Consider the following 144179-nt stretch of genomic DNA (forward strand, 5'->3'; position numbering starts at 1 on the left):
ATGAAGATGACCCAGAAAACCCTCTACAATATATAACTACAATGGGGACTACTCACCAGGAAAACGCATGTGCAAGATAAGAGACACAACGAAACTGAAACTCCATGTTATTTTGTGTTAAATATGGCACCAAAATAGAGTCTCAAGTTCGTTTCTCTAGAAAGTATACCAAGACCAGTGGATCTGGTTAGAGCAAAAATAAATAAATGAATAAATAATTGTAGATTCTGTTACTGAGAACAGACAATAGACATGCAATTTGCCATCTGGTCAGCTGTAGCTTGCCTAAGTGCAGCTTCCAGTCAGGTGTAACAGAGCAAGAGCTTCGAAGCATGGACACTTTACAGCAGTTGTCTTCAACAAAGCTCACACAGTGCTGGGCAGCTACCTCAATGAAATAAGATTGGGGATCCAAAAGAAATTACAATTAGTAAGTTATTGTTTTTTGTATTTCACACGCCATTTACAACAATGCATTGTTTAAAATATAGTGTTTATCAGTTATACTGCACTTACCCTATCTCAAAGTCATACTCATTGATGGAAATCACGTTTTATGTCTTCCAGCGTTATGCTTTGTAGAAAGCACTTACATTATGAGTGGCACTCCCCTCCCCCATCCCCTTCCCCCTAGATAAAGATCTTTGCAATCCTAATTTGCATCCTGCCCCATTACACAGATATACATATGAATTAAGTGTCAGTATCAAGAAATCTAGGGCATCTAATGGGTATAGATTAGTATAAGGGTGTGCCAAGGACTGTTTGTCTTGAAATGGCATTCACAGTGAAATTAACATTAGTTCCACCACTCTCGCCTTGTTCTCAGTACATGTTCCAGGTACATTCTGGCTGCATAATGACTCCAACACATTGTGTTTCAACAAATCTGCCCTGAAAACCTTTTAACATTCCCACTAAATTCAGTGATCCAATTTTTATCTACTCCACTTGCTCAAAATTATAGAACCTGATTGAAATGATTCTCAACTGACTGATGTATTTCTTCTGTTAACTGGAATTTCATGTGCTTGCAGTCTGTCCCTGGTTTCTATTGTCAAAATCCCTTCCATAGTTCCTATCTGTACCATTCCCATTATAATCTCTATTAATTCCACCATTATGATATTCATTCCTAAGACTTTCATATTCTCTACTCCCTTGGCTTCCCCCCATTAAAGTCTGAATTCCATCCGGCATACTGATGATATCTGTGATTGGTATTTGATCTAATACCCTTCTCCAAAACACTATCGAGGTTGTCCAGATACTTTAAAAATTATTCCATTGGGTCATAAGGTCCATAAATTAAATCCATTGTATCGTCTGTGGTATAGTTTCCTTTTGAATCTACCATTGTGTGTCATTTCGTCAAATGGCCTGTCTAAATGTACTAACCTTTTTAACCAGTTTTTGCTAAATTCCTTCATTCTCATTTCTTCCTCTGTAGTTAGGTCCATTTATTAAAAATTTACTCTAGGTTCTGGGTTGTTCAAACTCTGACAAAGACGTATTTAAAAACCCCATGTTAGATTCAGCAAAAGTTACCCTCTGATCAAAATTTTGGTTTGCCAACATAAATCTTCCACTTCAAAAAACTTCTAAACAGATTTAATTTTTGAACTGTCTTTCAGACCAGTCACAAAGTTATGTTTACAATGTCGAAGATAAGACTATAGCGTGTAATACATTACTATGAAAACTTTTCTCCGGAATATTGGCCCATATAACACTAATGTTAGCACACAGATTTTTAGGCAGTGTACCCTCTGGAAATTGTACTAGATGTTTGCTAACATTACGCAACTCATTTCCTGTCACAATCACACAGTTAGCTACATTGTTTTTGACATCACCTAAATGTGCATCTAATTCACTAAGATTTTTCTCTGTTTCAATAATTAAGCTACTTATTTTGTTTTCTAAGGTACCTTTTACCTTGCACTGTTCTCCTTTTACCTTATCATTCCTGTTTAATAGTAGAACTGATTTTATAAAACTTTTATCCCATTTAATACTTTCTTTAACAAACTCTGTTTCTAAAATGATTAACTTATTTTCTATGGTAGGTACTCTGGAACTGATCCCCTATAAACTAGTATAAGAAAGATTTTTGTCTTTGGTAGAGTATTGCCAGAATTTTACCTTCAATTTCATCGAATTTGTCACCTGCTAAGTTCATTTAAAAGCCTAAAAGTGTCCCCTGTTGCTTTGTGTTAATCGTGCTTCTAGTTTCTCGCTTTTTTCTTGAAGTTTTGCATCTAAGTGTTCACTTAGCATTGTTCTCTACTTTGAAAGAACAAACCTGTTCGCTGCTTATGCTTTGAAATTTGTAAAAATCTCGAATTCAACTGGGTGTAGGCTTTGTTATTGCTTGCATCCAACTTACTCTGCCGAACTGCAAATCCACTCAACAATTTTGTTGAATCAGGGGTATTGACTTCTTATGAACCTGGCTGATCGAATATATTTCCTGGCACCCTACCAAGCAAGGTGGCACAGTTGTTGGTACACTGGACTCACATTTGGATGATAGTTCAAATCCTTGTCCAGTTATCCTGATTCAAGTTTTTCATGATTCCCCTAAATTGCCTGAGGGAAATGCCAGCATGGTTTCTTTGAGAAGGGCACAGCCAATTTCCCTCTCCATCCCTTCATAGCACAAGCTTGTGCTTCATCGCTAATGACCTCGTTGTCAATGGGATGTTAAATCCTGATTTTCTTTTCTTCTTCATGCACCAAACTATAATTAAATTTCTCTCACGATCCATTTTTGTTACGGTTATTGATAGTCCAAAATAAAGTGTAAAGAAGTGTAAAAAAGTTAAAAAAGTGTAAAATCTCTTATCTTTCCTGCTGAAGGACAGTTTACTAACTGTTTTCGACAATGTGAGTCTATTCTAGCTCAGTTTGTCTGAATTTTTCATATTCTAAGCACATTATTCTTCTGTAGTCATCTTGTACTGTTTTGTACGCATTTTGGAAACTGTTTTATATATGCTGCTGACAAACACAATAATAATTAGAATTTAAGTCTATGATTTTCAGACCCTGGCAGCAGCACCAAATTCCAACAGAGCTACCATGTGACTGTTAGACACAGAAATCAATAAATGAAAGGTATTAAGGTACCATGCAATCATAGTGTAAACCACTAATGTTGCATTTATGTAGACAATTTTCTGAATAGTCTTCTTATAGGGAGAAGGTGAATTACTTACCATTCACTGACAGCAGTCATAAAAGGGCTGCAACAATCCATTTGGGATTTCCATTATTGAGGCCTAGATTTTAGCGAATGGTGGAAGTATTCCTTCTGCTGTTAACTTTTCAATCTATTATGATGTTTTCATTCAAAACTATGTTGACATGTCTGTTCTGAATCACACCAAAAGGTTAACAAATATTGCATTCCATTCCAAATTCATACTCCCAACAAATACAGTGACCAGCATTCAACTAATTGTGTACAACATGTCTGCCTATTTTGGTGCAGTGACGTGACCTAGGATATTGACGTATGGTAGATGAATTATGAACATAGAAATATAGACTGTGTTACTCACTGTGTACAATAAAAATAGTACTCGTGTATCAATTTGGGGTGCAAAATTATTCCATCTCTTAAAATTTATGATTTTGCTTACTTTCATTTACACTACTCATAAAAGTATCAGAATGGCTAATTTTGTAGAGTTTTCATATTCTCTCACTCGAAACACAGTTGCAAGACATTTTTACTAGCTTCAAAAAGATAAATAAATTGGAACAGCAAAGAAGTATATTAATATACCAAGCACCCTGTAAAATCTAAGACTCGTGCAAAGTCGACCAAAAGAGGCTTTGGAACATTCATGAGAGAAGGTGGTGGTGATAGATTCAGTTCACACTAAAAAGCTCAAAACTGGGTTCATTACATTGTGAATTATCCTTAATGGACAGTAACATAGCCATTATGAGGATTCAAAGAGCTTAACCAAAGAGTCACGTAAGCCTAGAACATCATACTAATCAGACAAGAAGTTTACTTTTTCTATGCTGTCATAACATGGTAGTTATAGAATAACGACATTCAGCTGCACACAATCTTTGCCAGGTTTGTCAGTCTACTTCATGCTTATAGATTCCCACAATAAAAAGCAGAAATAATGAAATTGGCCATAGGAGAAGCAGTCTCTCCAGTGGCCGCATCTAGCATCCACCAAACACCATTTGGCAAGCCATCAATTGAATACATCCACAAATAAAAGAGAGGAGAGGGCCTTTCATCAGTGCTATACAAAACTAAATAAACTTATTGAGCATTGTCAATGATTTTTACTGAAGTAGAGAAATAATCAAGCATTATGACTAAGTACTTTTTCAGAATATTAAATACAAAACACTATCTGTGAGTAATCAAGGAATCTATTAACAACTATAAATGTCTGTTATGAAATTAGCAGGGAAGACTGGCAGGTTGTGTGAGTATCATATAACGATCACTTTGGTTTTGTAAGCATTGTCAGCCTAACTCGCTAACATAAATGAGCAAGTCTCTTTTGAGAAATGGAATGTGAGCAGCTCATCCATCTCCTCATAATTAGCAATATTAACCATAAATATGAAAATTTGTAGAAAAAAAGCTGATAATTTTACCATGAGTACGGACAGGAAAAGTTCATTTGAACGGTAACACGACGAATAACGTGAATTCAGCAGTTTTTAAGGAAGTAATGCGAATTCGGCAGTTTTTAAGGAAGTAACGCGAATTCGGCATTTGTTAAAGAAGTAACGCAAAATCAGCGTTTTTCAACAATATTTTTCTGTGTCCTCGTAAGAAGTTTCGTAAATCTAATGATGTCAGAAACATATTTAACGTTGAAATGATCCATGTTCCATCGTCGTACTACTTTTTGCAGTTGTGACGTCACAGGTGGCCTTTCGAGTATCGACTTTTGCGAGCGCGTACGAATGACCACTCTGCGAATTTCGATTACTCTTTTGCAGTGTATTAGCCACAGTATGCCGTTTCAAAGCAATGGCGTAATGAAAATCTATCACAAACACATCAAATTGACGAAGCCTACAGTAACCGCTGACAAAAGAATAAGAGAATTTGAAATCGGTGATTTATATGTTCCTGATAAGCTAACTGTATTTTGTAAATTCTGCAATGTCAGAGTTTCATGAGAGTGTGGCGACCATGGAGGTAAGAATAAGGGAAGATGGCGCTACGTATCCCAGCCGTACTACGTTTTGAAGCCATGGGGCCGTGGCTCGCTGCCATGACACTCTGACCAAAACATTGCCAGTGTGCTATAGCGCTGCGTGTATTAAAGTCGCTAATTGCACCATATACGCATGTAACGTCATCAGATTGGTTGTTTCAAAGTTTTTGTTTAAAATAAAATCTCGTAAAGGCGAAATTCCGCGTTTCTTCTGATTAAAAATAGTTTTTAATGTAATATTACGAATGGCTAGTCTTCAATGTAAACGATACAATTTTGTTAATACAGTAATCAACGTGTATCACAAACTAGGGTTCTTTCTTTACTTATTCTTACGATCATCAGATTGGACGAAGCAATGCCAGATTTACGAAAAGTGACCTCGTCTTTTCCGAGTTTCGTGACATACAAACCAAAACTTTTCAGTTGTTTGAGTTCAGAATGATGTATTGTAGCAGCTATTTACTAATGTGTAACAGACTGATTGCGGTTCTGACCACCACCTATATCTGAAGAGGTAACCAAGTGATCTGTCTTTGTTGTTAATTATGTAAACAATGAAGCAGCAGATAAATAAATCTGATAAAATAACTCAATGTGAGTTAATGTTTAGCCAACAACCTGTCACATTGTGCACAACTTCATTCTGTTGTCAAGTGGAATATAACTGCGGAGAATCCCAAGAAATATAGATTAGGTGTTTGTTATACACAAAACAGGTACTTTCAGTTTGGATAACATTGACCCTGAGGAAGAAAACAAAACGCTTTGCCATACAGTTCATACACACTTCAATACATACCACATTTCTTCTCTTAAGGGATATGCAGCAGCTCTAATATGAGACTACGGCACTTTTTTTAGTAACTAACAAATCAACTGCAGCAGCAGCACATAAATGACATGTCTGTTAGCAAAGGCAGTATAACAGTGTTCCAATTTTCATCTGCTATGGGACTCGTTTTAATATTAGTAAGGAGTTCTACTTATTGCTTACTTACCGTAGGTTCCAATTTCTTATTTTGGTATGGAAGAGATTTCTTAACAGGGCAACAATGTCCCAGTGTTTTTAGGTAGCTTAGGCATAAACCATTCTACATTGAGCTTTATTTATGTCATTCCCTATTTTATAATTTTCATTCTTTTAAATGCAAGCCTTTCTTGTCAAGCTGACAGGTATTTACAGTGGTACAAAATGAAATGATGAAGGGATTGAGACAGATCATGGAGCAAAACTTTACATCATAGTTTGAGAAGTGTGGAATGTCTCAATCAATAAGCAGAAGCTTCATTGCTTGCCAATGACAAAGTTTTACTAACATTGAAACTAGGATTTGCTTTTGAAATCATTGTCCTAAAAAAATATAGGCTATATATTCCTTATTCATTCATAAAAAGTATGGGAACTGGGAATGAAATAAAGCATAAATATTAGGTACCATATTCAGAATTTTATTCCAGCAAAAAAGCTTTCCTTGATCTGTTATTATCCACTTTGTTGAACTGCTTGTTACAGGTATACAGAAAAATTATTACAATGTGACTTTTCTGTTAACTGCCTTTTTCACAAGATTGTGGAATTTAAAAATAACAAAGTTCTATGTAAAAAAAAATATTATATGAAATTGTAACAAAGTCCACATCATTGCTTGTTGAGAATGAAACAAATGTCTCAGTCTCCTGACTGATACAAATGTAGTACTATTTACCATTCCACATACATATGATTTATCACAGTGGTCTTGCATAAACCAGGAAAGTAGTCAAGCAAACAAACATAAGAAAATATGCAATCATTTATAAAATATATCTTACTACAGATATAAATGTTGTGGGCTGTAGTTTCTGTACAACACATGGGTTTTCATTTCAATGGATTAGGGGAGAGACTGCTAGAAAATTTAGTGCCCAATGAAGTAGTGAAAAACCAGTAACGCTCACCTGCGAACACTACTATCTCTCATTTTTTGAGGGTGAACCACTGTTGGACTAGATCACAAAAAATTGAATTTGTAATGACACACAAGCAAAAACCATAACATACCACACAATGATGGGAATGTATTTCAATGTGCCAAGAATGAGGCAATTCTGTTTCTCAATAACATGTTGTCACTCGTGGAAACTTAATTAACAACACTGGCTAGAACATACTACAGCATACTCTGCCAAACAATGGTTAAATTTTTCAAAAAGAAATGTATGTCCCATTTGGAAGCACACAGATCACAAGCTATTGCAGAACTAGTACTGCATACTGGAATGGTGGAGTATCAATCACTTGGAAACACTCTACATATAATGTAGTTCCAAATTTTGGTTTGAGGAAGACATATTTGGAAGGTATTACACACACACATAAAATTATAATTGTCTGACTCTACCACACACCAGGAACAAATTTTCATAGATACCCTGAATATGCTAGTACTAATAGTTTTAAGATACACACATCACAAACATTTTGTAGCTGGTTATAAAAACATAGACATAACGGAAAAGGAAGAATGTGCATCATTTATTAATTACAATAAGGTTACATTCCCAGTTTGCCTCAATGTAATGAATGCTTTATACAAGATGCCTCACACACTAGACCTCTGTGTACAAATATCAGTTACTGATCTTTAAAGAGTACCAGTTTTGTATAGGTTGCCCTGATTTTATTTTCATGCAATGCATCACTTATTCTCTTGGCTGCATGTTTTTGCCGCGTCAGGAGGTATCGTTTGGCAATTGCTTTAATCAGCAGTATCATATGATTGTCCTAGGGATGCTGATTTTTCATGTGGTCTGCTAACTTCTTAAACACTGGCTTGAACATGAATTCACTAAGCATCTCAGACACACATTTGGAAAACTGATTTTTCAAAGGAACTTTAGAATTACCTTTAGTATAGCACCTGAACACTTTTTCTGCACACACACAGATGTCAACAACATCATTCGATGGTAAAACCAACCATCCCCTACTCTTTCTATGAATGAGAGAATAAGCAACATGGCTACCATCCCCTCTCAACACGAATAAACATGGTTCAGATTTTTAGGTTTTTTCTAAGTGAGGCACCACAAATCCAGCTATATATACTACAATATGGACTGCCACTTCAGAGAGATAAATTCCAGTAGCAAAGTAATCGTGGTCGTTGTCAGTTGTCGCTGCACTATTTTCCGTGCTTAGTAACTGCCACCGTTCCGAAGTGTTAGCCACTTTCTTCTTAAGTCGTCGCTTAGACTGTTGAAGAGTTTTAATTTGTTTTTTGTACTGATCAGTTTTTCTTATGAGATGTTCACACTTCGTCTTCAGTTCCTCACTTTCAGAGGATGTCTGACTACGTTCTGGTGGTCCTGCAGTGTACTCAGGAACAAGAGCAGGAACTTCTTCATCCTGCACTCTGCTGACGGCAGCCAAAACTGAAGATGGAAGGGAAGAGCTCTCCTTCTGCAATGGTGGCTTTCTCTTCTTGTCTCCCTAAATGAAATAAACGGATGGAAAACATTAAGAACTGTTTTTAACAGATGGTTGAAGGTGTTACAGTCTTTGTCATGAACAGCATGTTACAGCCTACTAATTACTCTTATTCTTAGTCCTTTCCAGAAATATAAATTCTATTTTTCCAGCAGCTATTTATCATGTTCGTAAAATACTCATTACTCTAACAAAAACCGTTGTTGTGTTCAGCAGACAACTTGAAATGCCTCCCATGTGCGAAGCTACAAGTAATACACACTTATTGAAAAAATAAAAACTTTGAACATGTAAAATATTTCTGCTGGGGTGTCTTGTTTAACTATCACACTGTATCGCTATGGGTGCTGTCGGTTAACAAGTTCTCAATACAACTGGTCCAACAGTTAATGATATAAAATTGTGTGTTATATCTAATTTTGCATTAGTGGTTGGTGCATATTCAATGTTCCACAGTAGTGGATAAAGTTAACAAGAAGGTAATGCCAAAGCTTTTTAATCAATGATATCTTTCAATGGAGAATGTCAATGAATAGTGCATCAAACAAAAGAAATGTTCATTTGCCGTGCTTAACCCAAATACAGAGTTATATTTAACACAGCCCAAGTGTTAATTTCTGTGACTTCACTAAATAATTATACCAGACAAACTTGTTAGCTTCAGTAGTCTCATAATCTAAACAGCGAACCTGAATTTTCTTCTCGAATATTCTCTTGTGTGCAGAGGCTGATGCTCATCAAAAAGGAGTTTCATAAATTTGTTTCTACATGACAATGTGGAGAAACCGATTATCTCTTTATACCTTACTGTGTAGCTGCAGAAACACTTCAGTGTTCCAGCACCTCCCCTCTTAAATTCTATATACAGCATGGAATCATTCATAGGCAAAAGCTATGTGTAAGGACCTAATCAGGTGGAAAGTGAAATTAATGTATTCAAATGACCTAAAGGAATCCTCCCAAAATAAACATATATAAGTAAAACTAGAGCTGTATCAATTACTCCTAAAACATAACTGCCATTAACTAGCAAAGAGAGTGCAATAAAAATGTTGTACAACACAGTAGGCCAGACAAAGTGAGATGTTCACAAACTACTGCCTTAAATATTCACATAACTGATATAATTTACTTCACACGTGTATTCCATTACTTTCGGAGTTAGAGCTAAATAATAGAAACTGAAAACTAAGTTAGCTATACCCTCCCTCCAAAGCCCCATAAATACATCTTGTTTGTAATAAGTTGTGGGACATTTCAGTTACGTTACACTACTGGGAAACACTGTTCATTACCACCAATATTTACTGAAATACGGTACATAGAATGGCAAATCTACACAGTGTCCTGTTTAGGCCTATACTTTACGCTAGTTAATGTAGTGTTAGCTTTTAATCTGGTACATGACGAAGACAAAGTGAGTTACTCAACACTTCGATTATCGACGATACGTACATATTATACTGAAACGTGAACTTGATAACTAAGACTTTAATTCTTTGAATTTACATACCTTTTGCAAATGTTTTGGGTGTGTAGGGAAAACTGATGGTACAGCATTTTCTCGTAGCCTTACTGTTGAAAGGGAAGTTCGGTCTATGTCCTCTTCTCGGAAGAGAACATATAGTGCTCCGTTTAGACGCACGCCAATTCTTCCTCCTCACGGCATTCTCCCACAGAGCTTTCCGACTTTCATTTTTAGGAAATCTAAAATCATACAGGAGAAAAACACAATATAGTACAAGTACCGATGTAGCACACGTTCATTCACAATGAAGTTGTAAAATCACACTTAACGAGACAACTGACACATGAAATGTTATTCCCTACGATTTTGCATCACAATCAGAACGATTCGTACACCCGAACACCACACAAGTCACCATAATAGCGCAAAATCCTTTCAAAAGCGAGCGACAAGCCTATGCACACAAGCTTACAGCAGCAATGTTTTGGTCAGACTGAGATGGCTACCCTCGGCTTCACATAGCTTCGCAGCTGTGACGTCACGGCGTCTCCCTCTATTCTTACCTCCATGGTGGCGACAGTCGACCGCCAGTAACTTCACTGGCGAAGCGCAGAGTAAACGGTCTTTGGAGACTCGAGATTCTTTGGCAGTCCCGTCTGCTACTTGACTGAGTGATACACGTGACGTGAAATTCTGCATTGTTTTTCTTGTGTTTCTGTAATTATAGGAACCTTAATAAAAGTGTCTTATCGTAATAAGTTGGAGTTTTCGGTGCGTGGTCCGCCACTATAGCCAAAAAACCCACATTGGTGACCCCAAGTCGCGAAAATACGTTGCAGTCACTCGTTGTGTATCACCGGTTTCGCGCCAATAGACAATGTCGCAGCCTCCAGTTTTTACAGCAGTGCACGATGCCGCGACCGCAGAATGGACATTCGACTGTGAAGCGCAACGCTTAACCCCGTGTGCTACTAATACACCGGGAATGTTCATATCTCCCGTGTTTGCCTCGCCTGACTGGACTACCCTAACCTCTGCCGGCATACTACACCGGGCACTGTACACATCATTGCGGACACCTTCTATGGCATTCTACACTCGACAGAACGCTCCTCCAGCACAGGACTCTGGAAACTCCAAGTTTCTACAGCACAACATGGACCACGCGGCTGTCCAGTTTCTGGGTCCACACGCACGACCGCCGTTTAAAGTGTCCCCCTCCGCGCCGGTCGAATGGAGACTCGTGCCAACCACTTCGAGCCATTTATATGCCTATCCATCCTGCCACCCGCGCACACCTTGGGCGATGCACCTGCCATAGTTCCGCCCTGTCACTCGGCGCTCAATCGCGATCTCGCGCCTCATCTCTAGATTTCGGCTGCATCAGCAGTTTATCAGCCCGCACCTGCTTCGCTGTGCTCGTGTGGCCATACAGATTCCGTGCCTACAGGTTGCAGTAGCTACTGGGAGATAAAGAAGCTTGCACGGGATAGAGGAGCATGGAGAGGTGCATCAACCCAGTCTCAGGACTGAAGACCACAACAACAACAACAAGGACTGGATACCACATAATTTACCAGGAGATTTTAGGTGACAGAACACCCTCACAGCTGTGGGGATGCTTGTGTGCACAGGTCAGTATTGAGATCTTCTCCGAACTTAGCGCTCTGGACATCGTGGTTGGTGAAGCTGCCGCAAGAACTACAGTTACATTTGCTTCCACATACCGCAGCGTCACTCGAGGATAAACTACGGCTGGCAGACCAGGCATACACCATTATTCGACACAGTCACCTCCCTCCGTGCAGCACAGTGCCTAATACCACCGAGGTTGGTAATCCTGGGGTTATAAATTCCACTGTCGGGCGGTAGAGACCAAGCGCGTGCATATCGCAGACAGCACACGGAACAACAGCCATCTAGCCACCAAGAACTGGAACTGCCAGTGGGTCGGCAACCGCCTCTCCCCACTCCAACTGGGCTAGGGCCTGCCCGCCCCACCTTACGCTTCGGCTGGTGGGCCGAGTACAGCTGACTCATGCATATGCTTGTTTAACACCACTTTCAGGGACGCTGCTCGCAACTGCCGTCTGCCCTGCATGTTCACAAACGCCGCACGTGGGCCACAGTAGGCGCCACGGCCCACGGATACATGCAGGGGCACCCACAGACATTGCATTCTGTCAGATCCCCCATCTCACGAGGACATCTATATGTCTTGGATTTAGGTTCGCACCGGTATTTTCTCGTCAACACCGAAGCAGACATTAGTGTCATACCTCCCACATTTTCTGTAAAGGACATGACACCAACCAAACTGTCCCTTCGATCAGCAAATAAGTTGACACTTCGTGTCGAGGGTTTGGCCAAGTTACCTATTGAACTCATACCTGACAAACAGTTCACTTGACCCTTCTACGTGGCTGATGTTGAAGATCCAGTATTAGGCATTGACTTCGTTTTCCACTTCGGATTGTCTCCAGATCTTTAGTCAGCTGCATTATTGCGCCACGCCTCGTCCACTCATTTTGCATGTTCAGTCACCTCTCCGGCCCTCCTTCCCCGTCAGCTGCCCGATGACTTCGACACAGCTCCCATCGAGTGCTCTTCATTGGTGGAGAGCCTCACAACTTCCACTGCCCAGCTGCAGCCCTAACACCCTGCAGTCGCCGGTCTCTGAGCTCACAACGCCGAACTGAACTGTGCCATATTGTTGGCTACGCAAGCCCTCACCGAGGCACGATGCCTCGTACAACGCCTGTCAACACTGCCACCATCCAACACCGGAGATGCACTTCGTGGAACTTTGTTGCCACCAACGCAGACAGCTTCCCCGGCACATCAGGTTAGTGACTCTTGTGTGCTACCGATTACCGTTCACGACACACCCGATCGAGTTCACCAGCCGAGCTGTATGCTATCATGTATGGCACAACACACAAAATTGTCACGACAGATAGGCCTCCAGTGCACCATAAAACGCGCCGAATGTCACCACATAAACTGTGCATTGCTAAAGCCGCAGTGGAGGGACTTCTACGGGCAGGTATTGTTTGCCCATTGGACACTAACTGGTCCTCGCCCATACACTTAGTCCCCAAAAAGGACATCACTGTGCACCTCTGTGGCAACTGTCATCACCTCAATGTGTGGACGGTGTTAGACAATTACCCGATACCTCAGATATTATACTTTGCACAAGTACTTAGTGGAGCATGCATCTTGAGTGTCTTGGACTGCCGCAAGGCATATTTACAGATACCAATGGAACAGAGTGACATACCAAAGACAGTAGTGATTACACCTTTCAGCCTGTACGAATTTTGTTACATGCCTTATGGTCTCAAAAACACGGCCAAAACTTGGCAGCGATTTATAGACTCACTTCTTTTTAACTGCACATATTGCTACGCATACCTCGACGACATACTAATTTTCTCCCACTCTGACAGGGAACATGAACTCCACCTGGCCACAATACAGGACTTATTGACACGTAATGGAGTCAAGATCAATAATGACAAGTCACAACTCCGCTGCACTACTGTCACCTTTCTGGGGTACACCGTCCCCTCGGACAATGGAACCGAATTGCACAACCTCCGACAGGACCCAGATACTTACTTTCAGATCGTTGCTTGCAACCTACCGGGCTCCGCAAAGCCACTGTGGTGTGATACGTCCATGGGCACCACTCGGCCTATTGTTCCCCCTGCGCTGCGTCACCAAGAGTTCACTACTTTACATAAACTGGCACATCCTGGTGCTAAGGCTATTCCGCGCCTGGTTACAGAACGCGTTGTGTGGCCAGGTGTGAAAAGGGATTGTCATACTTGGGCTCGTGCTTGTTTACAGTGCCAGTGCAACAAAGTTGGCAGGCACACACAGCCCAGTCTAGGTAAGTTCGACATCCTGAAAGGCCGCTTCCATCACGTACATGTGGATCTCGTAGGACCATTACCCACGTCTGATGGTTTCAGGTATATCCTGTCTGTTATTGACCGCTTTACATGTTGGGTCGAGGCAATACCCCTGCAGGACATCACAGCAGATTCCATAGCATGCGCATTTGTATCCTCCTGGATAGCTCGATTTGGCTGTCCTACATCCATCACCACCGACCAGGGAAGACAGTTTGAATCCCTGCTGTTTAACAAACTCTGCATCCTTTGTGGGGTGGATAGATTCTGCACTACGGCTTACCACCCTCAGAGCAATCGACTGGTTGAGCGGTGGCACAGAACTCTGAAAGTGGCGCTCATGTGACATGGTGGTGAGTGGTGCAACGCACTTCTTTGGGTTATGCTAGGAATATACATGGCTTGCAAGACAGACCTCCAGGGTTCACTTGCAGAGCTCCTGTATGGCGAGACCCTAGTTCTCCCCGCAGAGTTCGTCAACGACGAAGCAATCGCCAACCTATCCGACCTCCCCATGCTAGTTGAGCGTGTCCGGACACACATAGCTGCGATCCGCATGCCTCCTCCATGACCACATACCCACCCTCGGGTGTTCCTGCATTCGGCACTGTACTCTTGCGAGTTCATTATGTTACGGGATGATGCAGTCAAACTGGCATTGCAGCCACCTTACTCTGGCCCGCATCGAGTAGTGGCTCGCACGGACAATATTATGGACATTCTCGTCAGTGGTCACTGGCAGACAGTTTCCCTCCAATGCGTGAAACCAGCCTTGACGATCGAGGAATCTGTAATGTGGATACGACTGCCATAGCTGCTACGTTCAGCACCGACGGGATGCTCAAGATCCGCATCCCCCTCCCCACCAGTACTCCAACAACGACATCTCCTGTGCCAGTCCAGTTCACGCGCGCAGGTCGACCAGTCCCCCTCCCCCCCCCCCCCAACTGGATGCTGGACTATACGAGCGCTAGTCCTCCCTGCACAGACAGTATGAACCCTTAGCACACTCTGCTATCAACCAGCGAGCATCCCACAACGCCACTACACAGGAAGACACCCACGTCCTTCCCCCAGTGCTCTGCACTCCCGGAGAGAGGGAGGGGGGAGCTCTGTGGCGACAGACGACCGCCAGTAGCTTCATCAGCGAAGCGCAAAGTAAACAGTCTCTGGAGACTCGAGATTCTTTGGCAGTCCCTTCTGCGACTTGACTGAGTGACACACGTGTCGTGAAATTCTGCATTGTTTTTCTTGTGTTTCTGTAACTATACGAATCTTAATAAAAGTGTCTTATCATAATAATTTGGAGTTTTCGGTGCGTGGTCCGTCACTATAGCCAAAAAAAACCACAGGACTGTAGAGATTCAACAGTGAAACATGTGCAGACCGAAAAACGTAAGGGCAGCAAGTTGAAGTAGACCAATTTGCCGATAAAGCAGCAGTCTACGATTAGCAGCAGCTTTGAAGCTGCAAAAAAGAGGATTTTGAATATCTGGCCCAAAGGACTGTGCAAACATTTTTGCAGGCCAACATTACATTCAACAAGCTGGATACATTATTGATAAATAATTTTTTCACATTATTTAAAATATGTGCATCACTCCACACCATGGTTTAGTGATAATGCTTTGATCGTAAATAAGGATACAACGGTATTGATGAATTCCAGTAATATTAAAAGTAAGGCTAGAAGAAGAGTAAAAGCTGAGTTAGGGAACTATGTTATTGCACAAGCTCCATACACAAAATTCCATGGTATATGGGTGGATGAGCACTTGAGATGGGAAAAGCATCTAGAAAATTTGAGTAAAAAATTAAGTAAATGCTACTATGAGCTAAGAATGCTTTGGGAATGCTGCAACACTGAATCATTGCTGTGTGCTTATTATGCTTACATGAACAGATTGATAAAAATTGGTGTGATCTTCTGGGGAAATACAGGTACGGCAAAACAAGCTTTCAAACTTAAAAAAAGGGCTGTTAGAATAATGAAAGGGGTTCAGTGAAGAGTGTCATGCAGGGAATTATTTAAAGAATTTAAAATAATGACTCTTCCAAGCTTATACATCTATGAATGTGTATGCTTTCTGAAAACTCACCACGAGTTTTCAACAATAAATAATCAGATTCATAACCATGAAACAAGGAACAGGGATGATTTTCACAGAGACACCCACAAAGGAGCTCTCCACTAAAAATTGGTAAACTACCAGCCAAAATACTTTCTAGTACATTGCCTTTTACAATAAAGAAAATTAAAGAATTTCGTAAATTGAAGGTAGAGCTTAAACAATTTTTACTAACACATAGTTTTTATAGCATTGAACAATATCTGAATATGGAAAAGTAATATTATTTATGTATACTGATATAAAATATTTGTATTATCCAAGTTTTTGAAACAAATTAAAGATAAGAGACTATAATGTAATTGACTACATCCATACCATGTATATTGCTAATGGTCGAATAAAGAGATTGATTGATTGATTCTGCCAAGCGCAGCAACAGTATACAAATGTTAAAAATTGAAATAATAGTCTCTGTTGCAGATACTTTATTGATGACACATTCCATGCATCTAGCGCATCTTCAGGTCATTCTTGAGCTGTGAAGACTGGCTTCTGTGGTCTCCACAGCTCAAGAACGACATGAAGAAGCGCGAAACATGTCATCAATGAAATATCTGCAACATGCTGTTATTTTTTTTTCCTTAGGTATTTGATTTTGAATAATTATTTGTGTTAAAGTTTTTTGTTAAAACAATTTTTTTCTACGCTTGTCTCATGTTTGGCCCATCCTATCCTGGAAATAGTTACATTTTCAACATAGCATTGAAAAATGATGAAATTTGACAAAAATAGATAACTGATAATAGGAAAAGCTTGCCAGAAATAACACCGATAAATAACACAGAAAAGTGCCAAAAATAATACCGATTTTGGCCATAAAATAGCACCCATTTTTTCCTGTCCCTAACCATGAGCAAGTTTGTTTCAGTACAATCCATTACAATGGAGTGATTCAGACTTTACATTCACCAAAGAAAAAGTCCAAGTCATCTTAAGAACACTTAGAGTTTATCAGAAACTGAAGCTTCTGTCAGCATTAGTATCTCATACGTAGGGACCTATGTTGGTATCAGTATACACAGAGGAAATGTGCATCTCCCAAATTCTGACAGATCATCATAATGTTTGAGTAGCCTCACAGATGCTGAAATGGTGCAGCTTCCATTGCAATCCCTCAATAAGATATACAAGCTTAATGCAAACAAACTATTAGTTTCTCTAGTGATATATGTTAGCCACTTGAATAGAAAGGAATCTTACATTTATACATCCTGTTCCAGTCTACATAATTAAAAACATATTACAAGTCATATTACAAGTTTGTACACATTAGTAGCGTAGTAGAGTGATACACTGTTTTCCAGGTTGAACAATAAATATTAAAGTTAAACTTTATTTCATGGTAAAAATTATTGACACTAATTAACATTTGTAATGAAAGATTCACTCTGAAGATGAGTGCGTACAGATGTGAAACCCCCTGGGAAACTATGCCCCAGACTGAGACTCAAAGTTGGGACCTTGGCCTTTCATGGGCAAATGCTCCACCAACTGAGCTAATCAAGAATGACTGATGACCACTCATGACTCATCTTCACAGCTTGGTAGAGCACATGTTCATGAAAGACAAATGTCCCAAGTTTGAGTCTCAGTCCGGCACAGAGTTTTAATCTGCCAGGAAGTCTCATTAATTAACATGTTCTGACAGCAGACTTCCACTTTAACTGACATTATTGCACTATTAAAATTATGAGGGAGATTTTTTCATATCAGCATGAAGATTTTTTATCATCATGCAGATTCTGACATGATCTGTCTTAATGATGTTATGTGAGTGCTTTTTGTTCACAAACTTTTTGATACACAGGTGGTGCACATTCAGAAGTGTATCTAGGACTCGCAAATTAATGACAGGTGTAAGAATATAATGTTTTTTATGAAACTACAGTAACTTGTAAGTATTAATGTAAAACAGCCAACTGAAATTGAAATTCTGAACTTTCATTGTCAGTTGCCTGAGATTCAGAAGTTAATTAGTTTCACATAAATTAAAGTATGTTTCAAGAGGAGTGAAATATCTATCGCAGTACTTTGTATTCTGTCTCTTCACTCAAAACATTTCCCCATTGCTTACATTATTCAGCATTTCACTAATAATGGAATGAATTGTGTCTTTGGTAATTGGTCAAGGCATTGAACAGAAAACCCCAAGGCAGGCAGGAATGTGACAAGAGATAGAAATTAGCCAGCAGGTGGGCCACCAGCTGGAATCTACGAAGTCAGCAGCATTCATACTTTGTGCAGACAGCAAATCCACATCTAGTGGTAATAGTGGCTACCAGTAGCAGCTCAATAACATGTTTCTTAATTATATCTGGCATCGTCATTACCTTGTAGCTGCTTTGTGATGCTCATTGATGGTGGGTAATGTTTAGATGATGTTAGTCTGTCATTCTTTCCTGAATGGCAGCACATTTCTTCCGAAATATTGTAGCAGTTTCACCATTCTGAAGCCCTGAGCAGTAACATCTGCATTGTCAGCATAGACTGAATATATCTTCTTATACAAGACGCCAACTTGCCCCTCTTACTGAATTTTCTTGCATCACCATGGTTGTGACATCTTCTGTTAAGCACATCACGTGTTTTTCTTCTAGACCAGGCGGGGCCATCAAAACAAAAATTGATGCATTTTCCTTCATTGCCAGCGTAAGACTCATGAGTATCATAAGTAAATTTTGGCAAAGATTCTGAAACCATCCTCCATGCTTCATATTGGAAGGAGCCACTTTGGAATACATTGTTTTATGGTCATCTCTGTATATGAATATATCCTTAGGTTGGGAAGAGCATAAAGGTATACTAATTGGACAAAAATCCAAGTATTCTTTTGCTGGTAATTGAAGTTTTAGGCCCTGTGTATTACTAAAGTATCATCTCTGCATACACACAGAATATATGCCATCTGGTATTACTAATTCTTCTTTATTATGAGAGATAATTGTCACTTTCCAGTTTACTCTTTCTGTCCTTGTTGCTTAATATGTTGATAACTTCATATTTTTAACCTTATCTAGCATTCCATAACTCTCTCTCTCTCTCTCTCTCTCTCTCTCTCTCTCTCTCTCTCTCTATGTATCTATCTATGTATCTATCTATCTGTCTCTCTTCCCTGCAATATTATATTTGATGACTTTTTGTTACAGGCAAATTTTTTCACAAGGTATGCCCCATTGGTGATGTTTTCAAAGAGCATATCAAAGTTTTCCAAGCAGTCTCCTTCTTTCTTTATGGCTGTCAATGATTCACTATGATATATTCTAAACATAGCTCTCTTTCTTAGTCTTCTAGTCTCTAGTTTATTAAAGTTGTTCCTGTCAAGAAATGTTTCATCTTTTGAAAACTGTTTGACCTATAGGTATTTCACTTTCTATTTCCTGTGAACAGTTTTTGTTTTCTATCACCAAATGTCTTAAATAACTAAAACATTTTATTTGTTCAAAGGTGTTCCCTTCCAGTCATGTTTTAACTAGAATTTGTATATGCCAAGGTCATCTCTATTGTTTTTCCCTCAGTTGTACTTTTTCAATACTCTTTTACAACCCTATTACTCTTAAATTGTAGTTCTTCCCATGACTTTGTCAAGACTATTTCTTCATATATGTACTTCATTGTATTTGTCATTTCTCCTCCTATTATTATGGCTCTCCCTTTTTTAAATGGTTTGTTCAATAGTTTCTCATTACAAATATTGAAAAGCCATGTGACAAACAACATTTTTACCTAACAACTTTTTTCTAATAATCACTTGTTTTGTCATTGTTACTTCTTGTCTTGCATATAGGTGACTTATAAATATTCTTTTGTTTAAGTCTGCAATAACTACCCATATCTTCAGCAGGATATTGCAGTGAATAATTGGAAATGCCTAAACCCAATTAAAATACTACTTTTTCACTGTAATGTTTCTTTCCCTACTTTTTCTTTGGCACTGTATCCTATTGGTAGCAGAATTGTTACTAGTCATAAAAATCCTCTTCACTTCCCTCCAGTTCATACTAAAACACTGAGTTATACTTCTGGTGGTTAGCAGATAAAGAAATTTGTAACTGAAAAATCTCATCACACTAAATGTAAGAGATTTACAAACCATTGTAAATATGTGACTAAAGACAAAGACACACTAGCTCAGCCAGGAATGCACATTTACTGTTGATAAAGATTTTAAGTTCCCACATTACTTTAAATCAAAATAATTACCACAATAATCATAGAATTATTAGTGACTCAAAAACAATTTCAGAGATATTGCAATACAAGTGGAAAGAATAATCAGTATTAATACATACCAGATAAGTGTGGAGAGAAATCATTAAAAGTAAGAACGTTTTGGGATTTCAAATACTTTACTCACATCTGAAAAAGATTTTATGATTAATCACACTGAATGAAAAATATCTGCACTCTTGAATGTAGCCAGTTGACAAGACTAGATCTGAGGAAGGCTTCACAACTTATGGTAATTAGTGGGTAAAGGTTGCCATATATTTTAGCATCAGTGGATGGTAACACAACCATCCTGAGGATGCAAAGAGGCCAATCAAACAATCATGTGAGCAGAGATCTTTACATTAACCATACAACAGGCTTACTTGTTCGACACCAATGTAATATAAAGGTTACAGAATACTGCTTTAATTTGCATACATTCATTTGTCAGGTTTCTCTGTCTACTTCATGGTTCTAAGTTTCCACATTGTGAAGCAATGGAAGGAATTATGTTGACTAGCAGAAAAGCAGTCTGTCCCATGACTGCATCCAGTATCCACTTGAAACCATCTAGCAAGCCTTCAGTTGAACACAATACAAAACTAAAGAGAGCAGAGTAAGTCATTACTCTGTGCTGTACAAAACTAAAGCTAGTTATTGAGCATTATGTGTGTTTTCTACTGAATTAGAGTAATATTGACACATCATGATTAAAGTCTCTCTTATGATATTAAATCTGAAATTATTTCTGTTAAGCAGTATCAGTAGTCTAGTAATCTTCTTTCACAAATATCTGTCGACACAATAAACAGGGAACAGTTAGAAATTTTGCCAAAAAGACACAAGAAAGAATTTGTTTTTATAAACATTGTCAACCGAATTCATTACCAGAAACCACAAGCACTTTCCTTTCAAAAATGAAATGTGAGCAGCTCATGCATATCTTCTAAAGTAGAAATAAATATTTGTCTGTCTCCTAAGCTAATTTTTCAGTATGTCTGATATGTAGAGAATTTGTGTTACATTCCCAGTACTGCCTGGGCTTTTAGCTAGGTGATACTGCTGGAACATAGTATATCCAGTTTTGTAATGCCATTTGGGGATCTATTTGAGTGAGAAGTAGAAGCTCCCAGGTCAGGGAAGGTTTAAAAGTCTGGAAGAATAGTATGCTGATCCCATGTCCCTCTGTAATGCATCTGACTGACTCCATTGGCAGCTGATTACTTGGCAGTCAGTTGGTACTAAATGACGTGACACAGCCAGTAGGTGTAACTTTAGCTTCAGAAAGAAATAGTTCCAAGACATTTTAAGCTCATGTACAACTTCTTATAAATAAGTGTTCCCAATCATTCCGGAGGTTCTTATCATCATAATCTCATATGTAGGTTTGGAGCAATGTGTATAGATAGAGTGAGCATTCCCTAAGCTCCATGCATGCCTCGACTATGTTTCTGTTGAACACAAACTCAAACTGTGTAACTTGCATTGCTGTCACCCAGTAAGATGTTGTTAAAGTGACATGTTTGTTATTGTTTGTATAATGATCCAAACTGCTTACCACAGTGCGGTAAGTTTAAATTAAACTTTGAATAAAATTACTTTTCATCTCTTTGCAGAGAAAAAGATGGTGAGACCTAGAACTATATAAGGATAGCAACTTCGATCATACTTTATTAAAATAGGAAAGTCAATGTAATACATGAAGGTACCTGGATCTTGAGGTGCTTTGAGTATGTTGTCACAGTAAAATGGCTGAGTTATTAGGATTTTATGAGCTCTAGTGTGCTAGGTTGGTGGTCTGATCTCATGCATGTGTTGCATAAGCTGCCAATAGTGTAGAATTGGCAGTCTATGGGTGATAATGTTTGGTAGGGTGGCACAGTGTGCAGTTACATTTGGGTAAATGGTTGACACTCAGTGGATGGTTGACAGCTGTTAGCCGTTCTCCAAAGCGGAAGTATAGGAAAGAAAAATCAAAAGTAGCAAAGGATGCAGTGTACTGTAGCTATGATGGGAGCAGAACAGAAAAAACTGTACTTTGGTAACTGGAACACAGCAGAGTGAGACATGAGAATAATTCATTGACAGCAAAGTCAAAACTTGAAGGATTCAGACTGAGAAAACAGTAACAGGGTATGAAGATCAATTGCAGTTTCATGATAATAAAAGGTAAATATATGAATATTTATCATGACAGGTTCAATTAAAGTTCAACCTGTTCACTACCTATTAATTAAAATACATTGAATAGCACCACACTATACAGACTTCATTCCATCAAGCCCGCCAGCAGCAAAATGTTTGCTCCTTGCTCCCACACACTCCTCTTGCACACACTGCTTGATGTCATGTACACCAGGTGCATTCTACTAGGTGCATTCACTGTGTAATAACAGCATAACACACATCTATGACCATATTTTTCTTGCTATTTACTCCATCTAAGTGGACACTGTGATTTATTAGATCACAGTGCCCCCCTACCCCCAAAATCTTGATACAAGAAAGTGACTTCTGTCTAGGATGCAAATAATGTAGGAAGAAAGTCCAAAATAAAAATTTTTAAACCATTCACAGGAAACAAAATGACACAGTAATGACAATGATAGTAATAATAATAATAATAATTAATAATAATAATAATAATGAAATTGTGAAGATTTTCAGCTGCTGAACCATCATAGCTTTAGTATTAGTTAAAAAATAAAATCTCTTTTGAAATATTTACTGTTTATTTATAAAAGTGATATGTCACCTGGTTAGTTTTCACTGGCAACTATCAGTTTCATTCTGTCATTCCTTGATATGAAATGCAACAGACAAACAGTAAATGAAAATGTACCCAAAATAAATCTTAAACAAAATAATTAGATCAGTTATAGATAATAGTAAAGGATATTTAGCCTTTACCTTTGCATAACTGTGAGTATTGACTCATTATGTGCCAGTCTAAACCATTCGTATTAATTATACCATGGATAGGAATTCCACCTCAACTAAATAATTTTTTCACCAAACTGTTCACCTTTATAAAATAAAACAGCAAGAAGAGTATTAATTCCAGTCATAAAGTACTCATTACAGAAATGACATATGGAGAAGATAGATCGCTACTCACTGTAAAGATGACTCATTCAATGCAGACAGGCACAACAAAAAGACCTCTACACATTTACTATTGACCAAAGCCTTCATCAGAAAAGGGGAAACAGACACACACATTCACAAAAGCAAGCATTCACAAAAGCTAGCGCACTTCATGCACATATGACCACCATCTTGAGCATCTCGAAAAAAGCTTCTGGAGGTGTATGTTCCATTTCCTGATGAATGCTTCCACTGAAAGCTAAGGTGTCTTTTTGTTGCGCCTATCTGTAACTCAATGTGTCAGTTTCACAGTGAGAAGCAATGTATCTTTTCCTTATATGATCAAAATTATTACGTGAAATTTCCATTGCTTGATTGCATCACAGAAAAAGAAGTTTCTGTCAATTATTTAAGTGCAAATTTTCAGAGAGAACTTTAGCCACACTCAATTCAATTGTTCTTCAGTTCTTGAATGTACTTTCATAATGGTCTGTTGTCTGTTTTCTTGCTACACTGCACTAGAACTGAACCTCCTGGTAGTGCTTCAGTGCTGTGGCTCAGTACAACTTCACTTCTTGATGCAAATCATGCCTAAATAACATCCAGTCTACTACCCGGCATTAAGAAATAATTGTTATTTAAACAAGCACTTCCAAATAAAAATAATATATTCATTAATAGAGCTAAAGCTATTTCGGTGATGAGTCGCCATTTCCTCATACCTCTTTACACGTTACCTATTCTGCATGGTAGCAAACAAATTCTACATCTACATAATTCAAAAGATAATGCCAACCACATCTCCTCGGTCATTTCATTGAAAGCTTATATTTTATGCTCACTTACCATTCATCAACATATATTTTACTTACACACAGAACACATAAACAGCCATCACTGAATAGTCATGAAAAACACTTAATGATATCCCTTATATTTCTGGAGTACACATTATGAATTGCAGCAAAATAATATAAATCAAAAAATGAGGCAGACACACACACATACACACACACACACACACACACACACACACACACACACTCACACACACACACACTTGCACATGTACACAAATTAATCATATTGGTGTATCATGGTAAAATAAAAGGAGTCATACAGTCACAGCTTAGGGGAGATGTAGTAGCTGTATGCACATTTATGTTTCATATGGTGAGTTATCTGAATCAAGTTGTGTGTAAATCAAAACATATTGTATGATAGCATCCAACTGAATGAGGCTGTGCAGCTGTATCCTCACATTTGGCGGGATGCACTAAGCTCTGTCCAGTCATCCTGATTTCAGTTAACCTAGGTTCTCCTAAATGTCTTCAGGCAAATACAAGGATGGTTCCTTTACTAAGGCCACAGCAGATATTCTTTCCCACCCTCATAAAGCATATTTATATATTCTGTGTATTTGTGTGTTTTGACGAACTGATTTTCATTATATAAATTTGACAGTTCAGATGTCATTGTGAAACGATCCCTGGATGAATAAATATAAATAAATAATTAAATAAATATGGACATTTGAGACCCAGCGGTTTCAGGCCAATGTGTGTTTCTAGCATTCTGGTCCTTCGACCATACAATGAAAGAAAAGCAGCTGCAGTACAAGATGTATATGCTGTGGAGGGCCAGTACAGAAAAGGGACGACGAAGGAGGTATCTGCATTGTATCAGATACAGTCTCCAGCACAGTAAGTCATTTATCAGCCTTTTATATTAGTAAGTAAGCCTTTTTACTGGTTCTTCAAATATTCTACATGTTGGCATAGAACCTGAGGAACATAACCACAGAAAGAAAGGTAGTTTATAGTTATCATTACCTCAGTGAAAAGGCAGTAAAAAAAGAACAGACTTGAATTGTATGTAGATGGGGAAGATAATCAGTCATGTCCATTTGAAAGAACTTTCCACTTGAGTGATCATTTAGAGAACTATGTAACACATGAAACTACATCTCTGTTGGAGGGTTTCCACTTTATGTCAGGACACATCATATTAGTGCAAAGTTCTATGGTATTAGTGTTGTAATTAATTCAGTGACCTGTTGGCAGTAATATTAAATTAGATAAATATTTATCAAAGATACTGCTGGACTTCTTTTAAGCTCAGCCTGTCATAATAGCAAAATAGCACACTAAGTTTCACCAATTCTGGTACCCAACAGTCTTCGCCCCTGTACGTTTGAAAAAGGCGTGTGTTTAAATCCATGGTAATAGCTATCATAAAACTAAGAATTATAGGAAGATGCATGAAGACAGGAGTTACTGGTACAGAAAAGAGTAGGTCTTCACAAAATGAGAGAAGGGATCACATGCTCACACTTTCAGATGAAAATGAAATTCAGACGTTACCCTCATGTCAATTTTAGCTTGTGGGTGCATTTTAGCTATGTCACATTTGGTGGATTTCATTACAATTCCTTCGTTTGTGTTTGCTTAATCGTTATTTTTGTGATCTTCCAGTGACTCATATGAGATAGTGTAAATTTTTTCAGAAGCTCTTGCAGATTTTGTTTATTTGTTATTCCTTAAGCTACATGAAAATAATGTGTTCATAGTTGGTCAGACTTTGATGTTTGACAATTCCATGGTGAATAAGAATGTCATTAAAGTTGGAGACATCTACCATTTCAACAGTTCTCTTACAGTGACCGTCACACCACTGCTGACTCCACAACCCACTGTGTATGCTTTGAGCCATGCCCATCATTGACACAAACAAGTGAGGGTTGCACAAAATATTGGCAGTTTGTCTACTGCTTTTGCAAATGCTAAGTTCTTTATATACATATATATCTGCATCCATACTCGGCATATTCCTCATTGTAGCTAGTATCAGGGACTCTTACTGCACCTTTTGGGTGTGCACCATGGGTAGAATCACTGCTCAAAGACACACATGCAGGAATTAGTCTGAGTTTGTCTTTTTGATCCATGTAGGAGCAGTATATAAAGGATTATGGTATATTCCTCTTCATGTACATCTACATACATACTGTACAAGCCACCAGATGGTGCTTGGTGGAGAATCGTACCAGTGCTAGTGATTTCCCTTCCTGTATCACTCACAAAACAGAGAAGGGAAAAACCACTACCTCTATGCCTCTGCACAAACCCAAATTTCTCTTATCTTGTCTTTGTGATGCTCCTGCGAATTGTACAGTGGTGGCTGTAGCATTACTCTACAGCCAACTTCAAATGCTGGTTGTTTAAATTTCTTAAGTAGTGCTTTGTGAAAAGAACACCATCTTCCCTCCAGGGATTCCCATTTGGAATCATGAAGCATCTCCATAATACTCACATTGTGACTGAAACTGCCAGTGACAAATCTAGCTGCCCACCTCTGAATTGCTTCAATGTTTTCGTTTAATCCAAGCTTGCAGGAACTAGTAGCATGCAACCAGTACTCAAGAAACCACACTTTCCTAAAATTCTTCTAGTAAACCAGTGTTGACCAACTACTTTCTTTGAAACAGTCCTTGCATGCTTGTTCCATTTCATAGAGCTTTTCAGTGTTACACCCATATGTTTAATCAATATGATTGTCTCAAGCAGCACTCTAGTAATGGTCTATTTGATCATTATAGGACTTTTTTTTCTAGTCATCTGCATAAACTTATGGGTTTTAGTGTTGTAGGATTGCCAAATACAATGATGCACACTATACCACATGTAATAAGCAATATTTTATTACTCGGAAGCACACATATACAGTTATATAGATTCTTGATTCTCTGTCCACTTGTGTACTCTTTTGCACCACAAAGAGCTTGCCAAAGCAAAGATATTACTAGTGACTTGGTCGATAGTCACCTCATTAGCAACCCCCCCCCCCCCCCCTAGCCACCCTTTAGAGAGTGGAGCACCAAACCTTAAATATTTAGGCATATATGGAAAGGAAACAAGCATGGGGGAGGGAGAGGGTTTTTAAACCGATATCATTCCTTACATTACATTACATCACTGAAGTCTTCGAAAGAGTGAGGGAGGGGATGGTCCTGCCTGACCAGTTGAATCCTTGTACAGCAGCAGAGGGTTCCAGGGAGGGGACAATGGGTTGTGATGAGCCGCGGTAGCAGAGGGGATTGCCTGTTGCCGGTACATAACACTTTTATCGTTGATGGGTCAGTACCAACAGGCAAGCGGACAGACTGAAGAAGATGAATGTTGGTTAATTTGTCATTGGGGGAGATGGCTTGTTCGTAGAAGATATACACATTGTCTGGCTGCATAACAAAAAACACTTTATAGCTGCAAATAAAATCTGCATTGGCATTCACTACCACTTCCATTTATGGGTTGACCGAATCTTCACACAAGTCGTTGTTGGTAACATCACACGTTCCGAGGCTGGCCCTGATACATCACTGAATCCTAATTGGGGAGAGGTGGGGGGCTGCCTGTTGGAGGGGGAGTCTTCACACGCATCACTGTGTGTGGGAATGTCACACGCACCTGTAGCAAATGGTTCAAATAGCTCTGAGCACTACGGGACTTAACATCTATGGTCATCAGTCCCCTAGAACTTAGAACTACTTAAACGTAACTAACCTAAGGACATCACACAACACCCAGTCATCATGAGGCAGAGAAAATTCCTGACCCTGCCAGGAATCGAACCCAGGAACCTGGGCACGGGAAGCGTGAACGCTACCGCACGACCACGAGCTGCGGACGCACCCGTAGCACTGTTACCTGATTGGAAGTGGGTAACATCACAAGTGCAGGAATGGGCATCACTCATTCGTGGACTGTCGGTAGATGCCTTGTGCGAGGCGGGTGTAGCAGTGGGTCAGTGCTGACTGGGTGGGGTATCAGGCAGTTCTCCCAGAGACCATGCCAGTTTGAGGTGGCAGACAGATACCATTTGAGATGTGCTGTTAATGAGCACGTTGAATGTGTTGGTACACTGCAATAAGACTCTACATGTGCCCGAGTATGGAGGTCTGAGTGCCGGTCGGACAGTGTCATCATGCACCATGACGTGAGTGCACAATTCCAAGTCTTATGCAGAAATACGGGAGGGAGGGAGTGTGGTCGAGGTGGAGGCACTCGAATGTTAGTGATTAGCTCCTTAACATGCCCGACGAATGTCGAGTCGCACATTTGATCTGGAGGAAGTGAAGGCTCAACTTGCTCTGCTGGGAGTGTGAGGGGTTCTCCGTACAGTACTTCTGCCAGGGATGTGCCACGGTCCTCTTCGTATGCGGCCCAAATGCCTAACATTACCCGTGGTAAGGCATCGGCCCACTCACCTCCGTGGCAAATCAGGGAAGCTTTAATAATTCGGTGCCAGCATTTGACAAGCCCATTGCTCTGGGGGTGGTATGCTGTAGTCCTAAATCGTTTCACCCCACATAGTTCACAAAGCTGTTAGAAGAGGGCGGACTTGAACTGGCGGCCCTGGTCAGTGGTGATAGAAACCAGGCAGCCGAAGCGCGAGGTCCACATTAATGAAAGGGCTTGGGCCACTGTGTCGGCTCTGATGTTAGTGAGAGGAATTACCTCTAGCCAGTGGGTAAACCTGTCAATGGCGGACAGTATGTAATGGGAGGGGCCTGAGGGGGGTAAGGGCCCAACAATGTCGATGCATGTGTGCTGGAATCTTCTTCTTGCCACATCGAACGTACCCATGGGGGGCTGTGCATGATGTCCTACTTTTGGGTGCTGACAAGTCATACAAGCTCGTGCCCAACTGCGACATTGTTTCATCACCTGGTCCAAACGAAACATTCACATACCAGATGTGGGGTGGCACGAATGCCAGGGTGTGCCAAGTCGTCGATACTATTAAAAATGTCCCAGTGGAGAGGTGCAGAAATCACCAGACGTATGCGTCCTGTTGAAATGTCGCACCAGATGGGTGATGAAAACCCAGGAAGTGTCCATAACTCTAGTTAAGTCCGTTTTTAACATTGGAGCACAATGCAGTGAGTTCAGTATCCTCTGTCTGCGATTTAGGGAGTCCACTGACATCCAGTTTGAAGTTAAAACCAACACCCAATATAGAAAATCGGCCGCGAAATTGTCTGCCCCTCTGACATAACATGTGTTGTTCATAAACTGACGTATGAGGTCCACATGCTGAAACAGATGAGTCCTTGCCTGGGTTACAGAAAGCATATACCAATGGCTCGTGGTCAGTAAATACCACGAGATGGCGATTTTTGATATTGTCTTGGAAATATTTCATAGTGGCTTAAATAGCAAACAGTACCAGGTCGGAGGTCGACCATTTACGTTGGGAAGTGGACTATTTGTGGGAGAAAAATCTGAGTGGCTGTACAACAGAACCCATGGATTGCTGAAGTACCAATGCTGTATCACTCGTGTCTGTAGTAAGTGAGATGGAAGCATCAGGAATGGTGTAAGTGTTACAGCCATCTGTTAGGCTGACTCTAGGTTATCAAATGCCTGACGCATATCTGGAGTCCATGTGATCATCTGAGACCCTGAAGGGTTTTCTCCTGCAAGAGCATCCGTCAGTGTGGCTTGTATTTCAGCGTTGTGGGGGATGTGTTTGTGGTAGTAATTTACTGTTCCAAGGAAGCGGTGGAGGCCCTGAAAATATTTGGGCAAGGGCACCATAATAATAGCCTCGACCCATTGGGGTAGGGCACGGATGCTGTTGGAAGAAACCCCGTGGCCCAGAAAAGTGACACTAGTCGGCAGAGTTGTGACTTAGCATTGTTCACTGCAACACCATTTGCTTTTAATAGTTGAAACACTGTATTTAAATGGAGTTCATGTTCCTCAAGTGAGGAAGAAAAATTAACAAGTCATCCAGGTAGGCATATGCAAAGTCCAGTTTTCCACCCAATGAGTCGATGAAGAATTGCCACATCTGTGCTGCATTCTTAATGCTGAACGGTATAAACAAATACTCAAACAACCCAAACAGGGTGAAGATAGCGGTTTTTTCAATGTCCTCAGGTGCCATTGGCAGTTGGTGATACGCCTTGTGACAGTCAATTACACTGAAAATTTGTGCTGCATGCAGTTGGGAAGCAAAGTCTTGAATATTTGGGATGGGATAATTATCTAGAATTGTTCTGCTGGTAAGCACCCGATAGTCACAGCAGAAGCAGAATGTGTCACCTTTCTTGGGCACCAAATGAATGTGTGACGACCAACTACAAGAAGAAAGCGAATAGTCTTACTATCTGACAGTTACGGTGTTTAAGTTTTTTTGGATTTAAACTCCTAGCATTTGCACATACCAGTGGGTCTTCTGTGGTAGTGAATCTGTGGACAGTACCATTGTTGATCGCAAACATCGATGGGGTGATGAACCCGCACGCAGTGCGCTATGGCTAACCTGTGATGCACACACTTGTGGGTCCCAGGTCGGCAGGTCAACAGCAGTGGCAGTGATCCACCAGCAGTCCTTGTCGTAAAGTTCGGTGGGGTACTTGGTAGTGTTGCGGGCACAGCTTCTGTCTGGCAATGGAAACGTTATGCAGTGTCGGCGGCAGGTGCGAGAGAGTGGTGAGGGGTTTGGGGGCGTGGCCGTGTGTGACAGCTGGGTGACCTGCTCATGAGGGTCCATGAGCTTGGCTTGCATGGTGGCGATGCGTAAGCGGGGGGCATCATTGCTGTCCTGATGTTCGTTGTTGTGTGATCTAAGAGGGAGCAATGCAACAGCAGTTTCATGTAGCTCACACAATAGAGTGGCGCTCTCGGATGAGAGGGAAGAGGTACCTGAACTGGTGGTACAGTCTATCGAATTAAAGGTTAGTACCTTGTTGTAGGTTGGGTGACAGTGCGTGGGCTAAGAGAAAATCTACCATGAGCATGGTTCATCCACCTCCATGATAACAAAAGTCCACTGTAAGGGGGTATTAATGTCCTGCAGCTTAAGGCTTAAATTAGTTATTCCATGAGATTGGATCAGGGACTTATTTGCAGCTCATTTTAATTCCTGCAGACAAAGGTATCACACTAACCTCGGTCCCTGTGTTGACTAGAAATGAAAGGCAAGACACTGCGTCTTTCACATACAAGCGTCCTGGTGCATGAGGTGAAGAAGTATTAAGTGATAGGCATCTGTGCAGTGCTACGGAGCCCGGAGCGCCTGAATCGGATCACATTATTAGTTTGGGAACGCTAATGGAGAACAGCATTTCATAGCCACATCACCATGGTGAGAATGGAAATAACACCAACTGGGACGGCATGTGGCGTCATACATTGTGCTGGCTGAGTTCAAGTGACAGTGGAGAGGGTCTTGTTTGTAGGTTCCGCCGATTGCGGCGTTGCAGTAGTGCTGATAGGAGAGGAAATATGGAGGTGGCTGCCGGGCGGCGTTGGGTCCGAGCACATGTGCCGAGCGAGTCGTGTGCGCTCTGTGCCACACGATGGAAGCTGCCGCACAGGTGTGCCAACCCCTGAGGCCAGAGGGCCGCCTGGGGGCCTTTGCGGGGCGGGGGGGGGGGGGGGGCAGAATATTATAAACCTGGTCTGCGATCTTCAGTTTGCCGTCTAGTGGGGCTAAAGTAACATGGAGAAGTTGAATTTGAACTTCCACAGGACGTTTGAGCAACCAGATGAACCAAAGTTTAACGTCTGGCATGTAATGTGTGTCTATCATGGGGCGGAGAAGACACCAGAACTGTGACGAGGATCTGTAACCCAGCGACCTGTGACTGATGAGGCGGATAGCTTCCTCTGTTGATGTGGATAGTCGCCCGAGCATGGTGCGTTGGGCAAACACACATTTTTCCGTAGCGGGGGCAAAGCCAAAGTATCACAGATCAGGTCCAGTTCATCATGGAGGTGACATAGTAAGCAATGGAACTTCGAATTGTCATTGGCGACACTGTGTACCTGCAGAACTTGGTCAAACAAGGCAAACCATATGTGTGGGTGGTCCTTGCAAAGGGGTGGTAGCTTTGGCCAATGGATGGGGAAGTCTTGACATAACTGTTTATCAGAAACTGTCACTCCCTGTCCACAGTTCTGCAGCGTAAATGGCTCAGGTGCAGTAGCGGTGCACCAGCTTTCGACACTGTCAGTGGCACGCAGCACAGTAGGCGTGGCTGATTTGACCTTGGTCGAGAAATCAACAAATCGTGCATCATTTGGCGGAGTATTGCCAACAGGCATAGAATGGACTGGCATGTAGAATCCACCATAGTCGACCGATATGTGGAGAGCGACGGAGTACAACATCTGGGACACCCCCCCCACCCCCAATAGGCACATTTAAATTGTTAAAAATCACCATATACTTGTGGAACACCCGAGGTGGATGTGGCAGGAACGGTGTGTGCTATCGGAAACACTCATGTAGCAGACACTGGTAATGGGGGGGGGGGGGGGGGGGGGGGGGGAGGGAGCTGGTGCAAAATGCAGAGTTCTGGGATAAACATGAAATTTCCCATCTTGAGCATACGGCTCGATTTGTACCACCACTGATTTGGGTGGAAAGTTCACACTGGCACTTGGGAAACCCGTAAACATAATCACTGGGGTTTGAGCACATTGCGTTCATCATTGTTGATCACTCAGAACACATGGAAAGTTCATATTCGAAGTAAAATGTTCGCATTCGAAGTTTTGTGGGCAAAAAACGTTCGGTTGGTATGGAACACTACCACACAACTGCTGACTCGCGTACGATAATGGAAAGTTATTGTTCATACTTGATGCCAGCACACGCGACTGTGGAAGTGCAGAAGCACTGTCCTATTGAGTACAGCTAGTAGGTGTGTTCGGGAACTGCATCAAACTATTGCGAACACAAGGTGGATAGTTGGAAAACCGTGACGAAGCATCCGTTGGGAAATTTAGTTGGCACATGTGCAGAGCACTGGGCGGCAAGCGATCCATTGTGTATTGCTTGATGGTACAAAAGTTCGTTGTAGCACTCACAAACAAAATTTGGAGACACCAGTATGGGCTTTAGTGTTGCAGGATGCAAAATCCAATGATGCACACTATACCACATATAATAAGCACTATTTTATTACTTGGAAGCACACTTATACAGTTAAATACATTCCTGATTCTCTGCCCACCTGTGTACTCTTTTGCACGCAGGCACAAACTGCTGCAAAGAGCTTGCCAAAGCAAAGATATTACACACGACTTGGTCGATAGTCGCCACAAACTTATATTTTCTATATTTAAAGCAAGCTGCCATGAATCACACCAACTAGTAGGTTTTCCTGAGCCTTCCTGTATCCTCTTACAGTCACTAATTGAGAAGAATTTCCATTCCCCACAACTTCATCAGCAAAGATTCACAGACTGCTGCTCATCATGTCAATCAGATCATAATTCCTATCATATTCTACTGACTCAAACACTTTTGAGAACACTGGCAGCAAATAGATGAGTCAATAATTGGATAGTGGATTCCATGCCCCATTTATATGGATGGGCATCCCATTCACTGGTTAAGTAAATAGCATAATATGTGACTGAATAAGTCCCCACATAATTTTAAAATCCTGTTTGATATTCCATCATATCCAGAACATCCAGATCTTTTATGATTCTTTTTCAGTTCATTTAGTAGTTGTGCTTTTGAAATAAACTGCTAAATTTGGTGTGATTTGCTTATGTTTTAGTAGCTCTGTGGCTTCTTTGGGGTCAGTTTATTGTGGCTCCACATGTTATTTCAGCTACTGTGAGGAAAAAGCTATTAAAATCTGGGGCTGCAGCTTTTGGATTGTTGATGTGGCAGCCACTGCCAGAGTACTGTGGAGTCCCCGCTCGTTCAGATGTTATGTTCTTGTCTCACATTTTATGATGTTTCATTAGGTTTTTAAGTTATTGTGAGAATTCCTAAGTTTTTCTGCATGATGGATTTGTTTACACAGGGCTCTCTTTTTAGCACATGATATTTTGATGCCAGCTGTTACCAGCTCTTTCTTTCAACAGCAGGATGATTTCATTATAACCTGTGGTTGGATGAAGCAGGTTTCAAAATGTTTGGCAATTATGTCCAGGAACGAATTGAATTTCTCATTCTTTGTGTCTACTTGGTATATTTCCTCCCAGTGATAAAAGTGTAAACTCTTTCTAAAGAAACTAGTCGATTCCCTATTTATTATTATAACATATTTACCTAGGGTGTAACCGTTTACTGTTTTTCTTCTGGTGAGTTTTAAGATTGTGATTTGATGATCCTGATCGAACATACTATTTATTATGGCTTGTGTTTTCACGTCATTTTAATTTGTGGGGTCCAGAAACAGAGTATCAACCAAGGTCTTGCTTTGCCACTATAGTCTTCTTGAGAATGCGACCATTGGGAGCAGGTTGAAAGCTGACAACAATGATTCCAGTTGTTTATGACTGTTAGTATCTGACGTAAAGTTAATGTTAAAATTGCCTCGTAGTACAATCTGATCGTTATTCATCTAAGGTTCTGTAAGATCAAATTCTAGCTGTTGAACTACAAGTAGCTGAAAATAACCATTTACAGTCAGTAATGATTTGGTCAGCCCACACCATTGTGGAGCCACCACCAACTTTCACAGTGCCTCATTGTCAACTTGACTTTTTGGTTTAATGTTGTCTGGGCCACACTTGAAACCTGTCATCAGCTCCTATCAACTGAAATTGTGATTCATCCGTCCAAGGCACGGTTTTCCAGTCATCTAGGGTCCAATTGATATCATCACAAGCCCAGGAGAGGCACTGTAGCTGATGTCACACTGTTAGCAAAGGCACTCACATGGGTTGTCGGCTACCATAGACCATTAATGCCAAATTTCACTGCACTCTCCTAATGGGTACAATTGTCATACATCCCAGATCAATATTTGCGGTTATTTCAGCCAGTGTTGCTTGTCTGTTAGCGCTAACATCTCTGTTCAAATATCACCGCTGCATGTGGTAGCCATTCGGTTTGAGGCACTTTGTCACAGTTCGCGCGACGCCCCCCCATCAGAGGTTCAAGTCCTTCGTTGGTCATGGGTGTGTGGGATGCCCTTAGTGTATCTTAATTTAAGGTAGGTTAAGTAGTACTGTGTAAGCGTAGGGACAGTTGACCTCAACAGTTTGGTCTCATAAGACCTTCCCACAAATATCCAAAATTTCTTAGATATTTAGTGAAGGCACTTGACTACTGGGTGATTCCAGGCGAGAGATAGTGCCTGAAATGTAGTATTCTTAGCAACTGTTCACACTGTGGATCTTGGAATAATGAATTCCCAAATTCCCCAACTACTATTCAGCATTCAAAGTCTCTTAACTCCTGTTGTGTGGCCATATTCATGTCGGACACCTTTTCACATAGTCACCTGAACCAAAACTGATAAGCCTTCAGAGATTGTTCAGGGTTACTTTTTAAATATGTTATTATAATGGTGTCATAGCATCTGGAGGGTCATTACTAAGTAATAATATAATTTATTTGATATGTTAGGATCCCCAATACCAAAATATACAGCAGGTATCACTAAAGAGCGTACAAAAGTGTGTCAGTGGAGTTCTGGTACACCCTAATGGGCCTATGGTTTCAGAACCATGGTTATTATTGAGGTTGGTATCTTCCTCAGACACGCTGAACCAGAGTAGAATTATCTTGAAGTATTATAGAATTTTTTGAATGAATAACTCTATGGAATAGCACCTGAATAAACACTTCCCCCTATATCCATACTAGCATGCAACAGAAATAAATGTGACCATTTCATTTCATGTCAATGTATACTTCTAGTATTTCAGATTGCATGGCAGCAGAAACAGCCATCTCAGTGACTGTGCACAATGTCATCAGTAGACACAGTACAAGGACAAATGCACCGCTTGTTTTAGATTTGTGACAGTCAGTAAAACAGTGTTAGCAATTACATCTTTTGTAATGTACCAACCTATTTCTCCTGAGATTTCAGCTATAATTCACACAATCATTGTCATGAAGATCCTTCCATTGTCTGCTGAGCTCACTGTAGTGTTGTTCCTTAAGATGGAAATATTATTAATCAAGGAAGTCACCAATAAAATGTGATAACCGTAATTAAAGATAAAACTGAATATGGAAGGTGCAGATCAATAATGCTTAAGCATCAACTCTTCAGTCAGTCAGATTATGATGAGATCCAGATTCGCAAGAGAAATTACTATGGTGGACGGTTTTTAAAAGTGTTCATAGTTAATAGAGTAGTGAGCAGAGGTGCAATACTCAGCCATTGCCGATTTTTTCAGGTGAAGAAGAAAATATCAGGCGCCTAAGTTCATTGAATTGTTTTTGTATAGTTTGTTAGGTATGGCCTATATGTAATATTTCTCAAAATGACACCAATCCTTGCTTTTCTCTGTATATTGTCACTAACCTTTGCCACAGAAGTCTCTGATGTTGGAAAGGTCACTCATATTGAACTTAACCCCTTGATCCTTCCTTTTTCTTTTTTTTTTAAGGAATGACTTAACTACTGACAACATATCTATTTGATTCTTCTTCCTGGTCTCTTGATTGCTACTGAGGCATGGTTTGCACTGCTTTCTTAATGAGATATGATAAAAATTTGCTCTTCTGGAATAGAGTTTTTTTAGTCTTCTAGCTCATTTAGAGACTGTCAGCTTCAATTACAATATGAAACCTATGAATTTCAGTTTCAAAAGATGAACAATGTGTGTAAGGGATGGGGTTGGATTCTACAGGGAACCAAAACCCAACTGAACTGTAGTGGACTGGCACACACGTCCTCTCAAATACAAGTCTGTTAGAAATGATAGACAGTGCAGGCAAAAAAACAGTGTAAAAGAGATCAGTTTCTTCATGTCATTTCAATGCAAAGAACATCTGCATCCCAATGATGTCCTGTAATTTTAATTATGGCAGCTATCTGGGCAAGTCATGCAACACGAAACCGCAAAGCAAGCATTTGACAAGAGATAGATATTAGCCAGCAGGAAGGCCACCAGCTGGAATGTACCAAGCCAGAAGCATTCATACTCTTTACAGACAGAAAACCGACATCTAGTAATGATAGTGACTGGCAGTAGCAACTTGATAACTGATTTCTTAATTATATCTTTCATCATAATTATCTTGTAGCTGCTTTATGATGCCAATTGATGCTGCCTGCCTTTACTGGGTAATGTTTGTATGAATTCAGACTGTCTGTGTTTCTGAAATGGTAGCTCTGATCTTCCCTAATAGTGTAGCAGTTTCACTGTTCTGAAGCCTTGGGCAGTAACATCTGCAGTGTTAGCATAGTCTGAATATAGCTTCTTATGCAAGACACTTACTTGGCCCTGTTACTGAGTTGCCTTGCATCACCCTGGTTGAGGCATCTTCTGTTAACCCAGTCACAGTGTCTTTCTTCTAGACCAGATGGAGCAATAACACAAAAATTTCCATGTATCAAATTTGAAGCAGCCAGTTTTGCATACATTGTTTTATTGTCATCTCTGTATATAAATATATAATTAGTTTGGGAAGAGCATAAAAGTACACTAATTGGACATAATTCATGTTTTCTTTTGTTGATAATTGAAGTGTTGGTCCCTATGTACCACTAAAGTCTCATCCCTGCATACACATAGAATATGTGCAATCTGGTACTACTAATTCTTTTTATTATGAGAGATACTGTGCACTTTCCAGTTCACTCTTCCTGTCCTAGTTGTTGACTCTGTTGATAACATCATATATTTTTAACCTTATCCATCATTCCACATCTCTGTCTCTCTCTCTCTCTCTCTCTCTCTCACACACACACACTCTCTCTTTCTGTCTCTCTCTGTCTCTCTGTCTCTCTCTCTCTCTCTCTCTCTATGTCTCTCTGTCTCTCTTTCTCCCTACCTCTCTCTCTTCCTTCAATTTTCATTTGATGACTCTTTGGAACAGGCAAATTTTTTCACTGTGTATGTCCCATTGGTGATGTTTTCCACTAGTTTCTTTTCACCCTGCTATTCTTATAAGTAATGATTCATCCCTCATTCTGCCAGACCCTTTTACAATATACAGTTTTCTTACAAAGGGCATATCAAGGTTTTCCAAGTAGTTTACTTCTTACTTTATGGCTGTCAGTGATTCACTATGATATATTCTAAACACAGATCTTGCTGAATCTCTTTCTTAGTCCTTCTAGTATCTACTTTTCTAAATTTGTTACTGTCAACATACCTTTCCTCTTAGACCTATGAATGTTTTGCCTTTTATTTCCTATGAACAGTTTTTGTTTTCTATCACCAATGGTCCTAAATAACTAAACTATTTTATTTGTTGAAAGGTGTTCCCATCCAGTCATGCTTGAACTGGAATTCATATATGCCAAAGGTCATCTCTTTTGTTTTTCCCTCAGTTACACACATTCAATACACTTTTCAACCCTGTGCCTCTGAAATTGTAGTTCTTCCCCTGATTTTGTCAAGACTATTTCTTCATATATGTACTTCATTATGGTTATGTTTTCTTGTCCTATTATTTTGCCTCTTGATTTTATAAATGATTTATTCAATAGTTTCTCAGTACAAATATTGAAAAGTGTTAGTGACAGAAGACATTTTTACCTAACGCCTACTTTCTTATACTCACTTGTTTTGTCATTGGTACTTTTTGTCTTTGGTACAACTGACTTACTAATTTTCTTTCTTTTACGTCTGCACTAACAACCTAGATCCTCAGGAGGATACTCCACTAAATTCTCTGAAATGCCTTTTCCTAGTTAAAATACTGAAGTTTTGTCATACTGTTTCTGTCACTACATTTTCTTTGGCTCTGTGTTTCCTCACAAATCGCTTATTGGTGCTAGAATTGTTACAAGAGATAAAAATCCTCTTCACTTCCCTGTAGTTCCTAATAAAACATCGAATTATACTTCCAGTGGCTAACAGATAAACAAATTTATAACTAAAAAATTTCTTCACAATAATGTAAGAGATATAAAAAAAACCTGGTAACTGTGTGATAAGACAATGACACACTAGCTGAGCAAGCAATAGAAATTTACACTTGATAAAGATCTTTAAGTTCCCACATTACTTTAAATTAAAGAAAAATACCACATTAATCAGAAAATTGCTAGTGACTCAAAACAATTTCAGATATATTGCAATACAAGTGGAAAAATATAAATAGTTTTAATACATACTAGGTATGTGTGGAAAGAAATCCATAAAGGTAAGAATGTTTCAGGAGCTGAAATATTTTGCTCACGTCTGAACATGATTTTATGATTAATCACATTGAATAAAACGTAACTGCACTCTTTTACAGGGTCAGTTGACAAGACTAGATCAGAGGAAGGCTTCACAACTTGTGGAAATTAGCAGATAAAGTTTGCCATATATTCTAGCATCAGAAGATTGTAACACAACCGTCCTGAGGATGCAAAGAGGTCAACCAAACAATCATGTGAGCAGAGACCATTACATTAACCATGCAACAAACTTACTTGTTCTGCACTGATGTAATATAATAGTGACAGAAAACTGTTATTCAGTTGGATACAGTCATTGTCATATTTCACCGTCTACTGCATGCTTCTAGGTTCCCACAACATGAGACAGTGAGAGGAATTATGTTGACCAGCAGAGAAGCAGCCTGCCCCATGACTGAATCCAGCATCAACATGAAACCAATTAGCAAGCCTTCAACTGAATACATGACAAAACTAAAGAGAGGAGAGTAAGTCTTTACTCAGTGCTGTACAAAACTAAAGCTAATTATTGAGCATTATGTGTGTTTTCTACTGAACTGGAGTAATATTGACACATCTTGATTGAAGTCTCTTTTATAATATTAAATTTGAAATTATTTCTGTTAAGCACTATCAGTAGGCTAGAAATCTTCTTTCACAAATATCTGTTGACAAAATAAAGCTTTAATAGTTAAAAATTTCACCAGAAAGACACAAGAAAGAATTTGTTTTTATAAACATTGTCAACCTAATTCATTATCAGAAATCACCAGCACTTTCCTTTGAAAAATGAAGTGTGTGCAACTCATGCATCTCCTCTAAAGTAGAAATAATTTGCCTGCCTCCAAAGCTAATTTTTCAGTATGCCTCATATGTGGAGAACTTGTGTTAGGTTCCCTGTAAAACCTGTACTTTTAGCCAGGTGGGAGTGCTGGAACATAGTGTACCCAGCTTTGTAATGCGATTTGGGTATTTACTTGAGTGATAAGTAGTAGCTCCAAGGTCTGGGAAGATTTAAAAGGCTGGAAGAACAGTATGCTGATCCAATGCCCGTTTGTACTGCATCTGAGTGACAACACTGGCAGGGGATGATTTTGCAGTCAGTCAGTATTAAACGACCTGACACAGTCAGTAGACATAGCTTTATCTTTAGAAAGAAATACTTCCAAGGCATTTTAAGACTTGTAGAATTTTTCAGGAATAAGTGTACCAAATCTTTCTGGAGGTTCTCGTCATCATAATGTAACGTCCCCACAGGAAATACCCTCTACCACGCACCAATTAATCATTGTCAATCAAGCCATCCACATTCATTCACTTTGGAAAAGTATCTGATCTGATTTTCTCGTAACATATGCGGTGACAGCTAGACGACGCCAAAGTATTTTCTAGCGCGTTTATTCTTTGAAATAACAGAGATGCATATATGCATTCTCCATGGTTATTGGAGTGGTAACTAGGACAGCTTCTGGAGTAGGGATTGAGGGATTAACGTATTTCTGAGAGATACATATTCTGATTTTCTTCTGGCTAAATCGAGCGAATTAACTTTTGTGCCACTAGCGGTTTGTTTGAATAGAAAGAGAGTGTAAACGGAAAATAATTAGGATGAGGAATCACCGGAGATCTGGACATGTAATGAAAATGGATTTAATACACAATTTCCTTCATAAATAAGGTTTGTGACTTTTTGTTCCGGAGTGAATGAACGAATGAGTTTTTTTCTGAACCATTTGATGATCACATTGGCCCTGTAATTAGTGGGGAAGTTTCAGCTGTGTCGAAGAGAACCTGCAATCACTGAGTCTGTGTTAAATCGTCCAAAAAGGCTTCATACACATCTGGAATTCGCAATCTTTCGTAAAAGAAACAAATTGTCCACACGATTGATTCTCCCGACTGAATACAGTGTTTAACAGTAATAATAAATGTAAAGATCTTTTACAGCAAGCCAGCTGCTGATTACCAAGACGAAGGACTCCACCAAAGATCCTATTTGGCTGATTTCATGTAATGAAATATTATAATAAAAACTGTACATAGATCAAGGAGAGAAAGAGAGAGAGAGCGAATGAAAATAGAGATAATATTAATAATCCTCCATTAATATAACTTTTCGCCTGTCGTATCACGGATCAGCCAAGTCACATTACATTACTGTATAGATTTATGTGTGAAGGTGAAAGGGTCTTTAAGACAACAGATACACGTCCATACAGACAAGACATTACACAAAGTTAGCGGCTAGCTGCATTCATCATCTATTCATAGAGGAAGAGACGACAACTTATTATTATCTTGTTAAAATGGCGACCGTGACAGGACACGGTTTTGGATGATGCTAAAATAATTTTGTTCTCTGTTTCATGTCAACTACGACGAGCTAACCTAACTGACGCTTGGAAAAGAGAGGAAAGACTCGCAGGTGATATAATTGGATCTACAAATAAAGCCGAAAGACAGCACGCTGGGCGCAGAGAAAAGGCCAGATCTATATTTTTATTATTATGGCTTGCTAGTATTGTTGAAGTATACGCTTTTTTGTTTAGTGTTATTGGATTTTTGAACATTGATTAACTCTGTTCATGTTAGATGTATTTTCATTGACCTGTCCCAGTTGCATTTATCTGTATATGTACATTAAGAAGGTAGACACAGAAGTACTTTTGTGTGAACGGAGTTACATATAGTGACAGTAGAAGGGAGTTATATATAGTGACAGTAGAACATTTGTATGGTTTTAACTAGGGCAATGCTTAGGATGAGTCAAGCAGAGCAAAGCAGCATGCAACAGCCTTCAGCTGTTAGCACTGATAATAATGACGTAGTAAGTAGTGGTGTAGGACCGATGGCTACAGATAGCGCAATAGAACGCCCTATAGACACGACTGGAGGTGTAACAGCAAGTACACAACAGGGATTAGATCCATTGGTAATTATCATGAGACAGATGCAGATGATAACCGAGAGCATGTATACTTTGAAAACCGATATTAACGCGAAATTAGCCTCAGTTACTGAAGGGCAAAATGATTTTCATACGAAATTAGGCTCAGTTACTGAAGGGCAGGAAAATCTGAAAACCGACATTAACGCGAAATTGGCCTCAGTTACGGAAGGGCAAAATGATTTGAATACGAAATTAGCCTCAGTTACTGAAGGGCAGGAAAGTCTGAAACCGATATTGAAACACAATTAGTGACAGTCACTCAAACTCAAGAAGAAATGAAATTAGTCCAGACTGAGATTAAGCAGCAGTTACAAGACAGTTTTTCCGAATTAGAGCAGCGGATAGAGGCGAAGACCAAGGAACTCAAACATCAGGCCGAAGAGACGGAACGGAAATTAACTGCACAAATAGAATTGGTGAAAGTACAATGTGAGGAATCTACTCACCGCGTACATGTCGAAATGAAGGAGTATGTGGCTATCAAGATAGATACTGTACGGGAACAAGTGGAAATGGTTCCGCAATTAATACAAAAGCAAGACGCCATGTCATGTGCAATTGCGCAACTTCCTGAAATGGCACGTACACAGGCTAACCTAAAGGAAAGCGTCGAACATCTGACAGAGCGTCAAGACGTTATAGACCACCAAATTAACGTATTAATGGGTAAATTATCCGAAATCACATTAGAAAACAAAAGGCTAATGTGTGAAAACGTTGAGCAAAATGTTAAGGCAGCATTCCAGAGTTTATCTGGCAAACAGGAAGAGAATTTGTTTGCGAAAGGACTTGAGGAGGTGCGACACCAATTAGGTGCTGATTTGGAGCATTGGAAACAAACGATAGAAGAGTCAATGCGTGCTTCACAACAAAGCTCAGAACAAATGAATACAGGGCAGCAGCAGAAGTTGGCAGCGACTATAGAGCCAGTTACTGCCCATTCGCACACAATACCAACTTGTGTAAGTAATTGAAACATTAAATTGCCACAAGCGGGCTGTTCGCGTGAATTCTTATCTAACGGAGATTACGAAAGCCTTTGCCATGCCGAAGAAAAAATGATAAAGCATCGGCAATTCCAGATTTTTAACCCTGACAAAAGGGGGTCCATCCAATTGTTTTTATTCGAAGTTTCAGGGGCATGTTACCCAGAAATTGGTCAGAGTGGCAGAAGATCAGTTTTGTTACAGGATATATACAAGGTTCGGGGGCGATCTGGGCCTCGGACATGACTTCTGTTTGCTCGACATATGACGATTTTGAGAAGGCGTTTTTAGCAAAGTTCTGGTCAGAAGGGGTACAGGAACGCCTAAGGCAGGAGGTGCTCTACCCAGAGCCTTTCTCCTTTTCGAAAGGAAGCCTTAGAAAGTATTTCGAAAAATATATAAATAAAACGAGATACTGGGACAGACCTATGCCTTTGCCAGACATAATAAACATACTTAAGGCAAGACTACCAACTAGCATCCGGAATCAATAGATTTATGGCAACGACAAAGACTTGGAGTCGTTCCTCACGACGTTAGACCATATAGATATTATCGAAGAGAACAACCAGAAAGCCCGTAATAACAGATTCCAATATAGGGAGATAGAACCTCCGCCAAATGGTAGGCAAGGTGGAAGTATGTGTTATGCCAATGGCGATCAATCGACACTTGGAAGGAATGAACAGAGATCGTTAAGTAATGGAGAAACCCCTCAAAATCTCAAAAATCTCAATAGTAATCACAGCAATGGTCTTGCGAGGGGCTATTCAAGGAACAACAGGAACGGGAAAAGATACAATCCCGTGTGTGGGAACGAAAGAAATTTCAGACCCCAAGCCTGGAATAATAACGATAATAGGAAGTGGAATCAACCGGGAGGAATTAATTCAAATAGCCAACATCAGTGGAGATGGACATCTACGAATCAACCGGTAATTACCGAAGTGATGGATGATGTCAACCAGCAGACAAATCAAAATCCAACAAACTTGTAAGGACCCACTCGTGCCCCGGAGGAGCGGTCAACAATTGGTTGAGGGGCAACAGGATATGTGTACCCATGTTAACGTATAATGGTGGACGATTACTGGCAGATGAACTGACCGAGGACTTAGAACCACAAGATGAGGATAAGGAACAGGTGGCAGTAGCCGAAGTGCAAGTCATTATGGAGACCATACCTATAGTGGCAGTTTTAGACGCAGCTGCAACCACAAATGTTATTTCGGAGGCACTGTTCAACAGGATCAGAAATATAAGACGAGTACCAATTTTTCCAGTTCAAAATTGCAGAATAATAGGCGCCGTTGGGGCTCGATCGGCTAATGTAAAGGTGCAGTCACTACTTGGTGTGGAAGTCGGAAATGTAGCAATATTAAGCACATTCCTTGTTGTGAAAAAGTTGGTGGTAGATTGCATTATTGGAGTCGACAGCCTACGTCAATACGGATGCAGAATAGATTTTAAAACAGGAAAAATTTGGTTGAATGTTAATAAACAAGAAATTGAGTTGGAGTTGTTCAGAAAAAAAAGCCTTACGAGAAAATATAATTGTGGGATCAGTGTGTAAGTAATCAGGACGGCCCTAAATTCGAAAGAGCACATAATTAATGAGTTCCAAGTCAAAGAAGATTTAGGTCAATTAGTGTTTGAAAAGATAAGTGAATCTGACTGCATTATCGAAGATCAGAAGAAGCAGCTCAATGAATTATTATTCACGTATGAAAACGTTTTTGATGAAAGGCCGGGAGTTTTTAAGGGATACATATGCCGTCTCTCCGATAAGCTGCACGAAATGTATTGTAGAACTTTCTATACTGTTCCCTGGAGGTTAAAGGCTCAAGTTCAAAAGGAAATAGATCGCATGTTGAAATGGGGTTGGATCGAACCCTCTACAAGCCCATACTGCTCCCCATTGTTAGTCGTGCCAAAAGCAAATGGGACTGTTAGACTGGTACTCGATGCCAGAAAAATAAATAAAATCATAATTCCATTGAGAACACATCCGGAAAACATAGGCGAACTTATACAACGGTTCGAGGATGTTCAATATTTGACGAGCATTGATTTGCGGAACTCTTATTGGCAAGTAAAGCGGGATGAGTCATCAAGGAAGTATACGGCTTTCATTTATTATGGAAGAAGTTACCAATTTACTGTAGTTCCTTTCGGGCTCAACATTAGTGCCGGAATCTTTATAGCAGCTCTAGATTATGCACTAGGCCCAGAACTCAGAAGCAGGATAACAGTGTTTGTTGATGATTTGCTTATTGCATCGAAAACTTGGGAGGAGCATATTACCTTACTGAACCGAGTGTTGGACGTGTTCAAAACCATGGGAATAACTGCTAACCTACAGAAATCCCATTTTGCAGTAAACAGAATCAAGTTCCTGGGGCATATAATTGACGCAAAGGGAATTTTACCAACCAAGAAGAAGCTAATTGCGATTAGTAAGTTTCCAACACCCAGGAATAGGAGGCAATTAAAAGGGTTTATGGGCCTTGCCTCATTTTTTAGAAGATTTGTAACAAATCAGGCGATGAACGCAGCGGCTTTAAATAATCTGTTGAAGAAGGATGTGCCCTGGCTCTGGACATTAGAGTGTCAAGAAGCATTCGAAGAGATAAAGAAGCAATTAGTAAATGCACCGCTTTTGTAGCATCCGGACATGCAAGAAGAATTTTACTTGTCAACAGATTCTTCGAATGTGGGTATTGGAGCAGGCCTTTTCCAAGTACGCAAGATAAATGGAAAACTCACCTTCTGTCCTATTGCGTTTGCTAGTCATGTTTTGTCCAGCTGTGAACGAATTTACACGACGACAGAATTAGAGGCTCTTGTGGTCATCTGGGGATTTAAAAAATTTCATTAGTATCTATATGGGTCAAAGACTATTGTACATTGCGATCATCAATCATTAACGTTTTTACAAACGTGTAAACTGCTACACCCCAGACTGGCTAGATGGACTCTCGCTCTGCAACAATACCAATTTAAGATCGTGCATGTCTCAGGACAGCAAAACATTATTGCTGATGCTCTATCACGATCACCACAGGGTTTGACCAAAGAGACTGCATTAATATTATACCTTTGAATTACATTTTGAGAAGTAGTTGTAATAGGAAAAATATCAACATTAGCCACTTTTGGAATTTTCAGAAAACCTAATGTTGGTGTATACGTATAGTCAACAATAACACTTCCTGTTCGTGCATCTGCATCTACTTCAGAAACACAAGACTGTACACATTTCCAACCCCAATTATGTAAACCCTTATCTTTTGAGCTAGAAACACACGCATAATAATATTTTAAATTAACTGGTTGTCCAAATTGATGTGCAGGCACTTTAGTAAGAAAACCTGCTTCATCATTTCGATAACCATACCATGACTTCCAAATGGAATCAAACTGTCGTTTATGGTCTATGGCAGTTGTTTCCATAGGTGCATTTGCAATAAATGCTGTAGGCTTTACATTAATACCAGGTATTTTCAAATTAATACCTACACCTGTAATCATATTCTTATTTTGATTTAATGTTGCAAGTTCTGTATCACTTGAATTAGTCGGAAAAGCAATTCTAGGATTACGTGCAATTACTTTTACAAAACAATGAACAATTCTACTACCATCAGGCAATAAATCGAATTCAGAAGGCGTCATATACAGAAATGGCCGATCAACGGGAATTTCAGCTAAAGGAGTAATCATACATACTGCTTTTTCATGTTCAATCACTTTGTATGCTAAACCGTATGTGAAAAATCTATTAACTTTGCGATATCTTGTAATGTTACCGGTATCTAATATAGAAGGAGCAGGTAATGGATCAACACGAGTATTAGGAGAATCACCCAGTACATTAGCAGATGGTGCTGCAGTGCCTGTTAACGTTTTTTTTTTTCTTAGATCCACCAGATTGACCTGATGCAACCTGTCGTTTACCTGAATCTACCTGCATTGGCGAACTCATACCTTCGTCACTGTCAGAGTATGGTACTAAACGTTTTGGTTAAGAATGTTGTTGTATTTCTTCTGGTCCTTCTTCATCTTCGTCTTCGTCTTCTTCGCTGTGTGATACTTCTTCGTCGACGTGATATTCGTCTACAGAACTTGTTCCAGAGGCTGAACCAGATGTTGATGGGCGGTCGTGATCTATAGGCAAACCACGACGAACACGAGACATTAGCCATTGTTCATAGGCATACCGTTTCTGGCCTTCATGCATAAACTCCCAATTAGACCGTTCCCACGGTGGAATTTCATAATTCTGAAGGCAAGAAACGTTACAATTAAAAAATTTAACCAAAAAATTATTATAAACAACAAAAATTAAATTTACATACCTGTTTTTTCGGCATTCGGTTGTTGCGGGTACAGAACTTTTCTGATACGTTGTTCAACAGCTGTCTTCAATTTCAGTCCGTACTTTCCTACAAATGAATGCCAATTTCGTGTATGACTCCAGTCAATTGCAAAATCAATTATAGCTTTTGCACCCAATTGTTGAACTCGTTGTCTAAATTCTTCTTCTGTAAATGGTCGTTCCCTTCCTTCCTTTAGCAAATTATCGTATCCAACGTCGTGCTCTTTAGCAATGGCATCTGCTCCACTGTGCGGTGCGTCTATATTTATAGGATTTCCAGGTCCTACGTAATCACTACCAGGTAAAGTATATCCTTTCCTCTGTACACATTCAACTAGTTTTGTAACGCCGTAAGCAGCACCTGCGGCGGCAGCAGTCGTCGTGCCAGCCGCTATCGCTATCTGTCCTGAACGTGTAATACCAGCTGTGCTAATTGCTGCCCCGTCCGTGACACTTTCAGATAACAAGGGAACCGTTTCGCTAGAGGTTGCTGTATCTGCACTGGGTTGACCTCGACCACGATTTCGTGGTCTATTTGGGCGGCGCCGCCGCACTCCAAGATTGCTTTCTTCTGGCGTTGTTTCAGGCACGCGTTCAAATTCAACTGTTTCGCCACTCGTATCCAAATCGTCGTATGCTGGATTATCTCCATACCGTATACGATTAGCAGCATCCTCTCTTTGCACTGTCCGAATATCATTACTGCTACGAGAACGATTAACATTTGTTAATGGAATTCTTTCCGCCATTTCAATGTCTTCCTCTGGTCCCGGATATAAAACACCTCCGTCGTATTGTATAGAGCCATGGTTGCCCGTGCTTAAATACTGATTTACCCACGACATTTTGCTGACTAAAATAAATAAATCATTGTCGCCTTTTATATACATTAGGTTATTGAACAGCACGTGTCGGGCAACCTTTTGGTGGCGAGGGTGCTTGCTCAGATAACTGTCCTAAAAGCACAAATTATCTCGGCGGGACAGTGACGCCGCCATTGCGACCTTGGGACCCGGGGGCCTCCTTTTTTTTTTATCAGTTGCTGACCCTCGAATCATGAAACGACGCGACGCAGTCATGTAACGATTCATGAGGGTCAGCAACTGATAAAAAAAAAGGAGCCCCCCGGGTCCCAAGGTCGCGATGGCGGCGTCACTGTCCCGCCGAGATAATTTGTCCTTTTAGGACAATTATCTGAGCAAGCACCCACGCCAGCAAAAGGTTGGCGCGTGTTAAAGTTGTCTTTTTGGAGTGATAGAAATGTAAGCATTGATAACTGAAATTGCTTAGCAACCAATCTAGTATATAAGCGGCATATAATTGTTGTCTTCACAGTATGTCCTCTGACTACACGTCGAAAACGTCTATTGTCCGTGACGAGCTGCCAGAAACAGTAAGTACATTTCTGTATAATGGACACTTTGTACAAACTTGCACGAATTGCTGTTTGTGGAAGACTTACAAATGCTTTAGATGTGTATCAATTAGAAGTACCACAAACCATACGAGAAGATATTTTACTGGAATTCAGATATTCAAAATTCAATTTCATGCTGAATTCATATAGACTGCCAGAATGCTATATTTTTGATAGAAGTGAAAATGTCCCAATGATTAACGAAATTGTAAATGATGCAATAGAAGCAGCTTCCAAAATTAGAGCTGGAATTCCAGTTCCATGGGAAACACTCGCTTTAACCACAATGTCTTTCTTCGATACTACTACATTCTGGCAAAGTCGATTTAAAATTAAAATGTTTTTTTATGAAATTACTTATAAGCAATTCGTATTTACCATTTGTGAAAATTGCTTATATAAATTATCAGATTCCTGGCAAAATCCGCTACTACAACCACTTCTGTGCAGGAAAATCCATATAAGATGTACTACGTCAATTTGTGTGTGCATATGGCACAGTTACAGAAAAGAGATGCTCAATGGGGAAGTGTCATTCAAAGGTTACAACAGCAACCTTCGGATCAGATGGCAAATTATTACAAGCTGGTAAATGGCGTATTATTTTTCCACTGTGGAAGGCCAAACAAAGTCCGATGGTGTGTTTGTATACCTGAGACGCAAATAGAGAAACTCGTATGGTTCACCCATTTAACCTGGGGACATTTCGGTGCGAAAAATGTGCAAACAAGATAAGTGTGTACTGTTATTTTCCCAGCATAAAGCGCAGAGTGCATGAGGTCTTGAAGAAATGCATAATCTGTGAAAAAGCAAGGCCGGATTCAAAAGGGAGTAAGCACCCATTATGCTCTATATTAGTCCGAGAACCAAAAGAATTAATTTCGTGCGATCTGTGTGGACCGTTACCTACTTCAAGAGGAGGTGTTAGATATGTGTTGGCATTTCTCGATGTGTGTACGAAATACGTAAAGCTATACCCGACAAAGTCGGCTACAGCCAAAGTAATTGTATTAAGATTGACAAGGGATTATCTTCCACATGTTGGTATACCTAAGGCGATAATGACAGACAATGCTAAGATATTCACGGGACTCCGATGGAAACAGGCTTTGTCTCAAGTCGGTGTGAAACACATACTAACATCATTTTACCACCCACAAGGCAATTTGGTTGAGATAATTTTTAGAGAGTTCAATCGATTTATGAGGACCCATTGCCATAATAAGCAGACTGCGTGGGCAAATTATGTGGAAGAATTTGAGCAGATATACAACAACATGCCCCACTCCTCAACTGGATATACACCTCATGAATTGATGTTTGAGGCAAAAGAAGAAAACTTCTGGATTGAACATATGCCCAAAACTCAGGAAACTGAGATGCCTTGGGAAGAAAAAATAAGGCAAGCCATCATAAATATGACACAAAAGGCTGATTAGAGAAAACAACAATAAGACAAATTAATAAAAAGGGTACAGGCGTACCACGTCGGAGAGAAGGTACTAGTCAAAAGACATACCAAATCATCCTTAATAAAGAAGAGTAGAAAGAAATGGGAGTTATTATATACTGGCCCATACATCATTCTACAAATTCCGGACCCTGGGGCTTATCTGTTAGCATACCCGGGATCTAACAAAATGATAGGGTTATTTTCCCATGATGACTTGAAAAAATTTAATGAAGATTAGAAGATAGGGAGGAATGGTGCTGCGAGTGACAGAGATGAACGCTCGAAAAAACATAAAAATAAACTGTGTGTGTTTAGTGTTAGAAAACTTTAAACTGAAATAATTAATCAGTGACACAGATTGTAGAAATAGTGACTGAGTATTACTATCGAGTGCTGCAAAGAAGACAGTGGAGATAGGCTTCACCTGTGTTTGGGTAAATATGGAACTTTAGCATTGCTAATGTCATCAAGATTTATAAGGGATCTGAATGACCTTCAAGACGAAAGAAATGTTTCCCGAAAATGACGCTGCATAATCAAAAGAGGTTCCCAGTGAATGTTCATATATACTTTCAAGTGCACGCTTAGATGTGTAAACGTGTGAAGTGATGCCTTTAGGCAGTGAATCATGAGTGACGGTTAACGACACAAGGATAATTTCCAGCGCAAAACAATTGACACCGGCGCGAGAGTTAGAATCGATATAGACGACACAGAATTGTTTTGTAAGAGACTCGCATCAAATGCGAGGGGAAACTGATTGATGTTGAACTTCAAAAAAGTGTCATAATTAGACGTTAAGAGATCTTGATTTATTGTTGAATGTCAAAAGAAACTAAGATTCATAGAATTAGTAGTTATTTAATGGGTCTTGTTCACTTCAGAATTTTGTTTGAAAATCCATTTCCATATATGTGCATGTATGAATGCCGGATGAATCAGAGAATAAATGAAAGAAGAGAATCCACATTCCTCACTACTTATAACTTTTACATTACAGCAATCAAGTGGAGAAATATATGTATTTAGGATAAAATTTTTATGAGTATAGATAAATGATATGACTTTTCAAGGAAATGATGGATTATGTCTTTGTATAAAATGAACCACACTTTCCAATATTCGATGATTTGAATGCAAAATCTACTGCATGAATCCTTTAAATTACGAAGAACAAATCATTGACAGAAAATGTGTCAGAATTGTTGGACTTACAAGCACAAGTGGTGATGCGAAGTCCAAAAGAAAATTCAAACTAGAGTAAATATTATGATGTTTTCGGCAACAGCATTAGTCAATGGATAAATGGAAACTTTAAGTCAATGGCTAAATTCCTTGCAGTACGTCGTAAGAAAAAGGATGCATGAAGCCATACGGATTTTGTTTTCAAAAAGGAGAATCTTGGAAGGTGGAACCTAACCAGTTCTTTTACAGGAAAAGTTTCCCTTTCGGTCATTGCTAATTGTTTTGGAATGAATGTTGCATGTGAAATCTGGTATCCCAGTTCCTTCTACTCTTCCCATTGTGGGCCGCGTAGAAGACTGACTACAAATGTGGACGTCGGGGACATGCAAGATCAGCGGGAGTTTCAGCATCGCAAGATATTGTCCTGGGAACAAGATTGTAAAAAAAGAAACTCGAGTTATTTACTGTAATTTTTTTCTTGCTAGAGGCACAAATCACTCTTCTCCAAATCGTTATATAAATTGATCCCTATCTTTCCTTTAGAGATCAATTTCAAAATTATTTTTTCTCTTCTGTAGGCTTTCCTATCTTCTATGTACCGTAGGCTGGGGGTCTCGGCTTACGAGGTTTTCCAAGGTTTCCCTGCTTGAGAAAGTTCCCGAATGGGTAGACCCTGATAACAGTCTCATGAAAGATCATCTTCCTTGGTTGTGCACAGCAAACATAACACCTTGATGCACGTAAAAGCAATACAGCCGCGGTACCTGTCTCTTCATTTCTTCTGTTTCCAATGTTTATTTTCTTCGTCTGTCATAAACATAATTAATCTTTTTCAGTCGGAGGACTGACACTCATCACTTCCGGGTTACCCACACTAATAGATAGTTCGCGAAGTGGGTTCGATAAATCAAAATTAGGCTCACAAACTTCGCTCGCTGCGAGGGGCATTGTAACGTCCCCACAGAAAATACCCTCTACCACGCACCAATTAATCATTGTCAATCAAACCATCCACATTCATTAACTTTGGAAAAGTATCTGATCTGATTTTCTCGTAACATATGCGGCGACAGCTAGACGACGCCAAAGTATTTTCTAGCGCGTTTGTTCTTTGAAATAACAGAGATGCATATATGCATTCTCCATGGTTATTGGAGTGGTAACTAGGACAGCTTCTGGAGTAGGGATTGAGGGATTAACGTATTTCTGAGAGATACATATTATGATTTCCTTCTCGCTAAATCTAGCGAATTAACTTTTGTGCCACTAGCGGTTTGTTTGAATAGAAAGAGAGTGTAAACGGAAAATAATTAACACGCGGAATCACCGGAGATCAGGACATGTAATGGAGATGGATTTAATACACAATTTCCTTCATAAATAAGGTTCGTGACTTTTTGTTCCGGAGTGAATGAACGAATGAGTTTTTTTCTGAACCATTTGATGATCACATTGGCCCTGTAATTAGTGGGGAAGTTTCAGCTGTGTCGAAGAAAGCCTGCAATCACTGAGTCTGTGGTAAATCGTCCGAAAAGGCTTCGTACACTTCTGGAATTCGCAATCTTTCGTAAAAGGAACAAATTGTCCACACGATTGATTCTCCCGACTGAATACAGTGTTTAACAGTAATAATAAATGTAAAGCTCTTTTACAGCAAGCCAGCCGCTGATTACCAAGACGAAGGACTCCACCAAAGATCCTATTTGGCTGATTTCACGTAATGAAATATTATAATAAAAACTGTACATAGATAAAGGAGAGAAAGAGAGAGAGCGAATGAAAATAGAGATAATATTAATAATCCTGCATTAGTATAACTTTTTGCCTGTCTTATCACAGATAAGCCAAGACACGGGAGGCCCATACATTAATGTATAGATTTATGTGTGAAGGTGAAAGGGTCTTAAAGACAACAGATACACGTCTATACAGACAAGACATTACACAAAGTTAGCGGCTAGCTGCATTCATCATCTATTCATAGAGGAAGAGACGACAACTTATTAATATCTTGTTAAAATAATCTTATATGTAGGTTTGGAGCAATGTTTGTAGAGAAAGTAGCATTCCCTAAGCTCCATGCGTGGCCTCACTATGTTTTTACTGAATGACAACTCCTCAAATGGTGTAACCTTCATTAGTAAGATGTTGTTATAGTGACATGGATGTTATTGCTGTATAATGATCAATCCTGTTACCACAATGTGGTAAGTTGAAATTAAACTGTGACTAAAATTAGTTTTCAGCTCTTTGCAGAGAAATAGAGTTTGAGAAATACAACTAAATAAGGATGGCAACTTCGAACATACTTTATTAAAATAGAGAAGTCAATGTAATACATAAAGGCTTTTATAATAATTATATCATTGATATTAATTCCACCTCAACAAAATAAATTTTTTACTGAAATGTTCACCTTTATAAAGAAAAACCATGAGAAGAGTGTGAATTCCAGTCATAAAGTACTCGTCGCAGAAATAACATATGGAGAAAATACAATGCTACTCACTGTGAAGATGACTCATTGCATGCAGACAGGCACAACAAAAAGACACTTACACATTTACTTTTGACCAATGCCTTCATTAGAAAAGAAAAAACAGAGACACACGCATGCATTCATTCACAAAACCAAGTACACTTCATGCACATATGACTGCCATCTTGAGCATCACGATAAAAGCTCCTGGAGGTGGTGGTTGTATGTAAACAAGGGATTGCTTATTTCTGTGAATGAATGTGTGTTTGTTTCGTTTCCTGATGAGTGCTTACACGGTAAGGTGATGTGTCTTTTTGTTATCTGTAACTCAGAGGGTCAGTTTTACAGTGAGTAGCAATGTATATTTTCGTTATATGATCGAAATTCCAACCTGAAGTTTCCATTGCTTGATTTCATCACAGAAAAGTGTTATAACCTTTAATCCTAATAAATTGCGTGGATATACAACGAAGAGCAATAGCGAGTTACATGCTACCAACTCCGAATCTGTCACTCCACTGCCGTGCCGTGACATGCGGCCAGCGCCGTTCATAGCCAGGTGGCGCTCCCGCTCTCAGCCGAGCTGCGGAGCACCTCTATCGCCGTGTTCGCGTACTGACATAGCGGCAGTTTTAAATCTCATGGCACTGTCACAACAATTGTCCCCCCTTGAAAAAAAACTCACTTCCTTGGAGACACGGACAGTGCGGAGACATCCATGGCCTCTCGGGAGGCCCCGAGAAGATCCCGAGGAGAAACACGAGAGTATGGTCGAAAATGTGCAGGACGGAAGCTTGCGCGTGGAACGGGCCTCCTGGATGAGATGATGGGTGAAAACTCCGAAGCAGCATCCATAGGTGTCATGGACCTGGGGGTGTGCTCCAGCAAGATGGGTCCCGGAGAAGGTGGCGTTGCGACTGGGCCGGTTCCGCCGTACTCGGAAGCGGTAGCGATGTCGGCTGCAGCAACACGCACGGAAGATCGGCAGCAGGGACAGGACTGGCTTCTCGGGCTGGTGGAGGCGAAAGAAGGGGCGGAGACACCGGCGTGGCCACCACTCGTAGGCGCATCTGGTAGTAATGGCGAACAACCATGCCGTCGTCCATACGTATTCCACAAAGCCGGCGGCCGCGAAGAGCCTTGACCACCCCTGGAATCCATTTAGGGCGCGATCCATATCCTCGTGCCCACACGTCGGCGCCCACCGAGTATTTGCCCGCACTGGGGGACACAGTACAAGGCCTGACAGGGTGAAGCAGGTGCAGTAGAGTGTGCGGTTGGCGGCCATGCAAGAGTTCAGCAGGGCTGCAATCACCCAGAGGCGTGAAGCGATAAGAACTCAGAAACTGCAACAGAGCGTCATCTGTGGAAAAATCACTAAGGAATTTTTTCATCTGGCTTTTGAAAGTGCGGACAAGGCGCTCGACCTCCCCATTTGATTGCGGATGGAAGGGCGGTGCTGTAACATGATGAATCCCTTGTCCAGTACAAAAATCATGGAAGGCCTGCGAAGAGAACTGAGGGCCATTGTCCGTGACAATCGTGGATGGAAGACCTTCTAGCGCAAAGATTTTGTACAAAGCCAGCGTCGTCGCCGCAGCGGTGGGCGACAGACATCGGACAACAAACGGAAACTTCGAGAAGGCGTCAATCAACAGTAGCCAATAAGTGCCGAGGAAGGGACCGGCAAAGTCAGCGTGCACCCGTTCCCACGGCTGCGCCGGGTCAGGCCACGGAGAGGGCATTGTATGGGGTGCAGCCAGTTGTTGAGCACACTGACCACATGAAGCGACCATGTGGGCGATGTCTGAATCAATACTGGGCCAATAAACGTGCCTGCGGGCCAAGGACTTAGTCCGAGAAATCCCCCAATGGCCTTCATGCAATAGTTTGAGAACATCTTTGCGAAGAGATGCTGGCACCACGACCTGAGGAGATGCGCCATCCGTGGCCAGAAGAACAACACCCTCACGAACAGACAGACGAAGGCACAAGGCATTGTAGTTGCGAAGGGGATCTGATGCCCGGCCCTTGGTCCTGTCCGGTCAACCCCGTTGAACAAAACCAATCACCTGACGCAGGATCGGGTACCGCGCAGTAGCCGATACGACCTGCGAACCTGTAAGTGGAAAACCCTCGACCGCACAACATTCTTCCTCATCAATGTGGAAACAGAGTAGTTCATCTTGATCGAAAACCGGGTCGGGGCCCATCGGCAAACTCAACAACGCATCAGCATTGGCGTGCTGGGCCGTGGGGCGATAGTGAATCTCATAGTGAAAACGAGACAAATATAAGGCCCAACGTTGCAGGCGGTGAGCTGCCTTATCCGGAAGCGACGCCAAGGGGCTGAACAGAGAGACCAGCGGCTTGTGGTCGGTGATGAGGTGAAACTTAGAACCATACAAAAAAACGCCGAACATTTTTAGAGCATAAATGATAGCGAGCCCCTCCTTTTCGATTTGAGAGTAATGCCGTAGGGCATCGTTGAGGGCCTTGGAAGCGTAGGCGATGGGTCGTTCCGACCCATCCTCATACCGATGGGCGAGAACAGCCCTTAGGCCATACTGTGATGCGTCAGTCGCTAGAACCAAGTGCTGACCCGGATGGAATGTGGCAAGACAAGGCGCCAACTGCAAATGAGCCTTAAGGCGGACAAAAGCCTGCTCACACTCGTCGGACCAACAGAAAGGAACGTTTTTGCGTAACAGCTGATGCAGAGGATGAGCCACCGCTGCCGCGGATGGAATGAATTTGTGATAATAAGCAATCGTGCCTAGAAATGCCTCAAGTTCTTTGACCGTAGACGGCCGGGGTAGAGCGGTAATAGCCGCAATGTGCTGTCGTAGAGGACGTATACCCTCATGGGACAAGTGGAAACCAAGATACACAATGGAGGGTTGGAAGAACTGTGACTTGTCCAGATTGCACTTCAACCCAACCGAATGCAGAACCCAAAACAGTGAACGCAAATTGCGAAGGTGCTCCTCAGTGGAGGCCCCAGTGACAATGTCATCCAGCTAGTTGATGCAGCCGGGAACGGAAGCCGTGAGCTGTTCCAAAAACTGCTGAAAAATGGCCGGCGCGCTAGCGACGCCAAATGGTAACCGCTGGTACTGATACAACCCACGAGTGTTGATGACGAGAAATTCCTTGGAAGACGCATCCAACGGCATCTGATGGTACGCCTCCGATAAGTCAAGTTTGGAAAAGAACTGGCCCCCAGCGAGCTTGGTAAATAACTCCTCAGGACGGGGAAGAGAATAAGTGTCAATGAGGCTCTGAGCGTTAACAGTGGCTTTAAAATCACCACACAATCGCAGACTCCCGTTTGGTTTAGAAACCACCATGATTGGCGATGCCCATTCGCTGGAGGTAACAGGAAGGAGAATCCCTGAAGCTGTTAACCTGTCTATCTCAGCCTTGGTGAGCGCAACGCCATCGGAATAGGGCGTGCCCGGAAAAACTTAGGGCGAGCCGTTGGCTTAAGAGTAATGTGGGCTTCAAAATCCTTGGCATGACCCAGACCAGCAGAGAACACAGACGAGAATTCAGAACACAATCCATCCAGCTGTTGATACGGAATATCCTCAGATATGAGGTGCACATCATCATCAATGGAGAACCCGAACAACTGGAAAGCATCATAACCGAACAGGTTTTCCGTGCCCGCATGATCCACCACATAAAACGTGAGGGGCCTAACAACAGACTTGTAGGCAGTGGAAGCATTAAACTGGCCTACGATGGGAATTTTCTGCTTATTATAAGTTCACAGATTCTGGGAGACAAGGGAGGGGAGCCCAACTCCAAATACGTGCGATAATTAATGAGAGTTACTGCAGAGCCAGTGTCCACTTGCATGCAAATGTCTTTATCCAGAACACGAACAGTAACAAACAACTTATTTGTTTGAGAAAGCACACAGTTAACATCCATGTCCAATGCCTCGTCCTCGTCGACAGGAACTTTAGGGGACTCACACACAGAAGCAATGTGGCCTTTTTTCCTACATGAATTACACGTGGCCCAACGTTTTGAACATGCAGCCCTGTCATGCTGTACGAAACAACGTGGACAAGAAGGAAGTGCGGAACGAACCTGCTTCTGTGGTTGCCGTTTTCGCTGCGAGCGTGGTGGCCCGACGCGACTTTGTTGACGCGAGTGAACCGCTGCCACATCGTCGTTCCCCTGTGAAACAGGCAAATTGTCTGCGTCGAAAGTGGTCTGTTCAGCGCCCACATCACACCACGCGTCTGTTTCCGCACCAGCAGCGTGAGACACTTCAAAAGATTGAGCGATGCTGAGAACTTCCGACAACAACGGGTGTGGCAGTTGTAAGGCACGTTGCCGAACTTCTTTAACAGGAGCAAGCCGTAGAATAGCGTCCTGTACCATTGAATCAGCATAAGACTCATGATGAGTGTCCGTGACAAACTGACATCTCCTACTCAGACCGTGTAGTTCCGCCGCCCAAGCCCGGTAAGATTGATGAGGCTGTTTACGATACCGGTAGAACGCCATGCGGGCAGCAACGACGTGGGTGTTTTTTCGGTAATAGTTAGACAATAAGTCACACATTTCTTGGTATGATAGAGAGGCAGGTTCCCGCAGAGGGGCTAACTGAGATAGCAGCTGATAGATCCGTGGGGAAATCCAAGATACAAATAACGACTTCCACATAGGAGCGTCGACAACACCGAAAGCCAAGAAGTGTTGCAGCAAACGCTTCTCATAATCCTCCCAGTCTTCAGCGGCCTCGTCGTAAGGAGGGAATGGAGGCGGAGAAGAGGAAGACAGACGATGAGTAAGCGACGTCGACAACGCCTGAATAGCAGCCGTCTGCTGTGTTTGTTGCGCCTGAATAGCAGCCATGAGCTGTGTTTGTTGGTCAATGAGCACTTGCATAAGCTGTTCCATGCTGCCCCGACACGAACACACAATTCCACAACGCAGGAAAAAAAATATCTGACCTCGTCGCCAAAACGTGTTATAACCTTTAATCCTAATAAATTGCGTGGATATACAACGTAGAGCAATAGCGAGTTACATGCTACCAACTCCGAATCAGTCACTCCAATGCCGTGCCGTGACACGCGGCCGGCGCCGTTCATAGCCAGATGGTGCTCCCGTGCTCGGCTGAGCTACGTAGCGCCTCTATCGCCGTGTTCGCATACTGACGTAGCGGCAGTTTTAAATCTTGTGGCACTGTCACAACAAAAAGATGTTTCTGTCAATTATTTCACTGCAAATTTTCAATGAGCACTTTCGCCACACTCACTTAAATTGTTCTTCAGTTCTTGAATGTACTTTCATAACATCCTGTTGTCTGTTTTCTTGCTACACTGCACCAGAACTGACCCTGCTGTGAGAACGTCAGTGTTCTAGCTCAGGACAGTTTCAGTTAATTGGACATACAAATCTAGCCAAAATAGCACCAAGTCTACTATCCAGCATTAAGAAATAATTGTTATTTAAAAAAGCACTTGCAAATAAAAATAATGTATTCATTAATAGAGCTAGAGCTATTTCGGTGATGAGTTGCCATTCCCTCATACCACTTTACACATTACCTATTCTGCATTGTAGCAAACAAATTCTACATCTACATGATTCATAAAAATAATGACAACAATATCTCCTCAGTCGTATCATGGGAAGCTTATATTTTATTCTCACTTACAATTCATCAACAGATATTTTACATACACACAGAACACACTAACAGCCATCACTGAATAGTCATGAAAAACACTTAATGATACCCCTTATATTTGTGTAGAACACATTCTCAATTACAGTATAATAATATATATGAAAAAATCAGGCACACACACACACACACACACACACACACACACACACACACACACACACACACACACATGCACTTGCACATGTACACAAATTATTCATATGGGTTTATCATGGTAAAATAAAAGAAGTCACACAGTCACAGCTTAGTGGAGGTGTTGTAGCTGTATCCACATTTCTGTTTCGTAGGGTAGGTTATCTGAATCAAGTTGTGTGTAAATCAGAACATATTGAATGATAGCATCCAGCTGAATGAGGCTGTGCAGCTGCATCCTCACATTTGGCGGGATGCACTATGCTCTGTCCAGTCATCCTGATTTCAGTTAACACAGGTTCTCCTAAATGTCTTCAGGCAAATACAAGGATGGTTCCTTCATTAAGGCCACAGCTGATCATCTTTCCCACCCTCATAAAGCATAATTATATGTTCTGTGTGTTTGTGTGTTTTGACGAACTGATTTTCATTGTATAAACTTGACAGTTCAGATGTCATTGTGAAATGATCCCTGGATGAATAAATATAGATAAATAATTAAATAAATATGGACAGTTGAGACCCAGTGGTTGCGGGCCAAAGTGTGTTTCTAGCATTCTGGTCCTTCGACCGTGTAATGAAAGAAAAGCAGCTGCTGTGCAAGATGTACCTGCTGTGGAGGGCCAGTACAGAAAAGGGACGACGAAGGAGGTATCAGATACAGTCTCCAGCGCAGTAAGTCATTTATCAGCCTTTTATATTAGTAAGTAAGCCTTTTTACTGGTTCTTCAAATATTCTATATGTTTACATGTTATCTGAGGAACATAACCACAGAAAGAAAGGTAGTTTATAGTTAGCATTACCTCAGTGAAAAGGCAGTAAAAAAAGAAGAACAGACTTGAATTGTATGCCTGTCATAGCACACTAAGTTTCACCAATTTTTGTTACCCAACAGTCTTCACCACTGTACATTTGAAAAAAAAAAAAACGTATTTAAATCCATGGTAATAGCTATCATAAAACTAAGAATTACAGGGAGATACATGAAGACAGGAGTGACTGGTACAGAAAAGTGTAGGTCTTCACAAAATCAGAGAATGGATCATATACTCACACTTTCAGATGAAAATGAAATTCAGAGGTCACCCTTATGTCGATTTTAGATTGTGGGTGCTTTATTGCTATGTCGCATTTTCTGGATTTCATTACATTTCATTCATATGTGTTTGCTTAACTGTTATTTTTGCGATCTTTCAGTGACTTATATGAGCTAGTGTAAATTGTTTCAGCAGCCCTAGCAGATTTTTTTTCTTTGTTATTCCTTAAGCTACATGAAACAAATGTTACCATACTTGGTCAGACTTTGATGTTTGACAATATCATGGTGAATAAGAATGCCATTAAAGTTGGAGACAGCTACCACCATGACAATTCTCCTACAGTGACCATGACACTACTGCTGACCCTGCAACCCACTGTGTATACTTTGAGTCATGACTGTCATTGACACAAGCATGTGAGGGTTGCACAGGATACTGGCAATTTGTCTGCTGCTTTCACAAATGCTAAGTACTTTATATACATACACATCTATATCTATATTCTGCATATTCCTAATTGTGGCTAGTATCAGGGATTCCTACTGCACCATTTGGGTGTGCACTAAAGTTAGAATCACTGCTCAAAGACCCACATGCAGGAATTAGTTAGAGTTCATTTTTCTGATCCATGTAGGAGCAGTATATAAAGGATTATGGTATATTCCTCTTCATGTACATCTACATACATACTGTGCAAGCCACCAAAAGATGCATGGTGGAGAATTGTACCACTGCTAGTAATTTCTCTTCCTCTATCACTCACAAAACAGAGCAAGAGAAAAACCACTACCTCTATGCCTCTGCACAAACCCAAATTTCTCTTATCTTGTCTTTGTGATGCTCCCAAGAATTGTACAGTGGTGGCTGTAGCATTACTCTACAGCCAACTACAAATGCTGGTTGTTTAAATTTCTTCAGTAGTGCTTTGCGAAAAGAACATTATCTTCCCTCCAGGGATTCCCATTTGGACTCATGTAGCATCTCCATAATACTCACATAGTGACTGAAACTGCCAGTGACAAATCTAGCTGCCCACCTCTGAATTGCTTCAATGTATTCGTTTAATCCAAGCTTGCAGGAACTCGTAGCATGCAACCAGTACTTAAGAAACCACACTTTCCTAAAACTCTTCTAGTAAACCAGTGTTGACCAACCACTTTCTATGAAACTGTCCTATCATGCTTGTACCATTTCATGTTGTTTTTCAATGTTAAACTTATATACTTAATCAATGTCATTGTGTCAAGCGGCACACTAGTATTGCTGTATTTGAACATTATAGGACTTTTTCCCTAGTCATCTGTATTAACATTTATTATGCTATATTTAGAGGAAGTTGCCATTATTCAACTCAACTAGAAACTTTTACTGAGCCATTCTGTATCCTCCTACAGTCACTCAGTGGTGACACTTCCCACTCTCCACAGCATCATCAGCAAAGACTCACAGACTGCTGCTCACCATATCGATCAGTTCATTTATATATGTAGCAATCTGTGGCTGTTTGCTGATGGAGCTGTGGTGCACAGGAAGTGTCACAGAAGATCCCCATTCGGTACCTTCAGGGATTTAATTCACCTACAGTTTCATCTGCTATGCTAAATATAGCTCTCTGTGTGGGGCATCTCTTATGAAATTCAAACTATGCAGAAGTTAGTGAGCCATTTTGTATCATAACCCCTATCACATTCTACTGTCTCAAACACTTTTGAGAACACTGGCAGCAAAGAGATGAGTCGACAATTGGATAGTATAATGGTTGCCCCACTTTTATGGATGGACAACCCTAATCCATGTTTCAGTCTATCTGGAAATGTCCCAGTTTTCATTCACTGGTTACATAAATAGCATAATATGTGGCTGAATAAGTCCTCACATGATTTTAAAATCCTGTTTGCTATTCCATCATATCCAGAACATTATGATTTTATTCAGTTCTTTTAGGAGTTGTGCTTTTGAAATAAAGTGCTATATTTGGTGTGATTTGCATATGATTTAGTAGCTCTGTGGCTCCTTTGGAGATATTTTTATGATAGCTCCCTGTTGTTTCAGCTACTGTGACAAAAAAGCTATTACAATCAGAGGCTTCAGCTTTTTGATCGTTGCTGTGTGAGCCACTGCCAGAGGATAGTGGAGTCTCCGCTTGTTGAGATTTTATGTTCCTACTTGTCTCACTTTTTTTTATGTTCCATATGGTTATTACTTTATTGTTAGATTTCCTATTTTTTTCTGCATGGGGTGTTTGTTTGTCCCTCCTGATTCCACATGTTAGAATTTTAGAGTACTTTCTTTTTTCTCTAGTGCAGGTTCCAGGTTAGTGGTCATCTTTTGCTCTGCATACAGGTCCCTCTTTTTAGCACATGATATTTTGATGCCAGCTGTTACCAACTCCTTTTTTCAATAACAGGATGATTTCATTTTAACTCCTGTTTGGACGAAGCAGATTTCAAAATGGTTGCCAATTATGTCCAGGAATGAATTGAATTTCTGATTGTCTGTGTCTGCCTCATGTGCTTCCTCCCATTGTTAAAAGTGTAAACTCTTTTTTAAGTGATTGGTAGATTCCCTATTTATTATTATAAGATGTTTACGAAGCATGTGGCAATTTACTCTTTTCCTTCTGGCAAGTTTACGCATTGTGATTTGACGATCATAATCAGACATACCTTTTACTATGGATTGTGTTTCCATGACATTGTAATTCATTGGGTCCATAAACAGATTGTCAATCAAGATCTTTCTAAGCCAGTATACTCTTGTTGAGAATGGGACCCTTGGGAGCAGGTTGAAAGTTGACAACAATCATTCCAGCTGTTTATAACTGTTATATCTGAAGGAAATTTAATGTTAAAATTACCACGTTGTACATTCTGATTATTATTCCTCTAAGGTTGTGTAAGAGCTAATTCTAGCTGCTGAAACCTAAGTAACTGAAAATAACCATTTCCAGGCAGTGATGACTGATTCAGCCCACACCATTATGGATCCACCACAAGCTTTCACAGTGCCTCATTGCCAACCTGACTCTTTGGCTTAATGTTGTCTTGGCCACACTTGAAGCCCATCATCAGCTCCCACCAACTGAAACTTAGACTCATCTGACCAAGGCACAGGTTTTGGTCATTTAGAGTCCAATTGATATGATTACAAGCCCAGCAGTAGCAATGTAGATCATGTCAAGCTGTTAGCAAAGGCACTCATATTGGTTGTCCACTACCATATACCATTAATGCCAAATTTCACTGCACTGTCCTAACGGGTACAATTATCATGCATCCTAGATATATTTTTCTGGTGTTTTCAGGCAGTGTTGTTTGTCTGTTAGCGCTGACAAATCAACGCAAACACCACTGTTCTTAGACATGTTATGCAAGATGGCCACGCGGTTTGAGTTGCCTTGTCACAGTTCACGCGCCTTCCCCATCAGTAGTTCAAGTCCTCCTTCAGGCATGGGTGTTGTGATGCCCTTAGTATATGTTAGTTTAAGTTAGGTCAAGTACTAGTGTGTAAGCCTATGGACAGTTGACCTCAGCAGTTTGGTCCCTTATGACCTTCCCACAAATATGGAAAATTTCTTAGTTATAAAGTGAAGGCCATTGACCACTGTGTGATCCGAGGTGAGAGGTAAACCCTGAAATGTGGGATTCTCAGCACAGTCTTGACACTGTGGATCTTGCAATAATGAATTCTGAAACGATTTGGAAAATGGAGTCTCCCATGCATCTAGCTCCAACTACCATTCGGCATTCAAAGTCTGTTAACTCCTCTCGTGTGGGCATATCCATGTCGGACACCTTTTCACATAATCACCTGACCCAGAACTCCACTGATAAGCTTTCAAAGATTGTTCTGGGATACTTTTTTAAAATTTTAGTATAAGGGCTCATTCCCTCTGGTGGGTGATTAATGTAATTGTAATTTATTTGATTTGTTAATTGCAGTCATCCTTGTGTCTGTGCAAATACCTTCAGGACAGTGAAGAAGTCTCTTATAAGCAGTAATCAAAATGTACGTCACACAACTCAGACTATGCAACAACCACAAGAAGTACCACTTATTCTGTTATCACAGCTTCATTATGCTATTTTTACATTGCATTCAGTGAATTCGTAAACCAAGTGCAGATTGTCCAACTTTTCATTGTTATGCCTAGCCTTAATACTGCTGTGTATCGTCATTAATGCACAACTAAAACTGCTGGGAAACAAAATCCTGGGCAGAATGGTGCAGTACTGAAAGCAAACTTGAGGACAATGTGATATGGAGTGAATTACTGCTGTCAACAGCAGGTACCGTGACCAAATCAAAACAAGACACACAGGTCAAACTGTCCTCATTTGCATGGTTGTCCACTATATTCAGTGCAGTAAAGATGTTGAGCTAATTCAAGCAATAAACAAAACAAAGTGCAGTTACTCTGTAGTTAGCTGCCAGATACCACAGATCTCCAATGCCAATATACTCGGAAGGTATCCACGAATGTTTGTCACTGGAGTTCTGGTTCAGCCTGTGGGTACCTATGGTTTCAGAACCACTGATATTAGTGCTGTGGGTATCTTCCTAAAACACATTGAACCAGAGTAGGATTTTCTTTAAGTGTCACTGAATTTTTTGAAACAATAACTCTATGGAATAGCACCTGAATAAAAACTTACCCCTATATCCATTCTAGTATGGCACAGAAAATTTATGACCATGTCATTCCATGTCAGTGTACACCTCTAGTAGTTCAGATTGTAGAACAGCAGAAACAGCTATCTCTGTGTCTGTGCAAAAGTGTCATCAGTAGACACAGTATGAGGACCAATGCACTGCTTGTATTGGACTTGTGGCAGTCAAGAAAACAGTGCTAGCAATTATATCTTTTGTAATGTACCAAGCTATTGATCCGGACATTTCAGTTATAATTCATACAATGATTGTCATGCAGATCCTTCCATTGTCTGCTGAGCTCACTGTAGTGTTGTTCCTTAAGATGGACATGTTATTAAATGAGGAAGTCACTATAAAAATGTGATAACCGTAATTAAAAATAAAACTGAATGTGGAAGATGCAAGTCAAAATGCTTAAGCATCAACTCTTCAGTCAGTCAAATTATGACGAGGTTCAGATTCACAAGAGAAATTACTATGGCAGTATATAACAGATATGTGCAGAATCCATGTACTGAAATTTTCTAATTTGAAAAATTCATATAGACTGCTTATATCTGGTGCTAGTTATTTTTCACTACTTCCTTAACCTCATTTCTCGAGAAAGATGTGATGGCGGACAGTTTTTGAAAGTGCTCATAGAGTAGTGAGCAGAGGTGCAATACTCAGCCAATGCTGATTTATTCAGGCAAAGAAGTAAATACCAGCTGCTTAAATTCATTAAATTGTTTTTCTATAGTTTGTTGGGTATGGCCTTTTTGCTGTATATTGTCACTAACCTTTCCCACAGAAGTTTCTGATGTCAGAAAGGTCACTCATATTGAACTTAACCCCTTGATCCTTCCATTCTTTTTTTTTTTTTTTTTTTAAAAAAAGAAAAGAAATCACTTCTCGCACATTGAAAAAATCATGTAACTACTGACAACATCTCTACTTGATTCTTCTTGGTTCAAATGGCTCTGAGCACTATGGGACTCAACTGCTGAGGTCATTAGTCCCCTAGAACTTAGAACTAGTTAAACCTAACTAACCTAAGGACATCACAAACATCCATGCCCGAGGCAGGATTCGAACCTGCGACCGCAGCGGTCTTGCGGTTCCAGACTGCAGCGCCTTTAACCGCACGGCCACTTCGGCCGGCTTGATTCTTCTTCCTGGTCTCTTGATTGCTACTGAGGCATGGCTTGCACTGCTTTCTTAAGGAGATATGGTGAAAATCTACGCTCATGGAATAGAGTTTTTTAGCCTTCTAGCTCATTTAGAGACCGTCAGCTTCAATTACAATATGCAACCTATGAATTTCAGTTTCAAAAGATGAACAATATGTGTAAGGGATGGGGTTGGATTCTACAGGGAACCAAAACCCAACTGAACTGTTGTGGACTGGCACACACGTCCTCTCAAATACAAGTCTGTTAGAAATGATAGACAGTGCAGGCAAATAAACAATGTAAAAGAGACCAGTTTCTTTGTGTCATTTCAATGCAAAGAACATCTGTATCCCAATGATGTCCTGTAATTTTAAGGTTTTTTTCATTTTTAATTCCTTTTAACAGATGATGTGCCTCATGACTTTCACAACGTTTGTACAAAAATTATAAAGCGTGATTTACTGACTCAGTCCCTGATTTAGTAACATAGTGTGTAGTACTTACAAAAGTGGCAACAGTAACCACTATTCTCTTTGAATGAATCATCTTACCTTATGTATAAAGAAAATAATTATTTATGTTTATACAATGTCATCTACATGCAAATGTAGGTCATTACTAAGTTTAAATTACTAAAACTATACAGTATAATGGCCAGAGGTGAGAGGGCACTTAACAACATTCTTTTGTGCACTGTAAAAACAATTCCAATTGTAAACAGGAAAACGAAAATTAAAATCATTTAATACATTCAGAGCATCTTTAGACTTATATTTACGCCATACCATGTGTCCCTCACAGTAATTACATTTGGTTCGAGCCAGTACATAAGTATTATTGTTATTTTTTGGTTATTGGGTTGTATGTGTTTTGTTTGGTATTTGTACTGCAGAGACTGGTGGTGTGTATCTCAGTATTATTACTTAGCTAATAAGTGCAGAAAGAAATCCTTAAAAATTAAAATGTTTTGGGAGCTGAAATATGTTACTCAAATCTGAACATGGTTTTATGATTAATCACACTGAATAAAAAATAACTGCACTCTTGTATACAGCCATTTGACAAGACTAGATCTGAGGAAGGCTTCACAACTTATGATAATTAGCGGGTAAAGTTTGCTATATATTCTAGCATCAGAGGATGGTAACACAACTGTCCTGAGGATGCATAAAGGTCAACCAAACAATCATGTGAACAGAGATCATTACATTAACCATGCAACAAGCTTACTTGTTCTGCTCTGATGTAATATAATAGTGACAGAATACTGATATTCAGTTGGATACATCCATTGTCATATTTCTCCATCGACTTCATGCTTCTAGGTTTCCACGACATGAAGCAATGCGAGGAATTATGTTGACCAGCAGAGAAGGAACCTGCCCCATGACTGCATCCAGCATCAAAATGAAACCAACTAGCAAGCGTTCAACTGAATACATGACAAAACTAAAGCGAGGAGAGTAAGTCTTTACTCAGTGCTGTACAAAACTAAAGCTAGTTATTGAACATTATGTGTGCTTCCTACTGAATTAGAGTAATATTGACACATCATGATTGAAGTCTCTTCAAATCTGAAATTATTTCTGTTAAGTAATATCAGTAGCTGAGAAATCTTCTTTCACAAATATATGTTGACACAATAAACTGGGAATAAGTAGAAATTTCACCAGAAAGATACAAGAAAATATTTGTTTTTATAAACATTGTCAACCTAATTCATTAACAGAAACCACCAGCAGTTTTCTATGAAAAATGAAATGTGAGGAGTTCATGCATCTCTTCTAAAGTAGAAATAAATATTTGCCTGCCTCCATAGTTAATTTTTCAGTATGTCTGATATGTGGAGAACTTGTGTTAGATTCCCAGTACTGCCTGGAGTTCTAGCTAGGTGATACTGCTGGAACATAGTATATCCAGTTTTGTAATGCCATTTGGGGATCTATTTGAGTGAGAAGTAGTGGCTCCCAGGTCTGGGAAGGTTTAAAAGGCTGGAAGAATGGTATGCTGATCCCATGCCCCTCTGTACTACATCTGAATGACACCATTGGCATAGGATTACTTGGCAGTCATTTGGTAGTAAATGACGAGACACGGCCAGTACACATAGTTTTAGATTTAGAAAGAAATACTTTCAAGGCATTTTAAACCCATGTAGAACATTTCACAAATAAGTGTTCTAGGCATTCTGGAGCTTTTCATCATCAATATCTCATATGTAGGTTTGGAGCAATGTGTGTAGAGGAAGTGTGCATTCCCTAAGCTCCATGCACGCCTTTACTATGTTTCTGTTGAATGACAACACCCCAATGGTATAACGTTCATCGTTGTCTCCCAGTAAGATATTGTTACAGTGACATGGATGTTATTGGTGTATATTGATCCAAACTGCTTACCACAATGTGGTAAGTTCAAATTAAACAGTGAATAAAATTACTTTTCATCTCTTTGCAGAAAAGAAGATTGTTGGACCTAGAACTAAATAAGGATAGCAACTTCAAACGTACTTTATTAAAATAGAGAAGTCAATGTAATACATAAAGGCACCAGGATCTTGAGATGCTTTGAGTGAGTTGTCACAGTAAAGTGTCTGAGGTAGTAGGATTTTATGAGCTCTAGAGTTCTGTGTTGGTAGCCTGAACTCATACACGTGTTGTATAAGCTGCCGATAGTGTAGAATTGCTGGTCCATGGGTAATAATGTGGGCAGGGTGGCTGCAGTGAGCAGTTGAATTTGGGTAAATGGTTGGTACTCAGTGGATGATTGACAGCTGTCAGACATTCACCAAAGTGGCAGTATACATAGGAAAAATCATAAGTAGCATAGAATGCAGTGCATTGTAACTATTCTGGGAGCAGAACAGAAAAAGCTGTACTAAAGTATCTCAAACAGAACAGACTGAGACGTCATTAGAATAACTCACTGACAGCAAAGTCAAAACTTGAGTCAGTACTGGAGTCAGACTGGGAAAGCAGTAACAGGGTATATACATCTATTGCAATTTTGTGATAATAAAATGTAAGTATCTGAATATTTATCATGGCAGGTTGAATAAAACCTGTACAGAACCTGTTTTTTAAAATACATTGTCCAGTACCTTGTTATACAAACTTGATACCATCAGGCCCACCAACAGCAGAATGCTTGCCCCTTGCTCTCAGACACTCCTTCTGCACCCACTGCCTGATGTCATTTGGATTCACTACTTAATAACAGTGTAACACACATCTGGGACCACATTTTTTTACTTTTTACTGCATGTAAGTGGACACTGTGAATCATATCATCACACTGCTCCCCCTAGTTTCACAGTGAGTATCAATGTACCTTTTCCTTATATGATCAAAATTCCAACCTGGAAATTCCGTTGCTTGATTTCATAACAGATAAAGGTGTTTCTGTCAATTATTTCACTGCACATTTTCAAAGAGCACTTTTGCCACACTTGCTTAACTTGTTCTTCAGTTTTTGAATATATTTTTGTAATGTTGTGTAGTCAGTTTTCTTGCTACACTGGACCAGAACTGAATCTCCTGTGGGAACTTCAGTGCTCTGGCTCAGGACAGCTTCAGTTCATTAGACATACAAATCATGCCACATTAGCATCAAGTCTACTATCCAGCATTCAGAAATAACTGTTATTTAAAGGAGCACTTGTAGATAAAAACAATGTATTCATTAATAGAGCTAGAACTATGTTGGTGATAAATATCCATGCCCCCATACCACTTTTAACATTACCTATTCTACATGGTAGCAAACAAATTTTACATCTACATGTTCAAAAAAATAATGCCAACCACATCTCCTCAGTCACCTCATGGAAAGTTTATATTTTATTCCCACTTACCATTCATCAATACATATTTCACATATGCACAGAATACTCTGACAGCCATCATTGTTTAGTCATGAAAAACACTTAGTGCCACCCCATATGTTTCTGGAGTAAGCATTGTCAATTGCAGCAAAACTATATCAATCATAAAATCATGCACACACACACACACACACACACACACACACACACACACACACACACAGACAGACACACACCACACACTTATACCATTCATTCATCTTCAATGTACATTTTGTCACTTTCATACACTAAAATAGTTACATGTCTTTCATAAACCTGAAGATATATGTGACTTCTTTTCATTCTACATAAAACTTGCTCTCAGTGTCAATCTATCTGTTTTAACTTTTTATTGTGTTATGTTTTCTTCTTGCACAGTTGTTCTCTTTCTATGAACAAATAATATATAGTTTTTTTAAAAAATTACTTCAAAAGAAACAGGAAGTATGATGATTATACTAGACTCCATTTCCAGTGGCTATATTTTAAAATCATCATCATATATTTACCATACTTATCAGTCTCCTTCCATCACTTGTTCTCATTTACCTTAGATAACAACTCCCTTGCTAACTTGAATTTATTGGCTTTCCAATAGTTTACACAACTCTACAAGCACAGATAAGTAAACTCTTCCAAGTCCATCTTACAGCTGGCATTTCTAGGTTTATAAAACCATGGGAATCCCTCCATTGAATCATGCACTTCCTGCAATTTCTTGATCATTATGTCTTAGTGTTCCATACACTTTATTTTTTCAGCATCACCAGTGCTACATGCTTTATATTACCAAGCACTTTCTCGTGATGAACACATGTTTGATCTTAACCCCTTTGATTTTACTGTATCATATTTTTTCCCCAGCTATTGTATCTGACTTCACCACCACAAGGACGTTAGCCCCGTTAACATTTTCTACATTATAAAAAACATCAGTTATGTCACTGTTCAAATCACTACCAACTCCATTACCAACTGCTTCTATGCCATTCACTTCATTATTTAGATAAACAAAACAGTGGAATTGCCAGTGATGAAATAGTTCTTTATTTTATGGATCAATGAGGGCCCAATATTTCAGAAAATTAGCATGTTTACATCATGAGGTGATGAAGGCAATGTTGGAAAATTGTGCCTGTTGGATGACATCTGATCATTGACCCGTGAGCTATCCATCATGAATAATGCTGGGATAAGTTGAATACCACACAACAACAAATTGTCGTAATAAATAACTTTCACTTTTAAAATAATATAACTTTGCTCTGCATCAACATGCACATTGGTCACTGCTACATTCATTATATCACACTCATTCACATTATCTGGCTACTGCAAACATTCACATATATGACTGTCTTCCAATGGAGAAAATTTAGTTTCTAAGTTGCAATCTATTCTGAAAATTACATTCTTAACCTTGGCATTAAAACTTATGTATTCATTTGAGTTACATTCTATCCCCAACTTTGTTTTTGGCATCAGTGCCTCCTTTGGTTAATATACTTTCCATTGACTTGATACTACTAATATTTTCTGCCCTTTGATTTTTCATATTTTCCTTCATTTCTTCCAACTAGCCATTAATGTTCACAGAAACTTGCAATATTAAATTCTGGTGATCCACTTTCATTTCAGAGCCATTCATAGAAGATATACTGATTTCATTCTCTGAAGCTTAACTGCAAGGAAAATGATTATTTATCTTTGTAACGTATAATCTAAATGCAAATGTAGTTGACTACAATATTAAAATGTGCACAAAGCCGCAATAGTCCATTTATTTTTTGTGCATATAGTAAGTGTGGCTCATTTGCTCACATTTACATATTTGACAATACAGAGATTCTGTAGTTTCTCTGACTCCTTCTTTACTACTGCTCGAAGGGAAATTGGTACAGAGCCTGCTCCAAAAAACTGAATAGTTGCTGTTGGTTTGAAGGTAATATGGACTTTGAAATTGTTGGAACATCCAAGATAGACCTCAAAGTTCTTCACAGAGTTCTTCTAAATTGAGAAAACAAATGTTTTATACCACAGGGAACCTGAAAGTATTGGGCACTTTGTATCACTTGCTTCTGACAGGCTTCTGTTCTGAACATAAGATTGACTGGTATTCTTATCTTGTAACATAAAGTTATACGGTTGTCAGCTAGTGACAATGGTGGTAAACCTGTTCTGTAGTATATTACCATGTTACGTAATGTCACTGTTGGACTTGTGTCTACTTGAAATGATAGTGGCTTTTTACTGATATCATTAACATTTTATATGATGTACAACATTCTACTACAAAATTTTAGGTATTGATGAAAATTTTCAAATTTTGTATTTTGGCTTCTAAGTGATGTTTGATGAATATTAGAAAACATTGGGTCTGTTTGCAGTAGAAAGCTACTTAACTAAATTTGCTCCATTGTTTATGATCTTCCTTCACTGCTTTGTATTCCCAATTGATTCATCATGCATAAAGGAACATAATCGTAGCACTCTAATTAATGAAATGATATACACTATATTCTGATTTCATTTTCTCTTTATTGTCAAAGCTCATTAATTGATTTTGACAAGCTTTTCATGCAGACATATTGCAGAGTACACTGAACTGAAGATGCAGCAAACACTAATAGACTTGGTAGGCTCTGCAAACTTACCATAAATAAAGTAAATCAATCCAGGCGTTCAGCAGTATTGAAACATGCTGCAATACTGGTAGAGTGTATTACAATAAAGCAATGTTTGCATTCATGTTCAATAAAGTGCTGTGTGGAAGAAGGCTACTTCTGTTCAGAGTGGTTTATTAATTGCTTAAAATGCTTGCTGCTTAGATGTCAAGTCCTTGCTCAACTGTAATTTTAAGGAATTGTGTCATACCTCTTCCATTTTGCTCATACTGCATGAGTCTGTCATGAATAAAAGAGCCCATATATGGTGGATAACATTATTGAGATCTAAAGGGATATTTATATACTAATTTCTCTCAGTCTGTTAGTGATGATAGTATGCTGCTAGTGACAATCACGGTTATACAAATGACAATGTTTCTGGGCCTGCTACTGGGGCTAGCACATGTAGTGAATAAAACACATAACATCCAGTCCAAAACAAAAAGTAGGCTTTTTGACTGACACTGTCTGACACCTCAAAAACTGTAAAATTCTGTTGCTGTTATTTACATATTAAGACTTCAAGCCATATATGGCTACTAAAGATGGTGGCAGTGCAGTGGATGATATCTATGCTAAAGGAGATTTTTGCGTTTGTAAGTTGTAAGTCAGAATTTCTACTCTTGCATCAACTACACTGTTCAGTCACACTAATGTGAATACCTGTCAAAAGCCCATATAACTACCTCTTCCCTTTTGGCTGTCTATGGCATATGCCGATGAGATTTTGGAAGGTACTGGTAAGAATGTGGAACTATAATCAACTCCAGCACTGTGGCCAGCTGTACTATGGTTCTGGGTTGAGGATCCACAGCGCAAACAGCCTGATCAATGTGGTCCTACTGATTCTTGGTTGGGTTTAAATCAGCTGTGCTTTTCAAACCATGCACATACACTGATGGGTCTGGAATGAAATACATCACTGATTCTGTGTATCAGGGATCTGACACTTTTTTGGTAGGTTTGTGCTGGTATATGGTTTTAGATGTCTATTCATAGTTCATGTAATTCATGCTAATAATGGGCCGCTGATTTGTGTATGCAGTGATGCCGCTGATTGCGACACAGGTGAGTCCCACAGGATTTACATCAGGTGAATTTGGTTGCTGAGACATCAGCATGAGTTCGCTATAACACTTCTGTATCAAGGTTTTGGCACTGAGAAATGGACAATTATACTGCTGAAAGATGGCATCGCCGTTGGGGAAGACATCAGGTTTGAAGGGATTCAGGTGATTTTCAGCTATCAGCGTGTCTTTGATTACTCCCACAGGCTCCATGAAAGCTTAGAATAATGTCTCCCATACCATAATACTGCTCCTACCAGCCTGCATCTGTGGCCTGCTGCATGTTTCCAGCCACCTTCACCTTAATAGTGTCTGTGGAGATGACCAGCAACCTAATATAGCAAAAGTGTGATTCACCCAAACAGGCAATAATTTCAATTTATCAATCCCAATGGTCCCATGGCCATGGCAATCATAACTGATGATGCCATTGGCACAACATGGAAACATGTAGGGATGGCTTGCTGCGGAGCTCCCTATTTAACAGTGTATGATGAATAGTGTGCTCCAAAACACTTCTGCGCACACCAGTGATCTTTTGGCAGAGATGCCACAAATCACAGTACATCCTATTTTATAGAGCAGATGAGCCTCCAAACCCCACAGTCTGTGGATGTGGATGCTCATGACATTAGTACATGAACATTTGACCAGCGTCACTCTTTTCAATATACTCATTCACAGTCTTTGCTAAGTAATAATTTGTCCTTTGTCAAAGTCGCTTATGTCAATGGGTTTCCACATTTTCAGCCCATATCTTCACTAGGGTGATCCCCTTTGCATGTCTTCTCTGCTTACATACATTTGTTAACTCATCACGTGCTTGCGACGCCATCCTGTGTCATGGTGGGCAGTGGTCATAATGTTTTGGCTGCTCAGTGTACACTGAAAGCTGTGTGGTACATTGCTTTGTCCTGCTGGTAGATGCCATCATTCTGAGGAAAAAAAACTGCATGTAGTGGTGGAAATGGTCCCAAAGCATACATGCATCTATTGTGCCTTCCATAGTGACTAGATGACCCAGGGAATGCTACAAGACCATTCCCCAGACCATAACGCTCCCTCCTTCAACTTAGATCCATCCTATGTGTTGCAGGGTGTTTAATTTCAAATGTTTCATCCTGTTTACGTCAATGACCATCTGTCTCAGTCAGCACAAAATGTGATTCTTCTGGAATGGCCATTTGTTGCCACTTAGTGGACATCTAGTTGTGGTACTCATGTAAAAATTCTACCATTCTTTGCTGATAAACAGCAGTCAGTATAGTTGCGTAAACCAGGTGCCTTTTGCAGTGATCCACATGCAGAAATGTTCGATGAACTGTCATTGAAGAGACACTGTTGGTATTTCATTGGTTCATCTGGGTAGTTTGCCGCTCAACATTTGCATATCTGTTTGCCTATACACATCTCTGCAACCATCATTCACCCATTTCATCTATGGCTCATGGTGTACCAGAGCTGCCTTAGCACAGGTTTCTTATAGCACCATCTTGCCATTTTGGTGTACTTTAATGCCAGCAACATGCAAACAGTTTACAAACTTAGCCATTATGGAAATGCTTCCACTCTTGATCTGAAAACCAATGATCATGCCCTTTTGGATGTGAGATAAATCATTATGTTCCCACATTACAACAATGAGTAGCTCTTGTAGATGCTTTAATTGCTGTCCCTGCAATGACTTTTGTCTTTGCCATGTATTTAAAATATCAACATCTGAGCTGTTATTTATCAGTCCACATGTAATGTCTCATGCAGCTTGTCACTAAACAGTTATTTACCCAGGCTCATTATTCTTTTTAAATCCATAAAAGCCATTGCAGGCAGCTTGAGTAAGCAGTGTAATGAGTACTGAACATCATGTGAAGTATGCAGTCTATGACGGCAACTTTTAACAGTGTCATGATGTCACAGTGACAGTAACTATTGGTATGGCTTACACTTCCATGGTCAGCAGTGATCTGCCTTGTGGTGAGAGAGTATCTCTAGCTCTGGCGAGACATTGATATTGCTATGCAACACTATCCTTGTACAGATCTCATGATGGAGTCTCTCTACTTATTGGCCAGTGCTGGCCACTCTGTTGGTCACCCATTTGTGTCATTATAACTGTTGATTATGATGGAGGATGAGCTGACTCTGCCTTCAGACACTTTGGTACCATGAATAGCCAATGATAACACCCTGATTTCACATCGACATAAAGATATGTGAGCTCATGTCCTCATATTTTTGTGACAGTGGGCTATGGGCTTGCTGGGTTGGATATGGCACTTTGAACAAAATTAAAATCTAAGCATGTGCAACTGATCTACAGGCCTGTCACAATTAATGGAGATGAGACAATATGTTGCAAAGAAGACTGTTAGGTCTTCCTGAGTCACTGTTGATACCATAATTTTTCTTTGGACAATTTGTCACATTTTGGAATTAAATACTGCATGGAACAAAATGGTAATAAGGTGCTGACTATAACTGTTGCTGCATTTACAGGAGCTCCAATAGTGTGAGGAAGGTAGTTGTGGGCAGTCATCAGAAACCATCATATGGTGTGTCCTCTTCATGGAAAATACTTTTCCCACACCCAAGATTGTAAAACTTCTGGTGATGATAGTCATCTGAACAACATATAGGAATTTTGAGATGGCTTCCATGACCAGTAACCATATAGCTCCCTTGAATGAGTGTGAACCTACTCCAAAGAGTGGTCGCATCTGAGTCTCAGTGTCAATGCCTGTGCAACAAACATGATGTGATGCTATCATGTGTATTATTCCCCAAAGTGACCTTTGCAGTAACTGGAGTAGCAATGGCTGGGATGTAGGCAGGACGATAAAACTACAGTTGTCATCCACATAACCAGCAACATTATGAAACTAGTTGTGTTGACCCTATGTTGTATTGGGAAGTATGTTATAAAAGCTGGCAGTAATCCTTTCGGTAGCTGATACTGCAACCCATACCTAACTGATGATGTGACTCTGCAGAGTAGCATGGTTCCCTGTGTACACGGGTCTATGTGATGAGAAGTAACAGGGAGTTCTACTAGAATAGATTACACACTGTTATTTATTTGTAAATGCATTGACTTGTACTTATGAAACTTAGTCCATGAAGTTTCATGGGATCAAGAATTTTCATTAGCCAGGCCTATAATGAATGTCAGGCAGTTCTGCACTTGGGAATAAGCCCCATTACTGCGATCATTGTACTTACTTTTGTGGGAACTTAGACTGGAGGCTTATAACAGCTATGAGTGGCTTATGATCTGGAATTATGTAAAATTGTGTTCCTTACAGATATATGTGAAATATCATAATCTCATATGCTATCACTAATACTTTCACTCTATTTGTGAGTAATTAATTTGGGCCACCACTAAGTCACCTAAGGTAAAATAGGTCGGCTGGTGTGTGTTGTAAGAAGTCTCAGTGTACTTCTTGTGTTCTTCTGCTATACTGTCGCCTCAATTACAGTGTCATTTCTCAGTATATGGCCAATTCATGCATCTCTTGTGTGTAGGTTAAGCTTTGAAGGACATAGCTTCCTTGCCTTCGCTCTGTTGAGCATTCTGCATTAGCACCACATCTGGAAGCCTACTACTTTGTGTTAGCCTTATTACCTATTCAAGTACTAATGTTGACATTAAGTGTACAGCATGCACTCATGGACAGGTTGTCTGATGACTGTTAATGCTTATAAGTTCCCAAAACACAGAAGAAATGTGTGGTTACATCAAAAATGGCAGAAGCAGCCTCTCCAATTGCCACACTCAGTTGCTTTGACGAAGTACCTGTGGGATCATTAACTGAATATACTGAGAAACAAATGGCAGAAAGACAAGTTGCTTTACATACATGTATAATACTAGATAGTGAACTTAAATTAATTTTTGGAGCTTTCTAAAATAATTTTTCACTCTGCAGTAGAGTGTGTGCTGATATGAAACTTCAACGCAGACTGAAACTGTCTGTCAGACCAAGACTCAAACTTGGGAACTTCGCCTTTTGTGAGCAAGTGCTCTACCAAATGAGCTACCCAAGCATGACCCATGATCTGTCATCTCAGCTTTACTTCCACTACTACCTCATCTCCTAACTTCCAAACTTCACAGAATTACTACTGCAAAGCTTGCAGGGCTAGCAGGCCTAGAACAAAGGATGTTGTGGAGACGTGCTTTAGCCCAGTTTGTGCATGTTGCCAGTAGTTTGAATGTGAAGGTCCTGAGTTTGAGTTTCAGTCCAGCACACATTCGTAATCTGCCAGGAAGTTTCATATCAGCACACAGTCCACTGCAGAGTGAAAAATCACTGTGGGAACATCCTCCAGGGTGTGGCTAAGCTGTACCTCCACAATATCCATTCTTCCAGGAGTGCTAGTTCTGCATGTTTCACAGGAGAACATACCTGTGTTTGTAACACTTCTGAGGCTGCACAATTTGCCCCACTTGTTGGGCCAGCATCTAGCTTTCCTGCCCAATCTGGACAAGTGCAGAGGATGTGTACACTAATCATATGGAGCTCCAATGGCAGTTGTGTAATGGAGTTCCTCATAGAAATACCATGCAGGGTAGGAAAGAATGCCAGTGTGCACTCAGTATGTTTGCCGTGGGATCTCAGGTACAACCGGCTGCAAACAGTGGCACATGTTGGCATGAATGATGACTGCCACTTGGATGCTGAGGCTATCCTTGGTTTCTTTCAGTGTATAGCTAATTTGGTGCATCACACAGAATGCATGTTGAGCTGACTATTTGTTGCATCATACTCATGGTTGATCGCAATCCTCTGGTTTGGAGCAGAGGGGAAGGTCTAAAACAGAGGCTCAGCCTCTCCTTTCAATCATTGTACAAATGCTGAAATGGCAGATATAGACATAACTGAGCATGGAACAGAAAAATAACTACAACTACTTAGTAGTGGACAGGCATTATGACCAGACAAGATACCTATAGGATTCTACAAAGGTTATGCAAAAAAACCATACACCCCTTCTAGAAGTTGTTTATCATAGTTCACTGGACCAAAGAACGATACCTAAAGACTGGAAAAAAGCACAGGTCATCTATATTTTGAGGAAGGCCCATAGGGCAGATGCATCTGTTGCATAATTATGCAACAAGTTTTATGCTCAAGAGTTATGACATTTTTGTTGAATGAAGCTGTCCTCTATAAAAATTGACATGGATTGTCAAACAGAGATCTTCCAAAACTCAGCTCACTCTGTTCCTCCATGACATACATAGTGCTGCAGACAATGGCGCACAGGTTAATGCCATGTTCGTTGACCTCTGGAAGGCATCTGACATTATGAGCTTATTTAGTATCACAACAGATTTGTGACTGGATTCAAGCCTTCCTTGTGGACTGAACTCAGCATGTCACCCTCAACAGAACAAAATTAACAGATGTAAAAGCAATTTCCAGTGTACCCCAGGGAAACGTGATAGGGCCATTTCTGTTTACAGTGTGAATAAATGATCTAATAAATGTAACATATTCATTTGCAATTACATATACATGGATACATTGAAAATCACACTTAGGTGCCTGGCAGAATGTTAATCGAACCACCTTCACAATAATTCTGTTATTCCAATTTTGAACACTGCCTGGGGGGGAAAGCAAACAGCTATATCCTTCCGTGAGAGCTCTGATTTGCCTAATTTTGTTATGATGATCATTTCTTCTTAGGTAGGTCGACGTCAACAATATATTTTTGCATTCGGAGCAGAATGTTGGTGACTGAAATTTCGTGGTAAGATACCGCCGCAATGAAAAATGCCTTTGTTTTAATGATGTCCACCCCAAATCGTGTTTTATGACAGTGACAATCTGTCCCCTATTTCATGATGATGCAAAACGTGCTCCGCTTCTTTGAACTTTCTCTATACACTCCTTTGGTTTTTGAACACATTCTAAGTTGATTTTTGAACGAATCATAAGTTGATTTTTTAATGCGTGCGTAGTGTACGTGATGTCTCTGCCAGGGGAATCTCTGTCACATCAAGAAGTAAAAAATTTCTGCAGACAAAAGAGCATGGGGCTATACAAGCTGAGGTGAATAAACCTGAATGGGTGAATGCAATCGCTGTTTGTTTATGTGGTTGACTGGGTGTGGCAGTGATGGGCGTTGTTATAACTATTAGTGAAATCCAGAGATTCAAGCTGCCAGAGTGGAAAAAACGACTAACAGGAATAACAGCTAAGAAAGATTACCTATTACCTTCTCAGTGTAACCAAGAAAATGAGATTGTGACAGAAAATTTTTGCCAGAATGCAACAATACTAGGGCCAGTAGTACAGTCCACGGTTGGCAGTCACTTAAGTTCTATTCTTGGCATACGTGTTGTACAAATACGTTATAATGCCTGACCAGAGAATGAATATATCTACTGTGAAGGAGATTAAATAAATCTGATCACACTAGGAAACCTGTGCAACCTAAACTGCCTTCTTTCAATACTGGAGATTGAGAGCCTCCGTAACATTTAGGAAAATAATAATCTACTTTCTCATCAGTAACTGAAGCTACCATACAAAATTATTTCTAAACATGTTCAGGAATTATGGAAAATAATATGCTCTGCATATGTTGAAATTTAGAAAAAATGATGAACACTTGACATTAAATAGAATACATCTGTATTTTATATTAGTAAACAGTGATAAATCACTAGCAGTTAATGTACCTCAGCTATCCTTTCTTCCCTGTAGATAGGTTAGGATGAAAGATTTTCTGAAATGGATGACTATTTAACTGATAAATATTGCATGGGATGTTAATAACTCTTCCATAATTGCTCTACCAAGTTGTTAAGTTCACAGTAACGCTTTATAAAATCATAAAAGTAAACGTGAAAGGATGTGCCTATAACTCTCTACTTTTTTAGGAATCACACAGGTAATTTAAAAATGATTACAAGTCCTCTGTTTATTGCCTGAAAATTTGAAAAAGAACTTACCCTTCTCTCATTCCTTTCTTGGCACGTTTAATCAATGGCGATTGGGAGGTAGTATCACAGGAATTGGGAGTTAGCTGCTACAGGAGCTTCTTTGGCTACATATGTAATCACTCATGTTCCTCTATATTCAGAATACCTATAAACATGAATCAATCTGGGACAACATTTCAGTTTGTCCTTTAATAGGCAGGAATGGCATAGAACAAGTTAGGTCACCTGAAAAATTTTGTACTATGTACTGGGCTTACAGATAATTAATCAGACTTAGCCTGTCCTTTTGTTCCTATAGGATTGCAGTATCAGTGTTCATAAGGGAAAATATACATCTGCATCTACATCATACATGGTTTGTGGCAGAGGGTACTTCTCACACCTATAACTGATCCCCCCTTCCTGTTCCACTCCCTAATGGTGCATCGGAAGAATGATTGTCAATAAGCCTCTGTATTAGATAATATTTCTTGAAATTTCTCATCAGTGTCATTTCCTAAGATGTATATGGGAGGAAGTAATATGTCATCCAACTTTTTCTGGAAAGTATTCTCTCAAAATTTCAGTAGTAAATCTCACTTGTAATGCTTGACAATGGAGACTGCTGAGCATTTCTGTAACACTCATGCACCAAATAAATGATCCCATGACAAAACATGCCCCCCTTCAATGGTCTTGTTGATCTCTTCTATCTGTCTACCTGGTAATGATCCCATACTGAACAATACTCATGAATCGGTGGAATATGTGCCTCATGAGCCCCTTACTTTGTGGATGAGTTACATTTCTTAAGATTCTTCCTACGAATTGAGTCTGACATCTGTTTTTCTTACAATTTGTTTTATGTGGTTATTCTACTTATGGTCACTTCAGACCAGGGTACAGATTTGCTAGCTGTTTATCAAGGAGTTCCTTGTGAGGTGACGGAGTGGCCATGTATGTAAAAATTAATATTCCATTTGAGTCCCTAGACATACCACAGTACTGCACTGAACAGATATTTGAATGTTGGTTCAAATGGTTCAAATGGTTCTGAGCACTATGGGACTTAACATCTGTGGTCATCAGTCCCCTAGAACTTAGAACTACTTAAACCTAACTAACCTAAGGACATCACACACATCCATGCCCGAGGCAGGATTCGAACCTGTGACCGTAGCAGTCGCGCGGTTCCGGACTGCACGCCTAGAAATTTGAATGTTGAGCAGAGGCAGTTGAATTTAATGAAACTAAACTTCTAACTTTTGTTGATTATAGGTACCCTAACTATGACTTTAGAGCATTTGTGCTCAAGTTAGAGTGGGTTCTTGATTCACTTTATAGGATGTGATAGAATTTAGTTATATGTGGCGACTTCAATATTCATTTTGATTATGATTGTTCCAGAAAATGGATGCTGGTAGATCTCCTAAATTCATATGGTCTTATGTGGACGGTGTTTTTTCCTGTCAGTGTGCAGGGGAACAGTGGCACAGCCATAGACAATCTTTATATTCATTCTTCGTTACTAGATAGGCATTCTGTTAGTAAAAGAGTTATGGCCTTTCATACCATGATACACAATTTTTAACATTAAGAGGCTTTTATTCTCAAACAAATGTCACATATAATTACAAATTATGTTGGAAAGTTAATCCAATGGCAGTAGAGAGTTTTCTAAAACTCATCAAGGAGGAAAAGTGGCACAGTGTTTATAAAGCTGATAACATAGATAACGAATATACTGCTGTCCTTAACACATTTCTCATGCTCTATGTGAGTTACTTTCCATTATAACGTTCCAAATGGGGTAAGAGGCAGCCTGGGTGGCTGACTAGTGGGATAAGGATATTGTGCAGAACAAAGAGGGAATTATATGAAAATGTCAGAAGTAGTCACAATCAAGTTACAGTTGCCCATTACAAACAGTATTGTAAGATGCTTGAAAATGTTATTAGGAGGGCAAAGAGCATGTGGTGTGCAAATGAAATAGTTAATTTGCAAGATAATGTTAAAACCATATGGTCAGTTGTGAATCTGGTCAACAGCACAAGGTCAATGACATTGAGTCAGTTCGTAGTAAAAATATTTCTGGTACTGATAAACTAGATATATTTACAATATTTAACAATAATTTTATGAGCATTTCTGGTGAATTAAATAAAAATTTAGTTTCTACAGGGGATCATATAACTCTCTTGGAAAATGCATTTCCAAGACTGATGCCTGAAATACTCCTCTGTGTAACTGACATGAGGGAGATTGCGTCAGTAATTGAATCACAGAAGGCTAAGGACTCTCATGGATAAGATGGAGTGCGTAGCAGAATATTAAAGTACTGAGCTGCACATGTTAGCACTGTAATTAGTCATATTTGTAATTTTTCCTTAAGGAAAGGTCAGTTTCCTGAATGGTTAAAGTACTCAGTAGCAAAGCTGTTTTATAAAATGGGAGAAAGGGATAATACAGACAATTTTAGATCTATTTTTATGCCATCAGTGTTTGCCAAAGTTATTGAAAAGGGTTTGTATGTGGGGATAATTGATCATTTTATATCACACGATTTGCTATCAAATGTACAGTTCAGCTTTAGAAGTCGTTTAAAAACTGAAAATTCTCTTCTCTCTGTGAGGTACAGGATGGGTTAAACAAAAGGTTTCAAATGCTAGGCATATTTTTTTTATTTAGCTAAGGTGTTTCATTGTGTGATCACAAAACATTGCTCCAAAAGTTGGACCATTACGGAATACGGGGACTAGTTCACAACTGGTTCACTGCTTACTTTAACAACAGACAGCAGAAAGTCATTGTTCACAGTGTTGAGAATGACTATGATGTGGGGTCTTGAGTGGGGTACAGTCAAGTGAAGGTGCCAAGGATGAGTGTTTCGGCCACACCTGTTCCCTATTTATATAAATGTTATGCCCTCTGGTATTGCGGGTAACTCCAAAATATTCCTGTTTGCTGATGACACTAACTTGATAGTAAGGGATGTTGTGTGCAACATCGGCTCTGTTTCAAACAGTGCAGTTGATGACATAAGTTCATGGCTTGTAGAAAATAAACTAGCGCTGAATCGCAGTAAGACCCAGTTTTTTACAGTTTAATTCAACAAAACTTAATGTTTTAATTTCTCAGAATGGGCATATGATTAGTGAAACTGTACAGTTCAAATTTCTAGGTGTTCATGTAGATAGTACACTGTTGTGGAAAGGCCACAAACAGGATCTTGTTGAAAGACTTAATGCTGCCATTTTTACTATTCAAACGGTATCAACACGAAAAATAGTCTGCTTTGCTTATTTTCATTCACTTGTGTTGCATGGTATTATATTTTGGGGAAACTCTTCCCACTCTAAAAGGATATTTTTGGCTCAGGAATGGGCGGCTTGTGCAGTAAGTGGTGTAAGTTTGCGGAACTCTTGTCGGCCCATGTTCATTAACCTGGGAATTTTGACAATGGCCTCTCAGTATATATATTCTTTACTGTTGTTTCTTGTTAACAATATCAGCTTATTCCCAAGAATAATCAACTTTCACTCAGTGAATACTCAGCAGAAATCTGACCTGCATTCGGATCGGACTTCCTTAACACTTGTGCAGAAAGGAGTGCAATATATTGCTACGTCCATTTTCAATAAGCTACCACAAGAATTCAAAACTCTTAGTAGTAATTTACTCGCTTTCAAATTGAAACTGGAGAATTTCCTCATGGGTCACTCCTATTCTCTTCAGGAGTTCCTGAAAAATTAAAATCATTTTTATGTTATATTTTTGACTGAGTTTCCTGATACTTATTGCTTGACCTTTTTTTTTCTTCATAAACATTTTATTTTTATCTTTTATTACCTTTAAGTTGTAATTTCATGTCGTGACATGTTCCATGACCTTGGATATTTGATCCTCAATTTGGTCCTATGAAACTTGACGTTTAAATAAAACAAAATAAAGATAGCTACTCGTATATACTTTATGGCAGATACTGTTTCACATAGTTTGTAATCAGTGGTGTAGTACACAGTGGCAGATTTATTTTCCTATTTATGTGCAATACACAGACTGGCAAGTTGCACAGGTCACACCAATACTCAAGAAAGTTACTAGGAGTAATTCACTAAATTATAAGCCCATATCATTAATGTCGATATGCAGCAAAGATTTAAAAAACATTGTTCTTCTGAAACACAACCAACTCTTTACACATGCAAATTTTTGAGTGTTATTGACAAGGGATTTCAAATTTATTCAGTATTTCTATATTTCCAGAAGGCTTTTGACAGTGTACCACACAAGTGACTTGTACTGAAACTGCGTGCTTATGGAATATTATTTCAGTTACATGACTGGATTTGTGATTTCCTGCCAGAGTGGTCACAGTTCATAGTAATGGATGGAAAGTCGTCAAGTAAAACAGAAGTTGTTTCTGGCATTCCCCAAGGTAGTGTTACAGGCCCTCTGCTGTTCCTTATGTATATACATGATTTAGGAGACAATCTGCTCAGCCGTCTTAGGTTGTTTGCAGATCATGCTGTCGTTTATGATCTAGTAATGTTGTCAGAAGATCAAAACAAATTACAAAACTATTTAGAAAAGATATCTGTATGTTGTGAAAATTGGCAACTGACGCTATATAATGAAAAGTATGAGGTCATCCAAATATGAGTGCTACAAGGAATCCATTAAACTTTGGTAACACAATAAATCAGTCAAATCTAATGGCTGGAAATTCAACTAAATACCTAGGTATTAAAATTATGAACAACTTTAATCGGAAAGAACACATAGAAAATGTTGTGGGGAAGGCAAACCAAATACTACATTTTATTAGCAGAACACATCGAAAATGTAACAGACTGTTAAAGAAATTGCCTACTCTACGCTTGTCTTTCATCTTTTGGAGTACTGCTGAGCAGTCTGGGATGCTTACCAGGTAGGATTAATGGAATCAACCCCAAATCTAAGATAGTCCGAGCCGGGGCAAAAATGTCTTTGAGCATTTGACTTAGGAAGTAAAAAATTTAAAAAAAATCGTTTTTTAAAATTATGTTCATTTTGTAGTGCACATCTCTCTCAAGAGTCTGATATGTAAAACATGCATGTTTGAGAAAATGTAAAACAAGTTGTTTGGTCTTAAGTGTGACAAAGTGAGATGCCAGGCATATTCACGCATCATTCTTCTATCACACATCACTGTATTTCAGTCTGTGGGATTAAAAAGTCAATATTTTGTAATGGAAGCTGTCAAACTTATATTCAGCGACAGTGGGAATTAAAATGTCCTGTGGTACCTATCCTATTCCCAGTCGGCCAGTTTGACATCATAAATCCCTTTTAAAAACAAAAAAATACATAAATAAAAAAAACTAACAATTAATACTGGTTGGTATTATATATGACCGGGAGAATAAGAACTCTTCAGAAAATTTGCACTCTTTATTGATTTATAGCTAATAACTTTCTCTTTTGTGTAACATAAAAATAAATATAGGAAACATAAAACCAGTAAAGGCAAGAGACAAGCATGACGTATATATTTCTTCAGTCCTTAGGTCCCAGCATTTTTTTCTCTCTAATGTAGCTAAGGCTTTACACACAGTCCTTTAGTTTCTGCAAAAGAATCTATGAGCCACACTGTTTTGGCATAAATGGTCTTTCTATATACCTCATTTACATAAATAACACAACAGAATGTATTTCTCGAAGTACCAATATCTAATGTCTATAATGCTTGTTACAGAAAAAAAGTTTTATTTTAGGAAATTTGTATCACATTTCAATTACATGCTCCAGCTTCTCAAGCATGAGATCGAAAAGTATTGGTACGGAATTTTTTTATAAATATGGAATCATCATTATCTTCCATATAATTTGTGTAATGTCCCCATTTCTTCTCCTTCCTCGATCTAACAAACAATCTTGTCATCACTAATTCTGTAACATTCCCTGATTAACTTCACTAACCCTTCCAGAATCTCCAGTTCAGGTAATTGACAAAAATAACTTTTGTAGACGTTGTTTTGCAAATGTCAAACATATCTTATTAATTTTTATAACATATCGGATCCCTAAAGTGAATAATAACAAATCAGACTACATATTGTACATTTACAACTTATTTCCACAGTTAAAAGTATGAATTACATGGTTTTGTGCATAGAATACCACAAGATTGAATAAAAGCAGTTTTGCAGTAGGTAAGCTGTCACAGACTTAAATTTTTTCTTCAAGATGAGGTTTTATTTGTCTTGGATATTTGTGACTTAGTTTTTCCTCTTGCATGGTATAAACCTTTTTTTGGAAAAAAATTGTGTTGCAACGGTTAATATGTATATTACTGTGCTATCTGGTACTGTAATCATGGTCAATTATGTTTTGCATAAAAGTGTTTTCTTTTCTCATTACATTTTTTTGACTTGCAATACTACTTTAAATATATAAATGCAAGAAATGTGTAAAATTTTTGGATCTTCAAAGTTAGTTTTGCATGATTTTCTGCTGCTTGCTTGTTTAATTATTCCTATAATTGGCTTCTGTTTCCTGAAAACTGTCTTGGTTTGATTCACATTCTCCAGAAAATGATACTGCAGTTCACTGATGAATGTACATGAGCAAAGTATATAGCCCAAACAAATTCTGCACTGGTGTTATTGCAAAACAATCTTACTACATAGCTAATTTTTGCTAGTTTTGCATTTAGGGATGTACTATGAGAGCTCCCTGTAAGATTTTCTTGAATATGAGTCAAAGGAAATTTAGTTTCAGTTACAGCATCAATGTTTTGGTTATCCCGACATATTATTTGTTGTGCTGCATGAAAGAAATATAAGTGAAATAAGTAACTGGACTAATAATGAATGTTTACATGTTTCAATTATATTTGCTGAAAATGCTCTGACAGCACATTGTGTATTACTTACTTTCGAAAAACTGTATGCTAAAAACCAGCATTATTACACATGGATATTTGTAGCTTCAAAACGTCTTTTATTTATGTGTTAACAAAGGTTTCCACGTTTGAAAATTAATTAATGATGGTGGGGTATTCTGAAAAACTTCAAATTTTTGTAAAATTTAATTATAAACTTCCCAAGAAGGTTAACTACATATTACCTTTCATGTGAGAAACATTTTTTTACATATCATCAGTTTGATGAAAGTACCTCAAAACCTAATTACCAAATTGCCTTGTGGGGTGTGTTTTACTTGTTAAAAGTGAAACTGGGCAGAAGAAAAGTATTGCATCAATTTTCACCCTCAGCATACCTGCCAAATTTCATCAAGATCATTTAGTGGCACTTGAGAACGTTCCCTTGTTAGTTAACATGTATTTATGTCTGTTCCTTAGTATAACAGGCCACAGGCCTGCACAGATGCCTTTCTGCAATGATGAAGGCCTATAACAAATACTGCAAGTTGACCGAAGATCTGCAAAACTAGCTCTTAATTTCCGATGGAATGTGTGTACTGACATGCAACTTCTGTATTTACAGATACATATGAGTTCTGTTGCACATTGCAGTGTATAAACAATCTTTGAAAACAACTGGGAACAGTAGAAACAATCTTTGAAAACAACTGGGAACACTAAGTTTTAAAGTGTTGTTTCACATGAAACAGACAATAATGAAGGTCAGCTCTGGCCTTCACTTGTACTTAGAAACATTGCACCCTTCCGATACATGGAACCTTTTATTGATTGTCCAAATGGATTGAGTTGTAAAATCTTCTAAAGAAGTAAAAACTATTTTTCTTAAGCTGTAAGCAGTTCTTAAACTTGGTTTAATATTATGATACTGTGATTAAAATACACTAACAGAAAAAAATCACAACACAAAGAAGGGGTTGTGCAGTTTGGTTGCAGGACCTCAAGTAGCCTCTATCTAAGCAGCACATGGTCATCACTGCCACCTCAACACTTACCTTCAATGATCTCTCGCTTGACGCCACTTAAGTCAGAAATAGTGGTGGTTTGAGGTCAGTGGAATGCAGGCTACAGGGCATCTGGCTCACAGCTGTTCTTGAAGTAACTGATTTGTATCAGTTCGTTGTGTCACTGTTGTGCCAACTGGTGCTCAGAGTACTGTTAAAATTGCAGCACAATATGCCAGGACCTTCTGCTGAACACAAAGGTGTTTCCTCCTGCTAGTGCCAAGTGTCTGTCCTGAGCCTGGTCTTCTTGCGACTATACATTCTTGTGACCATGATTACCAGCAATGATCTACAGTGGTTACATTCCTGACAAATCTTGCTGCAATATCTCAGAAGGAATATCCAGCTTCTCTCAGACCTATTACATGGCCTTATTCAAACTCAATGTGGTGTTGACAATGACATTTATGTTGCCTTAAATTCATTCTTGACTAACATCTTCTCACTACATTCAATCTCAAAGGCACCTAACACTCTAGACCATTACAGCATGTGTTTAAAGCAAACCTGCATCATCATAGTGATACTGTAAGTGCTATTTTTATGCAATTCCCATGAAATTTGAACAGACATCATCTTTCAGGTGTCGAAACTTGCCTACCAACTTTTGTTTATGTCACACAATTCTTTCCTTGTATTTTGAATTTTTTCTATCAGTGTACATTATATTACGAAAGTGTGAAAACTCAAATGCTGGGCAAGGTAGCATTCTGCTACGGTAATATAGTGCAGTATTCAGGTTTTTTGAACAACTGAATCATTAATTTGCATTTTTCTGATATGGTAAAATGTAGCAGCAGCAAGGTTACCATACATATATTTGTTAACACAGTTGGAAATACTTTGTTGGAACTGTGTTCCTTAGACACATTTTAAGCCGAGATGACACCTAAATGGAACTGACATCACAGAAAAGGTAAAAATCTTTTTAAAACCATTTTCTCTCTTTCCAGAATTTCAGATCCTCTTCAAAGCAGATACATTTATCCAGCTAACTTTATGCAGATCTGAAGATTAGATAAAATAGACGGAGATATCATTAGTAGCCTTTTACTGTTACCACAGAGGCACCAAATAATCTGTAATAGACTATTCATGCTTCTTAAAAGTCTATAAGCTTCCACATGATTATAGATCAAGGAAACACACAAGGCCAACAGCTTACTCATTCTTCAGCACGCTTTCAAATTTGTTGTGGATCAAGGGAAAAACCAAAGAGCACCACAATGTGTAATAGATGACTCAGAAAACAACTTACAGAAAGTAGTGGTAATAACATGAAAATCTTATTGATTACCCCTCACCTGGACATGCTCTCTTCAAAATAGTGTCATCTGAAAACTATTCTGGGGCTCACTACACTAATTTGTGCCATTTTGTGGATTCAATTAACAGTACTAAATCTGAAAAAAACTTCACAATTAATGTTTATCAGTGAGAAAAGGATGTTTGTGGCAATTAGGCTTTACTTGTGATGACATTGCCATCCACAAAGTGCAAAAAGATTTACCAAAGTCTGGCTAGCCTTGAAGAATCCCAGAACAACACACACAAACACACACACACACACACACACACACACACACACACACACACACACACATCATTTGAAAGCCCTGTCTTTTCATAGTACCATTGTCTATTAATGTACAAAGAGTGACAATTTGCAGTGCAGACATTTCACCATGTTATCTAAGGCTATTCAGTGGTTCTGGGCATTCATAACAAAGAGGAAAGCAAGTGAATAGGTCTCCTGTAGGAGAAGCAGCAATTGTATTGACTGCTTCCTCCTTCTGTGAAACACCGTGTAAAAAACAAAGAGGAAGAGTGTAAGTTGTGTTACTATCCTCTCCATAATAATGTTAGTACTGCCAATTGTGTTTTGAAATATGTAAGTGTTTGTCATTGCATGAGGGAAGCACTGACATACTTTGATGATTTTTGTAAAATTTCTGTTGTTTATGAAAGATGAGGCAAAGAGTTGCCATTAACCTGAACTCGTATTATCCCTCCTACACAAAATACCATTTTTTATATTTGACATATGTAGAAACAGGTATCCAAGGATCTTTATATTTTTAACTGGTGTAGAATATAAATGAATAAGCAACATAAAGGCTAAGAAAACAATCTCCTACACACACTGTTGCCCAGATTGTCTCATGCTTATTCACGGTTCTAGGTTTTCAGAACAGAGGATAATGGGAGTGTCTGTGTCAGCTATGGCTGAAACAGTATCTGCATCCACCTTTAATCACACAATGCCAGGCAGGGCACCAACTGAATATGCCGAGAAGCAATCAGAAGGAGAGAAAGTTTATCCTCATTAATGTCTAAATATAAACACATATTGAGTTACTTTTTCTGATGTATTGGTGTTTTCAAGTTAATTACAGGTGAACAGGTATACAGTAATTATGTGCACTTTCCTAATTTTAGTTATGTAAATAATTATCTGAGCTAATATAAGTAGTTAAGATGTTTATGAACTTCGGTACATGATTCTTTAAGGAACTCATATGGAAGGTGTACCATCTACTGTAGCTGTACCAGTATTAACCTGGTTCTCATAGTCTCTCTTCAGTAGCATCCCTTTTGATTGGCACAAAGCTGAAAAGTATAAATGAGTGCAAGAAGGTTCTTACTCAAAGATGTACACAACACCCTTGTTTACATTGAACTAACACACTCACTTGCTCTTCACTAAGTTTGGTATTAGAAACAGTGACCAATTTGTCAATTACAGAAATTTGCTAGGTTATTGAACCACATCTGCTCTATAATTATGTTAGTGAAGTTATATTGCAGACAAAGAACATTTCACATTTACACATGCCAAAACGTGCACTTAGCATTCTTCTGTAGTAATTCACTAGCAAAAGATTACACTTTGATGGTTCTTTTAAGCAAGTCTATAATGGGAAGCACCATGTGCAACTGTGACTAGTTTTGATGTAAATAAGATTCTTCACTCTTGCTTGTCACAGTACAGGTTGAGTGAAATGTTAATTACTTTAGGTTCCAGAAATCATCCAAAAGCTATTAATTGTTAAAGTTCTTGAGTTCTTACTTGTGAGCTATCTAACTGCAAACTGGCAATTTTGAGTGAAGTTTGACTACTTATAGATAGGCATAACAACAAGCTGTTACTCTGAAAACCACACAATGTTTTACAGTTTAGCTAGGAATACTTTCACTGTTTTTGATTACATCAAGAACTAATGTGATTTTGCATTAACTAAGTGAAACACTTTTTTAACCTTGTTTCACAAACTTCAGTATTACTGTATGACCTAGGTTTCAGGTTATAAACCTATTTTCCTGAAACCTATGTCATACAGTAAGAATGAAGTTTTTGAAGCAAGACTAAAAGAGTCTTTCATTTAGTTAATATGATATACAGTATTTACCAAGAAACCACAGATGAATCAATTAAAAAAATGAGATTTTGCCTGATAGAAAATATTGCTTGATACAAATGTAGAAAATTACATGTACACTATTCTCCTTATGCAATGTGAATCCCCTTTTATCTATGCCTGATGCCATATTAAAATTTAGGATAAATTACAAGAAATTATTAATCATTTAATTAATTATTTTTGTGTATAATTATCTATCAGTGGCCGTGCTGCAGTGGTAACATCAGTTCCAGTCAGATCACTGAAGTGAAATGCTGTAAGCATTGGTTAACACTTGAACTGGTGACCATCTGTTGGCAAGTGGGGTGCACTCAGCCCTTTTGAGGTCAATTGAGGAGATATTTTGTTGAGAAGCAGCTTTTTTGGTCATGAAAACTGACAGTGGCCAGGAGAGCAGGGCGCTGACCACATGCTCTTTCATATCTGCATTCAGTGATGCCTGTGGGCTGAGGATGACAAGCCAGTGTAGAAGGAAAACTATTTAGTGTAGAGGTACCCAGCTTTATAAGTATGATGTTCAGGCTCTGTGCTGCAGGATTTGCATTGTTAGTAGTGCTAGTGTAATGACTTGTTGTTAGGTGTTGGTACTGGTATGGTGAAGCAGGATTGAAACACAAGCATCAGTTTGCACTACAGTAGCAGCCTGTCAACATGAGCTTGGACTAGGTGAGCAAGGCTTCACTCATAATGCTGTTTTATCAAAATAAGCAGCATATTCTTCATGAATATGGACACATTAAAGGAATATGGTAAGGACCTCTTTCTTGAAGAATGTTATTAGGAAGTTTGTATTAACTGGTGTTTTGGAAATTGCTCCTGGGAGAGGCGGATGGACAATTGTGGTCCAGATTGTTGAAGAAGTTACTGTTATATGGCTGAGAATTGTGGATGCAATGTGCAATTTTCAATCACTTCACAGGCTGTGTCACAACAGCTGAACATTTCATGGTCCACCGTTTGAAAAGTAATACGAACAATTATGAATTGGTATCCCTAATACAGTTCCAGGCTGTATTGGTAGCAAATAGTCATAGTATTGAGAAACGTTTGTAACCTGGAACATAAAAATGGTGTGTAATTAACAGATGTTACTCTATAATGTGGAAATTAAATGTCTTTCTTTAAATGATTTACAAATTATTCATCTTCCACAAATCCTTACAAATGTTTCCACTAAGTTTCATTGTTGTACGCTCACTAGGTTTTCGTGGGGGATCTCTCAACTAGGGAAAGTTTAAATATAAGCACCGTGTATATGACTATACTTATCTTCATGTCTGTATTCTGTAACTGTCCTTGGCCAACTCAGATGTTATACAATACAAGAAATGCAGTATAATACAACAGAACAAAGGTCAAAGCAGTGTTTCTCCTGAAATGTATGCAACAGGAAATTCACAAATAATGCTGCTGTTAAGGCTTCCAGCAGAACAGTAATTATTGTAGGTGAAGTGTGTTTGCTTGCATTAACCCCTCAATACCTTACTGCACCATACTTTACATCTATGCCAGTGCCACTGTGAGCCCCTGCTACTACCAGACTGCTTCATTGCACTTTCACTATTGCTAGACAGCCATTCACCAAATGCTCAGCTATTCACCCAGGCACATTTGTTAGACCAACTGTGCCACTTGATGTGTAGAGCCTTACCATGGTTTTTTTTCTGTCATTGTCTCTTTTGAGAATGTTAAAATATTTAGACCCTGTGCCTGTCTTATACATTAAAATTTTATAAAATGTTGACAAAATCATTTTATTCCTTACAACTAACCATTTCATCTTGTGAAAGAATTAACATGTGCTACCTCCATATTGTCTCACTTAATCATACACTGGCCCACTCTTCCTCTCCTTTAAATTTGCTCACTATTTTTAGTTGTAACCATTATTATCAACAAAGTGTTACCAATGGTAGCTCATTCTGTGGATAACAAATTTTCCTGAATTGAGGTAATCCTAGTTTGTTTTTCACCTGCTGTCTGGACAACCTCCATGATGGTGTGTACTATGCCATTGTGTCACACAGTTTGGCTTTGATGGGGTTTGTTGTTATACTGCATCTTTCCCATGTTGTGCTTATCTTTCATGGCAATGGCCGGATGACTTCCTGATTGCATGGAATACCAGCTGCTACATTTGCTGTGGCAATAGCTGTGTCCTCTCTCCAGCATACCTGTGGTTCTTAGTTCTCTGGCCCATGATTGATAAGGGCCAGTATGTTTGTAAATACTCAGAGATCCTTGGGCAGTCTGTCAAATTTCATACAGGACTAAAGGAGAGCATGCACATGGGGTATTAGATTCACACATGGAACAAGTGGTTTCAATTTTTGCCTCTCCATCACAATGTAGGTTTTCCATAATTTCTATTGATCATGCAACAAAAATATTTGGTTGAGTCTTTTAATGAGACCACATCCAGCCTCTCCATCCTTGTCATTCATCCACCATAAGCTAGAGTCCTGCACCTAGTGATTTCACCTTCAACTAAACATTAGACACTAACCTCTATTTCATTCCCTTCTTCCTTTCAAACAAATCTGCAGCCCTCTGAACTTGATCTGCTTTGTATGATACAGAGACAAGTAGGTAGAAGTAAGCAGTGCCCAACAGCCTTCACCACTGCCACCTCTTAGCATCCTGCGGAGATCTGAGGAAGAGTTGCTACAATGGCCTCTCCCAACACCACAGGATGTTGAGCACTACATTGGTCTTCCATTATATGCTAGTAGTAGTAGCTCACTGGGAGTTGCTACTGCAATACATACAGATGCAGATACATCAGAGGAATCCCCAACTGGAATACATAAGTTGTTACTGTGAGTTTCTAAAATCACTTCCACAGTAGACAAAAATATTTGTCATCTGACATGCTATTACTATACTAGTGTATAAAAAAACCTCAAAAAATTAATGTGCATAACTTGAAAAGAGTATTTGAAGGTTCACAGAACAAGATAAACCATTAATCACAAAATGTATGAAACTGAACCGAGTCGACTCCAGAAACTGAACAGAGCCGACACCATGTATTTTGAAAAACTACCAATTTAAAAATAAGTAGAAACCTGGAAACTATCTTAAACAACAACAAAAGTTCAGCAGACAAAATAGTTTCTCCCAGCTACCAATCATACTTGCGATAAATTAGTTCAGAAGTACTTTTGGCAATTGATTCCAGTCCTGAGATTTTGGTTTTGTGGATCTGGAAGAGAGATGTTTGCTGATGGGTGGCAGTATGCCTTGCATCACATCCTAGATGTGCTTTATAATAACATTTCTTAAGGTTCTCTAATTCTGAACCTGTGGTAATTAAATTTTGAATCAGGGAGTTTGAAGTATTCCACTTTTTGCCATCCAACAGTACTTGACATTTGCACCTTTGATGTACTCAATATTGCCCTAAACACTGAACAGAGTAAGTCATATTCTCTTTCATCCATGCTATTACATGGTATACTACAATACTCTGATGTGATCAATCCCATGAGATTGATCACATAAATAATTTAATTTCAAGTTATTATTATTTTACCAGAAGTGCTACTCAGTTCAAATTGTGATTCCTTTTGTTGGTTATGATCAAAGTGTTATGATCAGCATGTTTTTATATGTTTATAAGAATAGTATCTGAAAACTACACTGAATATAGGGTGAATCTTATCAGCATTTAAAAGCGCCAAAAGTGCCATAGATGATCATGAGACAAGTAATTTAATATAAGGCACATGGAGTTACAAAAGTCAGGAAATACCCCAAAAAGGAATGATAAATACTGAACATCTGACATCACCAGATGGCATACCTCATTGCACATGCAGCAGTTGGCCTATGGCATGAAGAGATTATTGAGTGATGTAGTACTTGCACTAAAGCAAACAGTGCAAATTTCAGACATCTTTTGTGAATGTGGTCTGTTGTAAATGTTGAATTTGCAAATTTATGGTCCTTTCTGTAACCAAGTAAAAGCTGTTTTTAATTTGTGCTTCTTTCCTTTTTCCTCCTTTTATCTGTTTACAAAAATTATGTAGTAAAGAAAACATAAATCATTTACTGGAAGCAATGCAGTGTGGAAGCTTATACCCATTTACTTGTGATGGAATATTGTATGTTTTTGTTGTATTGTACTTTGTATTAATGAGTGGTGACTGCAAGACCAGTAAATTAAATAATAAACCTTACTTCAATGTAAACACATAATTGTTTAATGGAATGAAAAAATACTGCTCGCCAGACACAAGACTCAAACTCTGAGCCCCGTGCACTGAAGTCATGCATGGGAGCCCAGAACCACACTGACGGAAATACTTGAGTAGGGTTGAGATGAGCAGGTGCAACAAACTGATAGGTTCAACTGGTGCATCTACAATGAAGTACTCCAGGTGGTGACATCATCTGTTGAACATTTGTCACCCACTTTTGGGATATTTTGTGACATCTGCAATCCCATGTGTCTTAAATTAATTCACTCAGCATCATTTACATCACTTTGGAAATTTTTAAATGGTGATGAGAAACACCTTGTATATTACATTAATTACCCAGTGAGGAAGAAGCACTAGAAAGTGGAGAATAATATCACTGTGATTCACAGTTAGACTGTGAAAGAGATGAAGAAGGTTATAATGATACTTGCAGTTATTTTATTAGCACAGATAATATATGTAAGGCTCAAAAATTAAATTTCAAGAAATGAGTAAGATTACAAAACAAAAATTGAATGAAAATACCACCTCACCCAAGGCATATTGCTGAAATACTGGCTGCATATTGTTACTTATTTATCCTGGTTATGAAGAAAGGCAGTCACAGAAATTTAACTGAACTATGAAATTCTCGTGGGTCACATACTGTAAGCTCAAATATAGTGTCATCACAGTTTGTTAAACACAAATAAACTTTCTGTAACAATAGGTTCCAATTGTCTATTAGTCCATGAAATCAAACAATAATACTTGGTGATAATTAATATAAACCTTAGTTCCTGATAGAAATGAAAGTGCAATAGTTTCTGTTTGAATATGATATAAATCCAAGCACTACTTCTTTATGATGCATGTGTATTGAAATTATAACATGAAGCAAAGTTCCACCTGTGACTAGAGGGGCTGGAAACCAATCGCTCAGCTGTCAAAGCACTATACAACACAGTTGTAAATTTGTCCACATAAACATCAGTGGTGGCCATAGTTCACTTGCTCAGGAAAAGTTGGATTATAGCAACTGAGAGCAATCTAGCCACTGGTTGGTCTTATATTTGCAATTTACAGAAGTTTATTTGACCAGCCTATTGTACTGGTGGCTCGAGGCTCACTTGCTGGATGTAGGCAATGTCACACAGATTGACATGTTCATATATTCCATTTGCATGTCTGGCAAGGTCCCTAAATCATATACAGTAGTTTTGATGGTGTGTATGCATTACAAGCATTTCTTGCTTCTGTTTTGAGGTTTGCACTTTAGCCAGTAATAATGAAGAATACAAAGAGAAACACTAAAAAATTGGGTATTTTGCATCCATTTTTAGATCTATATAGATGAATACTGTCTAGGTTATTTTTGTCACAAGACAGGAAAAATTAGAGTATTTCCAAGGAAGGTGTAGGCATATGCATTTTAATCTCTGAATGGCAGTTAGTAAATAGTACAGAATTTTTCTAATTTTTGGGTGAATGTAATGATGAAAACCTTGAAGTGGAAGAAATGTATAACTGAGTAGCTCAAACAACAAGTTTAGGAACCATTGTCGTTCACATAATTATGAATGTTTGAAAGAAACAGACAAAAATCGTAACATATTCTTCATGTTTATGACATAATTTTCTGTTTTAAACGATCATTTATAAGGGTAGTATTATTGCATAAAAGCAAGTAGTGAGTGAAGTAGAGCATCAATTATCCAAAACAATTTGGGACTGGGGGTGTTCAGATAACAGATTTTTACATAACTAATCCTTTTCTAGAAAAAAAAGTACCACTATCGTTGGAGGAATATGAAATGAAGAAACAGATTTGTGTCTTAATTCCAAAAGTGCATGTTTTTTCTATGTATTACAAATACTGTACCTAGCTTACATAAATTACTCATTTTCTATTAAGGCATCCCTACCATCTATGAAAAGGAGTTCTAAATTAATATTTTCTCCAGACCTGAGACATGCTTTTATTGTCACTAAATCTCACGCACATCTTAAACACAACAGCTGCACGACATCACACTCTTCAAGTTTGCAAGGCAGTGAAAAACTTCCTCACTGTGTAGTTCTTTAATGGTACAGTCATCACTAGCCTCTATTTTGTCACTGCAAGCATCTTGGTCACAGATGACGTTACCAATGACCTCATCATCTGTCAGTAATCGATAACCAGGAGCATTGGTATCCCATTTGAACCAGTCTTGAATGTTTTTCTGTTCATAATCTCCAAATCTTGAAGATCCTTTAACCAGCCCATGCTGTTGCAATACTGATGTATGGTTGGTGGTTCTACAGTTCCAGTGAGGTGCTCATCTGATGGAAGGAGTTTGTTCCAATGTTTTGCTAGAGTAGTGTCCTCAACAGCAGTCTGAACGTCTACTACTGTGTGCACAGCATCCTACAAGTTAATGCCAGAGGACTGGAGTAATGTTCTGAGGCAAGAAAATAACTTTAGACTTTCCATTTTGTCTTTGCATTGAACATTTTGAGGGATGACTTGGGGACAAAAAAACATTTTCAGAATTACCAATTGCATGCCATTGCTTTTATACTTCAGAAATAAATACAGGGTGGTATTATTCTGTAAAAATGCTTGCATCTGTCCTTGCATTCTTTTGATTCTTGTAGGTGACCAACTATTTTTTACTCCCATAAAACAGTGTCAAGTTTGGGTTTCCCTATGAACAGAAAGGGTAGCCTATGTGTTCTGGTAACATTTCTGCACACCATAGCAATGATGCAAGGTTTTCTTGCCTTATAACCAGGAACTGACACTTCTTTCTAGGAAACTAGTGATTCTGTTGGCATTTTCCTCCAATACAAAGAAATTTCATCTATGTTGTAGATATTTTTTTGTTATAGCACTTGGTGATAAATTTATTTAAAGTCTCTTTGGAACAATCTTCTAATTCAGTGTCAGCAAACAGTTCTTCACCTTGAGTGTCCAATTCCCCAATTCAATGCCTAGATATAAAGTGCATAATCCAGCCAGAAGAATAATGGGTAGCTTTGAGAATTGAAATAGTGAAAGCAGCAGAGGATGAAGTACGTAAAAAGATGATGACTAGTAGAAATCCTTGGGTAACACAAGAGATATTGAATTTAACTGATGGCAGGAGAAAATATTAAGATGCTGTGAATGAAGGAGGTGAAAAGGAACAGAAACGTCTCAAAAATGAGATCAATAGGAAGTGCAAAATGGCTAACAGGAATGGCTGGACGACAAATGTGAGGATGTAGAGGCATATATCACTGGGAGTAATAAAGTTGCTGCCTATAGGAAAATTAAAGAGACCTTTGGAGAAAAGAGAACCACCTGTATGAATATCAAGTGCTCAGATGGAAAACCAGTTCTATGCAAAGAAGGGAAAGCAGGAAGTTTGAAGGTTTATATAGAGAGTCTATACAAGTGCCATGCACTTAAGGGCAATATTATGTCAATGGAAGAGGATGTAGACGAAGATGAGATGGGCAGTATGTTACTGCATAAAAAATCTGACAGAGCACTGAAAGTCCTAAGTTGAAACAAGTTCCTGGGAGTAGACAACATTCCAATAGAACTACTGATAACGTTGGGAGAGCCAGCCATGCACGAAACTCTTCCATCTGGTGAGCAAGATGTATGAGACAGGAAAAATACCCTCAGACTTCAAGAAGAATGTAATAATTCCAATTCCTAAGAAAGAAGGTGCTGACCGGTGTGAAAATTAGTGAACTGTGGTGACTCGCCAATCTTTCAAAGTGCCGTTGTGCAGTTACGCGCGTCCTCTTCATGTGGCGCTGTCTGCCAGCCATGCAGCAGCAGCGCCACCTAAGCGGCCACCCAGCCAGCAGCCGCGAGACTTGGACTCAGTTATTATTTGACTGTTAAAGTGACACACATCTTACTCTGTTTACTTGATCTGTGACTTTCATGTGTTGCATTGTCCTTGAAACATATTTGTTCAACTTGAAGTTATAACATGAACTATCAGTTTAATGAGGCACAGTTTCAAAATAATAACTCGATTTCTTTATAAAGAAATGCAAAAGCTAGTATAAGCTGACCTAAGGGAAGATCAGTTTGGATTCCAAAGAAATGTAGGACTACTTGAGGCAATAGTGACTCTACAGCCTATCTTATTTATATGATTTGTAGACTTAGAGGAAGCTTTTGACAATGTTGATTCGAATACTCTCTTTCAAATTCTGAAGGTGACAGGGATAAAATACAGGAAGAAAAAACCAGTACAAGATTTGAGTGGCACAAATGGGAAGCAGTGGTTGAGAAGCAGGGGAGACAGTGTTGTACACTATCCCTGATGTTCAATCTTTGTACTGAGCAAGTGGTAAAGGATACAAAAGAAAAATTAGGAATAGGAATTAAAATCCATGAAGCAGAAATAAAACCCTTGAGGTTTGATGAAGACATTATAATTCTATCAGAGACAGAAAAGGAGTTGGTAGAGAAGTTGAACAGAATGGATAGTGTCTTCAAAGGAGGATATAAGATGAACACCAACAAAAACAAAATGAGGATAATAGAATGCAGTAGAATTAAATCAGGTGATGCTGAGGTAATTAGACTGGGAAGTGAGACACTTAAAGAAGTAGATGAGTTTTGCTATTTGGGCAACAAAATAACTGATGATGTTCGAAATAGAGAGGATATAAAATGTCGGCTGGTGATGGCAAGGAAAGCATTTCTGAAGAAGAGATATTTGTTAACATCAAGTATAGATTTAAGTTTCAGGAATTCTTTTCTGAAAGTATTTGTACAGAGTGTAGCCATGTATGGAAGTGAAACATGGGCACAAAGGAAATAGCAGCTCTTGAAATGTGGTGCTACAGAAAAATGCTTAAGTTTAGATAGGTAGATCATGTAACTAATGAGGATGTACTGAATAGAAGTGGGGTGAAGAGCAATTTGTGGTACAATGTGACTAGAAGAATGGATCAGTTGTCAATTGGTAGGGCACTTTCTGAGGCATCAAGGGATCACCAATTTAGTATTGAAGGGAAGTAAATCATAGAGGGAGAATGAGAGACGAATACACTAAGCAAATTCAGAAGGATGTAGGTTGCAGTATTTACTCAGAGATGAAGAGGGAAGAACAGGATAGAGTAGCATGGAGATCTGCTTCCAGCCAGTCTTTGGACTGAAGACCACAACAACAAGCAACAAGCCAGCCAGTAGTCACTTTAAAGTCAGTATTATCCCCAAGTTTCTTATTCAGTGAAGCACTTTTTCATAACTCAAAGGGCCACTTATGGACTGTACCTGCGTGAACCAAGTGTACACTGCAGTGTCTAAATTCTGATTTTCTGCCATTTTCATCATTTTTCTGTGTAAGATTCCATCTTCACTGCCAAGTCACTTGGCAAGTTTTGTAATAGTGTTACATTCTTTTTAATATCCATTCTTGTGGCATGCCATATACCCTAGCTAAGCTTGATCCACTAGCACCATTCCTCAGTTAGCCAAATATTTTAAGTTTATTGGAAATATTGAGAACAACTCATTTACATTTATTAACTGTTGTGAACAGTATAACTACAGCATATTTCAAGTGAAGGCTAAAATGCCACTCATGGATGATGACTAGAGGATTGAGTTCAGGCAAGAACTAGTGGTCACTAGCGGAAAAGTATGATGTACAAATTTAAGTTTATTGACTGAGACCCTTTCATATAATCACTGTTTCAGTTGATTCACAACAAGTTATCAATATCCGACTCTATAATATGTCATGTTTACCAAGAACACCTTGTAAATACCTTTTCAAGGAATTTTTCATATTAACTGTTTCACAATATGTCTATTAGCCTATGAACTTCATCATAAAAATTCAATCAGGATTTGAGGTGAGTACGATGTTCATAGCTGTTATACTAGAAGAGAAAAATACCTTTATTACTCTTCAATTGACACTGTGCAAAGCTCATTCCATAAGGAAGATATAAAAATAATTTTATTTGTTAATTTATGTACTAATGTCATGACTGATTTGGCATGGAACAGAATTTTAAGGGACCTATTTGAGAGCTACAAACTTATGCAGATATCTTACTTTCAAGCTAATCTGTAGACTAGCTTAAACCCAATCTTTCTCCTTTTCTACAGACAGAGCACAAGCTTGGCTTGCATTCAGGATGGGAAGGAAATTGGCTGTGGCATTTCAAAGGAATCATCCCAGCACTTGTCTGGAGTAATTCATGGAAATAATGGAAAATCTAAATCTGGATGGTCGGTCATTGGTTTTAACCATCATCGTCCTGAATGGGAGTCCAGTGTGCTATGTAGTGCGCCACCTTGCTCAGTAATATATAGAAAAGTAGTAACACACACACTGATTAAACACTGCAGAGTCAAAGAAACTGGTACACCTGCCTAATATCATGTATGGCACCAGCGAGAATGCACAAGTGCCACAACGCAATGTGGCCTGGACTCGACCAATGTCTGAAGTAGTGATGGAAGGAACTGACCACATGAATACTGTTGGGCTGCCCATAAATCTCTAAGGGGACTAAGGGGTGGAGATCTCCTCTGGACAGCACATTGCGAGGCATCCCAGATACTCTCAAGACTGTTCATGTCTGGGGAGTTTAGTGATCAGTGCAAGTGTTTGAAATCAGAAGAATGTTCCTGGAGACACTCTGTAGCAATTCTTTTTATGTGGTGTGCTGCATTGTTCTGCTGGAATTGACCAAGTCTGTAAGAATGCACAATGGTCATGAATGGATGCAGGTGGTCAGACAGGATGCTTATGTACATGTCACCTGTCAGAGTGATATCTAGACATATTAGGGGTGCAATATCACTCCAACTGCATATGTACCACACATGTCACACATCAGGAGGAACACCACTGTGCCTCTCTAAGAAATGGGAAGAATTGGCTTATTTCTCAGGTAGCCACCATACTTGCTGACAATGGTCATCTAGGGTAGTACAGAAGCACGATTCATCACTGAACAGAATGTGACAGTTTTCATCAGCAGTCAAAACTACCTGGTACAGCACCACTCCAGACACAAATGTTTGTGTTGTGGTGTTTTAGCAGTCCACACAAAGGACAGCAAATCCCTACTCAAGATGCTGCTTTCCTATGACCAGTGGTACAGGATGACATAGAATGTTGCAGATAGTCCATTTCTTGTGGATCTTCAACTTTATCTTATGTAGTTTACAGGTGAATGGCCAGACATCAGTGTCCAGTGAGCACAGTATTTCAGTGAGCAACCACATTGCGATCATCAGATGCACTGATGAACTGACTGCTTAGGAGCTTGTTCATGGTCTGCACTCAGGTGTGGACGTGCATACAGCATCTCCTGCCTCATCTCCTACTCCATATTGCTCCATCGAAGGTTTATGACCCAGTGACTTGTGCTGGTGATATCTCCAATTTCTGTTGCTCTGTATGACTCTGAAGTCAGTTTGTAATGGGATACCACTGCACTCTTCTGTGTAACCTAGTCCTGATTTTCCCCACATATACCAATGCCCATTGTATCCCAAAATTTCCTATCGAAACTTAATCTATTCATGGGATATCTATTCCTGTCTTTATCTTGTTGCTTGTATGGTTCAAAGTTTATCCTTCTCTCATAATTCTTTTGTGATAATTAGCCTGATTTCTTCTATTTTTCCCCACACCAAAGTGACTAGATCTCAGTTGGGGGATCCCTCTTGTACCTCATCATTACCCCTATTTTCATATCTACTGTAGTTAAATGGTTTGGCGTTTCCTTCCAATGATCTGTTTAAATTTTCTTGTATTCTTTCTCATTAATATTTCTGTCATTCGAATGTGGATCACTTTTCTGATGTCTTCCCTCATAATTATACAGATAATTTCTTCCCCGTTTCCTTCTGTAATTACCCACTCTTGCGCTGAGTCACACTATGGAAATTCTGATTAAAAACTATGTACATAATTTCTCTCTAATCCCCTATCCAGTTTATCTACATATGTCAGAAACCAAAATAGAATCGTCTGCCCCATAAACTAAACCCTGTTGCACGTTCCTTGGTAATCTGCTCTTTCATACACCTTTTTGTGTAAGCTCATCAAATGATTGATCTAGGATTTTTAATTTTCTCAGGTGCTTCTCTCAAAAATCTTTCATGTTGCCATTCACTTCTCACTAATTGGTCCATTTATGAATTAACTTTTGATACAAGCATGTTCAGTTTCTGACAATTTATTCAGAAAGCTGTTTTCAAAAGCACAATATGTCATTTCTGCATGAATATATTGGTTAGTCCAAGAGAGTGCTTCCTCATCCAAAGACTCTTTTACAAACTTTTTCTTAAGCAAATCAGTCAAACAACTATCAAAATTATGACAAAAATGTTGAGAAAAGTCAACTATGTTAAGGTTATTATTTCCTCTAAAACTTTTAATTGGCACATTGGTGCTCATCCCACTACTGTTACTACTGAAACTTCTAGTTACAAAATTTTCCTCCAATTCAGATAGTTTTCTAAGAATGTAAACTACTTTACAATCACATGGAATTACATTACAACTTTCTCTAGTGCAACAACTTTATCATTAACTACCTACTTTTCAAGTTATTAATTTTACATTCAAGATTATTGTCATTTTGATCCATTTCTGATCTTAATACCCAGCCTTCTTGTTTCATCACATTGTGCATTATTTCAAAAGTTTTCCAAATTTCTCAACTTTATCAGGACAATTTTGTTTTAATTTCAGTCACTTCACGTATAAGAGAATCAATCTGTACATTGATTCATTTGTCCCCTGAGTGTGCAACTAATTTATATTTATTAAGATTCCCTATTGTTTCAGGCACTTGAATGCCAGTCTCCAAATTTCATTCCTCAATTCCTTTAACTTGTCATATTTAGCAGTGATTTTACCACCCCTATCACTTTTTATTGTTTAAATCCTACCAATCAAATCTTCATTTAGTTTGCTTTTTAATGCCTCAGTTCTACCCCGCCCCCTCCCAAATTCTTATTCAGATCCCTGTTGCATTTTTCTAGTTTTTCTTCAAAAAGCTTGGTTAGTTGTCAAAACAAACTATACTAATAGTTCCCCCTGATAATCCTCTGTGACTGAAACTTCGGAATGGACAGCAAGCACTACTAACATTCCTGCCTACTGCTCCTTTGTCTTGCCTCTGATTTTGTTCCAACCTTGTCATTAAAAACAATTTCTATCTCCTAAGGCTATTCGTAAGTTTCATACTGTCATTGATAACTGGTTTTTTTAATAACTGTGTATGTAATGGGGAGCAGTCGTTGTAATTACAATGATGTGATCACTCGCACTCTTAGCACTTAATATGAGTACTTTTATTCTTGCAACGTACACACAATGCGTTTAACATAGAACATGTACTACAGAAAACTCATCTGGCAAAGATACAGTTGTTCTTGCTGTGGTAGGGCAGCGATGTTATTGGGGGATAGAGTGCTTCTAAATCCCCCCAGAGGACCCCCCCCCTCAAATCACCAGAGTGCAGCATGGTGACTAGTGTACATCATTATGTGTTGTCCTGCTGGTGATGGGTAATGCCAACATATTGTAGTCTGCCAGGTACCTGGGTGCCTGTAAAGTGTGGCTGGCCTGTGATGTCAAGTAGTGGTGCCATTGGCACAGTGGCGATGTCCATTGAGGTGTTGGTGGCTGTTAGTGCGCCATCCAGTATTATAAAATTCTCTGGGGCCGACAAGAGCAGGTAGCCGTCCAAAGAAAGAGTAGATTTCAGACCTGCTGAGTCAATCGTAGGTGGAAGGGGCGTGCAGTGCTCTAATGACCTCAAGACCATGCTATAGCCTGACTGTCTATTGTTTAATTTGCACCTGAGCATGACATGTGTACATGATTGGAGGTACTTGTGCTCAAAGATGGTTGGTTTGTTGTGGTGGGATGGCGATGGGATGTGGATGTGGTGGATGTGGTTCCTGACATGTTTTACTAGGTTGACATCCACAGGGTCGGTGGTTTGTGGTACAAACTCTGTTGGGAGGGTGATTGGTTCCCCATAGAGCACCTCTGCAAGCGGGGCACCCAGATCATCTTTGTAGGCAGCTCGTATGCCCAGCAGCAACCAGGGGAGAGCCTCCGTCCACTTTTGGTTGTGGTGTATGAGTGCAGTGCCACTGTTCCACAAGTTCATTGGACTGGGGATGGGAGGCCATTGTGTGTAACTGGTGGCACCCACAGAGGTGGCAGAGCTCAGAGAACAGTGTCAACTAAAACTGCTGGCCCTGGTCTGTTGTCAGGGACTCTGGGCAGCCAAAGTGTGCAGTCCATAATGTGATGAAAGCTTGGGCGACGGTGTCAACTGAGTTATCAGTCAGAGTGTGGCCTCCACCCATCAAGTTGTCCTGTCTATGGAACATGTACTTGTATCTGTCTGAATGTGGGAGGGGCCCCACCGGGTCTATGTGGACATGTAACAAACAGCCCTTCAGGCTGGAGAATTTCCCGAAGGGTGGCTATGCATGACATTCTGTCTTGGCCCATTGGCATTGGTTGCAGGCTCTCGTCCATGCAGTGCTGTCCCAGTTAATGTTAGTCCAAAAGAAACTATCTGTTATCGGTTTTAGTGTCGGGCATACTCCGGGGTGAGACAAGTTGTAGAGGAGGTCGAAAACTGTCTTCCTGAAGTTCTGTGGGATGACAGGTCATTGTCTACCATGGGATACGTTGCAGCAAACTAGTTTTGTTGTGCCTGCAATGGTGCACTTCTTGAGCTGGAGGCCTGTTGTGTGTCCAGATAGCAGGTTTTGAAAGTTGGTGTCAGTTGCTTGTGCCTCCAATAGTTGGTCAAAGTAATGGTGTGCCGATGTGGCAGCGAGTCATGAGACGAAGTCAGCCAGCATGTTGTCTGCTCCCTCATACATAGTGTAAGTATGGTATTTAACAGCGTCTGTGTAGATAGTAAGCTGACAGCCCTCAATGTCATGTGGGAAGTATTGAATCACTTTGTATATCGTCAAAAGCTCACAGTCAAAAGTTGACCACATATTCTGGGAGTCAGTAAGTTTCCACAAGAAAAGCCATAGGGGTTGGGTTGCACTGGGGACTTCCTATTGTAGCACTGCCCCAATCGCTCGGTCGTTGGTGTCGGCTATCATAACCATATGAGTGTCCATGGATGAAAGTGCCAGAGCGGTAATCTGAGCCAGCTCTGTTTTGATGTTCTCGAAAGTTCCTTGCAAATCAGGAATACAAGTGAGCTTATGTTTGCCTGATGTGTTCTTGCCACAGAGTGACTCTGTGAGCAGGACGAGTGTCTCTGTGGCATGGGGGAGTTGTTGTATTAAAAATTAATTACCCCTAAGAAAAGGTGGAAATTTTGATAGTCCATTCTTGATGGTAGGTCCATACTTCATCTCTGTTTTCTGGGGTGGGATGGATGCTCGAAGTGTTGACGAGCTGGCCTATGAATGTAACACATTTTTGCCAGAGTTGGCATTTGTCCTCATTGACAACAACAGCCCGCTCTGCTAGTTTGTTGAATACTACTTGCAGGTGTTTCTCATGACCTTGAGTTGTTTCTAAGAATATATGTACATCATCCAAATAACAATAGCAAAAGAGCATGGTAAAAAAACAACCCGTCAATGAACCACTGGCCAGTCTGGGCTACGTTCTTTAGTCTGAAGAGCATAAAGAGGAACAAATAGGCCAAAGGGAGTAATTATTGCAGTCTTTGTGATGTCCTTCATGGCCATTGGGATCTGCCAACTATCTCTTTTAGAGTCGATCACGCTAAGTATGGTTGCACTAGCCAGTTGCCGGAAGAATTCCTGAATATTGGGAATGGGCTAACTATCAGTGATGGTGTACACGTTCAAATGTCTGTAGTCTCTGCACATGCACCACATTTTATCTTTTTCCATTGTCATTGTAGTCAGTGAGGCGCACACACTGTGTGATGGCCTAATGGTGCCCTCATGTAACAGTTCCTTGATCATTGCCTCGGCCACCTTTAGTTTGTGAGGGACAAGGTCGTGGGGCTGGTGTTGGACCAGTGGACCTAGGGTAGTATTAATTCTCAGCGATGGAGTTGTTGTTCAGGTGAATACGATAGGCATTGCAGTATGAGCATCTTCGCTGTCTCATATCTGCCAGTGGTTGGTGCATACAGTAGGACATCACAGGTAAGATTGGTGTTGGTAGGGAGGTGGTTCAATAGCACCAAAAACTTGTCACAGTCATCTGTGATCCTGGCCAACTGCATCATGCACTCGCAGAGTGTGAACCATTCTTGCAGGGAATCAACTTCTAGCGGTGGCAGATGTAACTCGGTGTGTGGCTGGCTGTAATCTGCCTAGTGGTGAGTGACCAGGACCTGTATGAGGTTGTAATCATGTGAAGTAAATGGTGCAGATTCATGAAAACCTTTTGGTGGCACTGATAAAGGCGGCGGCTGGAGCTGTGGCACGGTAGTTGCTGTAGGTGTATTGGTAATGAGAGAGTCATGACCGGTTATCACAGAATGTGGCATGTGTGTCACAGCTGGTGCATTGGCGTCATTAAGGATGGTGTAGTAGTGGGGAAGCAAGGAATACAGTGTGGTGGACAGGGTGGCGGATGGCACATCAGTGTAGATCACTCAACCCGGCAGCTGTTGAATGTTGTCCTTGTGATCACACAGTGTGATTCGTAGTTGCAGTCAGGCTCGCCATACTGATATGCTGTTCTCACGAGGTGTGAAAACTCTGTGCTGTTGCAGGTAGACATGGTATGCCTGCTATTTGAATGACTTCATGTGGCAGGTGTGACCCAGAGCATGACACGACTGTTGTCAATGTGACGTCATCGTCATGACGTGACCTCGGGCACAGTACACAGTTAACAAGTGTGACGTCACCCGGGTGATGTATGGTATAACATAGAATGTAAATTTCAGGTTTAGGCCATGGAAAAGCATGGTCTGGCATAGGTAGGTCACTTGTAGGATGGATTTGTCTGCAATAACCTGCAAATATCAGTTCTCTGCAGTGGAAGGTGGTCATACATGGTGGCGATTGTTGGTCAACAGTTGCAGTACTCTGGAGTATGTCTGTCCATAATGTCAGTATGCGCTGAATCATTAGAATGAAAGTGAATGGGTTGTAGTTCATTAACAGTGTCACTGATCAGTATATTACTAGCACTGGTTAGTTGGGAGGTGGAGATGGCAGCAGGCAGCCATTGTACACAGTGCACACCTGTTGATGTACCACAGTTAATTAATGGTGTGGCAGGCTTCATCTCACGATTTTCAGTGCTAACATAGTACTTGACCTGTGGTTTAGTGTGTTCATCTGTTTGGCGATAGGTAACAATGCCCTGGTTTGGTGGTTGTTGAAACAATTGTAACACTGAATGAGATTTTCACTCTGCAGTAGAATGTGCACTGATATGAAACTTCCTGGCAGATTAAAACTGTGTGCCGGACCGAGAGTCGAACTTGGACCTTTGCTTTTCACGGGCAAATGCTCTACCAACTGAGCTACCCAAGCACAACTCACGCCCTGTCCTCACAGCTTTGCTTCCACCAGTAGGAGCCCTTGTTTTGTTCAAGACACCTTCAAGACTACCTTCAAGTTTGTGAACAAATATATTTATATATACACTCCTGGAAATGGAAAAAAGAACACATTGACACCGGTGTGTCAGACCCACCATACTTGCTCCGGACACTGCGAGAGGGCTGTACAAGCAATGATCACACGCACGGCACAGCAGACACACCAGGAACCGCGGTGCTGGCCGTCGAATGGCGCTAGCTGCGCAGCATTTGTGCACCGCCACCGTCAGTGTCAGCCCGTTTGCCGTGGCATACGGAGCTCCATCGCAGTCTTTAACACTGGTAGCATGCCGCGACAGCGTGGACGTGAACTGTATGTGCAGTTGACGGACTTTGAGCGAGGGCATATAGTGGGCATGCGGGAGGCCGGGTGGACGTACCGCCGAATTGCTCAACACGTGGGGTGTGCGGTCTCCACAGTACATCAATGTTGTCGCCAGTGGTCGGCGGAAGGTGCACGTGCCCGTCGACCTGGGACCGGACCGCAGCGACGCACAGATGCACGCCAAGACCGTAGGATCCTACGCAGTGCCGTAGGGGACCGCACCGCCACTTCCCAGCAAATTAGGGACACTGTTGCTCCTGGGGTATCGGCGAGGACCATTCGCAACCGTCTCCATGAAGCTGGGCTACGGTCCCGCACACCGTTAGGCCGTCTTCTGCTGACGCCCCAACATCGTGCAGCCCGCCTCCAGTGGTGTCGCGACAGGCGTGAATGGAGGGACGAATGGAGACGTGTCGTCTTCAGCGATGAGAGTCGCTTCTGCCTTGGTGCCAATGATGGTCGTATGCGTGTTTGGTGCCGTGCAGGTGAGCGCCACAATCAGGACTGCATACGACCGAGGCACACAGGGCCAACACCCGGCATCATGGTGTGGGGAGCGATCTCCTACACTGGCCGTACACCACTCGTGATCGTCGAGGGGACACTGAATAGTGCACGGTACATTCAAACCGTCATCGAACCCATCATTCTACCATTCCTAGACCGGCAAGGGAACTTTCTGTTCCAACAGGTCAATGCACGTCGGCATGTATCCTGTGCCACCCAACGTGCTCTAGAAGGTGTAAGTCAACTACCCTGGCCAGCAAGATCTCCGGATCTGTCCCCCATTGAGCATGTTTGGGACTGGATGAAGCGTCGTCTCACGCGGTCTGCACGTCCAGCACGAATGCTGGTCCAACTGAGGCGCCAGGTGGAAATGGCATGGCAAGCCATTCCACAGGACTACATCCAGCATCTCTACGATCGTCTCCATGGGAGAATAGCAGCCTGCATTGCTGCGAAAGGTGGATATACACTGTACTAGTGCCAACATTGTGCATGCTCTGTTGCCTGTGTCTATGTGCCTGTGGTTCTGTCAGTGTGATCATGTGATGTATCTGACCCCAGGAATCTGTCAATAAAGTTTCTCCTTCCTGGGACAATGAATTCACGGTGTTCTTATTTCAATATCCAGGAGTGTATAAAGATGGTATCTGTTCTTTTGGACATGTCCGAAAGAACATATACCATCTTCATATATATATATATATATATATATATATATATATATATATATATATATATATATATATATATATATGAAGTGCCAGAACTCTTACAGGAATCAGCAAAAAACTGAGAGTAATGAGTATAGTGGGCAGGGGCACTATGAATATAGTGTTGGACAATAAGTTGGGAATGTGGGTCTCACAGGAGGCATACCAGAGATAAGTCCCTGCCATCACACTATCCTCTGTGTCCTTGGTGGCTCAAGTGGATAGGGCATCTGCCATGTAAGCAGGAGATCCTGGGTTTGAGTCCCAGTCAGGGCACACATTTTCAACTGTCCCTGTTGACTTATATCAACGCCTGTATACAGATAGGGGTATTCATTTCATTGTAATGAATATATTTATGTTTGAATTTGGCCTACTGAAGAGGCATACAATGAATGTTTTTAATGAGGTTCGTTCTATAGGACAAATTTCAAAGTCAGGTTGTTTTTCTGACTTTTTCAAAGGTTCTAAGCAACAGTTATTGATACCATCTTTCTCAAACATACATTTTCCTCAATGAGCAGTTTCTTTTTAAAAGCAACTTGCATCTTCTTTGGGGGTAGATCATCTGATGATGTAGATCTTTCATTAGCTGAATATGCTGTCACTCTCACTGTTTCATTTTTTATCAATTTCTGGCTGTGTTGTTTCACCTCCTGTAGTTGTTATTACAGCTGCTCCTCCCTGAACACTTTCTTGTGTAATCAATGTTTCTTTGTGTGATACTGCTGCTGCACCTCAATAAGTAGGTAGGAATAATATTCTGTAGGTCTCCTTTGTAGTTGGTGAAGAAATTGTGTAACATTTCTGAATTCTAGAGAAAACATTTTTCACTAACACTTTGGTATTCTGGCTGAGTAGTCATTTGCCCCATTTGCTTACATGAATTTTGTGCATTGCACAGTGGTTTCTTTCCAGACCATAAATAGTGAGGAAAAAAAAGCATTTGAAGTGGTATCGCTGATCTTACTGTAAGTCCTGTTTGGTTTTTGGCTCTCTTTATTTACAGTACACAAAAAGATTCAGTAAGGTCATGCCTTTGTTGTTTGCTTATCGGAATCAGCTTTTGATCGCCTAGTGTACATAGCCTGTCTCTTAAGATTCTCTTTGCTACTTTTATTTCAGTTTAATAGATGTCATCGTTTGCATTTTGCTCTCTTTTTCATGCAGTTTGCGTAAGTGCTGCCTTCCAATTGTTATTACCTAAGCTGCATATAATAATGTATGCCAAACTGTAATTTTCCAGTTTTGGACATTAAGTAGGTATATTTGTTAACTGAGTTGGTCATTTTCATTATTCTTACTTTTTTGTCTGATTTTTAAACATTGAGTGAAGCATGTAAAACAGATAGCAAGATTAACACGAGAACTTTTAGTGATTGACAAAAATGCTTCAGACAAAAGTTGCTATGGGTGATAGGGCGGATTATGCGGTGTTAACAGCCTTGAAGAGATACAACAGTCAACTCTCTTATATTAAATTGTGCTATGTTGTACTTTGGCTCCAGAACAGTATATATTGATATGAAAAATCAGCCAACCAATTGCAAATAAAGGTTTATTATCCCTTGATCATGGTTTCGATATTTGTAAAAGTATCTTCTTCAGAAACATTGGCACTAAAAATGTGTACAGCAGTTACAAAATGATTTTTACTAACAGAAAAAAAATATTAATAGAAAAACATTTCTGAAGTAAATGTAGTCATTTATTACATCACATGATGCACCAATTGATTAGATGAAGCTGAGCTCCTCTTGTCATAAATGAAATTGGTGAAACAAGAGTTACCACAAGCCATGGCTTTAGATAACGTGAGATTACATGTAACGTATTGTAGAAAGACTACTCAGTAAATGCCCACAGGTAGAGGCTCTTGTTATCATATAAACAGAATAGGTGTCTCAAAATAAAATACATGCATAAATTACATATACTTTATGCCAGAGACTAATTCAATTGCTAGAAATATACAGGCTCAAGCGAGCAGGAAAAACTGATCTACAGAGGGTGATGCTTTTGGCTGATTTTTCGATCTGTTCTGAATTACACAGTTGCTGTTTCACAGCCATGTTTAAGATTTTGAGCTATTGATGAGGTAGGTTATTTAATATAAATATTTTTTGATCTGGAAAGCAACAGATTAAAATGCATTTAAAATAGGCAATTTACTACTATTATTGTGTTGGGCTGAATAACACACCACTCTGAATTTCTTGCAACTGTTGATGGTAATATGAGATCATGAATTAAGATATTCTTAAACTGTTGTATATTGATCTTAGGGAAATAGGAAGGAACATTAGGATTGAATGACTATTTACAGTAAAGTCATTAGAGATGGGGCAAAACCTGAATAGGGTAAAAATGAGTAAGAAAATTAATTGCGTTCTTTGAAAATAAATCATGACAGCCTTTGTCTTAGTTAATAAATGGCAGTAATTGAAAACTAAAATCTAGATGGCCACTTGGTAATACAGAAACCATCATTCCTCCTGATAGTTAATTGCCCTTTGGATGATCTGATTAAAGTGTGGATTAACCTCATCCAGTACAATAATGTTGAGATTCACCAGCAGATATAAATACTGGGAATGTTGACACCTGCTGATGAAGTATGATACTGGTGGGTTAATAGGATCCATTAATGCGGTACATAAAATGAGATGATGGTGATGTGTTATTAAAATAAAAAAAATAGTTTGTTGTGCTGATTTATTACTATGGTTCCTATCACTGCATTTGTACACCATAGTTTATGCAACTACAATATGGTACTCTTAAAAAGAATCATCTGGGGAATTTATAAGGTCAGTTTCAAATACAAAATCAAAAGAATGTTGGGAAAAATCCTCTGTTACCATAAACTTCTGTAACTTCTCAACAACTAAGGTAAAAAAGGAAAATGGAAAGACCTGTTATTCTATAGCACACAATGACAACCATATAATATTTTGATAAAGAGTTGTGATGTCGTACAGGACTTAAAAACATGTCACATAATAATCATAGGTAGCTCTTTTCTTGTCATAAAATACAACAAATTCAATAGAAATTTGACTCACTGCAATGAAAATAACAAAAATACTGCAGATTTGTGGGTCACCTTTCCAGGGTAGTAAACAACAAGCACTGGATACTGGTTAATGCATGCTGGTTAATAGTACAATAATCTGTCATAGACAGATCATTATGTCTGCATTTAAAAACCAAATAAGACCAATTTCCTGTCACAATTAATAAATTAATCTCTGCCCAAGACCATCTACCATTAGGTAAAATGAAATTACAGCAATTATATGGAAGCTGAAGATATCTCCATAACCAAAGTGAGGAAATTACCAACACAACCAAATATTACAGAATTATTGTAAGAAATGATGAGTTTTTTTAAAGGCAGAAGCAAATTGTCTCCCTCTTTCACTTTTTGATTATACATGGTACTGAATTACTATGGACACTCTGTTTCAGGTTGATGCAGTGACTGGAGGGTGTTGTACAAAGGGCACAGCATAAGGTGTGGAGCTGAAGCATGAGTGCAGTCTAATAACAGATACAGTTTCTTGATTATAGAGAAACCCAAAACACACACTTGGAGTGAAGCCAGCGTCACAATGAGTGTAGCAGTAATATTTCTTTGATTTTGTGTAGTTTACTAATTCATGAAAAAATTTTATTCGTCATTCAGTAGAAAGCTTACATTTTATTGTTCAATATGCCTCCACATTTCATCATGTGTGTTCACATGAGTTTGCTTGATAAGATGTTTGTCAGAAAGGTTTTAAATGTTTTAGCTGCTTGTTCCTTATAGGCCAGCCACAAAAGTGTTAATGTTTAAAAAAATTCTATACTGAAATGCGTTAATGTCTTTACCATATTAGTAACAGTTTTTACCACTGGATCATCAAATATGTAGTAAAAATATTTTGCCTTGTCACATTATTTGGCTCTTCACTTGGCATATGTAAGACATTTTTTAAATTTTAATCTGTTTGTCTGTGTATGTCAATGAACACTCAAAATATGTAATTTGTTAAAACATCAATGCCGTAATGATGAAACAACTATTGTATGAAATATGGCACATATATTTAAGACTTAAGAAATTATTAATTCATTGCACGCAATTATGTATGCTATAAAATAGCACCTAGTCACTCAAGTATTATCTAAATTTTAAAATAAAACAGGAACACTTTTATTGTTTTATTTATGAATGATTCTTCTTATTCCATTACCCACTTCAGTGATATAATAAATGTTATAAATTGGGCTGCCATTCAATTCATTCCACTCTTACACTACAATTTTTTTATAGGCTACATACTTTTCTCAGCTAATCACTCAACATGACTTAAGCTTCACTTGAAAACTGTGCAGGGCCACCTTTATTTAGCCATTTTGATATGATCAGAAGCTGTTTTCAATACCAGCAGATTTCCTACACTGTATTAGGTATCATAATGTCTTGTATTTTTGTGTTTCCATGTTATTGTCCACCTCCCATAACCACACTATCTAAGTGTGTATGTTCACCTAATACATTCAAACCTTTGTTCCATTGATTAGTAACAACTATAATGCATGCCACTTTCATGTCTCCTACACATTATGTTCATTAGGATAGCGCATTGTCCATAGGGTAAATAAGCCATTTCACAGATAAATCCCAAACTTTCTTACTATTTTTATCATCACAATCATCAGCACTGAATAACAACTAATTATACATTTAACTATTCAGTCTAATAATTGCAGACCATTTTTGTATGGATGTCCAGTCATTGTTATTATTAGTTACATTGATGGAAATCTTGACCTGTTTTGCCTGTTACTGTCAAGAAAACAATGTAATTGGGATCTTAAGCCTATCGTGAATGGTGGAGTAGGGTTGGACAATGTAGAAAGAAAGCTATTTTTCTGTAAGTTGTGGCTCACACACATACAGCCAAAAAATAGTTGACATCATGACCTAGATAGCTATGTGACTCCTTTTTTTGAACCATTGATGCAAAAGTGTTTTGAAAACTCTGTACATAGTGGATATTGTCAGGATATGAGTTACATAAAAAAAATAATAAAAACCTATGTTGATATTTCTAACTCTGTATGTCACCAAGAACAAGCTGTAACAGTGTTGATGTTTCTTAAGGGCAGTGGCCCCCTTTGATGAATGAAGTGTGTACATGTTCTGTTCCATAGATGGGAAGTAGTAGATGCTGTACTTTGCCCATGTGTTTATTGCATAACAGTATAGAGAGTTATATAGCATAAAGTCCGACACGATAACTGAATGGTCAGTGTGACAGATTGCCATCCTACGGGCCCGTGTTCTTTACCTGACTGTCAGAGATCTTCTCTGCTCAGGGACTGGGTGTTGTGTTGTCTTCATCATCATTTCATCCCCATCCAGCATGCAGGTGGTGGCGTCGAATGTAATAAGACCTGCACCAAGGCTGCCGGACCTGCCCCACAAGGAGCCACCCGGCCAATGACACCAAATGCTCATTTCAATTCCATTTATGGCATAAAAAATGCCAAATATTTCGATAAACTTTTGGGCCTTGGTGCATCAGATTATATGGCTAAAGTTCCTGCTTGTCAATATGCTATTAGGTATCCTGGTCAATGTTATCCCCACAAAAATTTATTTTGTCATATGGTGTTTTACCTTTGAGAGACCAACTGTTTTAGTTGAATATCACTGAACAGAGGTCACATATAGACTAGCCATAGCGCAGTTACAAAAGATGCCATTTTTGAAGATATATATGAAGGACCCAGCTAAGTACACATGACGTAACAATACAGTGGCATATCTTGCAAAGAATAGTAATTGACATGTTGCATGGTGAAGAGATCCACCTGCATCACTATTTAATAATTCAACACCTGCATCCAGAAGATTACCTTCTACAGATGCAGTTTGTGGATGGATTCAACCATCATATTAACCGGATGATAACTTCTTAAAAGTTTTAATATGGTCTGATGAAGCAGTAGTAATCGATGAGGATAACTTCAATATGCATAATGCCACTATTGGTGTGCCGGCAGCTTGCACATCTCCTATAATCATGTATATCAGATTTGCTTTAGTCTGAATCTATAGGAAGTTGTATTTCCTAAATCAGTTGACTGTATCACCCATTTCGTGCGGTTCTAGGCGCTACAGTCTGGAGCCTCGCGACCGCTACAGTCGTAGGTTTGAATCCTGCCTTGGGCATGGATGTGTGTGATGTCCTTAGGTTAGTTAGGTTTAATTAGTTCTAAGTTCTAGGTGACTGATGACCTCAGAAGTTAAGTCACATAGTGCTCAGAGCCATTTGAACCATCACCCATTTCTCATAAACAATTTGCCTGAGGTGCTGGAAGATATTCCGTTTCACATTCTGAGGAGGTTGTAGTTACAACATAATGGGGCACTTGCGCACTCTGGAAGGAATATGTAGAGCTATTCCTGGAAATGGGTTAGTTACATAAGTCCAGTTTCATAGCCTCTGTATTTGCCTAATTCCTTTATATTTGTTCCTCCTGAGGCACTTGTCCTGGTGTGCAGATTTATTCTATTGGCAAGGAATGTACAAGACCTAGTAAAGGAACATCTAACTGCTCATGTAACTGTGTATGCAAGTATGTCTGAAATATTGCAGAGGAGCATGATCCAGTGAGTTACTAAATGTTTGGAAAATGCAAGGAGGCCACTTTGAGCAGTTGATATTAATGTCTTTCGAAATAACATTATTTTAAAAAAAATTTCTCCACATTCAGAAATCTCAAATATGAGTTATAATATGCTTCTGAAGATAATCATTATCTTCTTTATCATATATTATACTGTGAGAATCTGCTTTGAAGGCAGTGTATGTTTCATCAAAGACATGGTGTTGTGATAGTGTATTTGTACTATCTTAGCAGGCTGCAAATGTATTTCACCTTGCAGCTTATGCTGAATGTAGTTTGTATGTTTAACTTTTTAAATGATTTTTGTCCTATTACAGATAATTTTTGTTTAATATTATTACTATTATTATGTTTGCTATGCTCATAATTAAAATATTATAGTTGCAGGATATATATGGTTTAAAATATAGTGTATACTATATTATCATAGGAAAGGAAATAAAAGAGGACACCAAAATCGAGTTTCAAGGATCTCTGTATGCAGAATCTGTGTTGTTTGCCGTAGATGAGATTTTTTCTACAAGTAGGTCATAATCGATGATCAAAAAATAAATTCCATAGTTCTGCATCAGACAATATGAGCCTGTTAATATCTTCATCCTCCAATAAACTTTTTCTTAAAACTGTTAGCGGCTAGCAATTGTCTAATTGCTTAACACAGCATCATTAGTTTTTCTAGTAACCTGAAATGATCTGTTGATAGAAGGGGGCAACTTCTTTTGCATGAACTGTATAGAATATTAACAGTACTTATCAATCCCCAATTTCTTGACACAAGAGGACAATGTAGGTGCGTGTCTATTCTGTGATGACTACAGTATTATCTGGCATTGTGGTTTTCAGGCAAGGAGCAAATGATGAACTGTATTACAAAGTTCCAAAGTGAAAAAAATTTGAAAGACCAAATTTGATACTTCAGCTTTATATCTATCATCAGACACCTTCACCCCAATATCGTTACTGAGCAGTTGAGTATGTAACTTTGAACCACTTACTTAATTTGTGACAGACCAAAACTAATTCAGATACTTGGTCAGTTGGAATAATAAAGTTTTGATTTTGAGTTCACTGAACACATCTTGAACTACTCTCCTTATGTTCAGTATCAAAATGTTGACCAGGTTCAATGGTATGTTGTGCGTCTTAATTATAGCTGTGAGCAATGACACAGGAAAAATTATATGGAATATGACAAGAATTATAAACAAAGAAATTAATATTCTCTAGCAGCTCAGTCCAGTGAAATGAATAAAGGTCATTACAATTCTGTCTAAAGTCAGTATAGCTGTCAGAATCTCATCTGTTCAAAAATGTGTGGATAGCCATCTATCTTGAACATACAAGGACATTGCTTCAGTTCGTAACATTTTCGATTCTTATGATGGTATTCCAGATGCTATAGATTTTTTTACTGATTGCCATTTTTTATTTGTAGTTCACTCTTACTATTTGAGTTTACATATTGTCATTTTTTCATTTGGAGATAGTGAGTGGAGCTGTGGACACTAGAAAATGGAATGCCATGTGGGAACATTTCTGACATATTCTTCTTTTTTGAGTTCAAAGAGAGGGATAACAGGAGTGGAGACAGCCAGAAACATTTGTGCTGCGTATGGGGATAGTACCATTGGACAAAGTATGGCAAGAAAATGTTTTTCCCATTTTAAGGACGATTGTTTTGACATTAGTGACACCCCACGTTCATTTAAACATGTCAATCTACAGTCACCCACATCAGTGTACTTGAGAACTGGCAAATTTGATGAACTGTTATGATTCCACCATGTTGACACATTTCCAAAGAATGGGGATGGTTCAAAATCGAGTGTATGGGTACTGCATGCTCTAAGCCAAAATCACAAAAATCAGTGGGTGGTCATATGTGCATCTCTGCTCGCTCATCACCAGTTGGCTCATGAACAACACCAACCATTCCTATCCTGCATCATTACTGGTGATGAGAAATGTTGTCGTTATGCTAACATAAAGAAAAGAAAGGAATGACTGAGCCCAAACAGAGCAGCAAATCCCTGCACAAAGACCTAAGTGCATCCACAGAAGATAATGTTATGCATCTGGTAAGACAGCGATGGTGTGATGTTCTAGGAATTGCTTTCCCAAGGTGTAACCATCACTGTTGACATTTATTGCCAACAGCTGAGATTTCTTGCAGACACAATCCATGCACAGTGATAAGGAAGACCACGTGAAGTGATGCTGCTCCACAGTAACGCCCGCCAGCATTCTGCTAGACTGACAAAAAACACCACACAGGTCTTGCGACCTCAGATTTTCACCTTTTCCACTCTCTGTTGAACAGCTTTCAGGAAACGTCCTTTCTGCATGAAAATATGCTATGAAAATGGTTTTATGAGTTCTTCAACTAAAAATCACATAATTTCTATAGTCGCAGAATCAAAGAGTTACTACAGCATTGGCAGACTGTTGTAAATAGTGAAGGAGCATACATTAGAGATAACCAAAGTCTATGTTCGAATTTATTCATCAACCCAATATATGCTAATTGGCAATACCAAATATCAAGGCAAAAACTTTATTTTTTATCCCTGTTAATGTAAATGACTTAAAAATAAACTTACAGAAATGGTGTACTGGTTACAAAAATTAAATTGAGATGTTTATTCAGTAAAAGGACACTGGCTAATTCATAGTGAACATGGATTAAGTGTACCTTATCAGTGCTAATTAACCTCATGTTATTGTAGAGGAAATCTTAAGTATGATGGTGTTTCAATCTTTATCAAACAAACCACTAATTTAGAATATGAAGTGTAGAAGCAGTTTTTGAAGTTTCAAAAATGCTGATTCTAAGTCAGGAACTAATAGCTGTATCACATAACACTCTCCTAGTAATAACATAGAATTATTTCTAGAAAATCTTGAAAAAATGATTATAATTCTCTTAAAATACTATAAAAATTTTTAAAAATGATATACCAGGAAGGAGCTACGTAAATTGGTCACAAATTGAAATTCATACAGGTTGTTGTTGTTGTTGTGGTCTTCAGTCCTGAGACTGGTTTGATGCAGCTCTCCATGCTACTCTATCCTGAGCAAGCTTTTTCATCTCCCAGTACCTACTGCAACCTACATCCTTCTGAATCTGCTTAGAGGATTCATCTCTTGGTCTCCCTCTACGATTTTTACCCTCCACGCTGCCCTCCAATACTAAATTGGTGATCCCTTGATGCCTCAGAACATGCCCTACCAACCAATCCCTTCTTCTGGTCAATTTGTGCCACAAACTTCTCTTCTCCCCAATCCTATTCAATACTTCCTCATTAGTTACGTGATCTACCCATCTAATCTTCAGCATTCTTCTGTAGCACCACATTTCGAAAGCTTCAATTCTCTTCTTGTCTAAACTATTTATCGTCCATGTTTCACTTCCATACATGGCTACACTCCATACGAATACTTTCAGAAATGACTTCCTGACACTTAAATCAATACTGGATGTTAACAAATTTCTCTTCTTCAGAAACGCTTTCCTTGCCATTGCCAACCTACATTTTATATCCTCTCTACTTCGACCATCATCAGTTATTTTGCTCCCCAAATACCAAAACTCCTTTACTACTTTAAGTGCCTCGTTTCCTAATCTAATTTCCTCAGCATCACCCGACTTAATTAGACTACATTCCATTATCCTTGTTTTGCTTTTGTTGATGTTCATCTTATATCCTCCTTTCAAGACACTGTCCATTCCATTCAACTGCTCTTCCAAGTCCTTTGCTGTCTCTGACAGAATTACAATGTCATCGGCGAACCTCAAAGTTTTCATTTCTTCTCCATGAATTTTAATACCTAATCCGAATTTTTCTTTTGTTTCCTTTACTGCTTGCTCAATATACAGATTGAACAACATCGGGGAGAGGCTACAACCCTGTCTTACTCCCTTCCCAACCACTGCTTCCCTTTCATGTCCCTCGACTCTTATAACTGCCATCTGGTTTCTGTACAAATTGTAAATAGCCTTTCGCTCCCTGTATTTTACCCCTGCCAAATTTAGAATTTGAAAGAGAGTATTCCAGTCAACATTGTCAAAAGCTTTCTCTAAGTCTACAAATGCTAGAAACGTAGGTTTGCCTTTCCTTAATCTTTCTTCTAAGATAAGTCGTAAGGTCAGTATTGCCTCACGTTTTCCAGTGTTTCTACGGAATCCAAACTGATCTTCCCCGAGGTTGGCTTCTACTAGTTTTTCCATTCGTCTGTAAAGAATTCGTGTTAGTATTTTGCAGCTGTGACTTATTAAGCTGATAGTTCGGTAATTTTCACATCTGTCAACACCTGCTTTCTTTGGGATTGGAATTATTATATTCTTCTTGAAGTCTGAGGGTATTTCGCCTGTTTCATACATCTTGCTCACCAGATGGTAGAGTTTTGTCAGGACTGGCTCTCCCACGGCCGTCAGTAGTTCCAATGGAATATTGTCTACTCCGGGGGCCTTGTTTCGACTCAGGTCTTTCAGTGCTCTGTCAAACTCTTCACGCAGTATCGTATCTCCCATTTCATCTCCATCTACATCCTCTTCCATTTCCATAATATTGTCCTCAAGTACATCACCCTTGTATAGACCCTCTATATACTCCTTCCACCTTTCTGCTTTCCCTTCTTTGCTTAGCACTGGGTTTCCATCTGAGCTCTTGATATTCGTACAAGTCGTTCTCTTATCTCCAAAGGTCTCTTTAATTTTCCTGTAGGCGGTATCTATCTTACCCCTAGTGAGTTAGGCCTCTACATCCTTACATTTGTCCTCTAGCCATCCCTGCTTAGCCATTTTGCACTTCCTGTCGATCTCATTTTTGAGACGTTTGTATTCCTTTTTGCCTGTTTCACTTACTGCATTTTTATATTTTCTCCTTTCATCAATTAAATTCAATTTTTCTTCTGTTACCCAAGGATTTCTACTAGCCCTCGTCTTTTTACCTACTTGATCCTCTGCTGCCTTCACTACTTCATCCCTCAAAGCTACCCATTCTTCTTCTACTGTATTTATTTCCCCCATTCCTGTCAATTGCTCCCTTATGCTCTCCCTGAATCTCTGTACAACCTCTGGTTCTTTTAGTTTATCCAGGTCCCATCTCCTTAAATTCCCACCTTTTTGCAGTTTCTTCAGTTTTAATCTACAGGTCATAACCAATAGATTGTGGTCAGAGTCCATATCTGCCCCTGGAAATGTCTTACAATTTAAAACCTGGTTCCTAAATCTCTGTCTTACCATTATATAATCTATCTGGTACCTTTTAGTATCTCCAGGGTTCTTCCATGTATACAACCTTCTTTCATGATTCTTAAACCAAGTGTTAGTTATGATTATGTTGTGCTCTGTGCAAAATTCTACCAGGCGGCTTCCTCTTTCATTTCTGTCCCCCAATCCATATTCACCTACTATGTTTCCTTCTCTCCCTTTTCCTACACTCGAATTCCAGTCACCCATGACTATTAAATTTTCGTCTCCCTTCACAATCTGAATAATTTCTTTTATTTCATCATACATTTCTTCAATTTTTTCGTCATCTGCAGAGCTAGTTGGCATATAAACTTGTACTACTGTAGTAGGTGTGGGCTTCGTATCTATCTTGGCCACAATAATGCGTTCACTATGCTGTTTGTAGTAGCTTACCCGCATTCCTATTTTCCTATTCATTATTAAACCTACTCCTGCATTCCCCCTATTTGATTTTGTTTTTATAACCCTGTAGTCACCTGACCAGAAGTCTTGTTCCTCCTGCCACCGAACTTCACTAATTCCCACTATATCTAACTTCAACCTATCCATTTCCCTTTTTAAATTTTCTAGCCTACCTGCCCGATTAAGGGATCTGACATTCCACGCTCCGATCCGTAGAACACCAGTTTTCTTTCTCCTGATAACGACATCGTCTTGAGTAGTCCCCGCCTGGAGATCCGAATGGGGGACTATTTTACCTCCGGAATATTTTACCCAAGAGGACGCCATCATCATGTAATCATACAGTAAAGCTGCATGCCCTCGGGAAAAATTACGGCTGTAGTTTCCCCTTGCTTTCAGCCGTTCGCAGTACCAGCACAGCAAGGCCGTTTAGGTTATTGTTACAAGGCCAGATCAGTCAATCATCCAGACTGTTGCCCCTGCAACTACTGAAAAGGCTGCTGCCCATCTTCAGGAACCACACGTTTGTCTGGCCTCTCAACAGATACCCCTCTGTTGTGGTTGCACCTACGGTACGGCTATCTGTATCGCTGAGGCACACAAGCCTCCCCACCAACGGCAAGGTCCATGGTTCATGGGGGGGGGTTCATACAGGTATTGATGGAAAATACAAATTTGTAAACTTTGGCAGCCGATGGATGAATATATGATGCTGCAGCATAATTTCACCCTGCAGCTGGCAAGTATAGTAAACACAGGACATGCCAGTATCAGAGCATTAAGTCTTCGTGAATTTCACACTATGTAATCAAGTGGACAGTAACTATGCCTCACAGACAGGTGCACAAACAATACATGCAGATGTTAGCATTTCAGAGTGGGTATGTTGCTGGGCTCAAAGAAATTGGTGGGAGTAATTGGTGAAATGCTCAACATTTGAATAGTGGCAATGCGATTATTTGACAATTTCAGCAGGAATGGGTAAACCATAGTCAAACATAGTATCAATAAGGAAGTGGTCGAGCTAGGAAGATGACAGAAAGTGAAGACAGAACAATTCTTAGAGGCACTCAGAGCACTGGAAGCAACAATATCATCGATCTGACATACAACTGCTATTTCACTGACCACAACAACTATTAATAGGTAGCGCACCGAAAAGGGGCTGAGGTCATGGTGTCCCTTGCCCCAAATGCCATTGACCTCTGTACACTAGCAAGCCCATTTGCAGCAGTGTTAGGTACATTCAGCCAGGAATTACAATGAATGGATTAGAATAGTCTTCAGGGATGAGTAACACTTTGAACTGACGCCCAAAGAGCAGCAAATACTTGTCTGGAGATAACCTGGACAGCAGTAGGATATCAACTGGACTGTCGTCCACCATATGGCCTGACAAGTGGGTATGACAGGCTGGGGTGCCACTTCATTTCATAGCAGCCACCTTTTGGTTGCTGTCTGTGGTATCCTTAAAGCACAGTAGTACATCAACTATATTGTATGCGCCATTTTGTTGCCCTTCCGTGCAAGCCATCCTGAACTTACATTCTGGTGAGATAACACCTATATGCATACAATGAGAGTTTCTATTGCTGGTCTTCATGCTTCCAAACCATACGTTGGCCAGCAAGGACGCTGGATCTCTTACAAGTATAGAATGTTTTGAGCATTATGGACAGGGCCTTCTATCCAGCTCTGGATTTCAGTGGTCTAATGCACCAGTTGGACAGAATTTGCCACAATATTCCTCAGGAGGACAGACAATTCTGTCAATCAATGCCAAACTAAATAACTGCTTAAAGAAGGGCTAAAGGTGAACCAATGAATTTTGGACTTCCTCAATTTGTAAAGCTCTGTCTCTCAAATAATTCATTCAGTTTTCCTGAAATTCTAATAATTTACTTCTCTGTAAATGCAAATCACATCTATCGATATCCATTCTATTTGGGTAATTCTTTCCTGGTGCATAATAATGGCAGAGTTATAATATTTAGTAATATTAACATAGACATTAGGTATAAGACTAAAAATATGTTGTACCTATTAGATATGTTAAGATCACTAGACTACTACTGTCTGTATGATAATCCCATCAGGCTCAATGAAAGCTTAGATAATATAATCTGCAACTTTCAACCAAGTAAAACTGTATTTAATACTACAGACCTCACGATTTCTGACCATGCTGGACGATGGCTTAGGCCCCCCTCTAAGCCACAAAACAGACAGTTCTTCACCTTAACTAGGAAGGGAAATCAGACCAAGCAATGAACATGAATTGAATCAGTTAAAAAACCATCGTAGATTCATCAACTGGGGTACAGTAGTCGATAATGTTATGTTTGCCAACGAATCAACACAGAAATTTTTAAAATTACTTGTAGAAAATCTTGTCACATGTCCCATCTATAACAAAAACCACACAAACAGAATCAGTCTAATAAACCTGAAGAACTGAGGGACTGGAACATGCCTCAGCTGAGCCAACTTAGTGAGGAAATGACTGAACACTGCGACAGATTGCAGCAGACTCTAGCTGAGAAGGAAGCTTACACAGCAACAAGAAGGATGTATAGATTAGAAATGAGAACAGTCAAAGGATACTTAATGACAACTATGTACTCAACTCAAAGTGTGAAGTAGAATGGAAAGTTATTAAAACAAAAGTAAGCTCTGAAATTAAACACAACATTTGAATCCAACCAGGCGCCTAAATGCACAATTTACCAGTCCTGGCACAAATAAAAAGTCTCGCTGAAGATGTAAATAATGCCAAATCTTTGGTCCCAGCTCTAGACAGCAAGCTATTGACAATTTCTGCTGGTCTTGTGTAACTTACTGAACAGTATGTGAAGCAGTTGTCAAACTTAGCAACTCAAAAACCAAAAGCTTCTATGGGTTCTCAAACTATGTAATAAAAACATTAAGAAAGAAATTTTACAGCCACTAACTCAAATCATCAACCAAATACTTCATGACGGGATCTCTCCAGATGGCCAAAAACTACTATTTTAATACCTACTCATACCAGAGGTGATAAAGCATCCCCTAATAACTCCCATGCCATCTCACTCACACCAATAATACCAAAGATAATAGAATATTATATGTACAGACAGATGGACCAGCATTTCAATGAGAATACCATACTTAGCTGTTAACAACATGGTTTCTTTTAAGTTTAAAGAAATAACCTCTGAAACCCTTCTGAATTTGAGAAAAATGTTTGATACTGACTCCCACAGCATACACTAATCATAAAGTGCCAATACTACAGAATTGGAGAGAATGCTCTTCACATTACTGAGTCACATCAAAGCAAGGGAGAACAGTCACTAACTATACTCAAAGATCAGAATGCTGATCTGCTACAAAAGGAATCCCACATGGCTCAGTACTCTGTACTTTCTTATTAATTGTGTGTATGAATGATTCACCCTCATTTTTATCATTTGAGTTCTTATTAGACATAGGTGATACAACTCTACTTATGCAAGTTGATGATCTGGAGGAGCAATGGACAATTGTATTATTGGTTTGAGATAAAGTGTTTACAAATTATAATAGAAGAGAAGTCATTGTTTTCAGTTTTAGTGTCTCCAATAAAGATTACAAAATAATTGACCTGTTGGGTTTCTACGTAGACCAGAAACTCAGCTGGATGAGTCACATAGAAAAACTGTGCTCGAAATTATCTTGAGTGATTTACTTGTTGTACAAACTGAGAAATAATTAAGCATAAACCTATTAGTGTATGGACATTTCACATTTTTCCACTCTTGCCTTACAAAAGGAGCTCTTCTACATGGTAACTGCCCCAGCTCAAAATTGTATTCAGATAGCAAGAAAAGGCTGCCAGATGTATAGCAGCACTTACCACAACAGAATCTTGTAAAGATTACTTCAAAGATCATAGTGTAATTGTAATTCCTAGCCTCTATATGTAAAGTTGCCTTCTCAATGTTAAAGATAAATTATATGATTTTAACCTTAGGATGTCTGGCCTCGAACACAACACAAGAACTGGACAATCAATTGATACACTCACAGTAAGCTAGTTAAGGTTCACAATAGCCACAAATATCTAGGCCCCAGATTTTTCAGTAGACTTTCAAAAGCTGTCCATTGTCTTAGCTACAGTACATTTAAAACTGTTTTAGAAGATTGGTTTGAGAGGACAGCATGCTGCTCCATAACAGAGTATGAGGAATCGAACTTAAGTGACTCAAAGTTCTAACTAATTACTGTCAGACAAAGTTGTAAGAAATCATTGCTTAAACGGTTATTGCGTATATAATTTTCACATACTAGGTAATGATGTTCCACTGATGTAAATATGATGAAGTTTTATGTGCCTCATTTCTCTTAGCCTTATATATAAATATTTCTACCAATAACATGTAAAATGTTTGAAGTGAACTAAACTGGATTCTGATCTCTATTCGCTAATGGTTCTCTCCTTATTCATATTATGTGACACAATTTTTTAATTAATGGATGGGTAGAGCCATAAAAAGATCGGTTTCCCCAATGCTGTATGTAGATTAATGGATTAATTTGTTTTTTTACCAGTCACACACAAAAAATAGGTGTAAGACAAGACAAGTAGAGTCACAAAATTTGTGACTGTTTAAAGATCACAAGATATTTCTGAGAAGAGTGGTCAGTCAGCTTTCGGGCACCTCAAGTGTCATTAATGGAAATTATTCTTCTCCTGAGCCATATCAGTGACTTGAACGTCCATACTGATTTACATAAAACAATATTATTAACAAAAGAAGTACAAAATGCAGATACCCTACATGTAGTTAGCTCTTTCATAAGTCAGCTCAGTAAATTGTCAACAATATATCAATTCACTACAAACCCTGAGAAAACAATATTAATAAATTTCCATAATAGTCAAAGCAGTATTCTGCATTAACCTGCCATCGTCAACAGTCAACCCATTGTAAATAAAGAAGCAATAAGGGTCTTGGTAATTAGATAGAATGTGACCATAAAGGGATAGGCACATTAAATACATCAATTCCAATATGTGAACAGACTGGTAAATTTTAATGTGTCTAAAGGGATCTAGGAACAAACAAATACTAATGTGTGCTTATCTGTATCTGGTTTGTAAATGGGTGATTTACCTAATTTTGGGGTACTGAATACACTGGTAGAATCAGTTTTTCTCTATGATGTCACATTTCCTAGATACACAGCAGAATAAAAAATGGTAATAGTAAAAATTGACACAATTAAGTCAAACAAAAATACACATTCAGAACCTTTTAAATCAACACTATTTGGTATGTATATATGGGCATGATGCCAATAAAAGGTCCAAATTAGTTCAGCACATATTTGCACCTTTAATCGTCTTTGGTTTTTTGAAAAATTCGATGCCAGAGCTTTCGTTTTGTTTGTTGTTTCGTCACTCTCCCTAACAAGACCTCAGCAGTAGTCACCCATTATCTAAGGGCTCCAATGGTCTTGGTGATGGTATTCTATGGTAAGAATGTCTCGGTGATAGTGTTCTCCAGGCTCATTGCTTACGGCTCCCAAATTTTCCAGGAAGAAATCGAGGTGAGAATGTAAAAAGTGAATTGTAAGCAACATTCTTATAATTTTCTAACAGTTCTTTCATAATGGTAACATAGTTTTGTCTTTTCTGTTACCCAAAAAGCCCTTCAAAATTGCTTTAAAGAAGACCAAGCACCTAATTGGATATCTGTGAGTTTGCTATCAAAGCTTGGATCTTTCAGAAATTTTCTTATTTGTGGTCAAACAAATATACCCTCTGTCAGCTTTACCTCACTTACTTTGGGAAACTTTTCTTTTAGGGTATTGAAGGCCTCACCTTCTTTATTCAGAGCTTTGACAAAGTTCTTGATAAGGCTCAATTTGGTATAAAGGGGAGACAAAATGATTTTACTCCCTCCCAGGGGACACTGCCTTATAGTAGGCACCTTCAGTGCCGGGTGGGAGGGTTTGTGAGCTTCGGTGAAGTCGAGAGCTATGCCGGCGGTAGCATAGCTACTGGCAGGGTCTCCCAAGCCGTACTAGTCTCGACAGAGGAGCTAGACAAAGTGTGTCCCACAACATAGGGCAGGGAGGGCTCAAGAGGTGTAGTGAAGCCAGCTTCCCTAGAGGAGTAAACATCATAGAAATCCTGGTCCTCCAGGTTGGGGGTTGGGCATGGGGCTAATAACCCCATACTGTTAAAAAAAGAATATTATGGAAATTCAACAGAAGCCACGGAAACTGGATGGAAATCATGTATCACGACCCCGGCAAAGGAAACGGATAAAAGATCTAACTGTAGCATCGTGGAATGTGAGGACAATGCTTCAACTTGGAAAAATGAAAGAAATAGCCAATGAAATTTTAAAATTCAAATATTATATTGTAGGGCTACAGGAAATAAGATGGCAGGGGAATGGGCAGATAGATAAACCTGATTACTCATTGGTATATAGTGGACCAGAAGAAAGAACAGGCCAACTTGGAACAGGGTTTATAATAACCAGAGAAGTTAGGAAAAGCCTTCTATAATTTGAACCGATAAATGAAAGGATGTGCAGACTCAGACTAAAAGGTAAATTTAGGAATATATCAATAGTTAATGCACATGCACCAACAGAGGAAAAAGAGGATATAGTTAAAGAACAGTTCTATGAAGACTTGGAAAAAGTATGCTGTGCAGTACCTAAATATGACCTGATGCTAGTAATAGGAGATTTTAATGCAAAAATAGGGAGGAATGAACATCCGTATGGAGTTCCTGGAAAATATTCACTACATGAAGAAAACAATGAGAATGGAGACTTACTATGCCAATTCGCAGCAAGGAATAATATGATTATTAAAAGTACCTGCTTTCCACATAAAAGGATCCATCTGGGTACTTGGAAGTGTGCAGCCAATGGAGTAGTCAATCAGACTGACCATATTTTAGTGATTGCACTCCACTCCACGTCAGTTATGAATGTACGGAGCTGCAGAGGACCAAACTGTGATTCAGACCACTTTTTGATAAAATCAGTCTTGAGAGAGAAACTGTCACTAACAAAGGGCAACAGAATGGGAAAGATGATGAAATGGAATACAGACAAACTGAACATTCCTGATGAAGTAAAAAAATACCAAACAACACTAAGCAGAAAGTTGAGCAATGAAGAGACCACAGTAGGAGCAGATGAAAGGTGGAACCGGTTTGAAAAAGCCATTAAGGATGCTGCAGAGGAAATAATGAACAGAAGAACCCAGGAGTGGTTTGATGAAGATTGCAGGTCAGCAATAGAGGAAAAGAACATGGCAAGAACAAAAGTGCTACAGAGAGAAACCAGAAATAATGTGGAACAATATAGAGAATTAAGGAGAAGAGCTAACAGACTCTGCAAGAGAAAGAAAAGAGAGTGGAATAAGAAGAAATTTCAAGAACTTGAAGAACTAAAGGAACAGAGTGATATAAGAAAGTTCTATCATGCCATAGGCAAAATGAAGAATAGATTCCAACCAAAAACAACGGCCTGTTCCAGTAATGATGGGAAAATGATAAGGGAGGAAGAACAGATAGTGGGAAGATGGGCAGAGTATTTCAAAGATACACTAAGCACCAGCCTAGAAGATGAAGAGACAGCTGCACAGGAGGGAAGAGTGGAGCTGGAAGTAGACAATGAAACCAATGAGGCAAGAAAGCCAACACTACAAGAGATCTCCCAGGCTGTGCAGAAGTCAAAAAACAACCGAGCCCCTGGGGAAGACAGTATATTTGCTGAATTAATAAAAACTGGTGGTGAGGCTGTAATAAAGGAACTGCACACATTAATATCAGATATATGGGAAACAGAAACTATGCCAGATGATTGGAAAATTGGAATAATAGTCCCCATTTATAAGAAAGGGGACAGAACAGCATGTGAAAACTATAGAGGTGTAACACTCCTAAGTACAGCTTATAAGATCTTCCCAAGTATATTAAACGAAAGGATACAGAAGTGTGCAGAAGGCATACTAGGGGAATATCAGTGTGGCTTTCGACCAGGCAGAGGAACAACTGATCAAATATTTGTGATGAGGCAAATGATGGAAAAGTTCTATGAATATGATATAGATCTGCATTTCTTATTCATCGATTTCAAACAAGCCTTTGACAGCATAAATCGGCAAGAACTATACAGAGTACTGAAAGAAGTTGGTATATGTGCTAAATTAATAAGACTAATCAGAATGACAATGACAGAGACAAGAGCAAAAGTAAAGGTCCTTAGCAGAACAAGTGATAGCTTTGACTTTAATAAAGGTGTGAAGCAAGGGGATAGTCTCTCCACTGTCCTATTCAACATAGCCCTGCATAGTGCAGTAAATAAAATCAACAAAAGAGGCACCATATTTATGAAAACTAGCGAGATATGTGCATACGCTGAGGACATTGCTATAGTAGGAAGAAATACCAATACACTCCTAGAAACATACTGGGCAATGGAAACAGAAGCCTTGAAAATTGGCCTCATAGTAAATGAAAACAAAACAAAATATATGGTAATATCACAATCTGAGGCCAGAAGAACCCCTAAAAACCTAAACATCAATGGGTAATGCTTCAATGGAGTGTCCTCTTTTAACTACTTGGGAGCCCCAATAACAAATGATAACAGTATTGGAAAGACTATAAGGGAAAGAATACAAGCAGGAAACAGAGCTTACTTTGCAAATATGCAGCTTTTCAAAAATAGCCTTGTTACAAGAAAAACTAAACTGCTAATATATAACTCCCTAGTCCGCCCAGTTATCACATACGGCTCAGAGGTATGGACATAGACAGAACACGATAAAAATGCTCTAAGAAGCATTGAGCAGAAAATACTATGCAAAATCTATGGGCCAATAAGGGAGGAAGAAGGCTGGAGAATACACTACAATGCCGAATTACAAGAGTTAATAGAAGGCAGGGACATAGTAAAATTTGTGAAATCACAGCGAATACGATGGCTAGGACACTTGGAGAGAATGGCAGAGAATAGAACTCCTAAGAAAATGATGAAAGGTATGATCCATTCAGTTAGGCGAAAAGGGAGACCTAGAAGAAGATGGATCGATGAGGTAATAATGGATATCAGCAATATGGGAGTCCTGGGGTGGAAAAGAGCAGCAAATAACCGAGAAGTGTGGAGGAAGATTGTTGAAGTAGTCAATGCTGACCAAGGGCTGTAGAGCTACTGAAGAGGAAGAAGATGAAGAAATGATTTTATCAGGCTCAACCAATGGGATATTGTTCACATTTACGTTTCCAGGAACATATGACTTCCTTAGGCCATTCCTGGACTGTATAGGGGTTCATGGTGTCATGGCTGTCCCAAAGGCACAAAAAGCAGCAGTATTTCGTGAATCCAGCCTGTAAACCTATAAGGAGTGCAACAACTTTTAAATCACAGCAAAGCTGCCATTCATGATCCTCAAATTTGATTGCCTCTAGCAGCAAAGCTGTGGTTTCACAAGTTTCTTTCATGTCTACTGCGTGAGCCAAAGGTACCATAATGTGGGGTGAAGTGATACAGCGGGGTGAATTGAGACAAAATGCAACGTTTGCTATAACATGTCTCTGTAATAGCAACTCAAAGTAAATGTTGGCTACAATGACGTTTCTCTGACCATTTAGGTCTGTTCTAATGCCTGTGACCATCAACTGTTTTTTCCTGGCAATTTTTCTGGTCAGTTGAATTGTTTACTTTGACAGGTTATGTTGCGCTTTTTTTAAGATACTGGAAACTTTACTCAACTAACACATATCATACATTTCAATAAAGCTGAACTTCTTATAAAAGGTGTGGATGCTAATCCTGTTGGTATTGAAGAAATCCTGGATGAATCTGTAAAAAGTCTGCTTCAGGAGCTACAATATGGGAAAGAAAAACCGAGACCAAGAACCAGGTGGACAGAAAGCTCCACATTGAACCAGAAAGAAGTGTCAAGAACGTTAGAAAAGATGAACCAGAATCAGAAGAAGAAATGGAGACGTCTCATGACAGCAATGACGAAGATGAGTAATACTATATTGCTGCCCCAGAAGAAAGTGAGAAAGGAACTGTGAAGTAGTTGAGCCAACCACAGAAGTTGATTGCATGACACTCACTGTAGGAAACTTTTTGCCTGTAAAACTAAAAGACCAAATAACAAAAATAGATAAGTTAAATTGTTCGCAAGTCTCAGGTGTGTCAGAAACCAGCAGTGGTAGTAATAGGGTTACAGAAGTAACTTTTCTAAAACAGTATAGCTGCTATAGAGACACTTATGTATGGCCAGAAATCAAGGATTCAAGTATTGTATACCATCATGAAGTTATTTCATGTATTCCAAAGCCAGCGACTCTTGACTATGGTTGCCTTCAATTTCCAAAAAATGTTTTCTAATTTCTTTGTGAATAAATAGTTTTTTAAAAACATGCTATGTGTTTCAGTTCACCCCAGCACTGTTAGAACATGATACAGCAGCCATTTCATATGTTGTATCACTTCGCCCCTTTACCTGAGGTGAAGTGAGACAAGGTTTTTTTTTAAAAAAATAGGTAAAGAAAATATGAAAATTAGAAAGAATTACATGGACAGATACTCCAAACATAGATATAACCAGCCACTGGTATAAATAGATTTTTTTTAAAAAATTATGTGTGTTAATATGTTCTTAATTTGCGAACTGTATCACTTCACCCCATTTTACAGTACCGTTGGAAATGCACTGTCATAATGCAGTAGTACTGCTTTCAAACTGTTTTTACTGAAGTCAACAAGTAGTCACCAATCATGTGGATTATGTTGTAGGCCTACACCTAGCTGCATCATCACACCATTGACATGTCTACATACACACACGTAATTCTGCATATCGAAATATTGAGCAAAGGAAGCACCTCTTAATCTGCAACAGGAAATTGTGGTCCCCGAAACTAGAAGATTGCGTTGAGTTCAGCTTGCTGTTTCAAAAGTTTTAGATCGCGAACCAAATGGTTCAGTTCCTTTTGATTAAAGAGCTGAGGAGAGGAGTAATGAAATTGAGGGCAGTACTCTTCTATATATTCAATACTTTCTGATTCACTTGACATGGTGTCTGGTTCAGTGGCTTTCCAGTTGCAGACAGGAGCAGGCAACCTCTCATCATAGGGCACAGATAAATGAACTGAAGATAGGTTTGGATTCTTTATTTTATGTCTAGTTTTGCTTGAATGCCCCAAAATATTTGTAAGATAGAAGTAACAGTCAGAATAATGGTCATTAGACACACACCACACCATTGGAACAGTGAATGGCATAGCTCGGCGTTTTCCTTTCAACCACTCAGTTAAGATTGTAGTACAGGTTATGCAGGCAATATGAGGTGCAAAATTTTTATCTTATTACCAACAGGACAATCAAAATATATTTTATAAGCCCTCTCAACCAAATCAGTGATTGGTTTGCTTCGGGTTTTGGAGTGAATTTCCCACACACGTAACAAAAGTTGTTGGGGAGGTTAGGACACCAATGAGATTCACTAGTTGCCATTTTTCTTGGTGCAAGTTTCTAACACAAGAAGTTTGCACTATCTTTCACAGGAAACAGTCTCTGAGGATCTCTGCCACACCACTGGATGACCATACTAACCATATACTGACGATTTGTAGATCTTCTAGCTCTCCTGCGCATATCAAAAACGAACAATTAAACATCAAAACAGAAGAGGGGCAAAAAGCGAAGTACTGAATACAAAAAATGAAGAAGCTTTAAAAACTCAAAAACGGTACATACTAGAACATTTTGAAAAGTATATTTGGATTCAACACACTAAAATATATACTAGTAGATGTATCACATCGCAGATGTAAAATGGCTGTTGGCTAGTGTTGTTATTGGAAACAGAGATAGACAGCTGTATAAACCATTGTTTAAAACACTGCAAGCGCTGTTGTTACAATGCATGAATGTTGCAGACAAAGTAACGAATATTTAAAAATTTAACTGGCACAGATAGTTGCATGAGACATAATTGTGACTTACACATTAACAATTCAGGATTTAAAGGAGATAGGCTCGTAATCTCAACTAATATGTGTTTATGCTAGAATGGTGCAAGCAATATGGGAATAAAACTGTACTACATGTTGCCCGATGATTTGAGACATTCACACATCAAAAAAAGTTTTGCATCATCCCGGTTCCCAGAACACTTGAAGATAGACGTTGACTGTAGATATTGTATCACAGACGCAGTCCCTTTGACTGTACAGAGAAGTCACAAAACATCCTGAAAGATGTAAACAAATATGCTTGAGCAGCACCTGTCAGCCGGAGGGGGTTCGACAGCTGATCAGTTCCAGTCATTCCATCAGGGAGGAGGTACACAGCTCATGTTATCTGAAGTTCAACAATGTCTAGATGGTCAACACCGCAGTTCGATCACTTCTGCATTGTTACTTTGTGCCAGGAAGGGCTCTCAACAAGGGAAGTGTCCAGGTGTCTCGGAGTGAACCAAAGTGATGTTGTTCGGACATAGAGGAGATACAGAGAGACAGGAACTCTCGATGACATGACTCGTTCAGGCTGTCCAAAGGCTACCACTGCAGTGAATGACCGCTACCTACAGACTATGGCTCACAGGCATCCTAAATACCACCTCACCCAAGGCATATTGCTGAAATACTGGCTGCATATTGTTACTTATTTATCCTGGTTATGAAGAAAGGCAGTCACAGAAATTTAACTGAACTATGAAATTCTCGTGGGTCACATACTGTAAGCTCAAATATAGTGTCATCACAGTTTGTTAAACACAAATAAACTTTCTGTAACAATAGGTTTCAATTGTCTATTAGTCCATGAAATCAAACAATAATACTTGGTGATAATTAATATAAACCTTAGTTCCTGATAGAAATGAAAGTGCAATAGTTTCTGTTTGAATATGATATAAATCCAAGCACTACTTCTTTATGATGCATGTGTATTGAAATTATAACATGAAGCAAAGTTCCACCTGTGACTAGAGGGGCTGGAAACCAATCGCTAAGTGATATGATCTGGCACAACCATATAAGGTCAGTTGTAGGATAGATGAATGGTTGACTCCAGTTTACTGGGAGAATTCTAGGAAAGTGTAGCTCATCTACAAAGGAAACAACATATAGAACACTCATGCAACCCTTTCTTGAGTACTGCTCAAGCATTTGGGATCCCCACTAGGTAAGATTAAAGGATGATGTTGAAGCAATTCTGAGAAACACTGGTAGATTTATTACTGGTAGGGTTGATTAACACATGGGAATTACGGAAATTCTCTGTGTACTCGAACAGGAAGCCCTGGAGGGAAAACAATGCTGTTTTCATGAAAAATTATTGAAGAAAGTTTGGAGGAACACCATTTGTGACTGACTGCATATCATGCACAAGGACCAAAAAAAGAGGCTAGGAGAAATTAGGACACATACTGAGGCACATATACATTCTTTTTGTCTGTTCCATTTGTGAGCATAGCAGGAAAGGAATGACTAGTAGAGATCAGAAACAGAGTGAATATGAATCTAATCTTTGGGTTGTATGTTTCACAGATCAAGACACAGCTGTTACATCAGTGTTAACAGCCTTCGTTTGTTCATCCTGTATCCTCCTGTAGTCACTCAGTGACGACTCTTTCCTATACACTACAACATCAGCTAACAGTCACACATCGCTGCTCACCTTATCTGTCAGATCATACTTCCCTGGGACAATCCAGGTGATGTGCTTGTCTCTGATGAACACTCACTGTCCAAGACCAAGTACCTTGTTCTCTTACTTAAAAAGTCTTAAAGCCACTCACATACCTGAGAACTGATCCCATAAGCTTGGACCTTTGTTAATAATCAGTAGTGGAGCACTGAGTCAAATACTTTCCAGAAACCCAGGAATTTGGAATCTGCTTACTGCCCTTCATCCATGGTTCACAGAATATTGTGTGAGAAAAGGCCAAGCTAAGTTTAGGGAGACGGATGCATTCAGAATCCATGCAGATTTGTGGGTAGAGGGTTTTCTCTCTCAGGAAATTTATTACATTCAGAGTTAGAATAAGCTCCAGAATTCTGCAGCAAACTGATGTTAAGAAAATTGTCTCTAATGTAGTTGGTTCATATTTATGTCCTGCTCATGTATGTAATCACCTTTACTTTTTTCCATTGCCTGAGACTTTGTGATAGATAAGATGTTCATGATAAACACAAGCTAAGAAAGGAACCACTGTTGAAGTGTACTCTCTTGTGAAAGCAAATAGAATTTAATATCACCCTATATTACTATGAGAGATACAGTTCAGCAGCTACAAATAAAATTACGTTCAGGGTATATAGTCACAAGGTTTGTGCAACCAAATGCTAGTCTTAGCCAAGTAACAGAAAATAAATGTGTGCCTTAGGGAGTTTAGCAAGTGAATTCACAAGCATGCAGAGTGAATTCTCTGGGGCCATTGGGGTCAGGTGAGACTAATGTACTTCAGTTAAATTAAAACATCAGACTGCATTCAAGAAAATAAAAATGTGCGCGCTTTCTCGTAATTACCTAAGAGTAGAGTGAAACAGGAAATTAGTGGGATTCGTGTGAATATTAGGGAGGTAAGAAATAAAGTAAATGAGTTGTTAGTTTGTTTCAAAGATCTCAGCGTTTGGTAAGAAACTGATATCATTTGTCTCTCTGAACACAATGTAACCACTGGGATAGAGATATTTGTAGTAGGTGGCTACATGTTAGCTGCCTATTCATGTCGATTGTCTATGGAGAAAGGAGGAGTTTCACAAAAATGCTTGTAAATTCAAAAGCACAGAAATATTTGAACTTTCTGTAGACAGTGATATAGCAGCAAGTGGTCGTCAGTTAGTACTGAACAATATAATAACAATATTATTGTTATGGTATACAGGTGACCACACGGTAATTTGTGCAGTTTCATAAAAAATTTAGATATTCTAGGGTGCTGTCTGTCAGACTGAAAGATGGAATTATTGATTTTTTGTGAGTTTAATGCAAATCTCTTAAAGGAATCTTACAGGTTTGATGTTAATAAACTTAGAAATTTTAGTGTCACATCTAAGTTTACCTATTTGCATGGCTCATGATAATAGTACACTGACAGATAATGTATTCAGACAATGAGCTTAAGTTAAAGAAACACAAATCTTCCCTGTGATAGATACATTACATAACTTAGCTACATGTAAAGTCCAGAAAAACTCAATGGAGGCAGTAAAGATCACCAATCACAAACCAATGAAGATTTTAAGGAAAATCATAAGAACATATTGACTGGAGTGAAGCTTACAAAGAGCCTAATACCAGCTCCAAATTCAATGTTCATCTTATTAAGTTTTCAACCATTTTTAAACTCATTTTCCTGTAAAAGTAAATAAATCAAAGAAACTTTGGGTCACTAAAACTATTAAACTATGTGCAGAATAAAAAAGAGAAATCTAGAAAATCATGGAAAACAGCCAAACTGGTAAGGATCTGATTCTGATACTTTATTAATCATTTTGTATAAATACATTCAATAAATATATGTAATCTGGAGTACAGAATTTTTATTCTTTACAAAATTCATATTAACTTCTAGAAATGAGTGGATAATCAAAGATTTCACTTTTTCCTTGTGCCTTTGTCCTGCATTTGCACAGTATTGGCATGGTTATTAACAGAATGGGCAGGTTTATTTTAGGGCATTCCTGGATACTCCTTCTGTTGCCATCAACTGAGATGGAATATCTGTATCTTAACTGTCTGTGTCTAGTGCTATTCATATGAAAATGAATGAAAGTATTCCCAAATATTTATGACTCATATAACTGAGGTAGGACTTACCTACTGGGATGTGGAAAATTGCCTAAAAATCACTTCCAGAATGGCCAGCACACTGACACTCATTGTTAAACCTCCTGACCGGCTCTATCCAGGACCAGTGCACCATTCATCCTCGAAGCAGTGCTTTAATATGCTCAGATTTCCTGGTAGGTAGCGGATACCCATATCTCTTGTATACAGTAAGTTATTTGTGTCACCTATAAAATTTAATTGTTGTGTCTCGACATGTAATGAAACTAACCAACTCTTTTATATAATAAATGACAACTGGCAATTCTGGTATCTTTTTAGCCATTTTCTAGTTATACCAAATTAGTTAAGCACCTTTACCTCACAGTACATTGCGATTTTGTGTTATTCAGTTGTCCTGTGTTTTGTGTTATTTATTTTAGAAATGCTATCAGCCTATGGTTCAATAAAATGTAATTTATGATATTATGCATTCCTAGAAACAAGTGTTGTACACAAAGACTGAGTCAGTCAGTACATGGAAAACAAAATTTAAATAATGTGTAGACACTTGTGTGAGTCAGTCTGTGCAAGTGTCAGAATGTACATTTATAAAGTTTCTTTAGCCCACTGATACCAAAACATAGACCCAGTGTTAGTGCTAAAATCATGTAAATTCATGTATTTGTCTTGAAACTTTGTATGTAGGCTTTCGCAGGACCTTCAAGTACTACCAGATCTGGTAATCCTGCTTGACACTAACCCATGAATCGAACAAACTTTTGACTATTCATGCTGCCTTTCTTTTTGCACGTTTGATATAATGCCTGATGTGGATCCCAGTCACTTGAGTAATATCGTAGGATGGATCATTCAAGTATTCTATAAGCAGTCTCCTTTGTAGATTGAATGCATTTTCCAAGAATACTATGAATACATTTTTGATGGTGTACAGTAACCAGCATTTTAGGGTGGCTACTGTACATCATCAACAATTTGTGTAATATAGGAGCCATGATCTCTAACCCAATGGTGGATATACGAGGGCGGTTCAGAAAGTAACCTCCGATTGGTCACAGTGCGGGTTGTGGGGGGAGTAGCGACGCCATCTGTGCGTTCACGCACTCAACAGGTCAGTCGGCATCAAGCCGTGGTCGAGTGAACGTCGTACCTGCGCTAGTTTAGTTTTTGTGGCAGTTTGAAATGTGTGCTGCAATAGAAAACCCCTGCCAAATGTGAAGTGCGTGCTGTCATAAGGTTTTTTACAGCCAAAGGATATTCTGCAGCAGCTATTCATCGTGAGCTTTGTGCCGTGTACGGACCAAGAGTTATGAGTGAAGGAGTTGTCTGTGAATGGGTACGTTTATTTAAAAGTGGACGAGAAAACGTTCATGATGAAGAGAGGAGTGGTAGACCATCATTGGTGACTGACGAACTCGTTCAGACAGTTGATGCAAAAGTTCGTGAAAATCGACGTTTCTCAATGTTGGAGTTGTCTACTGGTTTTCCACAGATTTCTAAGACTCTCCTGTACGAGATAGTGACAGCAAGATTGGGTTACCGTAAGTTCTGTGCACGATGGGTGCCCAAAATTCTTACCGACCACCACAAAACTCAAAGAATGGCCTCTGCATTAGACTTTCTGTCACGTTATGAGGACGAAGGAGAACCATTGTTAAACAGAATCGTGACCGGTGACGAAACCTGGATTAAGTACGTGAACCCTGAGACAAAAGAACAATCAATGATGTGGGCACATTCAAATTCGCCTACCAAACCAAGAAAAGCCTCGCAAGATTTTTCTGCCAGAAAACTGATGGCAACAGTGTTTTGGGATGCCAAAGGGGTGTTGTTGGTTGAATTCATGGAACGTGGTACGACCATTAATCAAGACGTGTACTGTGAAACAATAAAAAAGTTACGACGGGCTATACAGAACAAACGCCGTGGTATGCTGACTTCCGGTATCGTTTTTTTGCACGATAACGCCCGTCCTCACTCTGCTCGCAGAACAACGGCCCTTCTTGAGTCCTTCAAGTGGGATGTTATCAACCATCCACCTTACAGCCCAGACCAGGCGCCAAGTGATTATCAGCTCTTCATGCATTTGAAGAAATGGCTCGGGTCACAGCGGTTTGATGACGACGAAGAGCTCAAAGATGCGGTCACAGCCTGGCTCCAGGCACAAGCGGGTGATTTTTATGCAGAAGGAATTTCAAAGCTTGTGAAGAGATACGATAAGTGCCTCAATCGCTATGGAGACTATGTAGAAAAATAGTGCAAAGATGTAGTTGTAAGATGTATATATTAAAATATTTTTATTTAACTTGGGGTATTTTTTTAAATCAACCGGAGGTTACTTTCTGAACGGCCATCGTATATGGGGGCGTGCAGGGCACGTGGCCCCCCCTCCTCCCCCCTCCCCCCTGGCGGAGGCATCCACATTTCCACCCATGCCAGTCAGCCCGCATGCTATTCATTCATTTCTTTCGTCAGTCGACTCGACTGAATCGAGTAGTTGTACTTTCCTATGTAGCACGCGCATCCATGTCATCATATTTTATATGTATCTCTCTGGCACATAGATAGCTAACATACACTGATTCTGTTATGCAAGTGTTGTCTGTTTGTCCTTGATCTGACTATCCCATTTTGTACGTGCTGTACAAAATATTTGCTTGTCTAGCTGCATCTATTGCTACAGTAGAAAGAAGTTTTTCAACAGTGTGGCATACAAAGACATGGCTGAGGTCGACAACGAGGGAGAATCGACTTAATGGCTTAGCTCTGTTGAACACTCAACCTGACATTGATTGTCCTATTGATGATGTAGTTATCCAATTTACGAGGAAGAATAGGAGCATAGAATTCATCATTTAAGGAAGAGAACCACAATTATAACTATTTTATATCATAAGATGCCATTGTCTTGTATATGCATATAATCAGTTTTAAAAAAAAGCTTTCTTAAAGTTTGCATGTGACTTGATTATTTTTTATTGCAGTAAAAGTAGCCTAAAGGTATCTTTAGCGCCCCCTCCTTGAGGTTTTTCTGCCTCTGCCACTGCTCTAACTACCTCCTTATGTGACAAAATTGCATTATCCTATTACTGAACTGAAGTCAGCTTTCAGGTACAACTAAGGCTGAAACTATCTCCATAGATTGTAACAGTCAGGAACTTGAATGAGTTGACTATTTCCAGTTGTAACTCATTGATATTTTAGTCAACGGATACTACGTTTTTGCATGTTTTGAAGGGCACAGTTTTACATTTACGATCGTTTAAAACTAATTGCCAGACTCTGCACCATTTTGAAATCTTATCAGGAACTGTCTAGACATTTATGCAAACTGGCCGGTGTGGCCGTGCAGTTCTAGGCCCGTCAGTCTGGAACTGCGTGACCGCTACGGTCGCAGGTTCCAATCCTGCCTCGGGCATGGATGCGTGTGATGTCCTTAGGTTAGTTACGTTTAAGTAGTTCTAAGTTCTAGGGGACTGATGACCACAGATGTTGAGTCCCATAGTGCTCAGAGTGATTTGAGCCATTTATGCAAACTGTTTCGGCTAGTCCTTCATTATATACGACTATATCATCTGTAAAAAGTACATTTCGAAAACACTCAGTCGTGCGCTGCCACTGTTATGTTATTACCGACACACACCACCACTCTCGTCAAATGGCCGATTGCGAGTTAGCTTGTTGCGCCACACATTACTTCCATTC

At 39.3% G+C, this 144179-nt stretch overlaps 1 protein-coding gene across 2 annotated transcripts; it reads left to right on the plus strand.

Annotated features, from left to right (window-relative positions):
* The first annotated feature begins 49266 nt into the window (after window positions 1–49266).
* Window positions 49267–115948, plus strand: LOC126470594 (uncharacterized). 2 transcript variants are annotated; one of them, XM_050098546.1, is made up of 5 exons: window positions 49267–49319; window positions 60863–60983; window positions 68479–68616; window positions 91797–92018; window positions 115794–115948. In XM_050098546.1, the coding sequence occupies exons 2-4, from the start codon at window positions 60886–60888 to the stop codon at window positions 91942–91944; spliced, it is 384 nt and encodes a 127-aa protein (XP_049954503.1). In that variant the 5' UTR covers window positions 49267–49319; window positions 60863–60885; the 3' UTR covers window positions 91945–92018; window positions 115794–115948. The 2 variants fall into 2 exon arrangements, with proteins under 2 accessions (XP_049954503.1, XP_049954504.1); XM_050098547.1 differs by lacking the exon at window positions 91797–92018 and having other exon boundaries at window positions 115794–115891.
* Window positions 115949–144179: the final 28231 nt, after the last annotated feature.

The sequence above is a fragment of the Schistocerca serialis genome, chromosome 3 (genome assembly GCF_023864345.2).
Source record: "Schistocerca serialis cubense isolate TAMUIC-IGC-003099 chromosome 3, iqSchSeri2.2, whole genome shotgun sequence".
In the NCBI taxonomy this organism is placed as follows: domain Eukaryota; kingdom Metazoa; phylum Arthropoda; class Insecta; order Orthoptera; family Acrididae; genus Schistocerca; species Schistocerca serialis.

Bases quoted from the DNA above. Each gene is read 5' to 3' on its own strand.
- LOC126470594 (XM_050098546.1), top strand. From the start codon at position 60,886: ATGAAAGAAAAGCAGCTGCTGTGCAAGATGTACCTGCTGTGGAGGGCC. The intron at 60,984-68,478 runs GTAAGTCATTTA...TCATGCTTCTAG, and splicing joins CAGATACAGTCTCCAGCGCA to GTTTCCACGACATGAAGCAA. The intron at 68,617-91,796 runs GTAAGTCTTTAC...TCACGGTTCTAG, and splicing joins ACAAAACTAAAGCGAGGAGA to GTTTTCAGAACAGAGGATAA.